This window comes from Malania oleifera, chromosome 3 (assembly GCF_029873635.1).
Source record: "Malania oleifera isolate guangnan ecotype guangnan chromosome 3, ASM2987363v1, whole genome shotgun sequence".
Classification (NCBI taxonomy): domain Eukaryota; kingdom Viridiplantae; phylum Streptophyta; class Magnoliopsida; order Santalales; family Ximeniaceae; genus Malania; species Malania oleifera.
The window spans coordinates 85,832,080-85,976,258 of record NC_080419.1 but is presented as its reverse complement, the minus strand read 5'-3'; the positions used below and the strand labels follow the sequence as shown (position 1 = coordinate 85,976,258).

General features: G+C 37.4%; 2 protein-coding genes and 1 non-coding gene across 3 annotated transcripts; 1 reads left to right on the top strand and 2 right to left on the bottom strand.

Annotated features, from left to right (window-relative positions):
* Positions 1-46,994: 46,994 nt before the first annotated feature.
* Positions 46,995-107,744, bottom strand: LOC131151871 (trafficking protein particle complex II-specific subunit 120 homolog). The gene is made up of 10 exons (XM_058103327.1): positions 107,138-107,744; positions 101,175-101,381; positions 100,860-101,042; positions 89,071-89,180; positions 87,134-87,193; positions 61,858-62,146; positions 57,165-57,457; positions 54,983-55,860; positions 47,805-48,764; positions 46,995-47,474 (listed from the first exon to the last, which is right to left on the bottom strand). Exons 1-10 carry the CDS (start codon positions 107,546-107,548, stop codon positions 47,254-47,256), a joined length of 3,612 nt encoding a protein of 1,203 aa, XP_057959310.1. The 5' UTR covers positions 107,549-107,744; the 3' UTR covers positions 46,995-47,253.
* Positions 107,745-119,150: 11,406 nt separating this feature from the next.
* LOC131151405 (uncharacterized) lies at positions 119,151-120,011 on the top strand. Its single transcript, XM_058102650.1, has 2 exons — positions 119,151-119,538; positions 119,803-120,011. The coding sequence occupies exons 1-2, from the start codon at positions 119,151-119,153 to the stop codon at positions 120,009-120,011; spliced, it is 597 nt and encodes a 198-aa protein (XP_057958633.1).
* LOC131152474 (small nucleolar RNA R71) lies at positions 119,634-119,740 on the bottom strand. The gene has a single exon (XR_009135973.1). It is a non-coding gene; the product is annotated as a small nucleolar RNA R71 (small nucleolar RNA).
* Positions 120,012-144,179: the final 24,168 nt, after the last annotated feature.

Here is a 144,179-nt window from a genome sequence, read left to right as displayed (position 1 = left end):
AAGGTGTTTTGTTCAGAATATGCTTTCCCTAAAGTTATAAGAAATGTTGGATGCAGAAAATACTTATGTTTTGTTCTGTGGAATGTCGTTTTCAGGATGTTGAGTGGAGAACCCTACGGGTATAGGGCTAGAGTACAGTAGGGACTTTTTAGAGATAAGGTAAGGGAAATATGCAATGCTAGGAGATTCATTTATGTTATCAAAAATTTTATACATTTATATATATGCATGTATACCAATTATATTACAAAATATAAATTTTTAAAGTATGTATGGTCGAAGTAGATATTACCTAATATGAAGTTTTGTACAGTTTTCAGTATAGCAAGCTATATAGATATAGTTAGATATTTTATAGATTTTTATATAGACAGAATATGTATACATATATAGTTTTACTCAGATGATTACACAGACAGACATTTAACAGTATACAGATAGAACAGTATATATGGTGTATATAGAAAGCTATGTTTTCCTAAATGCCATAACACTCAGAGAGTACAGACAGATTATACAAATAGAAAGTGCAGACAGATTATACAAATAGAAAGTACAGACAGAGTATACAGTTATAGCATCAAGATGCTACAGATATTACAAAATTTGCGGTACAGAGTTATGGTGTTAAGGTTATTTTGGAAACATAATGAAAACAGTATAAAGAGTATAGTATATATATGATATCAGATCCTTGTGAAAATATTATAGACAGATACAGAATACAGAACACGGTACCATTGCTAATACAGATAGGGTGCAACCACATATCTCAGATAGTGTGTGGGTACCGTTAACCGTGCTCAAAGAGTATGCAGCTCCCCAGTTCGCTGGGTTGAGGGGGCCAATTTGACGAGGTAGCAACCAGTTCCGCGTCTAAGAGAGTATGCAGTTTGGCCGAGTTGAAGTAGTGTAGAGTATAGTGACTTGCCTGGAGGGCCGACCAGGTTAAGTCCCGCCTACGGGCTACACAACCCTATCATAAGGGGTCAAATCATGACATACAAAGTTCCACGGATAAAGCACAATTTATGTATATGTATACAATTTTATAGCTTTTGTTATATATAGTATGATATTAGCAGTATGAATGATAGAAAGTTCAGATGATACATATATTTTAAGTTACTATACATGTGATATATGTGTTTTACAGATTTACCAGATCATGCAGTTTTATATACTATTATTATAGTTTTACGACTCGGTCGCCGTGCACTAGTAATAGCATATTTCCACTTACTGAGCGTCATCTCATCCTATTATTTTACCATTTTTCAGGTGAGCCAGCTAGGCGAGCTGATCAGGCTCGCAAATATAGTGATTTCTTGATAGCCCTTGTTTTAGGGTGAGTTTGTGACTGAGTTTTGTATTTTTGGGATAGGTAATACTGGAGGGAGTTGTTTCATATGACTATGGTCTGAATGTATTGAACTCTAGTATTGTATAGTATGTATGGATGCATGGTTTATGTTTCCACTGCGTAGGTATGAATATTGCATACAGGATTACCCCGATGCCTGCTAAGGCCCGAGTTTCATAGCAGAGGGTATCAAATCAGATAATATATATATATATATATATATATATATATATATAATATGAAGAAAGGAAAAAAATGATATAAATTTTGAGGTCGTTACATACATACCCATGTGCATACACATACACACATGCATCCATACATACTCATGCATCCATGGTCATGCCCATAGGCATATATACACATGCCATACAGTCACACATATACACTCATTCATGCATATTTATACACATGACTACTTATGCACATGCATAACTAGTCATACATGCATATATACGTAGATGCACTTTATACACATTCATGCATATGCATATATACACATACACATACGCTCGTAGGCTCACCTGAATGCATATGTCCATACATATTAATGCTCACATGTCCATATGTATGCATACATTCATTCATGAATACATATACACATACATGTACACAAGCATGCACATATCCCCCATCATGCATACTTGTATACACCACACTCTAAACATGCAAGCACTAATCACTATCATATATTTATGCATATACTCGCATGCCCTTTCATATATACTCCACATTCACACCATGCATTCACACAAAGGCTAGGATTTGAGGGGGGTGAATGAGAAAGAGGAAGAGAATAAATGAGTGGACAAAGGTAGAGGTTTACAGTGCCAAACACCTTTTAAATTGGAGTGAGTCGATGATTGGTTATAGCAATGGTGTATTGGTGATAATGAACTTGTTATGCCAACCCTCGTAAGAGTTGTAGGACGATGCCACATTGCACAAAGGGTACCTTGTGGAATAAGTAGTGAGAGTCGTCAAAGTTGTGGAAATTATAAAAATTAGGGAGAAGAGAAGGAGGTGAACAACTTAGATTAGAAGAAGGAAGAAAAATACATAAAAGAGTATATCAAAGGTAGTTAAAAGTAAGAGAGAGGGAGAGAAAAGAATAAAGTGGCACTGGGTCTTTTAGCATTGGGCTGGTTGTATTATTAAGTGAATTGGTTGAAGGTCCTTTTATAATAGAATTAGACATGTTCATACCCCTTTCGGATCAAACATACATCAATTCTATAATTATAAATCATTTATTCAGGACATTAATCCTTATCATGAAAATAGTAAACATAAATTTGAGATGTTTCTAAACACTAATTAAGGAGTCTAATAATTATAGTTGACTTCTGCTATCTATCTCACTTGGGTGGCCCTTTGTAAATCATCAGACGATTGGGCAATAAGACATTAATCCTCTTTATTTTCTATCTACCACATAGCCAATGGTTGGACCCTTGTCACTATATTCCTAGGAGGTGCACAAGCAATGCCCACATGGCTGCTCCATTAGTTATATTTAATGCTTATAAATAAGTAGTCATAACATTTAGCCTTAAAGCATGCTTGGGATCTTCATATTCTAGGGTAAACTGTTTCCTAATCAATCAAATTATAACCAATTTCCCCAAAGTATGTTAGCCTTAGAGCATGCTTGACCAATCAAGAATGAGGATAAAAGTCAATTATCCTATACTATATTTAGGCCAAGACAAAAAGTGATTCTTACTCAGCTCAATAGTTTTACCGTTGAATGTGCCAACATGATACATCAGGTCTTACTTTAATCATTCCAGCCTCAACATAAGGAGTCAATCTTACACAATTGGCATGCATGATACTTTTGTAACCATTAAGACATTTTTGTTCCCAATATCACTAAAAATTTCATTAACAATGGGCTTGGGATCTTCATATTCTTCTACATAATTGGCTCATATGAAATTCTCGTAATCCTTATAGTTGGCCACATCTATCAAAGGATTTCACTACAAGAAAATGGGTTATTAGTGACGATTTTAAACCATTACTAATAATCAAAAAATCATTACTAATAGTATTAGTTACGGTTGTTTCAGTATTAGTGATGATTCCAGCTTTCTCACCATATATGCGGATACTAATACTTATTAGTGACGAAATATTTAAACCGTCACTAATAGTAAAGTATTAGTGACGAAAAAAAAATGTCACTAATAGCTTATGACCGTCACTATAAATCATACATATGGTTGGATCAAATTCATCACTAAAGCGCAAGTATTAGTGATGGATTTAATAACCGTCACTAATATGAGACTATTAGTGACTCTCAAAAAACTGTCACTAATGTTACGCTTTTAGTGATGGTTACTAGAACCGTTACTAATAATACACTATTAGTAATAATTATAAAATTGTTACTAATATTGTGCCTTTAGTGACGAATTTGAACGCAGAAAATGGTGATTCTACAATGATAGTTTTAGACTTTTAGTGACGAATAATAAACCATCACTAAAAGTTCATCCTACTATTGTTAGTAACGGTTTTGTAAACCATCACTAATACTTTGAATTTTTTTTTTTTTTTTTTGAAAGTTTCTGTAAAAACCTGTAACTACATTTTAGAATACAAACAACCTAAAATTCATAAATTATTCAAAATTCAAATACATATATACAAATACAAATTCAAATTAAAAGATAAAAAATAATTATGTTCAGAAAGTCTAGAATACAAAAAAAAAAAGTCAAAATTAAAGTTGTAGTGCATCGACCCGACTGTAGTGTCTGTCATTGTTGTAGTGGCTTGACAATCGCAAATCCTATGTTGGCCTCACAAGACTTACAATCTTGTTTTGATGATAACAAAGTAAAGGAACTTAATATATTTGATTAAGTGATGATTCAAGACTTAATTGTTCAAGAACAAGTGCTTGACAAAGTCTTTTGAAAGCTCGAAATCAAAGATAGAAGATCTTATGAAACTAAAAGACTGTTGAAGCATGAAGTCAATGAACTATGAAGGAAGTCAAAGCAAATACATGAAGATATTGAGAGCAAAGCAAATGCATGAAGATATTGAGAGCAAAGCAAATGCATGAAGACTAGGGATTAGAAAGTTCAAAATTTTAAGAAGTCTTATGTAATTACTTCAATCGATTTCAATACGGATGCATGAAGCTCTTATGTAAGAACCCGACCCGAGGTAGGTGTATTAAATAAATGAGAAAAGAGAAGAAAATTTAAAAAAGGTAAAAATCAGCAAGGCTCGTCGATGAGGCTTCTCTTCCCGTCAACGAAGTCTCTTGTGCAGCTCAGCGACGAGATTCAGTAGCTCGTCGATGAAGAGATAGTGAGGGATTTTGGGAAATCCTGAAATCTCAGGCTCATCAATGAGTTCACCTTGACATCGACGAACTTCCTTCTGTGGCTCGTCGACGAGTCTGGCTGGGTCAACTTGCTTATAAATATCTTTTAGCTTTGTTTAATAAAGAAGAAACCAAAAACTCTCTCTCTCTCTCTCTCTCTCTCTCTCTCTCTCTCTCTCTCTCTCTCTCTCTCTATAACTCAAACACACACACACACACTCTCTCTCTCTCTAGGATTTCAGGTCGTCTATTGCTGGAATCAACAATTCGATGTTCTTACGTGGATCAGGAGGAGAATCTCTTCAAAGATAGCAGATTAGAAATTCGTTTTGAGGATTTTCAGGTTTTAACCCAAAATCGAGGTAAAGTCGGATCTCATTTTCGTTTTGGTATACATGTAGTCGTAGGAATTATAGTGAATTATAGTTCTTTGATGTTTAGGTTTTGGGAACTCAGTTCGTAGTTTTGGAGCCATAGATTTCGTGTTTTGGTATTCAGCTTAAGGTAAGGAGATTTTGTTTATATCAGTTATTTTTGAAATTAGAATCAATAAACATGTAATTTACGATTGTATGTATGATTTGGTTACTTATTTGGGAAAATCTATTAGGTAAAAATACAAGATTTTTGAGTTACTATTTTGGAAAAATTTAGAGGTTTCGGGTATCATCTCTATTTTTGTTGGAAAATCCTATATTGTATAAAACTATGATATTGAATTGAAAACGATAAGATTTGTTGTATACCAAATAAGTGTGGAATGAACTGTTGTATGTAAAATGTTCCAAGTTTGTAAAACAGCTGTGTTAGCTTATTACGGTAGGCTGAGGGGTATAGGAACATGAGTTTCAAAATTGTTCTACATGTCTCGGCAAATTACCGTTGTCAAACTCCATGTCTCAGCTAAATACCACGGTGAAAGTGTCCGGCTCTATATTCGAGGGTGTGAAATATCACCTGTTTGTTTCGATTGGTCACCAATGGGTGTGAGTTGACACCGTATTAGCAACGATATCGATGTGAGGCTTCAGCTAATGCAACGTTATCGGGTGCTCCATGTAATGTGACCGATTTCGGCCAAAAAGTATGACGACACTGACCGAATGTTTTGTATCATATGTACTAGAACTGGATTGTGAAAATACTGGAACTGTATCGTGTTATGTTTTATGTCGAAATAACACTTGTATGCCACACACTAATAAAACCTAGTTCTTCCTTACTGAGAGGTGTGTCACCCTAATTATACAAATGTTTTTCAAGTCCCTCGGGTAGCCATCACTAGTGTCCTAGCGTAACAGGAGCGTGGTTGTCGGCTAGCTGCGTATAGTACTTGTGTAAGTATGGATTTTGTAATTGGATTGTCATTGTTGGGTTTTGTAGACACCCGGTGGTATGTACTACATTTTGGAGCATAGACTCTAGTTATGTATAGACTCTAGTATGGTACGTTGTATGTATTAGAAAGAACATTTTCACTGCATATGTGATGTGTATGTTTGTGTATGTGAATGTGTATAGGGTATTCGTGCACCCCACGGGGTCGGACCCTCATTCGATGTAGTATCATGTATGTTTTAATTGATACAGAGACAAGTTAGATTACTAAATTCACACCTAGGGCCCATCTTCCAGTTCAGGGCATGACAGCTTGGTATCAGAACAAACCCAAGTTGTTAGGTCTTGTAGACTTGGTTAGGCGTGAATATGTGTACATACCAAAGTATAGGAAGGTAGTGAATGGGTAGAGTAGGTGGAGGTTTGTCTTGTAGCTAGGCAGGGATTCATTGACGATATTCTGTGTTTTTCCTGGAATGACGATTTTAGTAAAACCATGGCAAACCATTGATGGTTTCGTGTTGGTATGGTAGGACAAACCTAGACCTATGAGAGTTATAGTTAACATGATTAGCTTTCAATGATTGTGTTAACTGTGTATGATATAGGAATTCTAACTGATTCCTATCCTATTTTCAGAATGAAGCCCAAGGATAACAACTTGGAAAGTGGTTCCAAGGGGACTACGAGTGATGGGTTTCCTTCTATGCCTCAGGGTTTGACGAAGCGGATCATGCGAGAGATCGGGTGAAGTGTTAGGATACATGAGCATTCTCCTACAGCCACAGGTTGTACCATAGAGAGGTTCACCCATATGCACCCTTCGACATTTGTGGGAGGACCCAATTCGATAGTAGCAGAGAACTGGGTGCAGAAGACCAAGAAGATATTGGAAGTTTTGCACTGCACTGACCAGCAGAAGGTCTTCTATTCTACTTTTCAGTTGGCAGGAGAACCTGAAAGATGGTGGATGGCTATGAGTCTGCTTGAGAAGCAAAGAGCTGGTTCATTTGGTATGACTTGGAGCCGTTTCAAGGAGGTATTTTTCGAGAGATACTTCCCGGCTTCCACTCGTGATGCGAAGGCCGATGAGTTCTCGAGCCTGACTCAGGGAACCCTAACAGTGCAGAGATATGCTGCCAGATATATTAAACTATCTCGTTTTACGTCGTGTTTGATCTTGACGAGTATGAGAAGACTCAGAGGTTCGAGAAGGGTTTGAGGAAGGACATCCGCCGGCTTGTGGGAATGCTGTAGATTCGGGGGTTCTCTGTTCTGGTGGATAAAGCCACTATAGTTGAGGCTGACTATAACGACCTGCTTAACTTATCATAAAATAAAACATATTTAAATAATACAGTCAACCCAAACCCGTGGGTAACGGGGACACTTGTCATACACAGCGGAACCTAGGTAACAGTAAATATAAATCATCATTCAGATAACCACAGAATATATATAATACCAAAGTTAACTATAAACCAAAAGACTGTGTTTATATACATCTCCCAAAAATTATACAAAAATATGTCTAGAATCTCACATCCAAAAATTATAATTATAGTCCAAACTTACCCTCTTAGTGAGGTAACTCAATAGACTCAACGGCGGCCTCGATCCGCCGGTCATTTTAGGTTTCCTAAAAATTAATTAAGTTTGAGGGTGAGATACTTCTCATTAAGGGAAAATAAACTAAATACAGCTTTGTGGCAACATGAATATTTGATGCAATTATACATATACAGTACATTTCATATACATGAAAACATTCATCATATCATACTGAATAATCATATACTTTCGTATTTTCTAATAAATCATACAGTTCATAAAATGTCTGATATAACTGATAATACTGAAAATTTACCCAGGATGTATAACTAGCTGAAGTCATGTATTACCCCATGACGGGTTGTGCAGCTCGAAGGCGGGACCCGACAATGGCTGGCCTACCACTACTGAGTCAAAAATGTATGTAAGTACGATGGGCACGCCACACCCTGGTCTGGACTACCAGGTGGACATCTATAACTCTACACTGAAAGCCACATCGACTATCCATCTCCCACCCCCTTGTGGGGTGGTTAGCACAAGTCTAAATATAATATCTTATTTGTATAGCAATGGTACCGTGCCCCTGTAACTGAATTGAACAATCATCCAGGTTCTGATAATACATAATACATGATAATATACAGTTTAATGTAAATAGATTGATAGCATGTTTTGTAATAGCGTAAAAACATACGGCCTTGCGCCGACTACTTTCATATTTGTGGCCTTGCGCCAAAATCATACATAAGGCCTTGTGTCGAAATCATATATCATGCACAGCCTTGCGCCAGCTATCAATCACAACCTTGCGCTGAACATTTCATAAATATCGTTCTGAATAAATAATTCATTTATCATGTATTTTGAAACCATAATGTTCTGCATTATCTCATAATCTGTAAAAACATGCTTTATTCGTAAAATTTCCATAACATAATACTTTTTAGGTAAAATAATATTCATGCCACACAATGCTAAATAAACCATACATTCTATTCTAAAAATCATATTTCCTGGCATATCATACTAATATATATACATTTCAACAAAATAGCAATATTTTCCCAAACATACATTATTACCAATTTCTTCATATATATTATACATGCTTCCTGAAAATAAATTTGCTGATAAATAATAATAATAATAATAATAATAATAATAATAATATAATTTGCATGGAAAATAAATGTTTTAGTTTATTCCCTTACCTGACACTAAGACGAAACCCCCTAAAAATCCACTCGCCTCGCACCCGTAGGGTTCCCCGTTTAACACCCTGAATTAACAACTCCCAGAACTAAACTTTAGTATTTTTCTGCGAATAACATTTCCTATAACTATGGAAAGACCATATTTGGCATAAAAATTCTTACCTCAACTCAGGGATGAACTTCAACTCAATCCCACCAACGATCCGCTCCGGCAGATTTGGAGAGAACTTCTCTAGGAGCGTCGTGGTGGCCTTAGATCGTCGATCTGGCGAACAGCAGAGCCAAAATCTAAGAGAGAGGAGAGAGAAACTATAGGGAGGAGAGAGAGAGAGAGAGAGAGAGATTTCTACTGATTTTTCTGCGTAAAAATCTGAGTTTTAGGCTATTTATACTATGGGATTCGTCAACGAGCCACGTCATTTCCTTGACAAGGTCAAGAGGAAATTCGTCAATGAACTCCCCCCTTCGTCGATGAAATTCAGAGTTTCCTAGAACATCCTCTCGGTATCTTCTCGTCGATGAGGCACACCTTCATCAACGAGCCCAGTATGCAACGTCATCGATGAAGCCTGTTGTGCCCCCTTTTCTTTTCTGTTTCCATTTTCCACTCTCTTAATTATTATTTAAATACCATTATTCTTCGGGTCATTAAACTGACCTCCAGGGGGATGAGGTGGTACAAGAACAGAAGAAAAGGCCAGTGTCTTCTAGTTCTCAGACTAGTCCTCAACTGGGACAGTGGAAAAAGAAGAATTATGGTTCGGGTTATCGCCAGAATACCGAACGGCTGGGTCCTCAGGGGGATCCATATTCCACGCAATGCACCAGGTTCCGTAAATGGCATGATGGTGAATGTCAGCCGTTCTGGGGTAACTGCTACAACTGTGCCAAACCGGGCCACATATCGTGAAACTGCCAGGCATAGAGGAGCGATATGCCTGCACTGAGCCAGAACCATGGAAGTAATCAAATGCCTCAGGAAAATTATCAGGAAAACATGGTCCAAGTGAGGGTGTACTCTCTTACTCTAGTAGATGTGGAACATGCTGGAAATGTGGTGACAGGTACCATGTTATTGCTTTCGAATAGAGTTGTTGTTTTATTTAATTCAGGAGCAGCCCATTCTTTTATATCTGCAAGTTTTGTAAAACTATGTGGGGTTGAAACCTAAGTAATGGATGAGTGGTTGTTTTTTGCTACACCGACTGGGAGTGTGACGACATGTAGTAAGATGTTAGGAAACTGCCTAGTGGTTATTCAATGAAGGCTGCTACCGAAAAACCTAGTTGTGTATGACATGCGTGGATTTGATGTCATACTGGGGATGGATTGGTTATTCTCTAGTTATGTGGTGATTAATTGTCATAGGAAGGTAGTAGTGTTCAGACCTCCTGGGGAGCAGGAGTATGAGTTCATGGGATCATGTGTGCATTCAACACCATAGATTTTATCAGCTATATAGGTAAGAAGGTAACTTTTGTATGGTTGTCAAGGGTACCTAGCTTGTGTGAAGGAACCACCTCGAGATAATCTAAAACTTGAAGATATCCAAGTGGTTAATGAATTTTCAGATGTATTCTCAGAAGACTTACCCAGTTTACCTCCTGATTGTGAGGTGGATTTTGCTATCGAGTTGTTTCCAGGTAAGGCACATATTTCTAAAGCTCCATACCGGATGGCTCCAGCTGAACTTAGAGAATTGAAGGAGCAGTTGCAGGAACTATTGGACAAGGGCTTTATCAGACCTAGTGTTTCACTCTGGGGAGCTCCAGTGTTGTTCGTAAAGAAGAAAGACGGGTCAATAAGGATGTGCATTGATTACCGTGAGATCAACAAGGTAACAATGAAGAATCGACACACGTTGATTCGTATAAATGATCTATTTGACCAGCTGCAAGGAACGCAGTTCTTTTTGAAGATCAATTTACGATCAGGGTATCACCAGATGAAAGTTAGGACTAAGGATGTTGCCAAAATCGCTTTTCGAACCAGATACGGTCACTACGACTTTCTGGTCATGCCTTTTGGGTTGACTAACACCCCGGCGGTATTTATAGACCTAACGAACAAGGTTTTTCACGAATACCTAGATCAGTTTGTAGTAGTGTTTATCGATGACATTCTGGTATATTCTAAGAGTTCAGAAGAGCACGAAAACCATATGAGGTTGGTACTTTAGGTACTACGGGAAAAGAAGTTGTATGCTAAGCTAAATAAATGCGAGTTCTGGCTGAATCAAGTCACATTTTTAGGCCATGTTGTGTCGAAAAGTGGTGTCTCAGTTGATCCTGGTAAGATAGAAGCAGTGGTTGACTGGGTGAAACCAAAGAGTGTGTAGGATGTTTGGAGTTTCCTAGGACTGGCTGGGTATTACCGGCGGTTCGTGGAGGGATTCTCTAAGTTATCTGGTGTGAGATTTAATTGGACCAACGAGTGCGAGCATAGTTTCCAGGAGTTGAAACACTAACTAGTTACTGCTCCAAATTTAACCATCCCATCTGGGGACGGTGGTTTTGTGATTTATAGCGACGCATCGCTGAAGGGTTTGGGATGTGTGCTGGTGCAACAGGGTAAGGTAATTGCTTATGCTTCTTGGAAACTCAAGGAGTACGAGAAGAATTACCCTACGCATGATTTGGAATTAGCGGTAGTAGTATATGCATTGAAGATCTGGAGACACTACTTATACGGTGAACAATGTGAGATCTTCACTGACCACAAGAGCCTCAAATACTTTTTCACGCAGAAGGAATTGAACATGAGGCAGATGAGGTGGCTAGAATTAATCAAGGACTACGATTGCACCATTAGCTATCATCCAGGGAAAGCTAATGTGGTAGCTGATGCGTTGAGTCGAAAGTCAAAGCACATGTCAGTATTTGCAGTAGTAGGTTAGTATCATATCAGACGAGATCTAGAGAGTTTTGGCGTGGAGTTGGTGGATGGTAATCATCAGGCTTTCATTGCTAGCTTGGTGATCCAGCCGACATTATTTGAGAGGATTAAAGCCACGCAAGCTAATGATGCGGAGTTAGTCAAGATTGTAGAGAAGGTGCAGCAATGGCTGGCTACATATTTTACATCTCTGAGGGAGGTGTATTACGATTCATAAACAGACTGTGTGTTCCGAATGAGGAGGGGATAAGGAAGACGATTTTAGAGGAGGCACATCGTTCTTTGTATGCAGTACATCCAGGTAGTATGAAGATGTATCAGGATTTGCGTGAATCTTTCTGATGGAGTGGCATGAAAAGGGAGATTGCTCGATTTATAAAGCAATGTCTGATGTGTCAGCAGGTAAAGGCTGAACATCAAAGGCAGACAGGTCCATTGCAACCATTGAATATTTCGAAGTGGAAATGGAAACATATTTCCATGGACTTTGTCACTGGACCAGCACTACACAGACAGAATGCAATTTGGGTGATCATGAACAGATTGACAAAATCTGCTCACTATGTACCGATGAAGGTTAGCTACCTTTTAAGTAGGCTAACAGATTTGTACGTGCAGGAGATAGTTAGAATGTACAGGGTGGCAATGTCCATTGTTTCAGATCGAGACCCAAGATTTACTTCTCGATTCTGGAAGAGCATGTAGGAAGCACTAGGGACGAAGTTTACTTTCAGTACAACGTTCCACCCCCCATACTGATGGACAATCAGAGAGGATGATATAGATCTTGGAGGATAAGCTACGGGCTTGTGTATTATACGTCGGTGGTAGTTGGATTCAGTTTCTACCATTAGTGGAGTTTGCCTATAACAATAGCTTCCAGGCTAGTATCGGGATGGCACCGTTCGAGGCATTGTATGGTCGTAGGTGTCGATCTCCTCTGTATTGGGATGAGGTCAGTGAACGATAGGTATTAGGGCCCGAATTTGTACCACAGGCTTCTAAGAAGGTTGGTTTGATTAGGGATAGAATTAAATCGGCTCAGAGTCAGCAGAAGAGTTACGCTGATGTTCGCCGCCGTGAGTTGGAATTCAAGGTGGGGGGTAAGGTATTCCTGAGGATCACTCCGATGAAAGGAGTGATGAGGTTTGGGAAGAAGGGCAAGCTAAGCCCAAGGTATATCAAACCATTCGAAGTACTAGAATGAGTGGGTCCGGTAGCCTACATGATTGCACTACCCCCAGCACTCTTTAGGATCCATGATGTGTTTCATGTATCCATGTTGAAGAAGTACGTGTTGGATCCGTCACATGTGATTAGTTATGAATCTCTAGAGATTGGGGATGCTTTGGCTTATAAGGAGATACCCGTTCAAATTCTGGACCATAAAGTTCAGAAGCTGCGTACCAAGGAGATACCGTTAGTGAAGGTACTATGGTGGAATCACGCGGTTGAGGAAGCTTCTTGGGAGTTAGAGATGAAAATATGCCGGAAATATCCACAGTTGTTCTGAGTAGTAGCTTGGTAGTAGGATCGGTATGGGTATGAATGTATGTAATATTCTGCTATTGTAGTAACGTTGTGTGGTTAGTCCCTGGGGGAGAGTGTGATATTATGAGCTCCTGAGATAGTGTATGTATGTAACCACAGTATTCCTCTGCCATGAGTGATGGTACGTATGTATTTGGGACAGGGCTACTATATGAGTGGCCACCAACTTTTTTTTTTTTTTAGAGTCGGGTATGTGTTTGGGTATGTTGTTGAGTTGGTAAATGAGAGATTACAAATTTTGAGGACAAAATTTTGTAAGGAGGGGAGGTTGTAAGAACCCAACCCGAGGTAGGTGTATTAAATAAATGAGAAAAGAGAAGGAAAATTAAAAAGGGTAAAAATTAGTAGGGCTCGTCGACGGGGCTTCTCTTCTTGTCATTGAAGTCTCTTGTGCAGCTCGGCAAAGAGATTTAGTAGCTCGTCGACGAAGAGATACCGAGGGATTTTGGGAAATCCTGAAATCTCAGGCTCGTCAACGAGTTCACCTTGACGTTGACGAACTTCCTTTGGCGGCTCGTCGATGAGGATGCCATCTCATCAACGAGTCTGGCTGGGTCAACTTACTTATAAATATCTTTTAGCTTTGCATAATGAAAAAGAAACCAAAAACTCTCTCTCTCTCTCTCTAGAACTCGAACACACACTCTCTCTCTCTCTAGGATTTCGGGTCGTCTGTTGCCGGAATCAACGATCCGACGTTACTACCTAGATCAGGAGGAGAATCTCTTTGAGGATAGTGGATCAGAAATTTGTTTTAAGGATTTTCGGGTTTTGACCCAAAATCGAGGTAAGGGTCTGATTTCATTTTCGTTTTGGTATATATGTAGTAGTAGGAATTATAGTTAAGTATAGTTCTTTGATGTTTAGGTTTTGGGAACTCAGTTTCATAGTTTTGGAGCTGTATTCATGTTTTGATATTCGGGTTAAGGTAAGGGGATTCTGTTTATATTAGTTATTTTTGAAATCAGAATCGGTAAACATATAGTTTACGATTGTATGTATGATTTGGCTACTTATTTGGAAAAATCTATTAGGTAAAAATACGGGATTATCGGGTTACTATTTTGGAAAAAATTGGGGGTATTGGGTATCATCTCTATTTTTGTTGGAAAATCCTATGTTGTATAAAACTGTGATATTGAGATGATCGTACCTATATTTGTATTAAATTGTATTCTCGAATTGAAAATGATATGATTTGTTGTATACCAAATAAGTGTGGAATGAACTGTTGTATGTAAAATATTCCAGGTTTATAAAATAGCTATGTCGGCTAATTACCGTGGGCAAACGCCATGTCTCGGCTAAATACCGTGGGCGAGAGTGTCCGACTCTATATCCGAGGGTGTGAAATATCACTTGTTTGTTCTGGTTGGTCACTGATGGGTGTGAGTTGACATCGTATTAGCAATGATATCGCTGTGGGGCTTTGGCTTATGACAAGTTATCAGGTGCTCCATGTAATGCAGCCGGTTTTGGCTGAAGAGTGTGACAACACTGACCGTATGTTTTGTATCGTATATACTGGAACTAGATTGTGAAAATATTGGAACTGTATCATGTTATGTTTTATGTCGAAATAACACTTGTATGCCACACACTGATATAACCTACTTCTTCCTTACTGAGAGGTGTCTCCCCCCGATTATACAAATGTTTTTCAGGTCCCTCGGGTAGCCGTCACTAGCATCCTAGCGTAACAAGAGCATGGTTGTGAGTTAGCTATGTATAGTACTTGTGTAAGTATGGATTTTGTAACCGAGTTGTCATTGTTGGGTTTTGTAGACACCCGGGGGTATGTACTGCATTTTAGAGCATAGACTCTAGTTATGTATAGACTCTAGTATGGTACATTGTATGTATTAGAAAGAACATTTTCATTGCGTATGTGATGTGTATGTATGTGTATGTGAATGTGTATGGGTTATACCTGCACCCCACCGGGTTGGACCCTCATTTGGTGTAGTATCATGTCTGTTTTAATTGATACAGAGATAGGTTAGGTTACTAAATTCACACCTGGAGCCCATCTGCGGGTTCGAGGCATAACAGCTTGGTATCAGAGCAAAACCAGGTTGTTAGGTCTTATAGACTTGGTTAGGCGTGAATATGTGTACATACCAAAGTATAGGAAGGTAGTGAATGGGTAGAGTAGGTCGAGGATTATCTTGTAGCTAGGCAGGAATTCGTTGACGGTATTCTGTGTTTTTCTTGGAATCGATTTCAATAAAATCATGACAAACCATTGATGGTTTTGCGTTGGTGCGGTAGGACAACCCTGGACCCGTGAGAGTTATACTTAACATGATTAGCTTTCAATAATTGTGTTAACTGTGTATGATATAGGAATTCTAACTGATTCCTATCCTATTTTCAGAATGGAGCCCAAGGATAATAACTTGGACAGTGGTTCCAAGGGGACTGCGTGTAACGACCCAGAAATTAAAGTAAATAGAAAATATAACAAATGAAATGGATTAATGTATAATGAAGGAAAAAGGAAAGAAATTAGAAGAAAATAACAGGCCTCGTAGACGAATGTCCTGTATTCGTCGACAAGTGTCCTTCTAAGCTCGTCGATGAAGTTCTATAGCGCCTCATCGACGAATCGACGTGTCTCGTTGACAAAACCCTGCCTATAAATTGAAATTTTTTCATTTTTCAGCGTGAAAACTCGGCAAATTCTCGTTCTCTCTCTAGAAAATGACCTCCCAGCCTTCTCTCTTCAATTTCGAGTCGAATTTGACCCGATTTGATGATCCGGAACCACTACGAGTTTCGTGGGATCATTCTTTTCAAGGCTATAGGAGCTAATCATTGGGTTGTGAGGTTTGGGAAACATCCCAAAATCAGGGTAAGTTAGTTATTTTGGGATTGTCTTAAGGAATGTCGTTATTTGGAGTCTAGGAAGTAGTAAATGAGCATTTTTATTAAGATTTGAGTTAATTGGAGTTTATTTTATTAATTAAGTTAGGATTCAGGGTCCAAGTGAATGCTGCGGGTATCGATTCGGGGATCCTGCCAATGCAGTTTGAAAGTCAAGTAAGGGGGAAATTTATATATTAAATCAAGTTTTTCATGAATTAAAATGGATTATGTGTTATTATTATGTGGGTTTAAAATGCCAGCCATGAAATTATGTTTTCTAAGCCTAGGAATGTTTATATAGTTATGTATATGTGAAAGTAAACGAATGGAAGTGGAAAGGAATTTTTCTAAGTAATTAATTAAGAAATGAAATTTATTTTCAATATATTAATGTTAACTATGAGTTGGCTTATTTTTTGAGAAATGTATATGAATTTTACTGCTAAAACTGTGTGGCATGAGATTCTGTACAAATATATGTTAGATATATGAGATGCAGGTTAAGTAAGTTAAGCTTATGAATAAAATATGATATGGACAATGTTGCTTGTGTATGTTAAATGCAATCATGTAAATGTAAGACAGCTGAAAGACAACCATGTTAGCAGATTCTAGCACATTTCTATGTGGACTAACTATAGTAGATTCTAACGCATTTCTATGTGGAAACTAACTGATGATGGCTAAAGACCAACTGTAGTACGAAGTAATGAAATGAAATGTTATGCAAGGAAATGATGATGAAATGGCAATGAGATGAAATGAAAAATATGAACGATACGAATGGGAAAGAGTCACTTAAAGTGAAACGAAATGTAAAGTTCAGTTATGAACATGAATGAATATGTATGAATGTATAATGATAGAAAAAAATGTTTATGTTTTATGTCTTTATGTTTTAAGGATGTTGAGAACGGAATGGTTGTGAACATACTGAAATGTTTTGGAGATATATGAATATATGGAAATGCAGGTGATGGATAAATTTTATGGATTTCTAGTTAGGATATAGCAAACTCTGGTATTATGAAATGTTGGTATTATAGAATTATATTTATGGAGATTATGGTTATGTTTTCCACCGCGAATGTATGTAAGGATTTATAATTTATCAAGTTATTATTAGGCATAATGCGCCGGACCCAGGTTTAGGGGTTCGGGGCATTACATTGCGAGTGATGGGTTTCCTTTTATTACTCAAGGTTTGACGAGGCGGATCATGAGAGAGATCGGGCGAAGTGTTAGGAGACGTAAGAATTCTCCTACTGCCACGATAGGATTTCATTTTCGTTTTAGTAGATCTATAGAGAATAGTGTTGTAAGGAAGTATTGTTCTTCATTGTTTAGGTTTTGGTACCTCGGTTCGCTATTTTGGAAGTCGTTGAGTTCATGTTTTGGTTTTCGGGTTAAGGTAAGGGGATTCTATTTATATCAGTTATTTTTTAAATCGGAATCGGTAAACATGTAGTTTACGATTGTTTGTATGATTTGGATACTCATTTGGGAAAATCTATTAGGTGAAAATACAGAATTTTCAGGTGTTACTGTTTTGAAAGACTTTTGGGGTTTCGGGTATCATCTCTATTTTTGTTGGAAAATCGTATGCTATATAAAAATGTGATATTGAGATCACCGTACCTATATTTTTATTAAACTGTATTCTCGAATTGAAAATGATATGATTTGTTGTATACCAAATAAGTGTGGAATAAACTGTTTTTTATGTAAAATGTTTCAGGTTTATAAAATAGCTGTGTCGGCTAGGCTGAGGGGTATAGGTACATGAGTTCCAAAATTGTTCCAGGTTTTGTGAAATTTGCCACATCTCGGCTAATTACCATTGGCAAACACCATGTCTCGGCTAAATACCGTGGGCGAGAGTGTCCGGCTCTATATCCGAGGGTGTGAAATATCACCTGTTTGTTCTAGTTGTTCACCGATGGGTTTGAGTTGACACTGTATTAGCAACGATATCGCTGTGGGGCTTCGGCTAATGCCAAGTTATCGGGTCCTCCATGTAATGCAGCCAATTTCGGCTAAAGAGTGTGACGACACTGACCATATGTTTTGTATCGTATGTATTGGAACTGGATCGTGATAATACTGAACTATATCGTGTTATGTTTTATGTCGAAATAACACTTGTATGTCACACAATGACATAACCTGTTTCTTCCTTACTAAGTGGTGTCTCACCTCAATTATACAAATGTTTTTCAAGTCCCTCAGGTAGCCGTCACTAGCGTCCTAGCGTAACAGGAGAGTGGTTGTCAGTTAGCTACGTATAGTACTTGTGAAAGTACGGATTTTGTAACCGGGTTGTCATTGTTGGGTTTTGTAGACACCTGTGGGTATGTACGACATTTTGGAGCGTAGACTCTAGTTATGTATAGAATCTAGTATGGTACGTTGTATATATTAGAAAGAACATATTTTCTGCATATGTGATGTGTATGTATATGTATGTGAATGTGTATAGGGTATACATGCACCCCACGGGGTTGGACCCTCATTCGATGTAGTATCATGTATATTTTAATTGATACAGAGACAGGTTAGGTTACTAAATTCACACCTGGGGTCCATCTGCGGGTTCTGGGCGTGACAGCTTAGGTCAATTACTTGGACCTAGATACCTTTTAAAATACTTGGAAAATATTTTTTTTAAGGTCAAAAGTTATTTCAAAAAGGTTAAAATTATTTTTGGAATGAAAAACACCAAAACAGGATTCTCCAAATTCTGTTTTTTTTTTTCTATATCTGCATTTATGAGCAATTTTTTCTATCAATGCTATCTTATCTTCAAAAACATTCAACATGAAAGTTGTAGTATTTTCTCTTGAATTTCTTTTAATACCAAGAACTTCTAATTTGGAGTTGTATATAAAAAGTTATAACCAAAATACTGAAGGGTGGTTGAAGTTGATAGCAAGTTTAGGCAACTGACCAGTTGACTGACAAGCTAACAGAACCAAGTCAGGTGACTAACCCTGTACTATTTTAGAAATATGCTGATTTAAAAATGCCCAAGCAACTAACCCTCTAAGTCCAGTCAACTGACCTTCGTAAAATTCAAATTTTAACAGTTAGGAAACTTTCCAAAAGTGATTTCTTGGTTACCAAACTTTGTGAAAACTTGGGGAATACTCCAAGCAACTTGGGTGACACGAAAAATCCTTTTTAAACTCTATAAATACATGCTAAACCCAAGGATTACATACACCAACAAAGATCAAATATTATCTATTGATCAAATTCTTTCACATTCAAAGAGTTCTTGCTATATATTTTCTAAGAAGCTATTTGCTGAGTATTTGCTGAATTAAAGCTTGAGGTTCTTGCACTCTAACTGATATTTCTTCAAATCTAAAGAACCCTAGTGATAAATTCTTGAGTTTCATATTTCTATATTGAATTTTGATGAAGCTAATTGTTCTAATCAATTGTACTAATCTACTCTTATTGAGAGTTGTTCTTGTACACAAGGCTTTTGTTTTGGTTATTGTTTTTGACTATTCAGGTTGTTGAATCGTTGTACCAAGCATGGAGTATCGCTTGGAGAGGAGGGCTCCCTCCTACTTGAAGAAGTGTGTAAAAGGTTTGCTCCCCCCGGTTAAGGGAGTGGTATAGTGAAATCCTTGGGTGGTTTTCCTAAGGTGAGGATGTAGGCGGGTATAGTCGAACCTCGTAAAATCTCATGTTTTTCTCTTCCCTAATCTCTTTAATTTTCTGCATATATATAAATTGCATGTATGTTTACTTAATTGTTGAAAATTATTTTGTTATTGGGAATTGAGGAAACTTTGATTTAAGGGAGTACGTTGATTGATCTTTTGCGGAAACCACAAAAGGAGTACGTTGATTGATCTTTTGCAGAAACCTCAAAGGGAGTACGTTGATTAATCTTTTGCGGAAACCTTGATTAAAGGAAGTGTGTTGATTGATAAGTATCAAAGTCTTAATTTTGGAAGTTTGCTAAAATCTTTATTTTGATTCATATTGTGAAATCAGCATACTATAACCCTATTGAAACAAGATTAAAAAAAAATTCAAGATAACTTTCAAAAATCGATATTGTCTTTGAAGTATACTGAAAAGAAAATCTGATCTGAATTTTTATCTATTAAAATTCTGAAAGTTGAATTAGAAATATCATCTCTTGTTGATAAGAATTAATTGAAGAGTGTGATTGCTGAATATATTTATATATATATATATATATATATATATATATATATATTTGTTGAATCAAAACTAAAATTGAAGAAGGGTTATACTTAACTAAAAGTTTACAAAGAAAATTTTAATACCCAATTCACCCCCCTCCTCTTGGGAGTACACCTTACTTCTCACCCTACAAAATCATAATTATACAACAAATTAGTATACAACATTTGAACATATATGTATATACTATAGTTAAAAATGATTTGATAGCAAAATGATCAGACAATCAACCATAGTGGAAAAAAATGATACAATTGTAAAATAACTAAATTTGATCAGTCGAAAGTCAGCCCACTCGGTTCAGACCTCGTATGACCAAATTGTAAGCTAAGTTTACTAAGTAGTTTGTTTGTATTATAACTTTACTTTTAAGTGAAAAAAAAGCTCTCGGGAAGGAGTTTTTGGGGACCGTCAGATCAAGCACGTCCAGTTCGATGTGATGGAAGTGTCGGGACTAACCAAACTCTGTTTGGACCTCGAATTCCCAAATTGGACACATGGGTGGTTAATTTCAACTAAGTGTACTAAGTTCGCCTCCAACTGTATCATTTTCAATTGGCTTGGAGTTTTTGGGGACCGTCAGATCCAACATGTCCAATTCAATATGATGGATGTATCGGGACTGACTACACTCGGTTTGGACCTCATATGCTTGATTTGGACACCTGAGTTCTTAAAATGAACTAAGTTTACTAAGTAGTTTGTTTATATTCTAACTTTGCTTCTAAGGGGGGGGATCTTTCAGGGAGGATTTTTTAGGGACTGTTAGTGTAGGCATGTCCAGTTCGATGTTATGAACGTATTGGGACTAACCACGCTTGGTTTGGACCTTGTATACCCGATTTGGACACCTGAGTACTTAAAAATAAACTAAGTGTACTAAGTTCGAATCTAAGCGTATAATTTTCAATTGGTATGGAGTTTATGAGGACCTTTAGATTCAGTATGTCCAGTTTGATGTGACAGACATGTCGGGACTGACCAAACTCAGTTTGGACCTCGAATACCCGAATTGGACACATGAGTGATTAAATTCAACTAAGTGTACTAAGTTCGCATCTAAGCATATAATTTTCAATTGGCATGGATTTTTTGGGGACCGTTTGATCCGACACGTCCAATTCAATGTGATGGACATGTTGGGACTGACCATGATCATTTTGGACCTCGTATGCCTGATTTGGACACTTTAGTGCTTAAAATGAACTAAGTTTACTAAGTAGTTTGTTTCTATTGTAACTTTGCTTTTAAGTGGGGAAAAAACTCTCAAGGAAGAGTTTATGGGGACCATCAGATCTAGCACACTTAGTTCGATGTGACGGACGTGTCGGGACTGACCGAACTCAATTTGGACCTCGAATGCCCGAATTGGACACATAGGTGGTTAAATTCAACTAAGTGTGTTAAGTTCACCTCTAAGCGTATAATTTTCAATTGGTATGGATTTTTTGGAGACCGTTAGATCTGGCACATCTAGTTCAATGTGACGGACATGTCGGGACTAACCACACTCGGTGTGAACCTCGTATGTCTGATTTGGACACCTGAGTGCTTAAAATAAACTAAGTTTACTAAGTAGTTTGTTTCTATTATAACTTCGCTTCTAAGTGGGAAAAAAGCTTTCGGGGAGGAGTTTCTGGGGGACCGTCAGTGTAGGTATGTCCAATTCAATATGACGGACGTGTCAGGATTGACCACGCTCGGTTTGGACCTTGTACACCTAATTTGGACACTTGAGTGCTTAAAATGAACTAAGTTTACTAAGTAGTTTGTTTCTATTCTAACTTTGTTTCTAAGTGGGGAAAAAACTTCTATCAATTCATTGCATACACAATACATGTAATAAAATATGAAAATATAAATGCATAATTACATTGTGTAATTTAGAAAAACTCAATTTCAAAACTCCCAACACAAATTTTCCTACTACATACTAAGTATACCTGATCTAATGAGAGGAGGAGGTAGCCGCATCATATGGACGAGATTGGCGCAACATTTGTTATGTTAATTTTGGTGCAATCCCAAGAGGGGGGTGCATTAGTTAGTTAAAAATTATCACTTAAGTCAATTAGTTTAACAATAGTGTTACACAACCTTGGGTCAATCTATGCAATCAATAAATAAACATACACGTGCAGTAAAGTAAAGTGCATAAAAAGTAAACGATACACGCGATATGTTATCAAGGTTTAGCCAAACTGCCTATGTCCCCGCCTTGGCTACACCGCTGCAAGGATTCCACTACGGCTCACGTAAACGGGTGGAGCAGCACCGGTTACAACCAGGTTAATTAAAGGGGCTGACCTCAACCAACAAGTCTTACCAAGATGGTGCACCTAACTTTCCTAACCAGGTCTAAGCCAGTCTGGGACTATTCAATAAGGCTAGCCTCCCTCTTCAGGCCCACGCCTAGAATACAAAAGATTTAAAATTTTACGTACAAACAAACGCTTCTTACATGAGCTTATATGTACCACTACGCACAATATAATCAATACACTACCAAAAGATAGGATTTGATAAGTTCAGTGTAGTCTAAGTGTCTACTCTCAAATAATTATGCAAATATTGCAATCAGTGCATGAGAGTGTAAATGATATTATATTTCTGTCAAATAATGATTTCAATCACAATGCACAAACAAATATCACAAGCACACTTCAAATATCTCAACAATAATTTTTCTTAATATAAACCACAAGAGATATTCAAAAATGGTTTGTAAAATATTTATTTGATCTTTGTAATAAAATGATAATCTCAATCAAAAGGTATAACAACAAAGATCTTCAACACACTAACAAATATCTCAAAATATTTTTCTCAAGATAAATCACAAGAGATATTTGAAATCGGTTTGTAAAATAGTATTTATCTTCAAGCACACTTCAAATGCCTTCAACAAATATTTTTCTCAAATAAACCTCAAAAGATATTTGAAATTGATTTGTAAAATATTATTTCACAACCAAAATATAATATGAACTCTTAAGTATTGCAATGAAAATGCAAAACTCAGAAGCTCTAAGAAGTTTTTCTACGGAAAGCTTATTTACGAAGCCCCCTAGAAAAACTAGAAACTTACTCTCTATGAAAAATAAATCTCAATCAGAACAAGCAAGAGAGAGTTTAAGCTTGAAGAGATAAAACACAAGAATACTCTTACAAAGAAGTATTTGTAATATGAAAGAGTAAAAGGAGTAGTATATAACTTGAATATGAGATTTTGGCTTTTTGAAAATCAGAGGATATTTACTAATTATTATTGCTAATCTCATGCTAATTTTTGCAAATGAGTGGGTATATATAGAGTTCCCCAAAAATATAACCGTTCAGGACACATAAGGAATTATTATAAATGTTTTAAAACATTTTAACACAATTAACCCCATTTAAATATTTTAACCACAGTAAAAATAATAGGGCAACCCAAGAGCACCGGTCGACAGAAGCAAGGTTCGGTTGACCGAGTTGTACATGTTTAGTTGACCGAGCATAAATTGAACTAGAAGTTCAGTCAACCAAATACTATGGTTCCAAGGCAATTTTTCCTTACTGTTCGGTTCGATCGACCGGGAGGTTTTGAACTAAGTAGTTCGGTCGACCATAGCATTGGATTCTCCCACGTGTGGGCACGGTCAACTAGGTAGTTGGCTTAAGAATTGGGCTCGGTCGACCGTATGGTCAAATGTTGACTTTGGTGGGAGTTCGGTCGACTTGGAGGGAATGAACTGGCATGGCTCGGTCGACCGGGCAGTGGTCAAACTATTGACCCGGGCACCGATTTGGTTGATCAAGGGATATTGTACTTATGCAATACGATCGACCGAATATGCAACTTATGTGCATTTCGGTTCTAAGTCCCTTATACCTTAACCCTATTCATATGATATTTATTTTTAATGCAATAGGGAATTTTTTTTCATGTAGATTTGTGGGTCCTAAGGTCGATCTAAGGCCTTTGAGAATTAACCCAAAAAATTTGGCGTCGGTTGACCGAATCCATAAGGTCCATCTATGGTCTTAAGCTTATCCATCCTACCATGCAAGTAAGGCATTAATTATTACAGACCATGTTCATATGTTACTATTACAGACCCAAATAAAATTTTAAATTACAATACAACATGAAATAATTTTCAGGGCCTTCAGGTCTTCACTTTATATGCCATGTGCGTGCACCATATGATACTTCCAAATAGTCCTGCACACAAACTTGAAAGTCATCAAATACTTGAGTATTTGTCATTATCAAAACCGGGATATGACCTATAGGGTCAACATGTTCTATTTGCGCTTGCCAGTTCTTCATGACTTCCATCTCCACTTGGACAATGGACACCTTCACTTACCAAGTGGACACCTCTTCTTTAAGCTACTGGTTCCCCATTTCCATTGTCCACACCTGGAGAACCATATCCTCCCTTTGAGATTCAGCTTCCCTACGCACTCGGTTAAACTCGGCATGAGACGCCGCGGTTGAAGTAGATGCCAATGTTGGGGCGATGTATCCACTCCCAACATCTGCCTGCAGATATCATCATCTGAAATTGGCTCACTACCCTCTGGAACAGGTGCATTCTTCAGCTCGACCATCCTTGCCTATTTTCAATCATGAAAATGTAGAAAATAAAGAAATAAGAATACAAATTTGACTTTTTGAATAAAATAATGAACTAAATAATATATTTGACATACATGTTTCCTCTCAGCACCCGGGCACCACTCCCCTGACGGTCTCTGATGTGTTCTATGATAAAGATCCAGCGTCAGCTTCAGGTTGCTAGTCTTGGGATCATGCTACATTATCATGTAAAAAATAATTAATATTAATTAGGTTTGGTGTAAACATAAATAACACTTGTCAGGCAATGATCAAACATATAAATTTAGAAATGACCTTTCGATGCCTGACGAACAGCTTCAACCCACCACAATTCATCATCTTTAGTTTTCTACGATTCTCAACATTTTTCTTACAGATAGCCTACAAAAAAGAAAAAAGGACTTTTCATTAATTAGCGACATCAATACGACAAAGCAGTTATAACAATACAAACACATCACCTGATAAGCCAGGTCGCGGAAATGGCGACACACCACCTCCCAATCATCCAAGGAGATTGCATCGAATAGGTAAGCCATTGCCTGATCTCCCATCACCTTAAAATGCTTGCGCATTTCAGTGCGAAAACTCTTAAACTGAGCGCACAGCTGAGTGTTCACTGCCTTTTTGACATGGTCGGTGCTGAAAATGTCTATATCAAACTTTACCTGCATATGAAATACATATAGAATGTTAGATAGTTAATTGTGTAGTATATTAAAAGTGAAAGAAATGGTTTAGAGTTATTTACCAAGATGCGTTAGTAAAGAACCAAGTGTTGCGCCTCTGTCACATCTAGCCATCTGAAGCAAGTAATTGGAGCATATCATCGGCATATAATTTCGATCTCTCGTGTCTAGCTCGTGCACCAATCATTTAGCGGGGCCATGAATCCTGGAGGAATATCGATCCAGATCCGATGCCCCCCATTCCTCTCTAGGTTTTTTTTAGGACTGTGTTCTTTGTTGCACCACAGCCTAGCCTTGTCGTCTGTGTCCCCAACGATGTCGATGATGCAAGAAGAGTTAATTAAGAATAATATCATTATTATGAACATGACCGACCATAAATATATTATTCTAAATCAAATACTCGTAACCTTACCAATGCTGCTCATCATGGTGGGCAACTCACCCTAGGTATGATGCCCAGCTGATGGATCATGAACATCCTCGGGCAGGGGCTCTGATGGCTCAGACGGTGCCGCATGAGGACCGACGTCCTCCGCCAGTCTCGAGGACATCGGATCATCCTCGAGGGAGGATGTAGTCGAGAGCCTGGACGTAACTCGGCGACGACGAACTCCTAGTGCCATGTCTGCAAAATAATACACAAGAAAATATAAGAAGATTGGATGTTAGATGGATGCATAGTAAATATATTTTCATTTATTTACACATGTCACATACATTGTGAAAACATAACATGGTTACCCCCCTATACATCCTCAATATCGGTATCATCCTCACTTTCTAATGTCTTCCTATTCACTACAGTACTCAGCCAAAGTTTCATCTTCCCCATTAGTTTCCTTATTGTCGATGAAGTCAATGTCTTCATCAAGTTCAATTCAAATGTCAACAGTCCGTACGAGTTCTGCCGTTGCACCAACCTTACTCAATGGTATAGGATCAGCCCCTTCCTCAACAACGTTGACAGCAGATTGCGTTGTTGCACCGATAGATGGCTCATCGTCCTAGAAAGCATCCTCGCTGACACCCTTCTCTGCATCTACAACTTTTCACATAGCATACAAACTTCGGGGAGGAATTTTTTGGGTCGCATGCCATTCACCCTTCAATTTTGTGTCCTTAAGGTAGAACACTTGTTCTACCTATGTCGCTAGCACATAAGGATCATTTTGATATTATGTCTTACAAAAATTGACACTGGTAAAGTAGGCATCCGTGATTATCCCAGGCTTTTTATTGCTAATGTCCCACCAAGTACACTTAAACATGTGGACGAGTCTGTTGGCTCCTTAGTGAAGCTCTATAATGTCATCCAATACACCAAAGTAGTCAATTTCCTCATCTCCTTCTACGTCTAACACTGCAACCCCATAATTTTGGGTTCTTCTATGCAGTTCGAGGGACTTCGTATGAAATCGTAAGCCATTGACAATGCAACTGATGTAGCAGTTGACTTGTTGATCGGGACCACATGCCAACGCATACAAATCTTTACTTATCGTTGGTTCTTTATTGTAATACATAACTTTCATCTATTAATTAAAAAGGAGTTTAGATTTCAAAAACCGTTAATATTGAAAATATACATTGTTTCAAACTCACATAAAATTTGTTACTTACACGGCTCCCAAACCAATTGACAAATTCCTTCTTATGTCTTTCGTCAACATTCCTTTCATTTTGAGTCAGAGTTCAGCTTTATGTTCACTATACGCAACAATAGTACATGTTAATGTCAACTAAGTATATATAAATACAATGCCAAGTAAGGCGTTTCAAACCACGTACTTGATATATGGAACAGTTTCATCATAATTATTGAGGACGTAAAAATGGGCCTTTCGTAAGTCGTCCATATCAATGAAATCGTAAACTCGTGCACCAAATGGCCGAACATTTCCTCGAAATATAGAGCTCCTCAGTTCTTCATTTCGGCATTAATAGCATGAACGTCTGCATTTCGCTCCTCACGAGTGAACCTTGTGTCAATATCATGTAAATACATTGAGAAAAATGCAAGACATTCACTGTCAATGTATGCCTCAATGATTGAACCTTCCGGTCGTGCCTTATTGCTCACATACCCTTTCAAAGTGGATAAGAACTTGTGCATTTTACATAGCATTAGTGACTTGTATGCACACAAAAAAGTGAGGAAATCACGTGAACATTGTAAAAGGACCTTATAATTTACCTCTCAATTCAATAGGATACATCCAACGATATTACACCAGTCATCCAATTATGGCCTCCCTTGGTAAATGGACAGCTAGGTGGACCATCACATCGAAGAATGCTGGCGAAAATATTTTCTCCAGCTTGCATAGTATGATCACAATGTCCTCTTCTAACCGTGGAAGTACATTAACACTCAATTTTTTGGAGTACAACTGTCGGAAGAAGATCCACATCTCAATTAGCACTGATTGAACATCTTCAATCAAGTGTCCACAAAGGAAAATGGGTAGAACCCATTGCTAAAGGACATGGCAGTCATAACTTTTCATTCGTAACACCTTCCCTTCCTTCGTGCTTATGCATCGAGCTATGTTCAATGTATATCCATCAGGGAACTTCATTGATTTCAACCATTCGAAGAAATTATTCTTCTCATCCTTCAAAAATGTGTAACATGCCGATAGCATGAGAAATTTGTCCCCATCACGAACCAGATGCAACTCAGGCCGTATTCCTATATCTTCCATATCTCGGTGAGCATTTTCAGCATCCTTTGTCTTCCCATTTATATCCAGCAATGTACAAATTACATTCTCACAAATGTTCTTCTCGATGTGCATGACATCCAAGTTGTGGCAGAGTGGAATATATTTTCAGCATGGCAACTCGAAGAAGATACTTCTCTTTGTCCAATTCAACTCCCACTCAGCATGTTTCCTTTTTCTACTACTCGGTGGTTTCCTAAATTTCACATCTCAGATCAACCTGAGCTGGTTTAATGTCTCTTCTCCTCCCCCCCCCCCCCCCCTGTTAGTTGATTTGGCTGCAACCTTCGTTCAGCTTTTCCATTAAAGCTCCTGACACCATGACTCCTCCAAGGATGTCCAGGTCATAAAAAACGATGATGACACATAAAGCAAAACTTGCGTCCATGTTTCAAGGATAAGGACCCAACATCCTTATTACACACTGAGCATGCTAAGTAACCTTTTGTGCTCTAACCCAATAGGTTGACGTAAGTGAGGAAATCATTAATTGTTCACAACAGTGCAGCATGCATCCGAAATGTTATCCCAGTTTCCACATCGAATGTCTCCACTAGAAGGGCTCTAATTCTCCACTAAAAAGAAAAGCATATATGAAGAGAAAAAAAGATTGTATGAACTTCTACCAAAAAAAATAAAGGGAAAAAATCCTAACTCCTCTAGAAAGGCTCTGATTCTCCACTAAAATCCATCCGACAAAATACATATTTTCAGCTTTTTAGGGCTTTAAAAGTCATAATTTTTAGACTCCTAAAAGAAAGAATACTTTGAATAAAATTTCGTAACCCTCAAATATTCAAACAGATCCATAGAATTATCTTCATTTCAATAATTTCAAATATTTCAACAAATTCTTATCACATCTTGATAGGGTAAATTAAATTCCACCACTCATCAACCATTTGTCTGTCAATTTCCTCGAGGATGATTACTGTTGAATGAAGCTTCAATAAAAATACCACACAATTGAAAACAAAATATCTATTGTCACGCCAATTTTCCTCGACAAATAAGGTTTCAAATAGGAGAAATTCTGCATTCATAACTGCGCACTAATGTTCCAAAGTGTAATATTGTAATAGGTTCAGTAGTTCTCCCTCCGTCCATATCAACAGACAATTCAAAATACCTAAACATTTATAGAACAAGTCTGATTCAAATATGATTCGAAGCATTTCTTTTTACACTTTTAAAATCCAAGGACTCATTTGTGCAGATACGCAAAATATTTTATGATCACGTAAAAACTTGGAAATGATTTTTCATTATCTTAATTATAGTCTACCCATCAGGAAGGTATTGGTAATTTTGCCCCAAGAGCTTCCTCAGCAACTGAGCCAACAACATGTCAGCAGATAGCCCACCCTCCGAACAGAGACTATGAGCTAGTGGCTTACCTCCCCATTCTCCTTTACAAAGATGGGTAATTTCTTAATTTTTTTTAAGAAAGTAAGCCACGAAATTTAGGTCAAAGTAGACAACCCATGAACAAGATCTCGGATTTAAAAGCAACAAATCGTAAACCCATGAAACATTTCCAGAAAATAAACCAACCGCAAAGAGGAATAAATTTTTTTTTAGGGAAAAAAAATTCTTGAACAAACATAAACACATAATAAACATCAAAAACTTCAAAAAAACAAAACACACAAAAACAAATTCTTCAAATCTCAGTTCAAGAATACCTTGAGAGCTTCCGATGGTTGATCTCCTTAGAAAAGGCGACGGGTACGGATCCGGAGAGTCAACGGCGGCGATGAAGAGAGATGGAGAGACTAAGAGAGAGAGACCGGAGAGATTGAGAGATTAAGGGAAATGAGGAGGATTTGAGAGAAAAGAGTGAGATTAGGGGAACCCGCGTGCATTTTTCAATGGGAGACTATTAGTGACGAATTTTTAAAATCGTAACTAATAGTGTTTAATAATTTTTTTATTTTTTTTTAAATAAAAGAAGTATTAGTGACGGTTCCCAAATCCATCACTAATAGTGTTTAATAAATTTTTTTCATTTTTTTTAAATAAAAGAAGTATTAGTGACGGTTCCCAAATCTGTCACTAATAATGGGCTAATAGTGACGAATCTTCAAATTCGTCACTAATATTGTGAAATAAATTTTTTTTTATTTTTTTAAATAAAATAAGTATTAATGATGGTTCTCAAATCCGTCACTAATAAGGGGTTAATAGTGACGAATCTTCAAATTTGTCATTAATATTGTGAAATTCATTTTTTTTAAATAAAAGAAGTATTAGTGATGGTTCCCAAATCCGTCATTAATAGGGAGCTAATAGTGACAAATTTGAAGATTCGTCATTAATATTGTGAAAGAAATTTTTATTTTTTTTTTTTAAATAAAAGAAGTATTAATGACGATTCCCAAATTTGTCACTAATAAGAGGCTAATAGGGACAAATATTCAGATTACCCACTAATATTGTGAAATAAATTTTTTTTATTTTTTTAAAAATAAAAGAAGTATTAGTGATAGTTTCCAAATCCGTCACTAATAAGGGGCTAATAGTAATGAATCTTCAAATTCGTCACTAATATTGTGAAATTTATTTTTTTTAAATAAAAGAAGTATTAGTGACGGTTCCCAAATTCGTCACTAATAAGGAGCTAATAGTGAAAAAATTTGAAGATTCATAACTAATATTGTGAAATAAAAATTTTTTATTTTTTTTAAATAAAAGAAGTATTAGTGATAGTTCCCAAATCCGTCACTAATAAGGGGTTAATGGTGACAAATCTTCAAATTCATCACTAATATTGTGAAATAATTTTTTTTCATTTTTTTTAAATAAAAGAAGTATTAGTGATGGTTCTCAAATCTATCACTAATAAGGGGCTAATAGTAATGAATCTTCAAATTCGTCACTAATATTGTGAAATAATTTTTTTTATTTTTTTTAAACAATAGTAGTGATGGTTATTTAATCGTTACTAATAAGAGTCTTTTAATGACGGATTTAATTCTTCACTAATACCGCATAAATCATCGCTAATATTTTTCTAAGATAATTTCTACGCAAAAAATGTTTTCCTGCTATATTTTTTGATTTTTAGCGACGAAACTATTAGTGAGGGTTTCAAATCCATCACTAATAGTGTCATATTAGTGACGGTTGCTAAATCCATCACTAATACCACCTTTTAGTGACAAAATTGAATCCGTCACTAATAGTTTCGTAACTAAAAACCAATTTTTGTTGTAGTGACTCTTTTTTCCCATAGTTATTTCAACTCGTCAATTAATGAACACAGGTAAACATCAATATCATTACTAGGTGCCCTCGGTCCTAGAATAAGCAGAGACATATAAATGAAGAGTTCTTTCATACATCGCCATGGCGGCATATTATATGGCATCATCTTAACTGGCCACATGCTATACGGGTTGTTCATGTTACTAAAAGGATTGAAACCATCTAAAGAAAGGCCAAGTCTGATGTTGCAAGAATCACTAGCAAATCATGGATGCATTTTATCAAACTCAGCCCAAGCTTCCTAGTTCGCTGGATGGCTAAGGGTGTTTTCATTTTGAAGATGTTTCTCTTTATGTCATCTCATATATGTAGCAGTCTTTTTGCACATGTACAATAGTTGCAGACGCGGTATTAATGGACAATATCGCAAAAATTTTTGGAGGATCTTTTTACCCTTCCTCTAATTAGTTTTATACCTCAATTCACCACATTCTGCGCACTCGTTCGCATTTTCAAGTTCACTATAAAAAAGTGCACAATCATACCTACAAGAATGTATTGGAGTGTAACCGAGACCCAATTCACGCATATATGTATTCGCCTCATAAAAGGACTTTAGAAGTGTTTCACCATTAGGCAATGTCATTTTAATGAGATTTAAATGCATGTTGAATGCACTCTGAGATAATCCATTTATTGTCCTTACATGAAACAAGTTAATCAGAAGCTCCAAGTTTTAGAACTTTGTACAGTTTGGATATAGGGGCACCCGTGCATCCCCTCACAAGATTAGTAATTGGTTTACCAAGTCGATTTAAAGTACTAAAATCACAAGGTATAGTACCTGCTAAAGTAGATTCATCACCATTATGCGAGACATTGACGTCGTCCGTGTCCACTGCAATCCCCCTTTGCAAGTCACCTAACATTTCAATCAACCCTTCCAAATGTGTATCACCACCTACGATATTTGCCCCTTCTGCTTCATCTTCTTCATCATCGCTTTGAACTGCGTAATCTTCACCGTGGAAGACCAATGTTGTGTAGCTTTTCTCCATTCCGAAGCATAATAGATGTGTACGAACCAAATCAATGTGTTTGAATGTTATGTTTTGGCATTTCTTGCAAGGACATCATATTCTACTGGCTTGGTTTGCACGAGGACGCGTGAACTCTATGAAATTATTGTTAGCCTAACAAGGCTTTCACCTCTTATTTTGATGGTAACAAATAAAAGGTTTTAATATCATTTTTTGTTCAAGTAATGATGTTTTCATGAAACTTAAACAAGCCAAAATCAACAAAGCTTCGAAAGATCACCAACAAGCTCAAAAGTACGTGATGTGTCATGATCAAAAATGGAAGCTCAAAGACATCTGAAGATGGAATGAACTCAAAGCTCCAAGATAACCATGAAGTTTCCAAAGAACAAGAAGTGTTTAAATTATTAGGAAATCTTCATATAAGTACTTCAAAGGTAAAAATATCATTGTGAATGAAAAGAAGCTCTTTAGGGGAGTGATATGGACTTAGAGACTTTATTCTAAAACCTTGGAAAATATTTTTCAAAAGCAAGAAAGTAAGGAAGTCAAATATCTTTGAGAAAGAAAGAAGAAAACTGTTTATTTACTGTCCAGGCGACTGAGGTGAAAACCTCAGGCGACCGAAGATTTTGCTGAAGAAATTTAAACCAGGCAGTGTGTCTTCAGGAGCCTGACCCTGTAACTTCAGGCTCCTGAACTCACTTCAGGTGACTGAGGTTGCACTTCAGGCAACCGAAGTACAGCAACAGGCAGATTTTTTTAAACTTCTAATTTTCAAATCTAATTAACTTGCTCCCCAATATTTTTAGAAACTTGGAGGGCACTCCAAGTAAACTTGGGCAACATGAAAGAGAATGTTTTTAAAGCCTATATATACATGGTTTGTGAAAATAAAACATACCAAGCATTGAACATTCTTTCAAAATCTCTTTCACTCAAAGCCTTCTTGCTATCTGTTTTAAAGCTTTGAATTGCTGTGAATCTCTTGAGAAATCTCTTAGCTTTTACATCTTCTCTGAAGCATATGATTTAAATTCTTAATCCTCATCAAAAAGAAGTAAACCAGTAATATTTACATTGAGCTTCTTACTTCATTCTTTTGGTATCTTGAATTGAAGTATATTAGTTTCTAAATTGTACTAATCAGCTCTTTGTGTGAGCATTATTTGTACACGTCTATTTGATTTATATCTTGTAGATTGATGATTCCAAGGATTGTTTGGATCATTGGCTAAGCAAGGGGATATTGTTTAGAGAGGCAGACTCTAGTCTAATTGAAGGAGTGACCGAATGAGGGTACATCATTTGGAGAGGCAGACTCTAGCCTACTAAAGGAATGTGTAAAGGTTTGTTCCGCCCGCTAAAGGAATAGGTTTAGTGAATCCTTTGGTGGTTTTCCAAAGACAAGGACGTAGGCTGGGTATAAGCCGAACCTCGTAAAAATTTCGTTCTCACTCTCTCTTTCCCTACTCTTTTTATTTTCAGTACATATACAATTGCGTGGATGTTTTAAATATCAAAATCATACAAACTACGTAATTTGAAAGTTAAATAAACTTAAGGTTTAATTTTGATTTGTGTTGTGGAAACTGAAAGGGAGTACGTTGGTTAAATCATATTTTGTAGAAACCATATGGGAGTACGTTACTTGGTTAACATCTCAAAGATAAAATTAACTAAGAGTTTATTTGAATTCTAGATTTTGGAAAGAGTGTTGGATTTTATATTACACATCATATTAAAGAAACAAATCTGTTACTACAGGGTTTGATTCAAATTTATATACAGAGCTAACAAAAAAAGTTGAAAGTTGAATCTAATATATTGTGGTTGAATGGTTTAAAGTTTAATATTGATTGGAATGTGTTTATATTTCAAAGAGTGTTGAATCTTGCAAAATTTTCATCAATCTAAATAGTGTTGCAATTAACTTATACTTGGCAAATCAATTGGTTGTTTGGTTTGAACATTGTACTTGATTGGTTGGTTTAATTGATTAGTTGATTACTTGTTTGGTTCAAATTTGTATTCATAGGGCTTATATAAACAAACAACCATCTTAAGTTCTTACATTACCCAAAGTGCTGTATATTTTTATCTTGGTTTGGTTGTTTGATTTCAAATTGTGGATGATTGGTTTGGTTACTTGGATGTTTACATAGTTGTGTTGTTGATTGTATAAAAGATACTAATTTCTTGTGTGATTGACAAATTAAACAAACAAATCAAGAATTGGTTAAAAGAAATAAAAGAAGTTTAAGGATTCTTAAAAGGAATTAAAAGAAAATTTTAAAATCCAATTCAGCCCCCACCATCTTGGGACAATACCTTGATTTTCAATTATGTACACCTTTTACATATTCATCCAAAAACCTACCCCGAGTGTAACGACCTGATTTTCATGCCATTTTTTTTTCTCCACTTAATCATATATAACAAATCTCCCTGTAATATCTACCAAAAACTTCTCAAGCCCCAAGGGAGCACTGAGGAAAACTCTGTTCACATTACATTCCTAAGCAGCGGTAAACATAAAACTGTAAACTATATTTACAATACAAAAAATCTAGAAAGTCCCAAAATATATATATTAAAACTCTCAGTGACATCCATCAAAAACTCTGGGATCTACCCAAACAACCAACACCCAAGAAACACTCACCCTCCAAAAAAGGTAGCGCAAGAACCTCTCTACCTGCAAGCCTAATCTGCTCGCCTAACTGGATCACCTAAAAAATGTTAAGTTACTGGGATGAAACAACGCTCAGTAAGAGGAAACATGCTATTACTAGTGTATGGCAACTGAGTTACACATTTAATATACTGATATAATACTAAAATTGTAAAACTGTTAATCTAGTATACTATACAGATTACATTTATTATAGTTTAAAATACAACTATATATCTGAGTTTTGTAGTTACACATAATTCAAGTATTATAATAAATATGATGTTGTACTGTAAAACTGTATATATAGAAACAACTGTGATAATATCCTAGGATCTGAATGTCATGATTTAACCCCTCATAACAAGGTTGTGCGGCATGTAGGCGAGACTTAACTCTGGTTGGCCCACCAGGTAAGTCAATCTAAAACTCTACCAATCATCATTCTGGCCCACTGCAATCTCTCCAGGCACAACAACCAGTCTCTACCTCATCAAACCGGCCACCTCAACCCAAACTTCTGGGAAGACTGCAATCTCTCCTGGCATGGTAGACGGAATCCGCACACTATCTGAGATATGTGGTTGCACTCTGATCTGAAATAGCAATGATACCGTACTTTGCTGTCTGAATCTAACTGAATAATTCATCAGGGTCTAATACTATTTAGTACTGATACTTATAATTATCTTACTGTTTTTCCCATGATTTTGAAATAACCATAACATTTTTAAACTGATCTGCATAATCTGTATATCTGACTGTATAACTGAATAACTGAATGTTATGGTTCCAAAGTCATGGCATTCTGAAAAACACTATAAATCATATTTTCTAAAAACTGCATCTTGATATTTTCTGTTAATATACTGTATAATATGATATTTGTAAAACTGTATAAATACCATACTAACTGTAATGAATTCATGCCACACAATTAAGTAATTAAAATCTCATGCTCTAAAATCTGCATCTCCTAATATAATAATAATATTCTGGAAAAAAAAAACTAAATAATAAATTGATATATATATACACACACACACATAATTTTCTAGTAAACTTTTAAAATTCCTAGCATAACATATCTCCCTTACCTATTTGACTGGGAGGCTGGCCTCCACTCAACTCTCGCACCCTCGATGTACCAACCCCAAAAACCTACATTTACATATACAAATTCCCCAGTAAATCAATACACTCATATTTCCTAAGATTGCCTATTCATAATTTCTTGAACTATAATTTACTTGGGTTCTCAAATAGATATTTGCTAAGGTCCTTAATCCATGACTATAGGGGCCCAAAACACCTTATTCCTAAAAATATGGCACCCCAAATTTATTCCACGAAACACTAGTATATTCTCATACAAAATTTGGCCCCAAATAATACTGAAAATACTCACATAATCTACTTACCCTGGTTTTGGGATGGTTCCCCAAACTTCTTAAATCAACATTCCACTTCAACTATGTTGTAGAGAATCTCCCTAGGATCACTATGGTAGCTTCTGATCATCAAACTGAGAAGAGACGGAACCAAAATCTTAGAGAGAAGTCACAGAAACCATTTTAGAGAGAGAGAGAGAGAGAGAGAGAGAGAGAAGAATTATAAAATGAATTTCTCGTAAAAACTTCATTTTAGGGCTATATATAAAATGTTGTCCACGTGGTCTCATCGACTTCATCGATGAGCCACGTCACCTCGTCGATGAGCCATGTCACCTCGTTGACGAGTCCAAGTTGTAGTCTTGTCGACGAATGCCTACTCCTCGTCGACGAGATTCAGGCCTTGAAAACGCCCTCTCAGTAACTTCCCGTCGATGAGATGAATGTCCCCATTGACGAACCCAAAAAGGATGCTCGTCAACGAGTGCCCTATGTTCGTCGATGAGACCCTGTAAATTTCCTTTAAAAATTTCCCTGTTTCTCTCTTTTCTTTTATTAGTTAATACTATAATTATTCGGGTCTCTACATTCTCCCCTCCTTATAAAAATTTCATCCTCAAAATTTACTATCTGCATTGACACGATCCTGGCTACTTATATTATTACTAACCCTTACTTATGGCAGAGGAATACCATGATTACATTCAAGGTCCTAGGAGATTACAAATATACCCATAAAAGAAAATTCTCCCAAAACCAAAACATTACCCATCGTATAATCTAAAATACAACCATATATATATATATATATATATATATATATATCACTCTACACTAAACAAACTTTGTCTTTATCTAAACAACACTGACTAATACTATAATTCATTAAATAAGTGTGGGTACTTCTGTCTAATTTCTTCCTCAAGCTCCCACGAAACTTCTTCTATAGCATGGTTTCTCCACAAAACTTTCACTAGCTAAATGTCCTTGGTACGCAATTCTTGTGTCTTCCTATCTAAAATTTGTACTGGTGCTTCCTCATAATCTAGTGTATCTCTAAGCTCTATTTCTGCATAACTGATTACGTGGGACAGTTCTGGGACGTATTTTCTTAGCATGGCAACATGGAATATGTCATGTATTCTAGACAAAACTTGTGGCAGAGCTAGCCTATAGTCAACTAACCCCACTCTCTCAAGTATCTCAAAAGGGCCAATATGCCTAGGGCTCAACTTGCCCTTCTTCCCAAATCTCGTAACCCCTCTCAAAGGTGCTACCTTCAAGAATACCCAATCCCCCACATTAAATTCCAACTCCCAACGATGAATGTCTACATAGCTCTTCTTCTGACTCTGAGTTGTACTGATTCTTTCCTTAATTAGTCGGACTTTATCATACGCCTGTTGTACCATCTCCGAACCCAAAACTCACCTCTCGCCTACTTCATTCTAGAACAAGGAGAATGACACCTCCTACCATAAAGTGCATCGTAAGGTATCATTCCGATGCTAGCCTGATAACTGTTATTGTAAACAAACTCAACCGATGGCATAAACTGGGTCCAGCTACCCCCAAAATCCAGTACACATGCACGTAGCATATCCTCTAATATCTGGATCATCCTCTCAATCTGACCATCTGTCTAAGGGTGAAAAGCAGTGTTGAATGCTAACTGTGTTCCCATAGTCTCTTGAAAGCTTTTCAAAAATCGAGAAGTAAACCGAGGATCTTAGTCTGAGACAATGGATACCTGCACACCATAGGCACAAACTATTTCCTCAACATATATTTCTTCCAGTCAGTCCATGGAATAGCTGACTTTAATAGGGACGAAGTGAGCGGTCTTCATCAAATAATCAACGATCACCCAAATAGCATTCAACCCCTGTCGCACTGGTGGTAGCCCAGTAACAAAATTCATAGAGACATGATCCCATTTCCACTCTGAAATGAAAAGTGGCTACAACTGCCTCGTGGGTCTCTAGTGCTCAGTCTTTATCTACTAGCACGTCAAGCACTGCTTTACAAATTTAGCGATATCCTTCTTCATGCCACTCCACCAAAAGGATTTCCATAGATCTCGATACATTTTAGTACTACATGGATGTACGGTGTATAGAGATCTATGAGCCTCCTCTAACATAGTTCTTCTTATCTCATCATCTGCAGGAACACATAGTTTGGTACGGAACCACAGGACTCCGTCATCTGATATGCTGAAATCCTCCTCCAATCCATTTTGCACTTTCTCTATCAACTCCGCTAACTCTAGGTCAAAATTCTGGCTAGCTTTAATCCTTTCTTGCAACGTAGGTTGAATCACCAGGTTAGCAATGGATGACTGGTGATCATCCTCTATTAGCTCCATGCCTAATCTCTCCAAATCCATCATAATAGAGTGCTTAATCTCCACTGCTGATAATACTGCTCCCACTGACTTTCGGCTCAATGCGTCAGCCACCACGTTTGCTTTCCTTGGATGGTATCCAATAGTGCAGTTATAATCTTTAATAAGTTCTAGCCATCTTCTTTACCTCATATTTAACTCTTTCTGAGTAAAGAATTATTTCAAACTTTTGTGGTCTGTAAAAATTTCACATTTCCCTCCATACAGGTGTACACCACTACAGTTAGCTCCAAATCATGCACAGGATAATTTTTCTCATATTCTTTAAATTGTCTAGAAGCATATGCGATAACCCTATCGTGCTACATCAATACGCACCCAAGTCCCTTCAGGGACGCATCATTATATATTATGAACTCGTCCTCTCCTGATGGAATAGCTAACACTGGGGCGGTGACCAACCGCTGCTTCAATTCCTGAAAGCTCTATTCACAGTCACCGGTCCATTCAAACCTCACATTTTTCCTCGTGAGTCGCGTCAGCGAACCTCTATAATCTGGAGAAACCATCAACAAAGCGTCGGTAGTAACCTGCCAAACCTAGAAAACTTCTAACCTCCTGAACATTCCTTGGTCTCACCCAACTAACCACTGCCTCTATCTTACTCAAGTCAACTATTATATCGACCCTAGAGATCACATGGCCGAGAAAAGAAACCTGCCTCAGCCAGAATTCACATTTCTTGAATTTTGCGTACAATTTCCTTTCTCTAAATATCTGCAACACCAGCTTCAAATGATACTCGTGCTCCTCAAAACTCCTCGAGTAGACCAGTATATCATCTATAAAAGTTACAATGAACTTATCCAAAAACTGATGGAACACCTGATTCATTAAATCCATAAATACTACCGGTGCGTTAGTCAACCTAAATGGCATCACTAGAAACTCGTAATGCACATATCTACTTTGGAATGTCGTCTTTGAAATATCTTCTACCCTAACTTTCACCTGATGGTAACCCGACTAAAGATCAATTTTAGAATAGACCTGGGTCCCCTGGAACTAATCAAGCAAATCATCGATCCTAAGAAGAGGATATTTATTCTTAACTGTCAATTTATTTATTTCCCTATAAATAATCATAAGCAGTGGATAAACCAGGAGAAAATTGTATAGAAATGGACACTTGCCCCTCAATGCATACTTGACAAGGAGTAGGCCGGTTGAACTTATACAATTATAATAGTTATTGTTATGATTTGGCCACACTCATGGAAGTATTGTGGGCAAACTGCAACAAGTGTTTCTATTGTGGTTTCTTCACATTTTCTCCATTTAAAATCTCATTTCACCCTTCAAATTGTCGAGTATTGTCTTCTCATAGTTGTTATTATCTCGTGAAAGCTATAAGAAATTGTACAAATATTTTTTTTTTTTTGGCAATTTGTTCCCAAATCATCACCAAATAACATTAATGAGTTTGGTTGGTGTCGATAGTCATTTTTTGACCAAACAATTCATAACTTAGTTGAAAAAATCAATAATTAAGCCAAAACAAATAGGAGAAAAAACTTGTACAAGGCCATCAATCGACCACTTAAACGGTTGATCGGCCCCTGTCCTTCTTGGTTTTTCGTGCATGTGCAAAGAATTTTGGCGCTAGTTCAATAGTGTTTCCTTCCCATGGGGTAGTCAAATGGTTGAGTTAAAAAGTCAAATTTTGAAATCCTTTTATTCAATTAGCTGTTGATTTTGGGGGTGGCACATGTCCTAGTAGTTGTCGTGAGTCTAGCAACGAACAAAGTCATTGTTGGTTTTTAGTTGGTGGTTATGGAATTTGAAATTTTGAATTCCCTCTATTTTGCATGGTCTATAAATTGACCAAGCATTGGCCATTTTAGAGCACGTCCTAGTGGGGGAAATAAAGGAGGTAGTCATAAGAGTTTTTGGGGTTTTGGCTTCAAATTGAAACAGGCTTAACTTTGTTTTTTAGTGAGATACATTTTATATACTCTCATTCTTCATTTCACATTAATTTTTGGTGTGCGTTTGTTTTCTAAGTGTTTGCCCACTAGAAATACAGATAGTTCTTGGATTCAAGTTAGTTATATTACCTGTCTCATGTAATTCCTATTTTGTTTTGTGATTATGCATGTATAAGTTTACATTGTTGTGTGCTCTTCGCATGGTGTAATATTCTGATTGTTAATACGTGCATAGTTTTGTTTTTAATGTTTCTAAAAAGGAAGACATGCAATATATTTCTCATCCAAATTGGCTCTAACACCATTTTACTTAAAAAAAAAATGCATTTTTGAAAAATGATTTTGCTTTTTTTTTTTTTTTTTTTGCCCATTTCTTTATGTATGTGTGAGTTTCTACAATTAATATCTCATCTAGCAGAGGTATAGATAAGATCCACACTTTGGTATCATAAAATTTGCATGAAATTTTCAAAAATGATGGAAAATGCATGTAGTGGGTCGACAGGGCTTGAAGGCAATAGTTGACCAGTTCCTTCTCTACAAGAGCTCAACCAACCACTAAGTCACAGGTGATCAATTAATGGAGAGGTTATCTTTAGTCTTTTTTCTAGACTTTTCTTGGTATTTTGAGTCTGTAGTTGGTTTGGACACTCACTCGAGTGTATGGTAAAGTCTACTAGTTGATTATTTGATATTGGTTTAATGGTTTTCTCCCTAAATATATATATATATATATATATATATGTAAAGTCTACTAGTTGATTATTTGATATTGGTTTAATGGTTTTCTCCCTAAATATATATATATATATATATATATATATATATATATATATATATAGATATCATTTTTCAAGTGATCTCCAAAGAAAAAAAATGTTCTGAAAAAAATGTCCATGATGTGATGTTGGATATTTTTTAAAATGATTTTGATTCTATTTCCAAACGATTTCAAGGTGGGTTTGTAATTATCCTACTTAAAAACCAAAATTTAAAATTATTTTAGAAATTGTTGGGAGTCCCAGCCCGGAGTATATAGTCTAGAGGGGGGTGAATATACTCTTTTCGCGGAATACGTATTTTTCTACAAAATAAAAACTCTTGACAAGAGACAAGAATTTATATCATAATATAAATATAAATCATGCACAAGATATAAAATAAAGAGTGTAATGAGAGAAAGAACAACACCAGTATTTTTACGTGGTTCGGCACCAAGCCTATGTCCATGCCTTAGCACCAAGTCAAGGATTCCACAATCCACTATAATGGCTCCTTCAGCAGCGGAGCAAGCCTTACAAACTCGGGAACAAATCCCTACTGCTCACAAAAAGCCTTTACCGATTCGGTTCACAAAGAACCTTACAACTTGGTTCACAAAGAACCTTTCACAAGAAGATGGAAGATTACAAAGAATGCTCCTTACAATGAGCAAATATGATTTACAACTCAAACCTCACACTATTCTCTCAAGAATTGAATCAAACACAATAAGTGAGTAAGAGAGAATGAGCACATGTAATGAAGAACTAATATGCAATGTGTTAGGTTTTGTATAAAATGATGTTTTTTACTAACAATGATCAAAGACCTTCAAAACCATATTAATACAAGTCTAATAGCTTGTATTTATAGTCCAAGAGCCTTAAAAGCAGTTAACTAGCCATTGGGGGGAAGAAAATATATTTTATTTGGTAAACTAGCCGTTTTCCACTCATTAGCATCATTCTGCCCATTGGACTCGTCGACTAAGACCCTACACTCGTCGACTAATCATATACTGCACCTTGTCGACGAATCCCCTGTGTTCATTGATGAGATCCCTAAATTAGAAAAAGTCATCAACATAAAAGTTGTGGCATTTTGTTTTAGCTTTCTAGAGACACCAAGATCGTTTCATTTGGAATTTTCTAACAAAAGTTATTCCCAAAATTCCGAAAGGTATTCAGGACTCAAGGCTGCACTACGGTAGCGACGATTGCTTTGTTTTTCCTTATCAAAAACCATTTTAATGACTCAAAACATTCTTGGACAAAAGTATATGAAATGTATTAAGTCTAATGAAGATTAAAACTTATCCAAATGAGTTTTATTTTGAATATAAGACATCTTGATTAATAAAAAATGTTTGAAAACCCATTTTGATATCTTATATGCTTAGTATGTCCTTTTATAAATATACTTGACTTTCTTTGAACCTTTAGGACACAAGACTCATTTGATAAAACCGGGACTAAGTATGAAGATATTCCAAATACTAAGATGTTTGAAAACTTGTCTCTTTAGAAAACATATTTGAGTTAAGGATTCATTTAACAAACTCTTTAAGTCTAATTTTGAAAGCCATGAAAGGTGAGTTTGTGTTTATGTCTTTAGTGCAATCCTATATGCTTATGTGTTCTAGTATGCCTATGCAATGGCTCAGCTCTTACTTAGAAATCATGTAAGACACACACCGTAAGAGTTACAATACGCACTCACTCACACAACCCTTATTACAATTAATTTATACACAATAAAAACTTCAGGATGTGCTTTGGTACTTTCGAGTCAGCATCCTTCCGATCTTTCCTATTTAATGTCTACTCGGTCTGATCTTTGCTTTTGATTTGGTACCTCTGTGTATCCGACACTTTGTACCTGTACTAGATAAGATCTACAAGGATGGAAAATACTATGAACAACAAATAGGTTAATATCATCAAAACATATAAACCAAGATAGTGTAGCTGTCAGGACTAACAAAAATTAACCCATTTTTTAAAGCAACCACTTATGATTTGACTTGAGGGTAGAAAATGCATATTTTCTAAAAATTTACACACTTCAAGGCTCTAATTAGGCAGTGACTTTTCTAAAAAAAATCAAGTTTTTACCAAAAATGTTGATTTTTTATTCAAAATTTCAAGTTGATTGCAAAACTCCAAAATGTTTTTAATTGAAGATTGAAAATATTTTGAGGAACTATAAGTGGCTTGATCCGATTTCCAAAGGGTATATTGTAGGTAGTTTATTCTTACATAGATGCAACCATAACTTTAAAAAATAAAAAGTTATTTTTCTTTGTGTATGATTTTTTATGTTTTTGTGTCGTTTTGGAAATGCATTAAGTAGTGGCTCTACATAGGGCATTGGTTTTTGCATAGATACTACGAAAGTATTTTTAAAAGATGGCGATAATTCAAAGTTTTCTACAATTAAAAATAAAAAAAAGGTAAGCAACCTATTGCAGCGATCAACCGCCATTTTGGGTGCAGTTGATTGGCCTTGCTCGAGAAAAAGGCAAATCGACCAACCTCTAAAGGTGGTTGACTTGTCCCTATATTTTTTCATTTTTTATAAAGTTCTTATAAATTTTGATTTCAAAAAATGAATTTTCTTATGACACACACAAAGTAACAACGGTAATTGTTCTTAGAAGGGATGCTTTAAAGTGCTAATCCGTTATTTCTATTTTGAAAAGAATTAAGTGGTTACATTTCCTATTCACGGTGGCACTCTTGAACCTAAAATTCTTTGAAAAATGTTTTTCTTTATTTTTTATTTTCAAAAATTAAAATAAAATAGTTGTTTTCAATAATAAATAAAAAAAGTTGATTAAATAACTAATAGTTTGGTTTTCCACACCATACTTGTTTTCAAAATGGTCATCAAACATGTTCGCAACAAACGAACCATCTGAGTGTAGTGATATAGTGTCCCTAATAATAATTAGTTATGTACCTACGGTAATTGGCGGTCATCAACATGCTAAGAAGGTGTTTACAACAAATAGTCCCACACCTTTTAAATTAGAACGGGTTAGTGATTGGTTGTGGAAATGGTATATTGGTGATAATGGACCTATTATGCCAATGCCACCCCCCACCCCCTTAAGGGAGAAAGGAGGAGTTGAACATACTTTGATTAGAAGGAGGAAAGAGATAAAAAATGAGTTGATCAAATGTAAAGGAAACTAAGGGAGAGGGTTGGAAAGGATAAAGCGACATTTGACCATTTGATACCAGACTAGTTGCATTATGAGTTGAATTGGTTGAAGGTCCTTTTACAAAAGAAATTACACATATTTATACACCTTCAAAATCAAACTTGCATAAATTTTTGTTGTTACAAATCTTCAATTCAAGATATTAATCCTAAACATAAAATACAATAAGCATAAATTTGAGAAGTTTACAAACACTAAGGAGACTAATAATTAATACCCCTTTGATTTTGCCTAGGTGGTCCCTTGTATTCCTCAAATATATAAGTGATAGTTCTCTTCTTTTCTATCTATCATGTGGCCAATGGGTAAATCATTGTCACCATATTTGAAGAAGGTACACAGAGATTACAAACAGTTTCATAAAAGGAGGAGGATGACAGACGGGGTAGGAGGGGTGCTGCTGGCCATTGCTGGTGGCTTCAGGAGAGGAGCAAAGAAAGAAATGGAGGAAAGGGTGGCTTTGGGTGTAAGAGATGGGAGAGGGCATTAGGAGAGCAGGTGTGAGGGATATATAGCTAATGGAAGATGGATTGGAGGAGCAGTGATGGGACAATAAGAGTGGGAAGTAGGAAGAAGAAGACCAAGAGTTTAATACATCGTCATTTTTGCCCTTCGTTACCTCCTTTCAATTCTAGTACACAAATGGAACGATTACAAATAGTACCTAGGAAAAAACTCCCAAATTTTTTCAAAAAATATCTTAAAGCGATTTGAAAAACCAAGAAGAAGAAAGTTCCTAAATAATTAAAGGATTTCTCAAAATTCATACAAATGTCTGAGACTTCCCTAAATTGTCTTGGATGATCCCAAAGCACCTTCAACCACCATAAATGGGAAAAATTATACAAAAGACCTCCACCTGTAAGTGTGTCTATTTCCTTAATTATACTTACTGAAAATGGGTTCCTTTTTCATATCAATGAATGTAGTACCAATTTGTCATGTCTAATATTAAGGAAACAGACACGGTACCAATTTTCATCTTGATTTCTAAAATCCTTAGAGCATTGAGAATGTATTCACGTAATGAAAATAAAAATAATTTATTAATTGAATAACATAGAGCATTGAAAATAAAATCCAAATTCTAGTACAAAATTAGAAAATTGAATTTTCTGTTTTTCTAAATCTAAATAATCATGGCTAAGGCAAACCTCCATTTTTTCTTTTTATTTTTTTTCAAATATTTTTTAAAAAAAAATTAAAGATATTTGTAGTGTTAAACATACTTAATGTTTCTATTTGTCTCCCACATTTCAATTTTTTCAATTAACACCTTTACCTTTTTGCTTCTTATCAATCTCTCCTATTTAATAATAATAATAATCGGCCACCAAAACCATCATTTTCTTTAATGTATATGAGGATTCCAAAGTAAAATAATAATAATCATTTTCCACTGTTTTGGCATGTTATCCAACTTTAAGCTTTAAATTTATTCATTCAAAAATAATTTATTTTTATAAAAGGAAACACAATTAAGCATACAAAATAAAAATTAGGATTAAGACATGTACACTTAATAATAATAATAATAATAATAATAATAATAATAATAATAATATCCTCGTGGTGATGTGGGGCCGGATCCACGGGGCGTGGGATTAGTCGCTGGCCGGTGCAGTGGACAGTAAAACTGACACTGTTGACGGTAGGCGGATACCCGGACGAATCCAAAAAAATAATAATAATAATAATAATAATAATTCTTATTTTTCAACAAATAAAAAATTCCTAAAGAGTGGAGAATTCAAACGTTATTCTTTTTTTTTAAAATTTAAATTGAACAGGTTTCCACCTATCCCCATTTGAACATAAAAATTTTACCGTATCTCGGTAATCCTTGCAATGGGAGCCTTGAAAACACCCAAGCTAGCTAATCAAATTTGCAAACTAGTACCACGATGTTGGTTCTAGAAAAAGAACCCAACAAGGAGAGGTTGGGGCGCGCAGGGGCGGGGGCATGACCATACAACTACTCCCAAAAGAAAATCCGCTTCATAAAACCGCCTCAAATATGAATTTACAAGCACATGGAAAACCCAAATATACACAAGTGAATTCTGGAATCTAATTTTTAAGTATAGCAAGGAGGAAGATCTGGTAGAAGAATCAAGTATAAAAATCTGAGCAGCAGTAGCAGCTGTCGCAAACTGCTGGAGGGAGCATTTTCTTTCTGCAATGAAGATGTTTTAAATATATGACCTGATAATGTTGGCTGTAGGCAAGATGCCATCATGCATTCCCGCTGACACAGACATGAAATGGGGGTCCTCGACAAAATATTGGCTCATCAGGTGAATCGGTTTTTGCTCGAGCCCTGAGGATGTCATTAGCATCATCAATCACTGCAGCGGCTGCCAGAGTGTATTCACCAGGTACCAGGAAATACAGGGAGAAACAATGCTTGATCTCCTGAAGCGGAGGAACCTCCATTGTGATCCCACTCAAAACACCTAACAAACATTTCAAATAAAAATCATATGCTGCTAATTCATCATAAATCCAAATGACTGATATGCAGCCCTGCTTGTTTTCCATCCATAATTTCATAAACAGGAGGTTGCAGTAAAATTAATGAACCATTTCAAAAGCAGCCAAGATTGGGCAGGATGGAATGCGGATAAGCTTGTGTACAAAGAATTAAGACAGCAGGCAATATACTCTTCCTAGGAATGACATAAGATGCTATCTATAGAAAGATGAAGATTGAAACCATCAATTAAAAATAAATAAATTATGTCCCCTAAGATAACCACAAGGAAGTTGTCAATCTAAAACCTTACCGGCCCATAAAACAGTTGCCTTGTTACCCTCAACGCAGTTCTCTCCAGCTACATCTCTGCACGTAAGACTAAGACACATGCTGATCATCTCCTTGGTGTTATTGCGAACCAGAACTTCCATAGGAGTCATGTCATGGGCAAGAACAGAACCTTTCGATGCAAATGAGTAGACTTGAATATTGGATTCCTCTGGTGAAACAGGCTCAGGAGAATGTTCAGAACCATTTTTGGCAAGCTTGAAGCCAAACGTCAATGGATCTGGCAGCAGTACATCCATAACAGATGTCTGAAGGGCTGTCTGTATTGCATCCTTGATATTTAGTTCTCCGGAGCTGTTACGTCCAGATTGCCATCTCACCTTAATTCTAGAAATCAAGTTCCTAATAGAGGCATTCAATTCAGCCTTAGTACTCTTCTCTGTGAAGCTTGAAACTCTGCCACTGGTAGTCCCATCAGCCTGGGAATCTTTCATAAAAAAGGAACCATCCAAGATGGGCAACTTGAAATGCTCCAATGGTATGAGTACCCTTGCAGAATAATCCCTATCAATTCTTGTTTTAGGATAACCAATTTCAATAGCACCCCGGTCAACAGAAGGGCTACTCTCATTACTCGAGTCTTCCAGCCGAACAGAAACACTAATCTCAAACACAACATCAGTTGGATTAGACAACTCAAGTTCGAGAAGGCGTAGCCCCCAACTTCCTCGGTAAGGATCTATCCTTACCAGCCTCTTCATTTTGCTTTCAGAAACAGTAACTTCTTCAGTGGAGCTATTCTCCACATGAACTGCTTTAGGAAGGTTTTCACCAATATGCGCAGGAATTTCCATTGACAATAAACGAGCCTTAACAAAAGATAAACCTTGCAAGACACAGATATGCAAGGGAACAACCAGGCGCCTACCAGGGGGAACAACAGACCCACTTCTTGGTGGTTCTCCAGGAACTGCCAATGGCCCTGACAAACATAATGGAATTATGAATTATAAAGCAATTCAAAATTGATGGAGAAAAGATGTACTTCAACAATTATGATTCTTCGGTTTTGTGCATGCACATATAAAATTTTATCAAACTGTAAGTAGTCATATCAGACAAAAGTACTCGTCTTGTGGAACTGTATGGCATTAGATGTCAAATAAACATATTATCAAAAGCTTAAAACCAAGCATTTTCACTAAAAGTAAAAATTGCACCCATTTTTCTATCTACAATACTTTTTGGAAGAAACAGAGCTCACAGCCCAAGATATCTATAACCAAATTTGTAATATGCTTCACCGGGGAAGAAAAAAAGATATATTTAAATATATAGTCTGCAAATTTTGATATCAAAGCTTGATTGTCTGATTTGTTATTCAAATGTCTCGTCCCAAGAAGCATTTATTGCACAAATCATTCGTGTTCTGTAAATTTACCCTTCCAAAAGCAAATTTGTGGATTAAAGATCAAGAATGCTACCTAAATACTTCCATTCAAGTCATTGTTAGACTCCTATCCTCTTTGCAACCTAAGCTCCACTAAAACATATCGTATCTTAGCAGTGAGTGGGGAATGTGGTGTGCAGCTCAAAATTGGATGGTGACTTGGGTATTGGAAAGTTGGCGTCTAAAAACACTGCTCTCTTAGCTAAAAGGATTTGGCAATTTTACCTAGAGGATTCTTCCCCTTGGCAGAATCATTAGAAGCAAAGTTTGGGTTGAATGAGAATGGCTAGTATACCAATTTTAGTTTAGATGTTCTTCAGAGAGCCTGTAGAGATCTCTCTCTCTCAGATTTACCCCTTATTCCCCATACTAAACTTGTTCTCAGATTTGTTTTTGGAAAGAAATATTTGGTTGGAAATGTTGTTTTATCCACCTCTGTTCGTCGTCTCTTCTGTTTGATCTCGGGGCAGAATAGCATTGTCTTATTCTGCTGTTGATTCAGGTAGTCCTTTGGCATCTTGAGATTTTCATTTTAGGAGATCTCTTAATGATAGGGAGTTGGATGAACTGTCCTTGTTGATTTTGTTGAATAATTGCCATGCTTCATTGGGAATGGATTCTCGTTCTTGGCCCTGGAACCTTCAGGGGTGCATTCATGTAAATCATTTTGTGAGTTCTTGACAAGTTTCAATTCTTCTTTTCCTTTTATTCTATTAAGGCTTTTATTTGGTTGTGCTTAATCGGATCAATACCAATAACTTGTTGCAGATTAGGAGACAATTGAAGGCACTTTCTCTAGATGTTTGTGTGCTTTTCCATAATAATTCAGAAACAGCATCTGATCTTTTCTGCATTTTATTTTTCTTGGAGAGGGTAGAAAGCTAGGTTCGTCCAGAATTGCCGGACTTTTTGGATGTGGATTTTGTAATGGGAGAGGACAGTGCTCGTGGAAATGCGGGTTTTTTTGCAGTGTTGTGGGGGTTATGTTTGGAATTTAATTCACGCACCTTTTCAGGGAAGAAGTTGAACTGTCTGCTGGTTTGGCAAAAGATTCACTACGTGGCATTGTCATCTTGTGTTCGTTATGGGCATTTCAAAGAAGTATGCTCAGCAAGATGGCAGTTATATGATGACTTGATTATGGGAGATGAGATTTTTTGTTTGTTCCTCTTTCTTTCTTCTGTTGTTTTTTTGTATTTTCATTCTGGTTTGTCCCAGATTTTCATTGAGGAGATGTCTTATTCTCCTTCCTGCGTATTCTTAATCTATCAATGAAATTTCTTCTTTTGCCATTAAAAAAAACACCATATCTTAGCGCATTTGTCAAGAAAGTCAAAACACTCCATCAAACCTTATTTTATTGCATGCAAATGCTAGACAGGTTTAACAATCATGCCCAATTATTTTATTACAAAATTTTACTACCACATTAGGGAAGTCAATGGGGCTAGTTGCCCCCAATGGGCTTATTTGGAGGTGCCCCAAGAGATGATCGTGATATGAAGTCCTAAACCCTTCGCAATCGATGAGTTTAGGGTGGAGATGAAAAAAAAATCCTTATTGACACAAAATGGCATCCATTTCAGTTCCTGATTACCTTCTTCTCTTTGGCTGCATTGCTTAATTTTGGTTTGGGCAGAGATGAGTTGCTTTAAAAAGTCCACATTTGATGCAGATGTGGAATTGGTAAAAACTATAGTAAGATCTCTGTCGTATTTCCAGGGAATAAATTAGGAAATTCTATTTTTTGAATAAAATCTAAAATTACTATTTCAGATTCTAGAAGATTCAGTTTCCTGTTTTCTAGCCTAGAGATCTGCTGATTTGATTTGCTGATTTTGTGGTGATTTGATTTGCTGATTTTGTGGCCTTCCTAATTTGGTGGTCTTCCTCTACTATTTATTTTGTAATCGTCTCTTGAAATTCAATAAGAATGATTATTCTTCTTCTAAAAAATCCTTCATGGTATCAGAGCCTCGTGCTTTTTTTTCAATTTTGTTCTTTCTTCTGATGATGTCGTATAAATCGGCGATGACCGGCACCCAAAGAAATCCTACTGACTCTTCCGCTACTTCCGAAACAATTCCGCCCAATCCCACTATTCCTCCCAAGTCTGTATCTACTGATTACTATTCCCAAAATTCATCCCTTTATCTCACAGTTACAAAACTCAATGGGCGAAAGAAACCATGGTGCAAGCATTGCAAAAAATCGTGGCATACAAAGGAGACGTGTTGGAAGCGTCATGGTAAACCAGCAAATTGGAAGCCAAAATCCAAATGTGACAGTCACACCTACCAAGCCACAGCTGAAGAGACTCAGGAGCCATCTACCAACTTGGATGCAGTCCCTTTTACCAAGGAGCAATTAGAGCACCTGTACAAATTGTTTCAATCTCCAAAACTGTCCTTAACTCCGTCTTGTTCTTTGGTACAGAAGGGCAACTCTCTTGCTTCTGCATTTTTAGGTGTTTTTCCTAATTTTGTTCGTTCTTGGATAATTGATTCTGGCGCAACTAATCATATGACTAGTTGCTCCAAATTGTTCTCAACCTATGGTCTGCGTAAGGTCAAAATTGCATATGGTTCACTCTCAGTAATTTCCAGGATAAGAACTATCAAACTCACTTCGTTGTTAACTCTCCATGATGTGGTCCATGTTCCAAATTTGTCCTGCAATTTGTTGTCCATCAGTAAAATTACCTCTGATCATCAATGTCAAGCTAATTTCTATTCTTTTTATTGTGAGTTTCAGGAATTGACCACGAGAAGGATGATTGGCAATGCTAAGGAAAAAGATGGACTCTATTATTTTGACGATGGACCTAACTCGAGTAGACAATGATATCATGATATGGCATTATAGATCAGGCCATCCAAGTTTTCAATATTTAAAATACTTGTTTCCCAATTTATTTCGAACTAAAAGTCCATCTTCTTTTCAATGTGAAGTTTGTCATTTTGCTAAACATCATCGAGCATCCTTTTCCACCAAACCTTACAAACCAACTACACCATTTACTGTGATTCAAAGTGATATCTAGGGCCCATGTAGAACATCTATGTATTCTGGCAAAGAATGGTTTGTGACATTTATTGATGATCACACGAGATTAAGTTGGCTTTATTTGATAAAGGAAAAATCTGAAGTGGAAACAATTTTCAAATATTTTTACACCGTGGTACAAACACAATTTCAAACAAATATTCTAATATTGCAAAGTGATAATGGTCAAGAATATTTCAAAAACATTTTGGGCCAATTTTGTCTTGAAAAAGGAATAGTTCATCAAAGCTCTTGTGTCAACACTCCACAACAAAATGGTTTGGTTGAAAGAAAAAACAAACACTTATTGGAAGTAGTTCGCGCATTGCTTTTTACCAATCAGGTACCTAAATATCTTTGGGGTGAAGCCATTCTTACTACTACATATCTCATAAATAGAACGCCCAATAAGGTTTTAAGCTTTGAAACACCTTTTGATGTTTTTCATAAGTTTTATCCAACAAATAGGTTGTCTTCTTCTTTACCACTATAGATATTTGGTTGTACCACGTTTGTTCATATTCATAGTCATAATCGAGGAAAACTTGAACCCTGAGCCACAAAATGTGTATTTGTTGGTTAGATATTTGGTTGTACCACGTTTGTTCATATTCATAGTCATAATCGAGGAAAACTTGAACCCCAAGCCACAAAACGTGTGTTTGTTGGTTATGCTCCCACTCAAAAGGGGTATAAATATTTTGAACCCATTTCCAAAAAAAAATGTTCGTTACTATGGATGTAACATTCTTTGAATTACTTCCCTATTTTGCGCCTCATCTTCAGGGGGGAACCGAAACAAAGATTAGGCTGTGTTTCATGAGTTTTTCCAAACTAAAGACTCGCAAAATGATCCTCCTCCAACTTTGATTATTCAACCTAAAAACCCAAGCTTTATTATACCAAAAGAAAGAGTCAAGTTTTTTAGATACTAAAAAGGCAGGTCTTCCTATAGTGTCATCTCATGATGTTCATGATCCTATAATGACTAACAAAGGAGAAACAAAAAAAAAACACCACAGCGTTTGAACCATTTGACATTGTCTACTCGTGACAGAGGACAACTCGAAAGAAAGGGTCTTCCAATCCTTTACACTGTCCAGAATCCATAAAACCTCCAGGTAATGTCCTCACTGAGCCTTTACCTCATATTCAGTCCATTTCATCTTCAAGTTCTGAGTCCTCTAGTTTTGAACCCGAGTCTGGTTCCAATCCTGAGTTCAATGATTCTAAACTTCCCACTGTTGTTCAAAAGAGTGCGAGGTCTTGCACCCAGCATCCATTGTCCAATTATGTGTCATATGAAAAGCTCTCACCTGATTTTCATACTATTACCTCACAATTGTCTTGTATGGAGATTCCAAATGCCGTGCAGGATGCTCTGAAAGTTCCTGAGTGGAAGGAGGCTGTCTTCGAGGACATGAAAGCTCTTGAAAAAAAAAAAATGGCACCTGGGAGTTAGTTGATCTACCAAGAGGAAAGACAATTGTAGGGTGCAAATGGGTGTTTACAGTCAAGTATAAATTTGATGGTTCTCTAGAATGGTATAAAGCTCGATTGGTTGCCAATGAAGTTGTATTGTGACAACGAAGCTGCCATAAGTATTGCTCAAAATCCAGTACAACATGATCGCACGAAGCATGTAGAGATTGACAGACACTTCATAAAAGAGAAGATTGATAGTGGAGTTGTTTGCATGTCTTTTGTTCCTACTACTCAACAAATAGTTGATATCTTCACCAAAGGACTTTTCATTCCTAGTTTTGAGCTCATTGTAAGCAAATTGGACATGATAGATATCTACGCTCCAACTTGAGGGGGGGTGTCGGATTTCTAGGGAATAAATTAGGAAATTCTATTTTTTGAATAAAATCTGAAATTACTATTTCAGATTCTAGTAGTTTCAGTTTCCTGTTTTCTAGCCTAGAGATCTGCTGATTTGATTTGCTGATTTTGTGGTGATTTGATTTGCTGATTTTGTGGCCTTTCCAATTTGGTGGTCTTTCTCTACTATTTATTTTGTAATCGTGTCTCTTGAAATTCAATAAGAATGGCTATTCTTCTTCTAAAAAATTCTTGAATCTCCTTCTTAAATGATTTATTGAGTTGACGAGCAACATTAGAAGAATGCCTTCCTTTGCATCACCATTACTTTTGGATGAATCAAGTGCCCAATATGGTTATTCAGATTCTTCCTTTTCACATGATGTTTCTTACTTGGCAGACTCGTTATTTGGAAAGGGTTCCTTTGTTTAGGGAGGAAGAAACTCAAGGAAATAGTGGTGAAGCGAAGTAGGAAGCTAAAAGCAGGCTCAAAGTTCAAGATCTATTGGATTCCAGCGTGTGATTGTTGGACCCTGTAGGGAAGAAGATTAGGTTGGATTGTAGAAATTAAAAAAAAAACAAGGGTCAAAGAGAGTCAAGATAATCTAATATGTAGCAAAATTATGACACGGAGGATTTGAAAAGGTGCTTCTTGATTAAGTAGTCTTTTTTCTATAATTTCTTTCTTTTCCTCTTTGTTTCTAGTCCTCAGGATGTCATTTCCTTTTTTTGGCCAGTTTATCTCTTTCTCTAAATGAATTTCTTTGCTATCTATTTATTCAAAAAAATTTAGTAAAATATAAATTTAAAAAAAAAAATACGTAAAACAAAACCATTAACAATATGCAAACCCATAAAAATAAATAAGGTTGGACAGTTACCTGCATAATGGATTAGCAGCATTGGACTGCTTGCGTCCTTGGATTGCCTCCCCATGCTTCCAGATACACTCTTGCTAGCAGCAGTATCAGGATCCACCAAGCCAAGCTGCCAGGCTTTTAAGGTAACAGGTAGTGTCACCTCTGCACCAGGCTTTAATGGAAGAGCAGACTTTAACATTTCATATGCAACTGAGACAACAGAGTCTTGATTCTTTCCTGACAGTGAAATATGCGCCTGTTCGACTGGAACTGTACCTGCATTAGCCAGACTTATCCATACATCACGAATTTCACCTTCATATAAAATGATGGCGCCATCACCACCAACAACATGTGACACTAGCAATGGCAGTGGAGGTACAACCGAAATATTTGGAACAGAAACATTTCTCAATTTTGCAGACCCACAACAACGAAAAGGGTCAGAAAGAACAAGTCCTTGAGCAGCTCCAAGTAGTAGATTATCAACATCCTTGAAAAGGTGTTCGGTAATAACACCAAAACAATGAACAATGCATCCAGGAATGGTAACCAACCCCACTGAAGTTGGAATTCCTGATAATGTAATCACTTTTGATGAGTTGGGTGGAAGATTGACGCTAATTGGAAAAGCATCAAAATTTCCAGATTGCACTGAGAGATATATACTATCAACAATTAAATCAAAGCCGCAAGGGTTTGCCAATTCCACCAACACCTGGACTGGTTCCCCAACAATCCAAACCATCTCCTGCTTATTGCTGTCATTTGCCTCTCCTTTGCTGAATGGTGTATAAATAAAAGGCCCTGAAGGAGCAGATCCCGCCCACCAATCTTCTCTCACTGGATTCCGTTTTACAATGTCCATTTGAGAGGGATGTAAAGGAAAGGAATGCAACCTGTAGGCAATTAAAAACACAGCTTATACTTACATATAAACTATTAAAACTCAATTTCTTTTAGCACTATCCTCTCAACTAAAATCCTTATATATTGCCCCCTTTCCACATGCAATAAATCCAAAACTCAACCCACATTTACTCTATCACCAGCCAAGAAATTTAGTTAAATATGGAAGATGGGGTGAGTTTACATAAATTATAACTACAGTTTTTATCCATGTAATAACAGGAGAATTTTATCACAATTGTTGTGAAAGCAACACAGACAACTAAAGAAATAGGAAGGAAAAGAAGAAACAAAACAGTAGATCAAATAATAATAGTGAATTAAACAATTCTTTGGAAAATTGAAGTGAATCGTGAACTCCAAATGAAAATTCTCCACATTCTTGACATAGAGCTCCTGGCTTCTGCAGAAATTTGTGGAATAGCAATAAAGACTATTCATGTTTCTTGACCCCACAAGCATGCCTAGGATCAGAGTGCAAGGTTTTCTTCCAGAACTAAGAAATTCAGGTATTTTAAGAAAACAAAAAATGAAAATAAAAATACTCGTGGATGCAGAAGGCATGCTAAAAAAACTGTGCAGCTAAAAAGGAAATTAATGAGCAGACCTCATAGCTACTCCTACATTCCATGTTTGGAATCTAGAGGAAAAATCCATAATAAGGATCAACAACTTCATGAGAGAAATTGCTGATTTTTTATCTTCTCAATTCATCCCCCTTTCTGTGATCTTCAATTTGCATTAAAAATGATGAAGCTTGATAATAGGAGAAACAAAATTCTCTAGCTACAATGGAAAAACTACATTAAGACATGCACATCATTAAATTAAAACAGAGTAAGAGAATATAGTTAGCACAACAAGAATAAACATCCAAGATATATGGCACATAGAATATGGATTGTCGTATCTATCAGGAAATTGAAAAAACAAAAAAGCAAAAAAGACCCAGCACATGCAACCTGTACACACATAACTAGGATAACAGCAGTTCATGTATCAGTAACTATGCCCTGATAACCCAAACCCTGCATGAATCTTAATTAGGGAGTGAGTAAACGATATGGATTGTATCAGAATATTAATCTCTATTTAACTTAGCAACATTATATATGATCTGCTGTTCTGGACAGTAAAACATTCCCACTGTCCTAGATTATGTTATTTACCTAATTAGTGAATTCGGCATCATCTGTAATGATATACCGGATGAAATTGTATTAAAAAACCATAAGCATTAAAAAAGAAACTTGTTTAAAATTATCAGGAAAAGAGGATCATATAGTGGCATTACCTTATGAAAGGTAAGGCAGGATCAGCACAACGAATCCCTGAGGGCAGCCTTTCAGCTGAATTTGCAAGTGCACTTGCCAGGCCATTTTGCCCAGCAGGTGTAATTAGAGGGTAGTAAGATCTAAGTAAACGTGCCGCTGCACTCCATGCGGCTAGAGGATCTCCTGCACGGACAGCAGACATCAATATCTCTCTTAGCACAACCATCTGCAGGGTGCTCCACTGGGACTCAAACAGTGAGACTACTGACTGGTGATGGATTTTCCCGCCATCAGCATGCGTAGATGCAGCTTCCTTCGACAAAGAAGAAGAAGAACAGATGACTCCAAATTACATGAAATGCAGTACAAGTAAGGAGCTATACTCAAAACATGAAGGAGCATCGTAAATCATTGAAACTATAAATTTCATTCTAAAACAAAATTAAAAACTATGATGGATCATGATAATAGGGATCAACTATATCATTAAATAAGCTATTTCGCCAAGAAAAGTTTCCCACCACTGATATCCCATCATTGGAGGTGCTGCCACATGCCCTCAAGCACCAGTTGTAGGCAGACAGAACCATGTGCTGGGGCATGAAGCTTCATAAAGGCATGTTTTTGGCTTGAGTTGATTTTACACTGTTCAAATCCCCTATAAATGTATTATGAGTTTTTTGTGATGTTTTTTGTCCAAAGATCTCACCTTTTCAGTAGCTCATGTGTGGTGCTCCGGGAATGACTGTTTGGTACTGCTTGAAGCAGTTTGTCAATGTTTATTGTGTTCACTGGAGCCTGAAACAGTGGTAATTTAGGTGTTTGTGATTCATCCAGTTGTTCATCTTGTTCGTCGTGTTTCGTGTGTTCAGACAGAGCCCACGAATCCCAAAGGTTCATCCAGTTGATCATCTTGTTTGTCGTGTGTTTGTCGCTTGCTCCGATTATCAACTGTTTTGTGTGTTCAGATGGAGTCCACGAATCCCAAATGTATCCTGTTCGCTGTGTATTTCGGATTTGCAGCCGTAATCAAGGTTGTGCGTTGGGATGGAGTCCCCAAATCCCAAAAAAAGTATGTTTCCCTCCTCAGTCACTTGTTTGGCCATTGGCGAACAGCATACTATAATTGTTTCAGTGGAGGAATATTCAAGGTATCAAGCATCTAATCACAAGGCATCTTTTTCTACCCTTTCTATAGGTCAATAAAAACCCCGCAAAGTCCCTCTTCTTCACTTAAAATTTTTTCACTAATCCTTTTAATAGATAAACAGCCTCTGTGTTTGATCTCCCAAACACATCCAAATTGATTTTCTGCAACCCTTGTTTCTAACCTTTCTTTATTCAATTAGACTTTCCCCAAGGTCACTGCAGCACTCATAAGTTTTAACTCCACAATTGTTATTACAATTTTGGATCTCTATTTCTGTACATAGGTATCAAAGCATTTATCCTCCTTTCATTAAGATTTCTTAATTTTTTTTTTTTTATAGTTTTGTCAACTAAAATAGTTAACCATATTACTTATCTCCTAAGCATTTCCAAACTTCAATTGGACATCATCCAATCATAATACTTCTCTCTTTATCATATTCCTTAATATATACTTAACTTCATTGACTCGAATTTTGCAGAAAAATGTCAAATATTTAGCCTTTTCACACTTGTAAGTTCCAAGTTTAAGTGTTCTACTTAGTTTTTATTAGATAGCTTATTATATTTTGGCATCTTTCTTTATATCTTCTTCTTCAATTAAAACACTATTCTCCTCATTTTTGTATGCGTTTGACATTACCTAGGTCTCTACCCTTTCTTTCTCTAGCTCTAGCAAGTTTAAACGTCTTCTCCCATCTTTAGTACCAAATCTAGTACATAAATTATTGTATCCTTTAAGTTTAGCTTCACTAACAACTATTTTGCATGTTTTCTTGCTTTTTTTCACTTCTCAAAATTTCCCTTGTTTCTACATCATTGCCATGTCTTAAACCACATTCTTTTTGTCTTAATGGCTTTTTAGACATCCTAATGCCACCCTCTCTACCAGTCATGCATCTTCCTTTAGATTCATCTAAAACTTCTTTCACTATATCTCCAATAGAACTAGCCATTTCATTCCAGAGTGTATTTGTCTACATTCTCTTATTATCCACTTGCCCTCTCTTATCATTTTATCTTAACATTTTATTATATTTTCTCCCTTTAGGTTCCACCACCTAGTTCTCTTGCATTGATCTAATTTACCCTTTCTCCTCCATTTTTTTAACAAATGTATTTACACTACTACTTTATGTTTTGCAGCTATACTCGCACCAATAGAACTTGCAGAGTGTATTTGTCTATGTTATCTCCTATTGTCCGCCTGCCTTCTTTTATCAATTCATCTTAGATTTTATTATGTTCACTCTTTAGGTTCCACCATCTAGTTCTCTTGCATTCATCTAATTTATCCTTCCTCCATTTTTTAGCGCATATATCTAACACTACTACTTTCTGGTTTGCAGGTATACTCTCACCAAAAATAACTTTACAATCATTACACAATAAACGATATACACTACTACTTTATGTTTTGCAGCTATACTCGCACCAATAGAACTTGCAGAGTGTATTTGTCTATGTTATCTCCTATTGTCCGCTTGCCTTCTTTTATCAATTCATCTTAAATTTTATTATGTTCGCTCTTTAGGTTCCACCATCAAGTTCTCTTGCATTCATCTAATTTATCCTTCCTCATTTTTAGCGCATATATTCTAACACTACTACTTTCTGGTGTGCAGGTATACTCTCTCCAAAAATAACTTTACAATCATTACACAATAAACAATATACCCTCCTGGTTATAAAAAAAAATAATTGACTTTTATTTTGTACATTCTTAAAATTTTTTTTAATACAAAAAGAAGAAATTTCTTAGAGAATAAAGAACACAAAAAAAGGGGAATAAGAAATCCTCCTATGAAAAATATAGAGAGGGAGACCAGAAAGACAAACTTGAAGGAGGGTGACGCAACTATCTAAAGAAAACAAAACATCCTTCCACTCATCCAGATGATAATACACCTTCTCCACCACTGGATACCAAAAACCAATGGGCCTAAGATTACCAACCAAAGGAACCCCTAAGTAAGTCAAAAGCCACTCCATTATACCACACCCAGCTAAAGAAGCCAACTCCAAATATCTATTAAAACTGAGATCAATATCTGCAATCCTACTCTTCCCCAAATTTACTTTCAATCTTAGAGAGTCCTTTTTGAATGTGCTCATACTTGAAGGGTATTAAGCATTCTCTCTTCTTCAAGCACGTATTCATTGTGACACCTAAGATAGCACATATTCATTGTGACATCTAAAAGATCATATGGCGTGATAAACTCTAAAGATCATATCAACAAACTCGTATCAGTCTTGATATCCATGTCTTCCATGTATCTTCCCATTTTATTTTTTAAACAAAAAAACAAATCATCTCATATTCCTGCATGAGCAAGTCCACTCCTTTGAATATTTTTTTCTCTCCAATATCCTTTGTACAATATTATCCACATCTTTCCAAACTTGCATTTTATAAGGTTTCTATTAAGCTTGTTAGAGGAGCACAAGCACTAATGGCAAATATTATCACTCTTACCCTAGGGCCATCTTGGCCGTTTTTTTTTAAATAATTTTATCCCCAACTCTTTTAACATCTCCAACACTATCTTTTAGGTGTTTTCCTACAATGATGTCTTACTATTCTTATGTTTTTTTTTCCTAGTGTACTGAAGTTTAAGTCCTAAGTTCTTCCAACCCACTTAGTTTGCAAATTATGCTAAATTTTCTTCTAATCATTGTATTAACTACCTCTATGTTTTTACTATTAAGGATCCCTATGTTCCACATTGCTCATCTAACTTAATCTCATGAACTATATTCTTTACCCACTCACGCCCAAAATAATGTGAGAACCTTTGCATATTTGACATTATTTACCCACTCACATCCAAAACAATGCACAAACCTCAGCATATTTGACATTGTATCCAGGCGTCGATGCAGCACTTTGCTTCAGGGCAATGATCTAGCCCACCTTAACCTATTTTTCATTGCACATAGGTAGTGAAAATTCTAAAATGTTTCTAGTATTAACAAGGATCCATATCATTGAGATCTGATGATTTTTTGTACTGGTTGTTAGATACTTAAAAAACCCATCCTCCTTTACCCAAAATTGGGACAGGGTGTCTGTAGAAAGATCCAAAGAAACTAAGTGCAACATGGATTAAAGACTTTTCTGGTATATTTAAAAATAAATAAATATTGCAACCCCACAATGCCTGAAAAGATTGCTACCCTCTTGTGCTAAACCATTGTGAAAACGTCTGCATTTATAAAGCTTTGAGCGATACCAATCACGAATGGTTAAAAAAGTTAAATTAAGGCTTCTATACATAAGCACGGCTCTGCATGCTCTAGTGTCACGACTAAGTCCAAAGCTCAAACCAAGTTAACATCTGACAGAAACTACTTCAAATATACGTGTGCACGCATGCGATTAACCAAAACATGATAAAAAGATTTGCAATCAGCAAGTAGTAAATAGAGATCAGCAATGACTACTGATATCAGGAAAATAAGTTCAAGTTCATCACTAAGATTTATTAAAAACTACATGTTGCAGCAGTTGCAATAAAATACATAACAAAATAACCAGATAATCATTTCTTTCATGCTCACATTAGGGGCAGCATTTTTTGAAGGGGATGCTCTGCTTTGGACACGATATGCTTTCGTTGTCATTGCCAACACCTGCATGGCACTAATGGAAGCAAATCTGTTTTCTTGCTGCAAATACAACTGAGCTACCTGCCTTGAAAAAAAAGCAGCTTTCCGCTGGTAACCAAGAGTCCCAAATAAACGAGCTATTTCGACATACAATATCAGTCGGTCACTTGCATCAATCAAAGATTTTGCACCATCAGCAGCATTGGTCAACAACTCTACAACCTCCTTAGCCACCTCTCTTCTGTCAAAGCATCAAAATGTAATGTTAAAAAATAATTTCAGAATGAACAGTTCCAGATGAATGTTTAGCCTGCACACAAACTTCTTCAGACATTCCCAATCTATGAATTTTCACATAAGCAAATCCAGGACAGTCATTCGAAGGCTATGCATAATATCAGCCTGCTTAGTTGACCTCAACAACCATGTAACACTGACACTTCCATGAGGTGTGTCTTTTTCCATACATGAACAAGTATCACAATTCATAAATGTGTGTGTAATTTTAATATGAATCTCAAATTTGTTTGATAGGCAAACCCGCAAAAAATAAACACCAAGGGCACTAATGCAACCTAAGTAAAAAAAAAAAAGTAGAAATTACAAGAAAATAGTATTTTAAAAAAGAGAGAAACAAACAAAAGCAGCTTGTATATTGACAAAATGTTACCCATTAAACCAAAAATATGAAGTTCTAAGCTATCAGTCCTTCACAGTATTAAGAGAAGTTTTTACTCCTTCAAACCCTCTACAATTTCCTTCCGTCCAAATCAACCAAAAAATTGTTAAAGGGTAATCAGGCCTAAAAACAAAATTATTCTTCTTTCGTCTGATTTATTGGCCTTCCAGGCCCACAATTCACCCAAAACAGAATCTGCTAGCAGTGTGAGTCTTGAATCAGGACATGAAATCCAACAGGAAGAACCTGCCAAATAACAGGAACCATCCCACCTATCTGTAGGTGATTCAGACCAATAAATATGCCAAGAATCATTCAGTAACAAATCCTTCCCAAAACTCCTTTCAGTTAACATCTATATTCCTCTCTCCCCTCAAGACTCCAGATTGAGAGCCAGCACCTCTCAGAGCCTAAATAATTATAGTTTAATGAACTACTACATGGTTTTAGTAGTACATCCAAAGTAGACATATTTTATATATATATATATATATATATATAACTCATTTTAGTTTTTAGAGTAACTTGTCAAAAAAAAATATATATTTGTTTAAGAGAAACTAAGAAAAATTCAAGACTGAATTTAAGCAACCCAGAGAACTCTAGTTTATAGAATGAGTATATTATACAGGCATATCAGAAACACAAGAAAAATATAAGAAACCAAGAATCATATGGCATGGCTCTGATTCCAAGATTATGAACAATGTAATAAATGATTCAGTTCTGGCTCTACTTTAAGAGGAATGGAACCCTTAAAAGAACCACAACCAGGAACAGGAAACTAACGAAATTGACACCCCTGGAACCTGCTGCTACCTATTAAATCCCCATCATAGCCAAAGCACTAACCTGCAGGCCTCTTGTCCAATAGCAACCAGCAAGCAGATGATGCACTGTCTCAGTCTCAATCTTACAAAGGAAACACTATGACCATCACTATTATACCCATCTGCAAGTTATCAAGCATCATTTCCTAGAAGAAAACAGGAAAAAGCAAGCTGCTTTAGCGGGAGCACTTGTCTTCCAAATGGCCCTCCATGGAAAAATGCTTCCACCTCGTTCAGCTCCTTAAAGGGGAATCATCACACGTGCTTTCAGGATGAAAGAAGACCAATTCCCCATTTTCTACTTTAAAGATAACTTGATCAAAGAAAGTCTTCCAGCCTTTTCTAATACTTTCAACACCCTCATCGCATTAACTCCTGTCTCATCCTCAGTAATCCACCCAATTATGATCCACCCCACAATTTGACACGTAAGATTTTTCACACATCTTCATTCTCCACAATAAACCTCCAAAGCCATTTACAAACAAGGCCCTACTAAAATTGATTAAGTTCTTAAATCCCAAACCTCCACAAAGGATAGGTTGTTTCATTGTTTCCCCTCTCATCATGTGATACTTAAACCCTGCTCCGGTGCTCCCCACCCCACCCTACCCCCCCACACAAGATCTATGAATATCCTGCCATCTCCTACCCACCAAATCTGAAATACGAAAGAGAGACATGAAATAAGCTAGAAAATTGAATAGAGACCTTTTTATTAGTGTAAGCCTTCCTCCTTTTAAGAGGAAACTCCACCTCCAACCCACTTTTTTTTTCCTCAAAATAATTATTATTAATCCACATCCAATAAAACAATAAACTAAGTAAATAATATAATTCAAAAAAAAACCTCTCATTATCTTGCACTAATTCTTGTATTGTGTGTGTGTGTGTGTGGAGGGGGGGGGGAGTGGTAGATTCTGTTGTCTACCTGCACAAGACATGTACTTAACATCAACTTGCCTCATTTAAAATAAAAAAAATTAAAAAAAAAATTGTTAAGAAAAAAGAAAATAATTAAAAAAATAAAAAAAGAGGACAAAAAATCCTCAAGATTAAAAAGATAAAAATGAAGAGAAAATAACAAGAACAAAAAACCAAAATAAATCCCAAATAAGACCCCCTTAAAAAACTACAACTATTCAAAAGGCCTGTTTCAAGCACTTTCTGGATTCCCATCATAATTATTAGTGTACTTTAAATTAGCTAGCTCACATTAACCTGTTTTTCTTTTTGCTCCTACTACAATACCATGATCCACCTCACTTCTAGTCCTTCGGTGTCAGACAACCACAAACCCATATTGCCTAAAAGTTATTGAGCATCTATGGGCAAGGTGCCATCCCTATTAATCCAATCATATGCTGCTCAACCTAAAGGTCCTAAACAATAACAACTTAACTCAATACTTCATCCACATAAATTAAAATTCCTTCCATACCTCCAATAGGACTCTCTGACCCAAGAGAGCCACCATCCATAGAGTTGGAGAGCACTAAGTTGCACCCATATTATTCAGGGAATTTATTTGATAATAATGAACATGACAAGCAAACTCACAATCAACATCATTTTCCTCATTTAACTCATTAACTTGCCTCATTTACAACCTGCATTGAAATTTTCATGCACAATGCATGTACATCTTATAAAACTAAATAATTACAAAACTATTTATAACAGTATGAATGTGTTAAGGGTTTTTATATTATTACAGTGGACAATAAAAACCTTGAATTTTTCAGAATAGCAACAAGTGCCTTACGAACTATTATATCTATACATCTATCACCAATGGTCCGCACGCCTTTCAAAATATTATATCTACACATCAATCTCCAATAGTCCACTGTAGCTTTACATGTATATCACATAATGGTTTAATCCTATACTTCACTTGACATGTTTCATGTCAAATATAACTTATTGAATTATATTTGTATAATTTTTTATTTTACTGTTATTTAATTTCAAAATAAATCTAATTACAACACAGCATAATCAATTTGTTCAAAAATATGTTTCTACAAAGAAAATGTTTTCAAACACATAAACTATAGCATATAATGGGTTGCAAGTTCAAGTAAAATACGATAATTCATATTTCATTGGAAAAGATGAAATATAATATTTTTCTTCTTTTGAATCATGTATGCTCAAGAATTTTAATTTCTATAATAGAGAGAGAGAGAGAGAGAGAGAGAGAGAGAGAGAGAGAGAGAGAATTCGTAGGGCTATATGTTATAAGTATCATATTTTACCTATTGTAGGAAAAACAATCACGTTTGTATACATTATATCACATTTAAAAGTATCAAATTTCTACACATAAACACGAGTTTTGGTATTTTAATTCATAATTCTAATCACGACAATGTATTATCAATTTGTTAAAAACATGTAAATCATTCCTATAACACTTCTATTTACAACTTTCAATTCCTATTATTTGATAAATATATTCTTTTATAGATTAAATAATTTGTTGGGATGGAAATCATTAATTATAGTAGTGCACTCTTTTCAATATCAAAGCCACAAATGTGTTGTACATGCTATTCATAAATTCCCCTTTCCCTTAAAGTTCACATTATACCAATATCTCACATCCTACTGTCCATGCATAATAGTTTAACACTTTAACCAGCCCACAAAATATACTTCAAAAAGCCTACAAAATATACTTCAAATGTCAGTCAAGATCCACTTGACTCGCTGTTAATAAGAACAGAAACAAAAAGTTGAAAATTCTTGATCCTGGAAACTCCAGATGAGTCATTCCTCGCCTTGGAAACCTCCAAGATAACCAAACTAAATCATGAAGCCTAAAAAGTCAACTTTAATGCCAACACTGCTGGCTTTCCAAAAACTTCCTCACATATCATATTTCAATATTTCCTCACATACATACATGCATACATACATACATATATATATATATATATATATATCATATTTCCCCTCATTCGTTCTCTAAAGCTACCAAAAACCAGGCTAGTATTTCCTCAAATACATACATACATACATACATACATATATATATATCATATTTCCCCTCATCCGTTCTCTAAAGCTACCCAAAACCAGGTTAGAAGTGCATTAAAAGAAATAAATCAATCAAATTAAATTAGCAAAGTTTTTCATTCTACCAAAAAAGAGAAAACAAATAATTTTGTCAGACAACTATTTTTTGGGCAATATCTTCCCAAAAATGAAATAAATTTCATTCTATTGGAAAGATTCAATTCTCTGCAAACCAATTTTAACCAATACAATACATTTCAACTGTTTTCTACTTCAAGCATAGTTTGTAATAGTCATTCATTCACTGGCTTATTTCAGCTCCAAGTTCCAACTACACAAAAATCATCCACTTTTCCATTCAAAATGCTAAAGTTACAAAGCTTATCTCAAATCCTCTAACTAGCTCAACCATTTAAAATTAGTTCCTCCCTTCATGTTACCATTTTGAGAGTGTAAATGGATTTGACATAAGAATTTAATTCATCATAACTCAAAGATTCTACATCACTTTGCCCTTCTGCATGCAAGTGAGCTATACTAATACTATCATGCATGGACAAGTCTAGATAAAAGATGTATTGTTGTTGACATAAACACTTCTACTAACAGTAAAGTAAACTGGAAGACTTAATCACATCAGTAGGTCTCCTCCCCTATTTATGATATAGACAAGCACATCATAATGACCATAATACCTTCAATAAATCTTAGTTACTACTGTAGGTACTAATACTAAATAATCAATAACCAATAACACTCCCCCTCATGATGGGTCATAAATATCATAAGCTCCTAGCTTGTACAAACCAATTTAACCCGAGCCCCTCCTAAAGCTTTAGAGAGCAGATCAACAAGGCAGTGTTCGGACTTCATAAGTTCAATGACAGTCAACTTCAGTATGCTCCAATCTCACATGGAAGACTGAATGGAAGCAGTATGAATAACAGCCTGATTAACACACATCAACTCCATAGGCTGAGCTATGGAAACTAAAGTTCTTCCAGGATGTTCTTCAACCAAAGCAATTCACATGTAGCGTGTGCCATGGCACTTACTTTTCCAAGATACTAGGTTACCACCAACAAACACGTAGTACCCGGTTGTAGATCTCCCAATCTGCTTTTGTATAACCTTGAATAAAATCCTACTACAAGAGGCTTCTTCTTGATGCATCTTTAAGGTATCACAAGATACAAATGACAACATCCTAGCGGCATGTTCCAAGAGAATCTAGGAACTGGCTCACAACACTTGTTGCAAGATATGTCTAATCAAGTGTCTATAAGGTAGTTTAACTTCCCAACAAATCTTCAATATTGTCCAAGGCCAGCCAACAAATCACGCTCTGGTAATAATTTGCTGTTAGGATCCAGAGGTGTAGCAGGTTTGGATCCCAACAACGGAGTCTCATCTTAAGGATCTAGAACATAGTTTCTTCTACAACACAACAGTCCCCTTATGATATGCATACTTATACATCCAAGAAGTATTTTAACAAATCCAAATCTTTAGTTTGAAACTTTATCTAGAGAAACTGCTTCAAATTCCAAATGTCATGATCATCATTACTGAATTACAATGTCATCAACATACACAATCAGCCAAATCAAGCCGACCACAATATGGAGATAGAATATAGAGTGATCTACCACACATCACTGAAGGTCAAACTCAATCACAACTGCAATGACCCTATGAAACTATGCTCTGGGAGATTGCTTTAGACCATTAAGGATTTCTTTAGACAGTGTGCCATTGTTGGCAAAGGAACAATAAGACTTAAAGGAATCACAATAGTATGGTACAGACTAAGATAACATAAGTAGAAACAAAGGAGAGATGCAACGTAGGACTGTAGCAGCCATATCTCTTTTGAATACATGCATTGCCCAAAGAGTACATTTGATAGCACGAGGATCCAACTTATCCACCTTAGAGCTAACTGATGGACAAAAGACACACATTGTAACAAGAAGAAAGCAACATTCGGAAAGAGGACATATATGATATTTTACCACCAAGATTAGAGGATGACATTTTGTTGATAAGAGACAATGCAGTAAGTGCAGCATCACTCCAAAACACTCTAGGGACATTCATTTGATACAATAGGATACGAGTAACTTCAACGAATATGTCCATTTTCCTCTCTACAACTCCACTTTGTTAAATAGCAATGAATCACACCAGATTTAATCATATAAGTAGTGAATTGGTACTAAAGTACTCCTTAGAATTATCACCATGAAGTATCAGGATAGTCAACACATATTGAGTCTTTATTTCCGAACAAAAGGCACAAAAGATATGAAAAAAATCGGAGCAACTCATTATTAAATGAAGCCAAGTCATCATTGAGCACTTACCAATGAAAGTCACAAAATATTGGAAACCCAACTTTGTCACAACACAAGTAGAACTCCAAACATTAGAAAGGACTAACATGAAAGGGCTTACTGCCTTTTTATTGACCCAAGAACCAAACAAAACATGACAATGCTTTCCAATTGACAGATTCACTCTCAAAACTAGACACATAACTCAAAGTAGAAACCTACTATGTTTCAACTTGTCCAACAAAAGATGAAAAAGACGACAATGGATTTGAAATGGTGTTGCAATAACAATGTAGGCAATAGGAGATAGCGACTCAAAGTAGTAAAGTCCATCAACCTTAGTCCTATGCCAATCATCTTCCTCGTCTTCAAAACAATAGAAAGAGAGACAAAGGGAGTAGAAATTACTACCCCTATTCCCTTTACGGTAGTAGTTGGACACATAAGCAAGGTAATGAGATAAGTTTGCAAAGTACTAGGGGGTTGAAAAGAAATTAGATATATATGTCATATGGCTAGTAGCAGCTAAATCTGTGGCCCCAAGGACTAGTGAGAGAAGTACCAAACGACAAGCAAGCTATGAGGTTAGCTATCAAAGCAAGAGATGCAATGGGGAGAGAAACTTCATGGGGAACCTAATGCTGCAAGATGTTGACATACTCTCCCTCTGAAATAAATTTTCTTTTTATAGCAAAAGAAGATATTTCATTAGTGAGAAGAGAATTTACAAAGAGGAGAATAAGACTTCTCCCATCAAAATTATGAAAAAATCAAGAAAAGAAAAAGGAGCTAAAAACACAAATAAATACTTCGAAATATCAAAGCAAAAAATTCCTCCAATCTCGCTAAATATCCAAAAAGCTCACTCCCTTAAAGCAAGCAAAGCCAATACACCATAAAGAGGCCAAGTAATGAATCTTTTCCCAAACCAGCAACCTATTCAATTTTTCCCCTGAAAAAATTAGTGCATTGCACTCCAACGATAAACCCCACAACATTGCAAGCATACCACATTTCCAAAGAAAAACCCAATCCCTTCCTTCTTACAAAACCCTCAAAAGAAATAGCCAACAATCCTTCCACCGACACTGAACAAACACAAGCTTCTCCAAACACGCCAAGTAATTTATTCCAAATGCTCCAAGAAAAATCATAATGTAAGAACAAATGCAATATCGATTCAGAACTCAAATAACAGAGCACACAAACATTTAAAAGAGCACACAAACATTTGGAGATAAGGCCTTCAAAGGTCTCCGAATTTGCAACAAATAATTGTGTTGATTCTATTAAGCACGATCATCCAAATGAAAGGAATGGAGTCTATGGTGGCAGCATTGGTGATGCATAGGGTTTATCATGAAGGTTCCAACTTAGCTTAATTGTATGACCTCCTCGCCCATAGCAAGTACACTTGCAAGGGGGGTCTCTACCATGTCCACCCCTTCCGGCCACTCTACCACCCTAGAAACCTCTACCACTACTTGGTTGAAAATCAAAACTGCCTTGTGCAACAAAGGTAGTCTTCTCAAAGCTAGAGAACTAAACACCAAAACCAAGGGTTGAGGAATCAGTGCCAAAGGGAGCACAATGGATACAAGAACAGACATTAGCAAAAGATGGCAACTTTGCACAACCAAGAATCTAAAATTGGAACACAAGTTTCAAACCCACTAGGACTTGAATAACTGTCACCTGGTCTCTCTGCTTTTGCATCACACAAACATTGGATGTTATGGTTGCACAGTGTTAAGGGCCTCTTTGGAGTCGTCGTTTTCTGTTTTCTAATTTTGTTTCTTCACAGTGAAGAAACAAAAACAGGCATGTTTATGTTGTCAGTTTTCTATTTCTGCTACTAATTTTCAATTGTTTTCAAAAAGACTGAAAACTAGATTTTAAATTTTCAGTTGTTTTAGCAACCTGTTTCTAGAAATTTTAATATCTCAAATTAGTTTTTTTGGATTAAATCATTCATTTTATAAACTTTTAATTAAATTGAAATAAAATGATCATATGAATTAAAATATAATTAAAATAGAAATATACATAAATTTCAAAAAATAATAATAATAAGGCCAATTAATATTTTTAAAATTTTTCAATTTTCATGCCCTATAAAATTTTAATGTAAAGTAAATTTAGGAAATATAAACAACTAAGTAAATAATTATAATAATTTTTATTTTTATTACAGTAATTTCTTAATGTGTATTATTTGTAATTTTATTATTTAATCATATTTTTATAGTATTATTTGATTTAAAGATGAAAATGAGCATTTTTTAATTAACATTTTAATTTGTATTTGTTTTATAAATGTTAACCAAACAGTTTGATAGTTTCTAGTTTTTAGTTTCTATTTCTGATTTTTAGTTTTCGTTTCTATAATTTTTGACAGTAATACCAAATAGTTCCTAAGTTTGTTGTGGATGCACTTCATCTCTTCGAAGTACTAGGTGAGAATGTGAGATTGTAAGTTTGTGACACTCCTGTCTCATTGCAACTGAAAGTACTCAGGGGAGAGATTGTACATACAAGTAATGTTACCGGAATATAATTGTTTGACATAATCCCAAATCTCCTTGCTACATTCAAATGCACACCCATGCAATCTAGGGTTCCATAAAGTTCCATCCCAACACACAACAACCTCTACCATGACAATAAATCACAAACACAGCAACGTAACCCTATTTTAGGTCCCAATAACTCAGTGAACACTAACAAACAGCCTCCAACACTACCACACAATCATTCCTAGAGTATTGTACAAGAACAATTAAAAAATGGATTTTTGGATAAAACACATCACCAAAAACTCAATAATATGGTGTATAGAGATATTTAAACAAACCACGATCAGGCCAAAAACACAGCCATATGGATCCTCAGACACCAGTGCATGGGAACAACTAAGAGATGTATTTTGGACAAAATACATCACCATAAACTCAATAATATGGTTTATAAAGATATTCGAACAGGCCAAAAACACAGCTACATGTATCTTTACACACCAATGTGTGGGGACAGCACAAAGCTTTTGACATGTGATAGCAACTCCATTGATGGGTTTTTAGGGGTTGAAAGATCGGCCGTGCTTGGGGGTAGTTCTCATACCCTTGATTACCTTGACATAGCTAAGGCACGTGGTGTGGACAACTCATGTGCCAAGGCAGTAGCACGAGATGGCCTGTCATGGGTTATCTTGACATTCGATGAATTGACAATCTATGTTGCTAAGAAGGGAGCACAGAGATGCTAAGTTGCCTACACGACATGGTCAGGGATGGATATAGTTGGGGCCATGGTCCTTGACAATGTTGCTACAATGACTAGTTTCAATTGACATGGTCGGATGATTAACTCAGTAATGTAGGGCAAGAAGCAAGACCTCGGGAAGATCCTTGCTGGAGAATAATTAAGAAGAGTAGGGTTAAGGAATTGTTGGGTTTTGTTAGTAGTTTATAATGTGTTTTTAGTATTAATTAGTATAGATTATGTGTATTTGGGGTTGCTTATAATTTTTGTACAAAGTATGGGTATGTTTGTAGTCCATGTAGCTTTAGGGGTATGTGTGTAATTTTATGCATTTAGTCTTTCTTATAAATAGTGTGTAAAGTCATGTTGTAAGTTAGTTGCAGATGAATTTGAATGGGAGTTGAATGTGAATTTTCCCCCTGGTATCTCTCTCCTCCCTTCCCCTTTCTTCCTCTCTTCTAATTTCTCCATGGCTACAAAACCTTGATGCTGCCCCTGCATCACTCAGGTATGTCAAGTGCTTCGTTGACATATGGTGCTTGCTTGTGTGTGGGATAAGTCATGGTTAAGGGGAAAACCATGCATGACACAAGGTCTTTACTCACAGGCTATGGACAGTGTCAATGTCAAAGACTACAGCATTGACATGTTTACCAGGCTGTTTTCTTTGTGAGGATGACATACAAGTTTGTTTGAAGGATTAACTTGTGGGCCAACATTTGGCAATATTTCTAGCCACATAATTGCAGACATAGATGGTTATGTGTTGCCAGAAAATGTTAATTGCATCCAACACAAGCTAGGCAATTGGGGTAGTCAACTGCAAACCCTAGATCACTGGGGGTGTCAACTGTACTAATATGACATGTGGGTGGCATAGGACACTAGAGGGAATTCGTGCATGGTGCTTTACACATGTAATGAATCTGTAATCCTTGTCTTTGGACAAGAATAAGGTTGGGAGGTGTTGCTCCTATAAACTGTAGCCTTGTGTATGTCATTTGTTGCTTGTGTATATTATACTTCTTTACACACATTAGCAGGATTAACGTCAAATTGTGTCATTGGCTTAACCAAGTGAGCCACTTGGTGCCATCACAGTGCCAAGACGTGTCATGTGAACTTAGACCCTATGACAATTGGTACCAAACCCTTTTTCAGTGAGGGCGAACTCAAGTTACCGAGATAGATTGGATCATTCAAAAAACTTCCTTGGTTTTCAAAAAACCAACAACACGATTCCATTGGTAGTATTGTGTGAGCGTTCAACCAAGGAATTAATTGAACTACAGCTTTTGTGGTTGCCACAGAAGCCTCTTTGCTGAGTGATAATGATGACCTTCACTGAAACCATGAATGGCAAAATTGGCTCAATAGATGGTGAGATTACTCTTGTGAAGAGAGTCATCTCCTCAAGTTCTGATAAGGGTGAGGCCTCTCATAATATTCAAGTCCTTAAATCGAAACAATTTGAAGGAAATTGTACTGCTATAACATCAAGAATTTCTTGTGGGATATTGAGCAATACTTCAAGGCTGCCCAGACCCCAAAAAATGAAACAATTGCCATAATGTCGATGTATTTGTTGAAAGATGCTAAACTACGGTGGCGCACTAACAGAAAACAATGCAAATGTAGACAAACCTCAAATTGAGGATTGGGAGACCATGAAGAAGTAATTAAAAGATAACTCCTTCCTTACAACATGGCTTAGGTTGCAAGAGATGCCCTTAAGCTGTTAAGCAATTGAAGTAAACTGGAACCACACAGAATTATGCCAACGAATGCAGGTCCTTGATGTTTGGACATCAAGAACATGTTAGAGGAAGACAACTTGTTTAACTTTCTTTCTGGTTTACAACCATGGGCACAGATGGAACTATGTAGACAAGGAGTGAAAGATCTCCCTGCAGCCATTGCAGCGGCAGATGACTTGGTTGATTTTAGAATCAATGCTAAGACTGAGGGTTCTGAGGCCAAGCCTAAGAAAGACAAAGATAAAGGCAAAGGCTAAAGAAGATAAGGGGAATAAAAAGGATAAATGGAAGAAATCAAAGGGTGGAGGCAACAATCAAAATAAGGGGAAGGAAACTTCCCAAATTTCCTCAAGATTGGTTTCATCTACAATGGCCCTCACTGAGCCCATGACTGTCCTAAATGAGAGAAGTTAAATGCCTTGGAAGTCTTAGATTCAAAAGATGGTGATTTGGATGAGGATGGGCCATCACATGTCCGCCAACTACATTTGTTGAATGTTATTATAGTTGTGGGCCCCTTCTTTCAAAAAAGTATAATGCATGTTTGAGTGAAGATCAATGACATTGAAGTTGCTGCCATAGTAGACTCAAGGGGCCCCCATAACTTTGTTCCAAAGAAGTGATAAAGTTCGGCCTCAAACTCACTCAGATGGTGCGCTAACTTGAGAACTAGGATTTTCCAAATTCCTATTATAACCAGGCTATGCAGCAATTCGACCACTGCACTGTACTAGATATCAAAGGCTTATCCTATTGAAATTTTGGCTTCGCTTCTTCCTGGTGATGGATATAATCTCAATGACTTTGCCCAAGTATGGCATAAAACATACATTGCATATTTGTTTATTCAAATGGGATCAAGGTTGTGAATTCATAAGCAAGGCACAATCTAGGAATGGCCAATACTGTCCTAACCATGGGATTGTGGGAAGGGAAATGCAACCTGATGGGGTGCCCTTAGATGATTTTGATGTCATACTCGACATGGAATTCTTTGTGAAGGCTAAAGTGATGTTGATGCCTCACATTGTTGGAATATTGATTTCTGATGAGAAGGCATCTTGTTTTGTTCCAACAAATATATAAGGATCCAAGCAAGAAGTGTTGCGAGCGGAAGGTGGGTGTCATCTCACCCATGCAATTGAATGATAGATTGAGAAAAGGAGATTCCACATTCTTGGCTGCACTTGTGGAGATCAAACCAGACTAGATGGTGGAAGTCCCTAATGTGGTTGCAGAATTTTTGGGAGAATTCTCTAATGTCACGCCCGTAGAACTTCCCAAAACCTCTTCCACCTAGACGTGCAACTAACCATCAGATAGAGTAGATGCTTGGTGCAAGACCTCCTGCACAAGCCCCATACAAAAAGAGACCTCTTCCACCTAGACGTGCAACTAACCATCAGATAGAGTAGATTCTTGGTGCAAGACCTCCTACACAAGCCCCATACAAAAAGAGACCCTTGGAGTTGGCTGAATTAAGGAAGCAATTGCACAAGGTGTTGAGCACAGGAGTTGTCCAACCCGCCAAGACTCCTTATGGTGCTTTGGTATTATTCCAGAAGAAGCAGGATGGACCATTGTGCATGTGTGTAGATTATTGAGCCTTGAACAAGGTTATTATAAAGAACAAATATGTAGTTCCCAATGTTGAGTTGCTATTTGACCTATTAGCAAAAGCATCATTCTTCACAAAGCTAGATTTGTGATGAAGATACTAGCAACTAAGGATTGCAAAGGAGGATGAATCCAAGACGACTTGTGTAACCAAATATGGCTCTACAAATTCCTAGGCATGACATTTGGTTTGACCAATGCCCTTGTCTCTTTCTGCAATTTAATGAATGATGTTTTCAATGAATTTGTAGATCGTTTGTTGTTATCTATTTGGATGATATTGTTATATACATCAATTCTTTACAAGATCATGTGCAGCACTCAAGGAAATTGTTCACCAAGTTGAAGGAAAGCTAGTTGTATGTCAAAAAGGAGAATGTGAATTTTGTCATCAAGAAGTTATGTATTGGGACATCGGGTATTGCCAATGGGCGAACAAAGGTAAAGGTTATCCTTGAATGACCTACACCATCAAAAGTGACTAAGTTATGTTCATTTATGGGTTCTTCTAACTACTACTGGAAGCACATCCAAGGGTGCTCAAAAGGAGTTTCTCCATTGATTGACTTGTTGAAGAAAGACAAGAAGTGGGCATGGACAGATACGTGTGAACGTGCCTTTGATGACCTGAAGCTAGCAGTGTCATTAGAACCAGTGCTACGGCTGCCTATATTTGATTTGCCTATTGAGGTCAACACTAACGCAGACAAGGCTATTGGAGGAGTCATTATGCAAGGTCACCTCGTGGCCATTGAGACTAGAAAGTTCAAAGAAGCTAATACCCAATACTCCACTTATGAGAAAGAACTAATTGCAGTAGTGCGTTACTTGGAGACATGGAAACACTACTTTTTGGGTACATGGTTCACGGTGATTAACAATAATGTGGCGAACACATACTTCAAAACTCATAAGAAACTCTCACCAAAGCATGCCTGGTGGCAGGAGTTTTCAGCTGAGTTTGATTTCAAATGGGTGCATATGTCAAGGAGGTAGAACCAAGTGGTTGATGCATTGAGTCGAAAGGAAGTGGAGGCCCATGTTACAACCCACACTCAATTAGAATGCAGCTTCTTCAATCATGTAAAAGATGTTGTAAAGACGAAGTCCGAATTTGGTAGACTACTAGATTCCAACATGTGGTGAATGATGGATTGTACACCAATATTGGTTGGAGGATGGACTGCTGTACACAAAGGGAAGCAAAGTGTGCAGTCCTTCTACCAGAGGACTCTACTATGAGTTACAGCTAGAGGTGAATGATGCACAGTGTGTAGGTCATCTAGAAAGGGAAAGAACATTGACACTGCTAACAAGGTCATAATTTTGGCCTAAGATGAGGGAAGATGTTGAAGCCTACATCAAGACATGTCTTGTTTGTCAACAAGACAAATTGGAAAGACCAAGGCAGGGTTACTGCAACCTCTCCCTATTCCAGAGAAGCCATGGAGAAATGTGTCTATGGACTTTATTGTGGGGATTTACCTGAGGTAAAGGCCCTGCGGTGGTCCAATTTTGTAATAGTGGATCAGTTCTCCAAGTATGCAGTGTTCACATGCTTGTCCTACAGAGGTGGCTGCAAAATTATTTTTCAAACATGAAGCTAAACATTTCAGGATGCTTGAGGTTATAGTAAGTGACAGAGACAACCGGTTTACTGGTAGATTCTGAACACATTTGTTCAACCAAACGGGAACTAAGTTCAAATTTTCAACAAGCAATCACCCTCAAGCCAACAGCCAAACTGAGAGGGTGAACGCTTAGCTTGAGGAGTACTTGAGACACTATGTTACTGCCGGTCAGAAGAATTGGGTTGATTTGCTTTTTGTTGCCCAGTTCTGCTACAATTTACACTAATCTTCTTCTACAAGAATAAGTCCTTTCAAGTTGATTTTGGGGTTTCAGCCACTCACCCCACATGAGGTTCCTGTACAACCTACTGGTGGGAGTTCCCTGCTGCGTACCGATTAGACCGCAGTAAGCAGGAAATGCTTGAAGAGGCAAGGGACAGCTTACCTAAGGCAGTCCAAAGAGAGAAAATACATGTAGATAGAAAGAGGAGGGATGTTCATATTCAAGAAGGGAACATGGTACTTCTGAAACTAACACCTTAGTTATGGAATAAGATTAGCAACCTGATACCAAATGTCACGGTCCGCCTTTTTCACACCGTTGTGAAGGGCCGTGCGGCGCTAGCTAAAGCACTCTTGCTTAACTAGCCAGCCTTTTGTTTACCAACATTCATCCACGGAACACTTTCATTAACATTCAATCAGATAGCAGCGGAAATTATAATCAATTCATGAAAGCCGTGGCAACCAAGCAGTAAATATTGAAGCAAACGTAATTCATTAACAAATCCTCCGTTGACATGTTGTACTTAGCGAGGGAGGCAAGTAGGCTAAGCACGTTGACAATTGCTAGTGAGTTTTACAATGATTGATGAACACTCACCCTCCCCTAAAGAGCTTTCTAGGCCATTCTCACTCTAGCACTAGGAAACATCAAAGTGACCGAGGAGTCATACTGCCTTATTTGGCTTACAATGAAAGAAATACTAGAAAATAACCCTACACTAGTATTTACATGATGGAAACCCATCCCAAACACACGAGATAAGCGGTCATAGGCAAGCATAATGCCCTGAACAAGCTTAGCCCGTGACATTCTCCCCCACTTATGCGGTCGACGTCCTCGTAGACTTTTGGCGGTAGGTACACTTCAAATTTGTCCACGAACAGTTGAATATCTTCCGCAGAAATCCAGCTGATTTCTTTGTCATTAAGGCATTTCCACTCCACTAGGAACTTCTGCCGCTTCTTCCTTGAGGATATGAACATTCTGTTTGCAAGGATCTCTTCAACATCATGTCTGTCAGGTGGCACTGTCTTCAACTCTACGCTGTTTGACTGACTCCTGCTCAGGTTGTTGGTGTTGGCGTTGAATGGCTTGAGGCAATCGACATGAAATTGCGGTCTTCTCTCCTGTTCTGCCCATTTCTTCATCTGCTTAGAAGCTTTCTCCAGATAGGCTTGGGCAAAGTTTGCATTCTGTCTCCCTTCACTGGTGAAGATGTACGCCTTAGGACTCTTTCGTCTGTACGGCTCGCCCACTGTGTGAGGTAACAGCGGCAGCTGGTCTATAACAAGCACAAAAGGGCTCTTGTTGGTTGTTGAGCGCCTTTGGGCGTTGTCACAGAATGGAGCCACATCAAGTAGTTGCACGCCATTCTTCTGGTTGTCGTTGACAAAATGGCACAAGTACTCATCTAGCAGCTCTCTGAATCTCTTCATCTGTCCGTCTGTCTGTTGATGATAACTCGAAGAGATGTCAAGATGTGACCTGAATATCCTGAAAAACTCTGTTAAGAAGTTGTCAGTGAACATTAAATCTTGATCACAAATAATAACTTGGGGAAAACCCCAAAGTTTCACAATAGTCACGAGGAACAATTGTGTCGTCCCCTCTGCCGAACAGTACTTTGGTGCGGCCATGAAAGTACCATACTTCTTCCGCTCCCCCTTGTCTTGTTGGCAAGTGAGACAAGTTTTGGTATAATCAACCACATCATCCCGCGTGTGCGGCCAATAATACCTCCCCAGTAGTCCTGTCATTGGAGTCATTCTCCGCGAATACCTCTTAACGAACTTCCTGTAGAAACTAGTAAGGCCAAGAAAGGAACGCAACTCCTTCACTGTCGTGGGGATCTTCCGTTCTTGAATCCTCCTTACCTTCTCCATACCCCTCCGGATACGACCTTGTTCAACAACTTGACCAAGGAATTTGTTGCTCCACCGAGCGAAAGAGAAATTCTCCTTCTTCAAATTCAGACTGTTTCCCTTCAGCCTGTCGAACACCTTCCGTAGATGCTCTTCATGTTTCCTCTGAAATGACACCGATGCTCCCAACGGTGTTTTGGAAGGGCGAACGCATCCCGCTTCCACTTCATCAAGCTGTTTCCCCAACTCTACTATCTCTCTAGGCGCAATCCAACATGGCCTTTTAGTAGGTGGTTTCACTCCTGATAACAACTTGATCTCTTGCTCCACAGTCCGTCGTGAAAGCACATTTTGAGGCAGCTTATCCGGCAACACCTCCTTATCCTCATCCAACACCGCTTGGATGGTTGTAGGCTCTAGCTCTTGGCCTACTTCTTTGTCTACCACCACCGTGGCTAGACGTGTCTGCTCACCCTTACCCAATCCTTCATTGAGTTGAATGGCTGAAAGGGACTTCCCTTCGTCTCCTTTCATTGCAACGACTTGCACCATGCACGAGTGATCTCCCATCAGACACACGGAACCAGCCGAAGGCATCAGCACTGCCCTCGTCCCCATTAGGAATTCCATTCCTAGAATGACTGGATAGTCATCCAATGGCACCGCTGTGAAATTCGCATGACCTTCCCACTGTCCAAGCTTTATAACCACTTGCTTGGCTACTCCCAGAGTAGGCTGGGCTACAGAGTTAACTGCTTTCACGCGTCCTGTATCCTTCCCTAAGGGTAAGTTGAGTCTTCCTGCTTCCAACTGCGAAACAAAATTATGAGTAGCTCCCGTATCCACCATAGCGCGAGTACTCTTCCCATTTATCCTCAAGTCCACAAACATTAACCCTTTTGCTCGTGTAACTTTCGGTAGTTTGGCCTGCTTTTCCAATGCGTTCACCAACCGCACTGAACCCACCCTCGGGGCTTCATCCTCTTCCCCATCGTCTTCCACTGCCTGTTCTACAATGGAAGCCTGTAAGGCATTAAGTGATGCTTTGTGAGGGCACTCAAAAACTCTATGAGGACCTCGACACAAGAAACACTCAATTTTACTCTTCCCCTTTCCATTGGGTGTGTTGAACCCTCGAGACGACGAAGCTTCCTGTGAGGTTGATGAACTAGGGTCGGCTCCCCCACTCTTGGGTTTGCCATTCTTGAAAGACTTTCCACCGTTTCCCTCTCCGCCAAACCGTTTGGACGAAGTGGTCTCATCACCAGCGTAGTCTGTCAAGCGTTCTGCAGCCGCTTGTGCAGTTGACAAGTCTTGAACCCTTTGTCTATGAAGTTCAGTTCTTGCCCACGGTTTCATCCCCTCTAGAAAATAGAACAACTTGTCCTTCTCCGACATATCCCGAATATCCAACATTAAAGCAGAAAATTGTTTCACATAGTCACTGATTGAACCCGTATGCTTGAGATCTCTCAGTTTTCTCCTTGCATTATACTCAACATTTTCAGGAAAGAATTGGGCCTTGAGCTCTCTCCTCAAGTCTGCCCAACTATCAATCACACAGTTTCCATTTTCAATTTCTCTGTACTTGGTACGCCACCACAGTTTGGCATCACCAACCAAGTACATGGTCGCAGTATCCACCTTTGCCTGTTCTGAGGCCATCCTCACAACGCGAAAGTACTGCTCCACATCAAACAAGAAGTTCTCTAACTCCTTGGCATCTCGGGCACCCCCATACGTCCTGGGTTCTGGCACCTTGGTTTTGCTAACTCCCGGAGTGTTGGAGTTCCCCATAGCAAGAACCATCACATTTACCTTTGCATCCAGATCTGCCATCCGGGCTTGCAAAGTTTCCACAGTGTGGCGAAAGTCCTCTGACATGTCGCCTATCAAACCTGCTTGATGTTTTTGTGATCCCCTCACTTCATCAACAAGTTCTCTCACCTGGGCCACCTCCGCGGCCATAGTGTTGGTTGACTCTTCAACCTGTGCTTCCAGCACGCTGATCCTCTCAGCATTGTTTGGTGCCATGGTCACTTACCAAAGCTTTCCAAACCCAACAACGAAGGCAATCGAATTCACGTAGCAACTCAACCTTGGGCTCTCACCAAGTGTCACCGACTTGGCTCTGATACCAAATGTCACGGTCCGCCTTTTTCACACCGTTGTGAAGGGCCGTGCGGCGCTAGCTAAAGCACTCTTGCTTAACTAGCCAGCCTTTTGTTTACCAACATTCATCCACGGAACACTTTCATTAACATTCAATCAGATAGCAGCGGAAATTATAATCAATTCATGAAAGCCGTGGCAACCAAGCAGTAAATATTGAAGCAAACGTAATTCATTAACAAATCCTCCGTTGACATGTTGTACTTAGCGAGGGAGGCAAGTAGGCTAAGCACGTTGACAATTGCTAGTGAGTTTTACAATGATTGATGAACACTCACCCTCCCCTAAAGAGCTTTCTAGGCCATTCTCACTCTAGCACTAGGAAACATCAAAGTGACCGAGGAGTCATACTGCCTTATTTGGCTTACAATGAAAGAAATACTAGAAAATAACCCTACACTAGTATTTACATGATGGAAACCCATCCCAAACACACGAGATAAGCGGTCATAGGCAAGCATAATGCCCTGAACAAGCTTAGCCCGTGACACGCCCCCACGGGCATGGCGCAGTGGAAAGCAGGGGGAGAGAAAATAGGAGAGCATCGGAGGTTCGATTCTTGGTGGAGGCAAAGTCATGGTGCGCTTTGCTACCTCTCTTGGGGTCCCGTCTGCACCTGAAGGGGGGTCCACCGGAAGGGGAGCCGCATTCTGAAAGTCCGTCCCAAGTGTGATTAAGCTGTGACAGCATCTGGCTTTACCTGGGTGGCGTAACCTTGGGGGAGGCTGCAACCCTGTGGGTTTGGTGCCGCATCGGGGGGTCCAAAGGGCTCATCGGTGGCTGGTGTTCCCACATCATCAAAAAAAAAAAAAAAAATTAGCAACAAGACAGTATATAGGGGATTGATCCCTACATATGATGGTCTATTTGAAATTTAGAAGAAAGTGGGGAATGTTGCTTATCAGTTGAAGCTTTCAGACAAACTAAAAATTCATCCAACTTTCCATGTTACTTTCTTGAAGCCTTACCATGCAAACCTCCTAAAATGAAAATATGAGAGAGGCAAAGAGAGCTCAACCAGCTATAAGGAAACAATTTGACAAGGATGTTGACAAGATCCTTGCTCACAGGATTGAGGGACAGAATGAAAAAGTCAAATAACGATTATTTGGTAAGGTGGAAGGGTTTGTCTGAGGCAGAAGCTACATGGGAAAGGGATGTGACACTATGGCAATTCAAGAAACAAATAAGGGACTACATCGACAGCCTCCTAACAAGGACGTTGGTGTCTTATGGTGTGTGTGGTTTGTCAAACCTTGATTACCTTGACATTGCCAAGGCACATGGTATGGGCAACTCAGGTGCTAAGGCAGTAGCACGAGATGGCCTGTTATGGGTTATCTTAACATTTGGTGAATTGAAAATCTATGTTGCTAAGGAGGGAGCACATAAATGCAAAGTTGCCTACAACGTGATCAGGGAATGGGTGGACATGGTTGGGGCCCTAGTCAAGACAAGGTTGCTACAATGGCTGGTTTCGGTTGACATGGTTGGATGGTAAACTTACGTAAGTGTTTCATACATAAGTTTTTCATTGACATATGGTGCTTGCTTGTGCATGGGATAAGTCATGGTTAAGAGGAAAACCATGCATGACACAAGGTGTTGACCTGCAGGAAGTGGACAATGTCAATGTCAATGATTGCAATGTTGGCATATTAACCAGACAGGGTGGTTACTTGGTAGTTTTCCTTGTAAGGCTAACATGCAGGCTTGTCTAAAGAGTTAACTTGCGGGTTAAAATTTGGCAATATTTCTAGCCACATAATTGTAGACAATTCGTTACGCCTTATTGGAACGTTGGGGTTGTCAACTGCATACTTAGACAGTTGGGGGTGTCAACTAAATTAATATGGCATGTGGGTGGCGTAGGACACGAGGGAATTCGTGCATAGTCTTCCTGCCCTGCACATGTAATGAGTGTAATCCTCGTATTTGAATAAGAAATCTTAGGAGGTGTTGCTCCTGTAAATTGTTGCCTTGTGTGTGCCATTTGTTGCGTGTGTGTATGTCATACTTCTTTATACACACAAGCAAGATTAATCAACGAGTTCAGATTGTGTATCATTGGCTTAAGTGAGCCATTCAGTGCCATCAGAGTGTCAACCATCAAGACATACAGTGTGACTTAGCCCTTATGATAGTGGCTATGGTGTTGGTTTTGCAAGATTCGAAGGGGTTTTGGTGTTCATAAACAGCCAATGTTGTTGAAGGAATTTCCACAAATTGATGTCTTCCAGCAGCTTCTGGATAGTGTTTGTTAAGGGGAACTAGGAACAACAATCACAAAAGCAAAATATAAATAAGCAAAAATATGGAACACTAGATTTAACAAGGTTTGGTCCAATCTAACCTACGTCCACGGAGCACACCAATCTCACTATAGATTGGGAGAATAAATACGAGGAGGAGGCACCGCTCAACTCAACTCTCTCTCTCTCTCAACACAATCTCTCTCTGTTCCTCACACTTCTTCCACACAATTACACACACATACATCTCCTATATATAGCCATGGATTGGGGGTGGTGTAGCTGGCTTAATTTCAACCAAGGTGTGCTAGGTTGGTGGAGTTGACTGCCAATCTCCTCTGGAAATCAATCAATTCAATAGAAGCGGCTGGGGGTTGGTGCTACCGACATCTCCACCTACTGCAGCTCAACAGTGTTCAAGCCTAATGCGATGCTTGCAGTTCCCCTTTGATGGTAGGCATGTAGAGGATTTAGGGTTTTAGGCCTCAGGTCAACGATAGCCATGGTACTTACGGTTTAGATCTTCAAACCGTGCTCTGATACCACCATGACAAAAGTAAATTGGAAGACATAATATGGCTCTATTGATAATATGGCATGTACATCATAATGACCATAATACCTCCACTAACTCTTAGTTACTAAAATAGGTAATAATTCTAAATAATCAATAACCAATAACAAGTTCAAAGCTTCTTGAGCACCACCCCTAAATTTTATATCTTTAATTGACTGTAAATTTATAATTAGATATAATTTAGTAATGAACATGCACTAAGCTTGTGCATATAAGTAGTGCCATTATCAATAGCATGACATCTAATTGAAACAATTCATAGGACATAGTCTCATTAAATTTAAACTATAGGACAAATTCATTAGCATTTTACCATATTAGATAAATATACTAGTTCCCAAAGTTGCATACTCCTACAGACAAAATAAATATCATCTAGGGATTCTACGCAATATGCCTCTCTCCGCTCTGATTGACTATCGATTCTATGCAATATGCCTCTCTCAGCTCTGATTAACTATCTCAAAAACAACTGGAATTTTTCAACTACTAAGACCAACTACATCTTGGACATCAGGGAATCAAATGCAGGACGTCCAAGAGGATCTCACTATAGAGTTCACCCTTACCATTGAGATACCATGTGAAGGGTCTTAAAAATATCTAAAATATTTTTTTATAGCAAAAACTACTAAAAATAAGGATCCTACAAGTGAGTACATAACAAGACAGCATCAATTTCAGCACCTTGAATCCTTCCATTGTGCAGTGAATGGAAAGGCCTTTTAGTGAGGAGGAAATTCTTCAATCTCTCAAGGAATGATTTCTGGCTTGTCAGCTGTATTTATACAATCTTATCCAAGGTGCTTGCCTCAAGACTCAAGAAAGCGATCTGAAGTCTTAGCCAGCATCAACACGCTTTTGTAACAGGTAGACAGATCATGGATGCTGCCCTAACAGCCTCTGAAGTTGCAAATGCCCACTACAAGGCTAAAAAACATGAGGTATTTGCAAATTTGATATAGAAAAAGCTTTTGACCATGCCAATTGGGATTTTCTCCTCTACATTCTGAAAAGAATGGCCTTTGGTGAGCTTCCCACTGCATTTGGGAGCATGGATTTCGAGCCTTGGATTTTGATTTGTGTTTATTTGGTCAAAACATAGCATAAATTTGTATTGAACTTCTTCCAAATCCATACAAATTCAAATCCTAGGCCCAAAATCCATGCTTTCAAACACTACTAGTATAAATGGATTTGCCAATGCATTACCACTCCAACATTTTTGGTGCTCATTAATGACTGCTCCTTGGGTTTTCTGAATCCTCCGAAGGGTTGAGGCAAGGAGATCCCCTCTCTCGCTTCTTGTTTGTCATGGTGTTGGAACTTTTGAGCCTCCTACTGCAAAAATCCATCAATGAAGGTCTTTACAAATGTCTTAGTATTGGAAGGAATGAAAGAGAAAGTCTGCCACCTTCTCTTTGTTGATGACACCATCATCTTCTGTGAAGTAAACCACAGCAGATCCTCAATTTAAGGTGTATTAGACACCACTGAGGGGGCATTCCTTGGACATACTGGGCTGCAAGTTGGGATCTTTTGCAAGGAGGTAGACTTACACTAGTCAAAAATACCCTCTCAAAACTACCGTCTATTATATGTCCCTCTTCCCCATTCCTGCTCAATACTCAATACCCAAAAGATTGGAAGAAAAGATTATCAGGGGAAACACGGGAGAGGAGTTCAAATTCCACCTTCTCAAATTGGGGGCTGCCAAGCAACCAATTCAAAATGGAGGCTTAGGGCTCAACTCCCTTCCTACTTTCGACAAAGCCTTCCTTGGAAGATGTCTTTGGAGGTTCATGGATAAACAAGATCATTTCCGGACAAGGGCCATTGTTTCAAAATATGGTTTTGATCATAACAGGTGGACTTCTAAAGAAGTTAGAGAATCCTATGGTGTAGGATTTTGGTGATATGTATATAGAAAAACTGGAAAATCAGGTTCTTTTATCAAATTTGACTTTCAGAGATTGGGATAATATTTTCTTTTAGCATGACATTTGGTGTGGCCTCTCACCTCTTAGCACAAGTTTTCCAACTGTTTTTAGCTTGGCCTACCACAAAGAAGCACTTATTAGCGGTCACCTCCAACTTTCAGGTTGGCCTCCCACAAAGATGCACTCATTAGCACAAGGTTTCCAGCTATTTGTGGACTCCTTCAGTAGCCTGCACAAAGTTCATTTCAATATCATCCATATTGAACCAATAGCAGCAGCTTTACAGTCAGCTCCTACAACAGGAAACTCATATCTCCAGCGGTAACCAGCATAAAGTTCCCCTGATAGCTTGTTTGGAAGATACATGTCCCCACAAAGGTTGCTTTTCTTAGCATGGGAGGCAACACTTGGGAAGATCTTCACAATTAACAACCTGCAGGAAAGGGGACTACCCCTTGTCAACAGATGTTATTTGAGCAAGGAAGATGCTGAGACAACTGACCATATCCTCCTACACTGTTCTTGGACCAAACATCTCTGGGATCTGGCCACTGCACTGATCAATTACCAGTGAGTCACAGCTATGACAGTGGAGAAAGAAATCTGGGCTTGAAAAAGCATTCAAACAAGTTAAGGAAGGGCAGATTTGGCTCTTATTCCCCTCACTATTTTTTTGGATTGTGTGGAGACGGAGAATAGAAGAGCCTTTCAAGGATTAGCTACACCACTGAATATAATCAAAGACAGATGGCCTCGCACTATAACTAGTTGGCAGTGGATTGTACATGAATCATATAGACAACCATGCAGTTCTTGATTTTTTGGAAACCTTGTATTATAGGTGATTTCTCTTCTATCACTGTCTTATTCATGGGCAGCACCCCCTTGGTACCCTTCAATAATTTCTCTCTGTGCTGTTAAAAAAATAAAAACAAAAATATGCTAGTTTTTTTTTTTGTTGGGGGGGGGTGGGGGGGGGGGGTTAAGGGAGGTGATTGACAATGTGCTTGAAGAACATCTTAAATTTTATTGCCAAATGAAAAATATTTAATAAAAATCTTTACCTGCAAAGAAATCGTGCCAATTTCAAAGTAGCCTCAAGTTCAAAGCTCAAGGGTGAAACTCTGCATGCAAAATACCAGACAATGCTTGTCAAGTGAATAAAGACTACAAAGAAAGAATTGACCTGCAAAATTTCATAATATTTTAAAAATGAAAGTGAATTTAACAAGATAAGATAAAACTTTGCATGTTTTTTATTATTGAGCAAAGTATGTCTCCATAATACATACTATAACACATAATTTGTCAACAAATCAGAGCAGAGAAGTATAATCAGTGCAAGAGGCAAAAGATTATTGTTGCTCTATTTTACAGTTCAAGTATGTATATATTAATGCACCATTCGGTACTGGAGCTGGACTAAACGACATCAGAAGCATGTGTTTTTCTTTGGCACCATTTTAATGATAGATAAGGCGGTGCCAAATATCTAAATTACCAAAATTGTTTTTAAAAATAAAAATGTGCACAGAATAGTATATCAGGAGAAAGCTAAAAGCCTAAATCGAGGATCCGTTTGAAAGTCCCACCCTGGGTTAGCCATCCCTCTTCGTTCCACATGATCTAAAATTCTCCAAGTCAACCAATCCCATATAAATGTTTGCTCTCGTAATTTGAAACTAGGATTGCCTTCACAGCTTCATTAGTTCAAAGAACATCATAGTAGACAAATTTCTACCAGGCCAAGCAGACCATAATGAATTCATCATTGTAGTGCAAACCCCTCCCCCTCCCTCCACACAATGAAAAGAATTATATATATATATATATATGTCATAGACCAAGTAAGGACAAAAAATATTTAAAAAAGAAAAAATAAAAATAGCAAGCACAGTAGAAAACTATTAGAAAATACCACCAACATTGAAAATATAGATCACAACAGCAAATTTGTGGAGTGAATGTAAGGCAGTAAACAGATTTACACATCTTCAGCTAGCTGTTCTGCAGAGTCTCAACTCTCAATTGTCCCAGAAGCAGATATTACATCAAGCAGTCTAACACCCAGCAAGAGAATCTTAAATAAATAGGTTTGTCAAATTGTTTTGCCATTGAAATAATGGATAGAGTGCTCGCAGTAATATAAACCTTATTACCAATTTCATGTTAAGAGAAATGCAAAGAGATTTGCAGGATATGAATTCTAGGAAGAAAAAAAAAAATGAAGGGATAAAAGGTCTTAGATTCTCTCTTTTTTGCTTTAGCAAAGAAATTGACACAGGTGAAGGAGGAAATGTATTACAGAAACCAAAACCCACAAAGACACATCACCCAGGCAATAGCACACACAAAAAGAACTTGTGGATAAAGCAAAAGAAGATGAGAAGGTGTACAGATTTACCTGTTCATAAATTTTCTATAAAATGCACAAGAATCCATTTTTTTAAGAACCAAAACCCAACTTCTTCTAATTTCTAACTCTTCAGTTACTTATCCCAACTTCATTGCAACATAGAGCTATTATTCAGCACCTACAAAGTACTGTAGAATATAATAAACAATCTCCCTTCTTATTTTCCACACAACAAACCTCCATTAGTAGGGTACTCTGGTTAAAATAATTTTCCTTTTTTTGTTAATTTAGAATACTTCTCCTATTCTTCCTCATACTTTCAATGCCTAGGCCTGATGTGTAGATCTCAAGGCCTGCATTAGTTTACTAAGCATTGTAAGAATCCATAAGTTATGAGTAACTTTCACACTTTCGTAAGGTGAGACCGCATGGGCACGTAGATGACCACTGACAAGGTGGGTCTATCACCTAGTTAAGTGAAAGGATTTCGACAATTTCTTATATTCAGCGAACCTCAGCTATATGCATCTGCTATATCCTTTTGATTTATGCAAATATCATTTTGATAGAGGCTAGGGTACCACATGTCTACAACTACAGCCACTTGACAGAGCCATAAGTAGAACTAAAATAAGCATCAATTACCTCTGAGCGTTGTCTTGAATGAATGACTTCCTATAATGCAAGATGACACTATTGTACCGATACCTAACCTCCTCCTCTAAAACTGGATCCCTCTGGCCCATGCGATCTATCTGATAGCATGAAAAACACAATAAATAAATGTAAGACATGGAAACTAACGCAATACAAGGGCATGAAGATTGCATACACAGTTCAAAACCAATCCCAAACAAATCAATCTATTAAAGATCTCTAAGTTTAAAAAGATACACAGATCAGCTAATGATAGAAATCATTATATGTTGGGCAGTTCAACACATTGTCTATGAATCTATGACCAACACAAACAAACACAGGAATACAATTATCAAATATCTGTTACACAACTACAGGGACCATATCCATTTATTTACAGTGGACACCAAACAGAGTGTAATAACATCACATTTTACATGTTTCTACAATTATGTTATACCTTCTATGGTTCCTCTTTCTTTATTTGCATGCCGTGCCAACCAATACTTCTTATTTTATCACAATTAGTTATAATAAATCCCCCAAATTTGTGGGAAAATGACATCTAGAAATTTTTTTCTTTTATTAGAAAAAGGAACTTTACAGAGAAAAAGAAGAATGTACAAGGAGGAAAAGGTTTCCTTCTAAAAAGGAACAAAGAAAAAAAATACAAAAAAAAGAGGAGAAAAATTAAAACTAGATACAATAAGCTAATTGCAATAAAGACCAAAGGGGGAAAAAAAAACCACTGAAACAACCAGCCAAACGAGAACACCAGCCGAGATGCAAAAGAAGATATCAGGAGACAGCCTCGCTAACCTTATCTACAGATGATTCTAGCGTCAAATCTATTAAGAACGGCCTCCAAACAAAAGCCTCAACCATAGATACATTAATTTTCCATAAGCACTGAGCAGGAGGAAAGGGATTAGAGGAACGAATAAAAAGAAGTTCGTAAAGAATCTAACTGAAAACCAAAAAACTTCGCAATCCCCTTATCATTGAGTTGCTCAATTTTTTTGTCTACAATGTCCTGGAGAGTGTCAATCTTGCTCAAATTGTGCATTTTTTTTTTAAAAAAAACTGGAGGACTCCCTGTCTCCTCTTAGGTTGTAACTTCTCTTTTCTCAATCTTATACACCCTCTTTATCAAAAGTTGTGCAAATCTGTGCATGTTCAATAGAGGTGGGTTGCTGATCTGTTGAGTGACCTTGCAACAATACAATATGTTATGATGATGATAAGGGAGACTAAACTTTGCTACAAGTGATATGAATGCTAGCATTACTACAAGCACACTAGATCTATCGAACATAATGTAAATGATTGCCAAATTCCTACACTACACAATAAACAATTGGCTAGTGGCATGGGCTACGGAGAACAATGCAAGCAAACAGCAAAGGAATGCATATGAGAAGGGGCAGCAACATTTTTTTCTGTTCTTTTTTGAAGGAAATAAGAAGCTCGTAATTATGTATGTATTAACCATTAAACATAATCAACTGTAATAGCAGAACTTGCACATCACCAAATACCCTCAACACAACCTGGCAACCAGTCTCAGTTTATTCCTGCAGTTTCCCAAGCTTTGCTCCTGATTCCTCACAATAATTTTAAATTTCTCTCAATCAATTTTCAAATTCTCAAATTTATCTTGAATCTCACTTAAATCTCTTGATTTCTGGCAGATAAACCAGAAAAATCCATAAGGACCATAACTAAACCTGAATCTAAGTGTTGGTGGTACCAACGGGGACCGGCTTTCAAAAAGCACCTTTGGGCGGAGGTTTCTTGATATTCACTCCACTGATGGTACAATAGCCCAATTTATCCACAATACAAGTCAAACTAGCATGAAGAAGCTCAAAATATTGTAGCTGGACTGGATTCTCATGCAGCAAGTGTATTTTTCAAACTCTAGAAGTCAGTCACACACACATAGCAGGTGTGTGAGGAACAATTCTCCAGGCAGCAACTTTCCGGCAATGATCTTTGGTGTGAAGGTAAATTAGGGGGCAGAAAACTTGGTGGTGATGTGTCTAAAGGACAACGTCTGGGAAATGTTTCGCCAGCACATGGGACCACATGTGTTGTCAGATGGTAACGAAAAATTGGGGATGCGCCATTCTGTGCTCTCTCTTTCCAACAGTAGGCCATGATTGTAAATTTTTGACAAAGTTGTAGATGATGAGCAGTTCTTGGCTTCAATGGCAGCAGCAAGAACATGATGATGGTTTGAATGTTGGGCTCTGACACCAAATTGATGTAAAACAGCACAGAGTTGAAGGTGAAGAGAGAAAATAAGAGACAAAAAGATGAAGAACAGAAGGGAGGAAGAAGAATAAGGTGAGGGGAAAGACTATGTACAGAGAGGTAGAAGGAAATGCAAGAGATTCTGAATTTCAACTCAAATTGAAAAACTAACTCCAACAGACAACTACCAATTGTATTTGTTACTGTTTACTTAGTGTCAGTTATTTAGTACTACAGCAGTGAGTTAGTAAGCACAAGCTAGTAAGGGTATTGATGCTCACTGTGATGGACATGACACATTTTATAAATGGAGATGGATGCGTATGCTGTGATTAGGTTATTCCAGTTCACTAAACATTCTTAACATGGCATCACCATATCAGAGAATGATCCTGAGACCTAAACCCTAAGGGCCACAGCCACCACAAAACCAAACCTTAAACCTCACAATCATGTGTGTATGCCAGTGTAGGCAGGCTGTCCACACAATTGTGGGCCTCGAACAAATCCAGCAGTCGCCAGAAACACAGCAGTCACCAGAAAAATCCTGGACAACACTACCAGGATAGAACCATAAAAACTGTATGAGGCCTTGCAAAACCAGCATCACAGTTGCCCACAGACATTGCCGATCTGTAACTCCCTGAAATCCCATCACACGAGGTCCACCCATGCACCCTTGCCCCCACATGCTGGTTGAAGGCTGATAGCTCCAACTCCACAGGCCAGCATGTGATGCCCCATAAGCCTTTTTATCCAATTTGTTCCCACATGTTTTGAATCCCTCCATAAATTATGGTATCAACTTGTGGATCATGGATTTTAGCCCAAAGACCCAACCTTTTTAGTTCTTCATTGACAGCACTTCATTAATGCCATTAGAGGCTATTTGTCACCAGTACCTGAGTTCACTGGGGCTTGTGGAATGCAGTGCTAGTGTGTTTATCATTCAATCTGATTGTTTATCTTGTTATTTGTTGATCTTGCTTGAGAGTGTTGGGATGGAGTTCATGAAACCCAAAAGTATGTTCCATCATCACTGCACAGATTACAACCGGAAGTTGAATGGAAGTAACTGAGTAGTGATCTATGGCTGTCGAGATCCATTTGACCGGGCAAGTCTGAACACTTGTTCCAATCCAGGCCCAGTGACAACAAATGGAAAGAAGAGTTCAGAAAGACATATTGATTGTCTCCATTTGCAACTTGATGGAACCCCAGATTGCACAGATGTGCATGCATCTAGAGGTATTTGAGGAGATTTGGGATTATTCAAACTCTTATATTCTAGCAACATAACCTGTATCTATGATCTCTTCCCAGCGTACAGATGTGTATGCATCTAGAGGTATGCAAAGAGATTTGGGATTATTCAAACTCTGATATTCTAGTAACATAACCTGTATATACGATCTCTCCCCTGCATACTTTATGGACACAAGAGTGTCACAGAGTACATTGAAAACTTTGTAGAGATGAAATATATCCATGAGGAACTCATCATTGCGCAACCCGTGGTAGCTAATGTCAGTGAGAGGAAAAAGCAAAGGAAGCAGTCTATGCATGGTACTGCAGAGTTGCCATCCTTAGTTGACATCTATTCTCAAATTCTTCGTGCCTCCTCTAGTAATCATTTTGCAATCACTCTATTCTGAGTTCTCATCCTCTGATCACTAGTTCCAAGAATTCTACTTTTGTTACATTAGGTGGTTCAAGCTATGAGCCGAGTAGCAGCAGAACTTCCCAGGGTCATTCAAATGGACACGGTGAAGGTACCCCATGCAAGTGTGTTCGTTGTGGACGAGGGATCATACTATTGGGCAAAGCTAGGATCTTCATGGTAAGCCCCCCACACGTTGCCAAAGCAGTCACTACAAATTCCACCACTGGAGCTTACTACAGTATTCGAAGTTCCTGCAGCATCAAGCATCCCAGCAAAATTCTCTTCCCATTGCATCTCTTGCTCAAATAAGAAAACCTTACAACCTACTTTATGTCCAGTATCTCTCCCACTAGCCCTTGGGTCATAGATTCTGCTACCACTTATCATATGACAGGTACAACCAACCTCTTTTCTGCCCTCCACTATTCTACCTACCCCGCATAACTCTTGTTGATGGGTCCATACCACAGTTAAGAAAATAGGGATAGTAAATCGTACTCCCAGCGTCTTTTTCTTCTATTTTGTATATTCCCAATTCCCCTTTAACCTCATGTCTGCTGTAAAGATTACAAATTCAATGAATTGCTCCATAAACTTCTGTTCTGTTATTCAGGATTTGAAAACATTGAAGACGAGTGGTGGAGGACATGAGGCAGCTGGATTTTATCACTTTGACTTGTTATCTCCTTACTGCATGCACTGTTTCTGTTACAACACTTTAAATTTATTGTTGCCTTGGTCATCCTTTGTTGGACAGTTTAAAACAATAGATTCCTACTTTGAGTTCTATGTCTAGCCTTGAGTGTGAGTCTTCTCACTTTAGAAAGCAGCATCATCTTCCATTTGCTTCTTGAATCAATAAACAAGCAGTCAAGCATTTCATGTAAGTTCCTTTTGATGTTTGGAGTCCCAGTTGTGTCATGTGAAATTTGAGTTTTAGATATTTTATTACTTTTGTCAACGAATACTCAAGGATGGCTTCGGTTTTTATTTAAGGAAAGATTGTTCCAAGTTGTTTACTATATTTTATGCCTTTTTGTCTAAAATAAAGACTTAGTTTGATAACGCAAAGAAGTACTTCAGTAACCAAATCACAAAATAGACATATCCTTGAAGTCACTTGTGCCCTACTATATCAGATGAATGACCTCACCGTGTTCTGGAGTGATGTCATGCTTACTATCTACTCTCTTATCAGCAATGCCATCTACTGTCCTTGGAGGTAAAATACCTTCCCATGTTCTCTTCCCATATATCTGAATGTGTCCCTTTTGTCCATTAGTAAACTCTTTGATAGATAAGCTAGATCCTCATGCTATCAAATGTATTTTTTGGGCTACTTTTGTACTTAAAAGGTATATCACTATTATAGTCCTACCTTGCATCAGTTTCTTTGTTTCTGCTCAAGTTAACTTTTCTGAGTCTACATCATACTATTCTATTCTTTGAACCCTGACCTTGACAAATCCCTTCCTCTGTCCACCCTTCCAGTTTCGGCCTATTTGCTCTGCCCAACCTTCCTCACACATTTCACCTAATTCAAGTCCAAGTAACCTGGATAATCCTAAGTTGTAGCACACACATTACTCAAGGGAAGAAAACCTCCACCAGCTCCTACTTCTACTCCATTTGTTTCCTCGTCTAATTCTCCTACTTTTTATGATGTTGATCTTCCTATAAACACGTGTGTACCCAGCATCCAATTTCTAATTTTGTTTCCTATGATTTCTTGTCACCACCATATTAGTACCCAGCATCCAATTTCTAATTTCTTTTGCTATGATTTCCTGACACCATCATATTACTATTTTGTTAGGACTTGAATGTTTCTCTTCTCAAATCTGTATTTGAAGCCGTATTCCATTCTGGGTGGAGGATTCCAAAGGTTCAAGAGATGGTTTAGTGGCTCATTTGAAGGCCCATCTAGTTGCCAAAGGATAGACTCAAGTGTACAGTTTGGACTATCCAAACACATTCTCCCCTATTACCAAACTTAATTCAGCTCGTCTGTTCATCTCCTTAGCCACTACCTATCAATTGTTATTGGCCCTTGGCCCCTAGCATAACTTAAATGTGAAGAATGTTTTCTTACATGGTGATAAAGGAGATACAATGGAGCAACCACGTGGGCTTGTTGCTCAAGGGGAGCCCACGTTGGTCTGTCATCTCAAGAAATCATTATATTGGTCTAAACCAATCACCTAGAGCATGGTATGGCAAGTTCATTAAAGTAGGGCTTGTGTTTGGCCCCCGGCAGTATGCGATAGACCACTCTGTAGTCTATCACATACCCAACAACATTTTGCTAGTTATTTATGTTGATGATATTGTTATAAATAGTGATGATAAGTAGGGTATACAAAGCCACAAGCATTTTCTATTGACAAAGTTTCAAACTAGAGATTTGCGGTTGTTTAAATACTTTGTGGATATACATTATACAAGTATCCAAATCTCATTTAGGGACCATTTTGTCACAAAAGAAATATGTCATAGATTTTGTAGATGAGATTGAGTTGTTGGGATCCAAGGCCACTGATTCACCTGGATCCTAGCAGCAAATTAATATCAAATGTAGGTGATTTGTTAGCTGACCCTTGACAATATCAAAGACTGGTTGGGAAGTTAAATTGTCTCTCAATCGTTGACCAAACATAATTTTTTGCAGCAAGTGTTACGATACTTCAAAGTTGCACTTGGAAGAGGCCTCTTATCTCAAGATCAAGGTCACATTCGTGTTTAGGGTTATACAGATGCAGATTGGGCTGACAGAAGATCCACGACCGTGTATTGTGTGTTTGTTGTTGTTGGCATTAACTTAGTATTCTAGAGTAAGAAACAAGCTGTTCTGGCCCCAACTGAGTGCTGAGTCAAAAAATAAGGTAATGACCATAGTCCATAGTTACCTCGAGCACAGTGCATTTCAGTTTGTATACGGGTATTGTGTGAGCTACTTAGGAAGTACGCAGTTATTGAGGGGGTAGGCTTAGTATGCCATTTTTTATTGTGGTATGCATTAACCAAATACTTGGGTTATTTAGTCAATACACCATGTTCGATTGCAGCATGTTTCGAATTATTTCTTTCAGATGGCCCTGCTACGTCTGCCCACTACAGAGCAGGCCTGACTCCCATGAGCAGGTCCGCTGGCTTTTAGTACGGCTTTTTACTTTTCCAATCCAGCATGATAACAACTCAAACTCAACTTCTATTCTTTCAAGAGAAGGCAGCAAGATCCCGCGTAAGTGTCGTTTGCCCATTGCCAATAGGTGGGTAGTAATATTCAATTGTGAGCTTCAGAAATACGAAAGTAAGGGAGCGAAAATCTTGGGATCTTGCTGTACGTAACTAAAATTCTCATTCAACTCTCTCGCATAGTTTTTGAAATTTGTGAATATTTTTCGTGAATTTTTGTTTTTTTTTTTTTTTTTGTTGAAAATGGTTAACAAATCTGGGTCGCACTATTGGGGATTTGGATCCAGACCCTCATCAATCCAGGACACTTTTGACCCAAGAAATGGTACATGCAATCCGGATTGCAGTTCCCAGGGGGGAGGGCAGTGACCTAGGTAACTATGGTCATGGCCAACATTACATCTGAAATAATTCGGTTGAACATATTACAAGAATTTGGTTTTCCACATTCTTAGCCTACAGAGTTGATGTGTGATAATCAAGCTACTATCATATTGCCTCCAATCTAGTCTTCCACTAGCATACAAAACAAATTGAAGTTGACTTGTCATTTTGTTCACAATAAACTTGTGCACAAGCTCATTACAACCGTTCATGTGAAGTCTGATACCAACTCATTGATTTATTCACTAAGCCTCTAGGGGATGCTCAGGTTAAACCCATTTGTATCAAACTAGGATCATATTATATTTATACTCTATCTTGAGAGGGAGTATTGCTGGTTGCTGGCCATTTAGTGTTGGGTTATTTAGAATTATAGCTGCATGTTAGAAGGCGTGAATTAGTAAGGGAATGATGGTCATTGTGAGGTGCATGACACATATTATAGATAGAGAGGGAGACCTATGCTGCGATAAGGTTTTTCCAGTTCAACAAACATTATTAACAGTATTTATACCCTGCAATTAACTAAAACACATAATTAAAAATAAATCCCAACATAATAGAAAAGTACACAGCAAGAAGGTCTAATAAATGCATCATAGTTTCCTAAATCTATGCCTAAGGGTATGTATGTCGAATAGGCAGTCTAAATGATGATGACGGTCCCCTGCTGCATTGCCTTCACAAGCATCTTGCTTGAAGGAGGAAATTGTGAATGCTCTGAAGGAGTGCAACAGAGACGAAGCCCCAAACATAGGTGCCTATTGGATTTTTGGCAAGCAAATTGGTAAGAAGTAAAAAAAAATTGGGAAGTATATTTGAGGACTTGTACAAATGGAGTTTGAGGATAGTCCGAATTCAACGCTTGTGGCTTTGATTCCCAAAAAAAATGGAGCAATTAACCTCAATGACTTTCACAATTTTCTGGCTGTCAGTGGAGATCAAGTAACTTGGAATTTGTTATTCAAGAGAGAACCTTTTGATTGGGAAGAAGAGGCTTTTTTCAAGCTACATTTTTTTAATAGCAAAAAAAGAAATTTCATTAATAGGAGAGGAACTTACAAAAAGGACAATAAGACATCTTTGTAAAAAAATCTGGAACAAAGCAATGGGAAAAAAATTTAAAAAAAAAAAAAACAAAGAAAAAATGGAAAAAATCAAGCCAACAGATTTCCCCCAATCTTGCTTGAAATCTGGAAAGCTTACTCCTCTGAAAAACCCAGACCCAACACACCACAAAGAGGCCATATAATGAATATTCAACTTTTTCCCCTGAGAAGATCTGTGCATTATGCTCCAGCCATAACGCCCACAATACTGCAAAGATACCACATTTCCATAACGCTGCCCAATCCTTCCTCCTTCCAAAACCCACAAGTGAAGTAGCCAACAATTCCTCAACCAATAGAAGACAAGCCCAACTTTCACCCAAAACACCAAATAACTTGTTCCAAATCCTCCAAGCAAAATCACAACACATAAAAAGGTGAGATGCTGTCTTAGAATTCTTACAGAACACATAAACATGTGGAGGGAGAGCCTTCAAATGTGTCCTGATCAGTAACAAGTTATTCGTATTGAATTTATTAAGCACAACCACCCAAATAAAAGCCATAATTTTGGGCGCACTTTGGCCTTCCAAATAAATAGAGAGGAAACAAAGAATTGTAACGGGTCAAGAACTCATAAAATGACTAACAATAATGAACCCCCCGAATGATCCAAAGACCAAAAACGAACATCCTTCCCCAAAGAAAGATGACAGTTATTCAATAAAGTCAACAAGGAGTCTAGCTACACCAACTCTTTATCATTAAGAGATCTGAAATGGAGATCCCTAGAAGCCAAAGGACTACTCAAATCACCAAGCAAAGCAAAAAAAATAATACTGTTCTGCTCTGAGCTCAATCAGAAGAGACAGAAAAGATGTGGATAAGGCACCATTCCCTAACCATGGGGTCTTTCAAGAACAAATCCGAGAACCCTTACCCACCTCAAATTTAGTGTGAGATGTGAATAAGTAATAAATTTGAGAGAGAGGCCTCCACAAGCTCTCCAAAGAACATCTTAAACTAGCATTGGTATCCTAACCATTCTCACTCAACCAAACTTACTTCTAATAACTCTATGCCAAATGGAAGAATCTTCTAGGGGAAAACTAGTCATTTACCGAGACCTAGCCCCCACCCCACCCCCCACCTTTTTTTAGGACCTGTAGACCTCTTCCCAACTCACTACATGATCCTTATGACCCCCAATACCAGACCACAATAAATCTCTCATCATTCTCAATCTTACTGGCAAGTAGCAATCCCCACTGGAATCTTAAAAATAAACAACAAATACAATGGGGTACCGGACAAAAAAGCCTGAATAAGAGCGGTTATTCTACCCCTAAGAGGGGAAAAAAGCCCCTTTCTATCCATCTAATCACTTCGCCACCCTCACCATTACTAGATTCCAAAAATCCATAAATCTATGATTACTCCCCAAAGGAACCCCTAAAATAAGTCAAAGGCCAATCCAATAAACTGCACCCCACATTAGTGGACCACTCACTAGCGCACTTAATGGGCATATTAATAGCTATTAAATCTCGCTTCCCCAAATTAATTTTAAGCCCATACACCCTCACAAAAACTTGCATCTAAAAAGAAAATGGTGTCATCAAGTTCAACAAACTAAAGATAAAAAACGACAACTCCCTCTCTCCCCATTGCTAGCCCTTTCTCCAACCCGCCCACTCCATTGCCCTATTCACCATCCTACTTAAAACATCAGCTACTAAAACAAACAAAAAGGCGAACAGTGGGTATCCTTGTCTAATACCTCTCAAGGCACTAAACCAACACTTTGTCGCCATTCACAATGACTAAGAACCACACATAGAAAACAGGACCTAATCCACTGGCGTCATCTCTCAACAAATCCCTTTCTCACAGATTGTATCCAAGAAACTCCAGTTAACTCTATCATAGGTTTTCTCAAAATCCAATTTCAAAATGAACCCCCTCGTCTTTCTCCCACCACCACCTCAAGCCACCAAAATAGCATCCACTATTTGCCTCCTCGCCACAAACATACTTTAAGCACCAGAGATAGTCTTAGCCAGCACTGCACTCAGCCTATTAGCTAATATTTTAGCGATAATCATATAAACACTAGAGACGAGACTAATAGATCTAAAATCCTCTACCTTAATAGATCTAGACTTCTTAGTGACCAAAGCAATAAAGGTGGAATTAATACTCTTGCCCAAAATCACATTCCCATAAAATTTGGCAAAGACTTTAATCAAATCACTCTTAATTACATTCCAGCAATCAAGGAAAAAAAGCAAGCATTATCCCTTTACATCCCAATAATTACCACCCTCACTTCCTCTGCATCAAACGGTCTCCCTAACCATCACATCCAATCTCCGAAAATGGGATTCCACTCTAACCCCTCAGTCATTGATCTACAAACATCCTCCTCAGAACACAAGTTTTCATAGAAATTAGTAATCTCGGAGGCAATCTTACTAGGGTCAAACTCTCCCTCTCTTTCAAGCTACTTTTTAAGACTTTACATGCAAGAAAGGTGGAAAATACTAAATGGCACTATCAAAAATTGGGACTTTAATTAGGGAGTATACTTTCAAATCTTCTGCAATAGATTGATGTGAGGACTTTGATAGGAACCCTTTTCCTTGGAAGGCAATTTGGAGGGCTAAAAGACCCTCAAATTGTCTTTTTTACACCAAAGGCAACATAGGTAAAAATATTTAACAATTGACAGTTTGATGAAAGATGAGATGCCTGTTTAATAAATATTTTTTATGAAAGAATTACAGGAGATACTTTAACAATATATTTCTCCATTGTGATCAGGTGAACGCTTCAGTGTTTGGTCCATGCAACACTTGGGATTCATTTGGTTCTCTCAGGAAAGGTGAAGAAGCAGTATTTGGGTGTGGAAGGGCTCTCACTAAATCATAGGTAGAACCAAGAACAAAACGTTGTGGGACACCATTCCTTTGTCCATCCTGCAGAAAATTTTGGAAGAGGAATGTGGGTTGAAAATAGCTTGGAGAGGACAAGGAAATTTATTTTTTGCACAACATTTGGACAACGACATATCATTGTTTAGATCATGATTCTTTTTAAATTTGTTAACAGCAATTTTCCTCCAGAATTTTTCATTTTGTATAAGCTCGGCGTATACAGGAAACTCACCCCCCCCCCCCCGAGTTATTCAAGTTAAAGCTTATTTAGTAACAAAAAATTTCCACTTCTTGTTTAGAGAGTATGCCTACCAGTAAGGCACAAACGCCACCCTCCAATGCACCAGCATACCAAAAATAATCCCCGGTCAACCTGGCAAGTTCTAATGCAGTGGAATAATGTGCATTCGCATCAACAGGGGACCCTGCCAACAAGCAATAATCTCCAATAGTTTTTTGAGCACGACCAAGTCTCCGCTTTTTCGCCTTGATCACCTGCATATTTGTCATATCAAATCATTTAGTTGAAATATATTCAATCTATAGCAGTTAAGACAAATTAAAGCTTATACAGATGTGAAAAAAAACAGTACAGATTCAAATCCTTAGGACACCTAAAATATAAACCTCCTCTGAGCTTAGGCTAGCTTGAGAATCTAAAGGCGTCTTCAGAATTGTTCCAGCAGATTCTGCCTGAAGAACCCATTTTTCAAATTCCATCAACAATGAGGCCGCAATATCTTGCATCATTGTGTGCAAATGAAACTCCTGAGTTTGTCGATCAGCAGGAGGAAACAAAATTAAATTACCCCCTTTTTCACTGCCATCCTCTAGCTGCAACCAAAAAAAAAAGATAGGGAGATGAAGTCAGCAAAGCACAATACTAACAAGAAGTTCAATAGTGAAAATAGTGGAGGGTAAGGAAGGAGACAATGTTGACCGATAGACATTTAGCACCCATACCCATCTTAAGTAAATGGCTATGGGACAACATTGCCACCTCTATCAGTCATTTGCACGAACTTGTGTTTTTTTTTTTTTTTTTTGGAAAGAGGTAAGAAGAATATATTAAGCTCAAAGAAATACATGATATAGGCCTAAAGGCCAGAACTAACAAAAAAAAAACCAAAACAAAACAAATGTTGCAAGATCTAAACAGAAGAAGATTGCAATCCTGCTAGCTAGTCTTCTAAAATGGGAAGTATAGCATTTATATCACCTCCAATTGAAGAGATAATATCACTGATATCACTAGTAGAATTCTCAAAGATGGCCATTTTTCCTTTCATTTTAGCAATTTTTCTCAGCTCTTCATCCCAATTTTTTGAAGGGCAGTAATTGTTTCTTATAGCAGCAATTTCAGAGTAAATTTGGTGGTAAGTGATTTTGCAGGAAAAAAATGGGTGGTTTCTGCTCTCAACATTTCACTACAGAAAAGACAATTTAGTAAACAAAGATTCTTCCATTTAGCCATTCTATCCAAGGTTCTTAACCTGTTCCAAGCTGCCATCCAAAGAATCACAGCATACCTGAGAATATGATTTTTAAACCTTACAGTCTCATACCAGCTTACAATCTCAGAATGCTTTCTTACTGCCTCCCAAGCCTCAGATAAAGGTTAAAGCGACAGCTTTCTCCCAGCAAAAGTAACAAAATCAGTCTCAACTGAGATTGGTTGAAAGTAATTGAATCCAAATACTTCATTTATCAAACAAGATCTCCTTGGCCAATAACAGCAATTATCTCTGATAATTGTAGAGACATTAGCACTCTTTACGAAGAAAAGTTCATTTTGTATGGTAGAACCATATTTCTTGAAGAGGACCAAAAGAGTGCCAATCATCAAAATAAAGTGAAGTGTTCCTTCCATCTCCAATGTTATGTTTGAATAACAAAGTCACTTTGTCTCTGATTTTTAGGATCCTTCTCCAAGCTGGAATTGCATTGGGCGGGGACTTTATAGCCCAAATATTCCTGTTTTTTAGCAGGTAAGCTTTTAACCAAGTAATCCCGCAGAAGTTTGCTGAGTTACAGATGAGCCATGATAATTTACCTACAAAAGTATCTCTTGCCTCAGCTAGACTCATGATACATATTCCACCTTCAGAAATAGGCTTGCAAAGTTTCTCCCAGATTATATTTCCAAAAGAACTTGAAAGATCATTACCTTTCCAAAGAAAGGATTTAAATTTCTTTTCCAAACAGTACAGGACAGTGTTGGGAAGAAAATGACATGAGCCCCAATAATGATGAATACTCATTAAAACTGATTTTATTAATTGAATTCTACCTGCATAGGAAAGGTACTTGTTTGCTAGCTATTAACACAACTAGCAATTTTTCCACCAAGCTGTAGTAGTCTTCTTTTGTCAACCAACATGTGGCTTAGGTATCACAGTTACATGTGTTGCAATGAAAATAATATCCATAACTCTTCTGGATTTTATCAAAACACTGGCTTTATGTCTTTAACAAATGGGTACAGGTAAACCATTTTATTCAAATGGATCATAAATGGATCACCCACTTTGACCCATTAACTAAAAAGGTTGAAATGGGTTTACCTGCTCAACCCACTCCCATCATCCATCAATCAAAGTAGCTCTCTTTTGACTCTCCCCCATCGCCAAGCATCATTTGATGAAGAAGCCACCTGTTTGGGATCCTTCAGACCATCCAAACAATGAAGAACCAATGAAGCAAGTGAACAGATCCAATCAAATCAAGACAAAGTAAAAACAAGATCAACAACTATCATTAACTCACTGACAAGCTTGCAGGAAAACATGATCACAAACAATGATGCAACGATCATAGGGATCTGCAAGCTGAGCAGTAGATCCACTGCCATTGATCTCTGCTCCACAAACTCCACAGTTCATAGTCCAATGGGTTGAGGTTGTTTTTCATCTTTTATCCCTCTAATTAAAGCTTGCGAGATGATAGGACCTTTCAACATAATCTAATTGTCACTGTTAATTCTGAGTTCGATTTCATTCATGTGACATTAACTTCAAAGCATCTTACTGAACTTGTGTATTGGTGACTTAAAGAAAAAGAATTATTGCGCAAAACATCTACATAAACCAAAATAACATAAACCCAATGCTCACTGTTAATTCTGAGTTCGATTTCATTCACGTGACATTAACTTCAAAGCATCTTACTGAACTTGTGTATTGGTGACTTAAAGAAAAAAAATTATTGCACAAAACATCTACATAAACCAAAATAACATAAACCCAATGCTGAAATACGTTAAATTTTACTTTAATGTGATTGAATGAATTAACAATATATCCCCTTATGTAAAGCATTTCTAAAATTTCTTCTATTAATTGATGAAGTATAACCACAGTAACGCAAAGTTTTTTGAGATTTGATGAGAAAACAAGATCATACATGGGTCTTATGATAATTTTTTTTTTTTAGTAGAAGATGAGAATTTGACCCATCCAAGCACGAATACCTTAGTTTAAGAGAATATTTTTGGTGTAGAAAGTCTCAAATTCAGGATCTTTCGCTGCACAGATTTCATGGGAAACAAAGTCATAGGCACATAGGTTTAGAGCCAAACCAACTACTCCAAGAGCACTCATCCTTCTTGTACAAATAACATAAAAAAATGTAGTCAACGTTTATTGGAAAAAGTAACCCCAAAGATTTGGGATCAAAATAGGTTAGTGGTGACCATTGAACAAGTTTCTTCAGCTTGGGTTGGGTCACAATTTTTTCATTCTTAAATTTAAATTAAATGAGTTAATGGATCAGACATAGTTCATATGAAAATATTGGAAAATTTGTGAATGAAAAATAAGAAATTTCATAATTTTTAAAATTAAATGGGTCAACCGAGGGGTAGGGTCATAAGTGGGTAACCATTTTATATAAATGGGTAATTGATGACCTAACCCTTTTCAACTCATACCCACTAATTTAACATGTATTAGGAAATATCTAAAATCAAAAATTGCAAATCACCAAAAGAATCGAATGAGCACAACACTGACTACTAAAACAATAAAATGATAAAGTGCCCCAAAGCATGTATGTGAATACTAGGATGGGCATGTGTACACATAAAAACTTCAATACACAGCCTTCTAGCGCCTTGTCTAACTGATGCTCAACAATAGTGAGAAGGAATAATGGGAGAGAGAGAAGAAAGCAAAAAGAAGCTGTGCATTAGAGGGAGAGAGAAGAGAAACAAAGGGAAATTTTTATGACAAACAGTTGACCATGGTATTAAATTTTTTGCAAAAATTTCAGTCGAAATTTGGGAAGGTTTGAAAGAAAACACAGCTCTTCTTTTCAGTCAAAATTTCAAAAACTTTTGAACAAAATTTTCCAATATTTCAGATTTCAGCTGAAATTTCAAGTATTTAAATTTTAAAAAGCACAAAAACAAGCGACATTTGTTGTTTTCATTTTGCTACTAAATTATTCACAGTCGTCTATTTAAATTTCCCAAAGTTTCATTCATAATTTCCACAAGTTACTATAAGTTTCACTTGTTTCTTTAAATCAAATTCTAAAAATGTGCGACCCTCAAAATTATATCAAAACAGAAATTTAAGTATTTGCACATAACTGTCTCTAACATAAAACTACCAAATGTATTAATTACCTACAGTTGACTCAAACACATAGTTAAAAATTAATCCCTAAATAGCACAAAAACGCACAAAAACAAAGTCCAATACATGCATTCTAATTCCCTAAATCTGCACCTAACATATGTACGCTGCATTAATGGTGGTGGCAGTCCTCTATCATACTCCTCCAGATGAAAGGAACTAAATTCCAAAGAGTCTGATTGGATATACCACTCCAACTTGGGAACACTGACATGAACACAATCGTCAGTTTAAATTCAAAGTGGTCGACCTCTCTATTGAACCAAATATTTTCAAAAACCAAACCTTGGCATGTGACAAACAAAAGACTCTAGCACTACGATGCACATCAACAGCAAATTGATGATAATCCATAATTACTCATGGCAAGTTCACACCTAACCTCAATGTGCAACTTAGGATGTGACAAGCAAACGAATTTGTAGCCCCACAATGCACAATTGCACATAGGCAGAGAGACTTGCATATAGTTTTTATTGACCTAGAGAAAGCCTATGATAGAGTACTGTGGAAAGTTTTTTGATGAGTTTTAGGAAAGAAGGGAGTTTGCAATAGATATACTAAAGTTATTAAGTACATGTATGATAGAGTAACGACTAGCGTTAGGATTGTAGGATGGGAATCTAGAGAATTTCCAATCACAATATGTGTACATCAAGATTGTACTTTGAGTCCTTATTTTTTGCTTTAATAATTGATGAACTCCCTTAGAATATCCAAAAATGAGATCCCATGGTGTATGTTGTTTGCAAATGATATTGTCTTAATTAATGAAAGTAGGAGCAGTGCAATATCCAAGTTAGAACTTTGGAAAACTATTTTAGAGTATAGATGTTTAAGGATAACCAAGAATAAGAAAAAATATATGAAATTTAATTTCAGTATCGTAACGGAGAGTATTAGAGAGAAGATTTAACTTGATAATCAAGAAACTAATAGCACTAGTAGATTTCAATATCTTCAATTTATTATGCAAGTGGAAGGGAAATTGATTAGGATGTAATACATAGAATTAAAACAGGTTAGGTAAAACAGAGGAGTGCGTCAAGCGTGTTGTGTGATTGTAGAATACCTTTAAAATTAAAAGGAAAGATCTATAAGACAACTATAAGGCCAATCATGCTTTACAGATTAGAATGTTGGGCAACTAAAAGAAACAATAAAAGTTTACAAAATACGAATGTTAAGGCGGATGAGTGGTATAACACCAAAAGAAATTAAGGAATGATCATATATACAATGAACTTGGCATAGCACTAATCGAATACAATATAAGGTTGGGGCAGCTTAAATGGTTTAGGCATTTGAAACGCAGGCCTAGCAGTGCACCTATGAGGAGTGAGTTAATTATTGTTTATGGTATTAAAAGGGATAGGGATAAACCTAAAATAACTTGAAATGAGGTAATGAAAAAAAATTTAATAGCTGTTAAGATGGAGGAAAATTCTCTCGATTGGGTGAATTGGCGGAAAAGGATTCATGTAAACGACTCCACTTAATGGGAGGACTTAAGCTTATTGACATTGTTGTTGTCGTTGACTTCTTGTTGTTATCTACTTAACTACACACAAGATTCCAGCTGTACTCATAGGCCGCAGAAGAAGGAATCATTTGAAAAATGTAATCAGAATTCCACATATGTTCATAGCAGAAATCCTACATTAATCCCCTAGGATTACTATAAGCCAGTTTGAAGTTTTTCAATATAAGTTATCTTGCTTGAATAAAAATATAATCTCCGTGACAAAAAATATAATAATCACATATCAAAATCGTAACTACCAGCTCTACAGAAATAACCCACCTAATACAACCTTCTCCGGATAACGAAACTAACACCACGTTGTTTGAATCTTCTCGATCTATTAATACAGTCCCCTTAATCATTCTAAGTTCAACAATGCTGCCTGATTCAAACTCTACTTCACATTAACCAAAAAATAAATAAATAACCTGAGAATCAGTGGGGCAAAATGCGAAGCAGCGCTGAACGAGGGCGGAGGTGTAGCCTTTGCAGGCGGTGCCGAACTGCTCGAGGACTCCGTCCAGATCGGGGGAGGAGGGGCAGTGGCAAATGCCAATGACGGCAAGGATCTTGCGATTGGACTGGAAGTCCTCCCATGGCGAGGGAGGGGAGCCGCCGAGCATGAACTTGAAGCGTAGGCTGCCGGACTCCCAGGGCTGGTTGGCGAAGGGGCTCTTCTGGTGCTCCGTGTAGAAGGAGCTGATGGCAGAGAGCTCCACCTTACGGTGCTGGACCAGAAGCGACGCGTAGTCACGCAGAAGCGCCGTCGGTACCGCGCCGATCGGGAGAACGGCGACGCGGATCATGGACCCGGTCTCGATGCTCACGTCTGGCTCCATGGCGGATGGCGGAGATCGGGCGGTGGAAAGAGGCTGGGTTGCAGGGGCAGTCCGAGGTCGTCAGATGGGGTGCATTTGATCTTAGCTCAATAAGCAGGACTGGAAGAAGGGGAAGGGGGAAGCCGGGGGAGCGACGGAGCCATTAGATCTTTTCAGTTGCAGGGAGAGGAGTGCTATGTTTGGCTAGAATGTACGCACGTGGGTTCTGCGAGTTTTGTACCGAAATATTAAATTTTTAATCCGAAAACACAATTACACGGCCATTAATTACAAAATTGTGCTAAAATAAAATTGACTTATAAGAAGGGAGATAACTTGATTTTTATTATAAAACATGTATATTTATGTGGATGACTATTTAGATAATAGGTTATAACCTTTAATTTATTATATGATTAACTTTTGGGATATTAATGTATTTTTTTATATAAAGACATGCTTTATAATAAGATGATTAGTTTCGTTAGTATTATTTTAAGGTAAGAATCTTATTTCCTTTAACATTTGTTATCTATATAATTTTAATTTTTCGTCAAACTATATTTATATGTTAACTATATTTCTTATCTTGCGTACATGTCTTTAAATATTTTTATGTTGGAATATATGTGAGAATAATATTTTCATTTAATATTTACCTAGCTTTGAATTTTTATTTGTTTTCAAAGTGACTTTATGATGTCAAACCTCACAAATTTGAATTCGTTAGCCTTGATATTTCTAAAAGAAATTATCTATTATGGGTACTTGATGTTGAGATTCACCTTAATGTTATAAATCTTTGAAGTACAATTTAAGAAAAAAATCAAGCATCCCTGTAGGATCGCGCAAAGGCAATGATTTTCATTCGACATCATTTACACGAAAAATTGAAAATTGAGTACCTTACTATTAAGGACTCATTAGTCCTTTGGAACAACTTGAAGGAGAGATATGAACACAAAAAAAATTGTAATTCTTCTAAAAGTTTGATATGATTTGATACACTTGCGACTGCAAGATTTTAAAACTATAAGTGAATATAATTCAACCTTGTTTAAAATTAGCTCTCAATTGAAGTTATGTGAAGAAAAAATTACCGATGATGATATGTTAAAAAAAACATATTCGACTTTCCATGCCTCGAATGTACTCCTGCAGCAGTAATATCGAAAGCGTGGATTTACAAAATATTCTGAACTAATTTCTTGTTTACTTGTAACTGAACAAAATAATGAGATTTTGTTGAAAAAATCATAAATCTTGTCCAACTAGCTCAACATTATTCCCTCAAGTGAATGTGGCTTTTTCTTAAGGTCGTGGACGAGGTTATGGTGATAAAAGGGGTTGTGGTAGGAAAAATTGTTGGAACCATGATGATCATCCTTCAAAGTTTGAAAGTAAAGGCGCTGAAAAGACTCAAAAGAGATGAGTAAAGAATAAAGAAAGCTCTGAACAAAATAATAAAGTGCAAAATAATGACAATATTTGCTATAGGTGTGGAACAAAAAGTCTTTGGTCTCGAATATGTCACGCTCTTAAACACCTTGTTGATATTTACAAGGAATCGTTAAAAGGAAAAAGGGAAAAATGTTGAAGTGAATTTGTTTGAACTCATTGATGCTAAGTACGAGTCTCATTTGGATGTTGATTTTGATGTTTCAAATTTTTTTTTGAGGATCTTAGTGACAAAATTGATCATTTGGTTGGGGATGGAAATGTCTACTATTAAATTATCTTCATGTTTATGTTATTTTGAAAAAATTAACTTTTGTAATTTTTTTTATTAAAAGTTTTACATATAATATGCTTGGTAATATTTTATTATCTTTCCTAATTCTTAAATTTTACTTTTCATTTACTAGATCATACAAAAAAAACTTGATAAAATGGAGGAAGACATGTGTTTGGTGGACAGTGGCTCGACTCACACAATTCTTCGTGTTAAAAAATATTTCTTGCAACTAACATTAGCTGAACTTAATGTTAGTACAATATCTTGCTCTGCAAATGTAATAGAGAGCTCTAGAAGAGTTCACATTATATTTCCAACTGGGACAAAATTGTATATTGATGATATGTGTATTCTAGTAGATCTCGAAGAAATCCACTAAGTTTTAAAGATATACGTCGCAATGTATATCATGTTGAAACCAAAAATGAAAGAGATATGGAATATCTTTTTATTACATCTACAGTTTCAAACCAGAATATCATATTAGAAAAATTTTCATGTTTTTCATCTGATCTATATTTCACAAAAATAAGGATAGTTAAATCAAATTTTATGCACCGGAAGTGCTCCGAGCCTAGAAGTTTTATACTTTGACATGATCACCTTAGCCATCCTGGTTTAACTATGATGCGACGAATCATTAAAAATGCACATGGACATCCATTAAAAGATTAGAAAGTCCTTTTACTTGGTGATTATTTTTGTACTTCTTGTGCTCAAGGAAAACTACTTGTTAGACCTTCTCCATCTAAATTATCTTTAGAGTCTCCATCTTTTCTATAAATAATACAAGGAGATATTTGTGGCCTAATCCATCCATCTTGTGGACCATTTCGATATTTCATGGTTTTAATTGATGCTTTCACTCGATGGTCACATGTTTGTCTACTTTCAACTCGTAATGTTGCTTTTGCTAAATTTCGTACTCAAGTAATAAAGTTAAGATCAAATTTTCCTGATCATCCCATTCAGACTGTCCGTTTAGATAATGCAGGTGAATTTTCTTCAAAAGCATTTTATGACTATTGCATGTCAATAGGAATAAGTATTGAACATTCTATTGCACATATTCATACACAAAATGGTTTAACAGAATCCTTTATTAAGCGTTTACAATTTATTGCTAGACCTATGCTTATGCGATCAAAGCTTCCTGTATCTGCTTGGGGACATACTATAGTGCATGCTGCGTCTTTGATTAGAATTAGACCAACTACATATCACAAGTTTTCACCTTCACAGCTTGTGTTTAACCACCAACCTAATATATCTCATCTTGTAATTTTTGGTTGCATTGTATATGTTCCTATTGCACTTGCACAATAAAGTAAGATGGGATCACAATGTCGTTTTGGTATTTATGTTGGTTTTGATTCTCCTCCAATCATTAGATATCTTGAACCACTAACAGGTGATCTTTTTAGAGAAAGATTTCTAAATTGTCAATTTGATGAATCAGTTTTCTCGTCATTAGGAGAAGGAAAAGGTAAAGGATTAAAAATACAAGAAATTTTTGGAACACACCAACTTTGTCTAATCTTGAAACACGCACAAATCAATGTGAACTTGAAGTTCAAAGAATAATTCATTTGCAGAATGTTGCAAATCAATTGTTAGATGTTTTTACAAACACCAAAAAGGTCACTCAATCACATGTTCCAACTGCAAATATTTCTACCAGATTGATTGTTCCTGAAGAACACCCAATGGGAATAGTAACTAATGAATCTAAAGTATGCCAGAAACGTAGTAGACCAATTGGCACAGAGGATACTATTCCTCGAAAGAAAAAGGAAATGAATAAAAGTGACACTGCAAAAGAGTTCATTAACACTCAAGAAGAGGTTAAAAGAAATATAGATCAACAACCCCATATTTCCACAGAAGCAACACCAGAAGTGGTTCTGGTATCGAAAAATTATGAGATCTTATTAAAATTTGGAAATATGCGGAGAAGAAATGAAGTTGTTGACAATGTGTTTGCATTTGCGATTGCTTCAGAATTTATTAATGATAATGAGCCTGAGCCTCAAATTGTAGAAGAATGTCGATATCAAAATGATTGGCCAAAATGGAATGAAGCAATATAGGCTGAGCTAGACTCATTAGCCAAACATAAGGTATTTGGACCAGTAGTCCAAACACCCAAGAATGTCAAACTTGTTGGGTATAAATGAGTTTTTGTACATAAAAGAAATGAAATGAATGATATTGTGAGATACAAGGCGCATCGTGTAGTACAAGGTTTCTCCCAAAGGCCTGGTATAGATTATAATGAGACCTATTCCCCTATTATGGATGCAATTACTTTCAGATTTTTGATTAGTTTAACGGTTTCTAAAGGACTCGACATACGCCTCATGGACGTAGTAACAACTTACTTGTATGGATCATTGGATAATGACATATATATGAAAATCCCTAAAGGATTTAAAATGCCTGAAGTATATAATTTAAAACAACGACAAACGTATTCTGTTAAATTACAAAGATCCTTGTATGGATTGAAGCTATCTGGACGAATGTGGTACAATCGTCTAAGTGAGTTTTTATTGAAAATTGGATATGAAAATAATCTTATATGTTCTTGTGTTTTCATTAAGAAGATAAATTATGGATTTGCTATAGTCGCAGTTTATGTTGATGATATAAACATAGTAGGAACTCCAGAAGAGATCTCAATGATTGCTGACTACTTAAAGAATTTGAGATGAAGGATCTTGGGAAGACAAAATTTTGCCTTGGTTTTCAAATTGAACATTTAACAAATGGAATTCTTGTTCATCAATCATCTTATATAGAAAAAATATTGAAACAATTTTATATGAATAAATATTATCCATTAAGCTCCCCGATGGTTGTTCGTTCACTTGATGTGAAAAAGGATCTTTTTCGTCCTCGAGAAGATGATGAAGAAATCTTTGGTCCTGAAGTACCCTATCTTAGTGCAATAGGAGTACTTTTGTATCTTGAAAATTGCACTAAACCAGATATAGCTTTTGCGGTAATTTTGGTAAACATATTTCACCAAAGTTCTTTTACACTCATGAACTTCTGAAGAAAGGAGATGTTGACATTTGCAAATTTCGTTCAAGTGACAACTCAGCAGATCTATTCACAAAAGCATTGTCAACTTCAATTTTCATGAAACATGTACATAACATTGGAATGTGACAACTTAAGGACATTTCTTAATTGATTGTATTTTTTAGGGAAAGTATGAATATTGTACTCTTTTTCCTTCATTAAGGTTTTGTCCCACAGGATTTTCCTTAGTGAAGGTTTTAACGAGGCATGTTCATAGTATATAGTCATCAAAGGGGAAGTGTTGTAAAACTTGTATATTTATGTAGATGACTATCTAGATAATAGGTTACAACCTTTGGTATGCCCACATAATGGTTCATTATATGGTTAATCTTTGGGATGTCAAAGTATTGGCCTATATAAGGACATGTTTTACAACAAAATGAGAATAAGATTATTAGCAACATCTAGTTCCTGAAGAACTAGACTGTTGAGTTTCTATAGCTCCAAACTTTTTTGTATACCTATTTATTTTATTTACAACAATTTTACTAAAATCGTGGAATGGTCACCAACCATTGCACTAAACTCTCATCGCGTCATTAGAGACACCACTTCAGTAAAATCGAAAAAAAAAAATGAAACAAAGGATTTGGAAGAGAGAATCATTTTATTTCAATGGATGGCAACGTGAACACTTATACTATACAAAGAGTAGTATTTAAAGGAGATGGATAATACATTTGTGATTTTTCAATTCCATAAAATTGGGTCTTTTGGAAATTGGTATTGGATCTTCAACGATCAAGTTTTTCAATGAAACAGTCGATGTAATGGTTGACGATTTGCTTTGGAATTGTGTACTGTCTAAAATAGTCGAGCATGCATGAATTGTGAGACATAATTAACACTAAAGGAAAGGTCATAACGAGTGAGTGTAAGGTATTGTAAAGCACCAATAAGTCCCCGATAGTAACTAGGGTCGTCCATGCGAGTGTCATTGGAAGTAATTTTAGTTTTAGCTTCAAGCGGTGCACTCATGGGTTTACAATCAACCAGATTGGAGTGATCAAGGATAGTAAAAGCATAGTGTGATTGAGATAGATGAAGCCCATCGGGTGTTGGAGTGATTTCCATTCCAAGGAAGTGATAAATTGGCCCCAAGTCTTTCGTCGCGAATTCACTGCTTAGAAGTTTAAGGAAATTTGTAACAAGTGTTGAAGTAGATCCAGTGAGTAATATATCATCCACATAAAGAAGTAAAATTAATGAGCCAAAATCAGAGTGAAAAACAAATAGGGAAGGGTCAGCTAGGCTACAGAAAAAACCATATTTATGAAGAAATGCACTAAATCGATCAAACCAAACACGGGGTGCAAGTTTTAAGCCATAGAGTGCTCGATGGAGTATACAAACGTAGGTTGGATGGTTCAGATCTGCCATTTCTAGTGGCTGCTGCATATATAGGTCTTCAGAAATTAAACCATGCAAGAAGGCATTTTTGACATCTAGTTGACAGATAGATCACTATCGAATGAGTGTTATGGTTATAATCATGTGTATTGTTCCAAGTTTGATAACTGGGGAAAAGGTTTCAGTATAGTCCATGCCATTAATTTGATGGTACCCTTTGGCAACCAAACGTGCTTTAAGTCAATCTAAGGTGCCATTAGGTTTGAGTTTTGATTTAAACACCCATTTGGAACTAATGATATGCATGTGAGGTGTGTGAGGAACAAGTATCCAGGTCTTGTTTTGATGTAGGGCAGCAAGTTCTTCATTCATGGTTGTTGTCCAACCAAGGTGTGCTGGAGCTGCCTTTATGTTTCGAGGCTCACAGGGTATGGTGGTCGAGGTGAGTGTGGTCAAGGCATACTTTGGATTGGATTTGACTATAAAGAGTTTAGATCGGGTGACCATAAAGTGTGTTTGTGTTGGAGAGATGATGCTAATGGTGCAGGCCTAGGTTATGGGAGTATGGAGGCATCAGGTGGAAATGATTTGTGGGGCGATCATGTTTTTGGTGAAGCCATGTTGTAAGGTAATGCGGGAGAATCATTTGCTATATTGTCAGTGGTGGTAGGAGACACTATGCTGGGGAGAGGCTGAGGTGAAGGTTCGGGTGACACAAAATGTTGGGAGAGTGATGCTATTGTAACTTAGGATGGCAGTAAGGGACTTAACCATAAAGGTGTGGAAGGGTCTGAGGTACTGTCTCTAGGAGAGTGAGTGGTATTGTTCGGTAGCCAAGTGTCAAAGATACTAATTATGTGTGGTGTTTCTTTCATCAAGTAGGGGGTGTGTGTAGAGTTATAGGGAAAAACCAGCTCATCAAAGACAACATGCTGGGAGATAACTTTTTTTACTTGATGGATGAAAACATTTTAATCATTGTGTTAGTTGTTGCAACCAACAAAAATGCAAAGAAGTGTTTTAGGATCGAACTTGCGGTGTTGCATGTCCTAAGTGTAGGGAAAACACTTAGACCCAAAGGTTCGAAGTGAGGAGTAAACTAGATAGGTTCCATGTAATGCAAAATATGGAGTTTCAAAATTGAGGGCTGATGAGGGCAGCTGATTTATAAGATAAATAGTGGTAGTGAAGGCTTCTACCCATATATATAAAGGTGCACCACAGTGAAATAACATTGTCATACCTAGTTCTCTTATAATTCTATGGCATCTCTCAACTATACCTATTTGCTCAGGCTTATATGGTGCTGATACTTGATGCACAATGCCTGTGGAAAGAAAGTGAGTATACAATTTGGAATTTATGAACTCACCACCTCCACTTGAATAAAAAAATTTTATTTGCTTGTTGAATTGTCTAGCTACATAATTTTCAGGGGCTATATATGCAGTGAAAAAAATCACATTTTTGACGTAAAGGAATAATCCATGTATTCTTAGAGAAATCATCAACCAAACAAGCATAATATCGGAATTTTTCAATAGAAAGAGTAGGAGCAGGTCCCCACAAATCACATTGAATTTTTTCAAAGGTACTAGTACTTGAATATTCCGAACAAAAGAATAGGTAACCGACTAAGTTTTCATAGTTGACATCTATCGCATAGATGTTGTGGTTTTGTTGTCCTTGCAATGTTAATTAATCCTTTATTTTTTAGCCTGTGTAAAGTTGAAAACTAAGGATGGCCAAGGCGTTGATGCCAAACTCCTGCAGTGTTGGATTTGAATATATGAGAGAAATATAATTCTGGTAACGCTGGTAGGACATAAAGATCACCCTTGCGTTTCCCTGTCATCATTGCTTGTCCTATGTCCATTTCCTTAACACAGAAATCAACATCAGAAAATTCACAATTAACAAGGAATTGAGTGGTTAACTGACTTATAGAGAATAAGTTCTTTGCTAGATTGAGAACTAATAACACATCATTTAGAGGTAAGGCATATTTTTTTTTTTTGGGTTTTATATAAGAATCTCCAAAGGCAAGAATTGGCATAGAACACCCGTCTCCAATTGGTACTAAGTTAAAACCAGAATATTTTATGAGGTTAGTTAACATACCTCACTTACTAGTCATGTGGTTGGAAGCCCCAGTGTCTATAGTCCATTCAGTGTTTGCAATGGTGTTGTCGAGCATTAATGCTGCATGTGCTTGTGGAATGTCATCATGGGAAACTGATTTCTTTGACACCTACCAATATATCTTTGCAATGTGCCCAATCATACCACAATATTGACATTGATGGTCACAATACTTGTCCCTATCGGTAGGTGTCATGCGGTGTTCACCTGGTGGAGGATGCTGCTGTGTATTTGAATGAGAGGTATGTTATGTATAAGCTTGCCTTGAGTCCCTATTTTGTTGTGCCTAGAATCCATGTCCAATTTATGTGAATTTTTGTGTTGGTTCATGATAGCTCGAAGAGTTTGATTGGGGACATCGCTGTTGTGGTCCATAAAATGCTATTTGATGAGTGAGGGATGCAAGTTGAACATCAATGGGGTTAGAAAACCAATTGCATCCTCGATTGAAGTTTTGGAGTTTAGAGAACAACTCAGAATAGGATGGTCTCAGAGGCTTCAACATAGTTGTTATGAAGACTTCATATTGTTGACCAAGACTAGTGAGGAGACAAAATACCTTTTCTTGGTCTGAAACGGGCTTCCCAATTGCTGCTAAATTGTCATAGAGACCTTTGAAGGTGCGAATGTGGTATGTGATTGTTGTGTGATATTCTTTCCAAAGATATGTAACTTGTTAACGTAAAGTAAATGCACGTTCTTGCAAGTTATTTTAGCAAAACTTATGTTATTATTATTTTTCTTTCAAAACAATTAAATTTTCAAAAAAAAATAAAAAAATTGGCGTGACTAATCCAAAGTGAATAAGTTGTGCAATTGTTTTGTTAAAATACAATTGTTTTCCACAACTAAGAAATTTTGTTATAACTTCTTGCAAGAGCAGATGATGTGAAATATTCAGCTATCTAACTACTCCCTAGAGTGATCGGCCAGGCCTATGGCATCGTTCACCATGCAGATCATCGCCAATGAGACCCCTTACTCTTTTTATAGGGGTACCCCTACACACTAGCCACCAGTGGATGATGATGATATAGATGATGTCACACCAATGATGACGCCATATATGTTTAGCAACCACCATGTGGGAAAGGTTATGTTAGGCCTTAACGGAGGTGAGGGGGTCACATTAGAGAACATGGCAGAGGACTAACCAATAGGATGATGATTAGTATAGGTGGCAAAGTAAGATACACCTGCACATACATTCCTTTAGCATGTTAAGGCGTGTACTTTGCACTCCCAATGACCATATACCTTGATGCATACGGATGAGTGGCATAAATTAGAACAATTTATCACTTCTTAACTTTAAACTTTGGCCTAATTTTATTTAATTTTTGTCGATTTTAGGTCTCACTGTGGTCATTTGATTTTATTGCAGATTTGAAGAAAAGAAAGAAATTTTTTGGAAATCAAATCCGAAATTAAAAATGTTGGAGAAAGTTGTGCACTACACAACGATACGTCGCATGCATTATGTGGGTCGTGAGCATAAAGAGCGGCAGTGTACGTGAGCTGGAGTCTGAATCAATTGCCATACATGCTCATATAAATGAAGTCGTGTACAAGCCATGCATGAAATACAAGTGAAGAGTCGTGAGCTGTCAAATAATCGTGAGCTTGTGCGTGGTTTTAAAAGAAGAAGAAGAAGAAGAAGAATAATAATAATAATAATAATAATAATAATAATAATAATAATTGCATGTGTGCAAGTGTGTTGAAGAAAATTATGAGATGCACGTGGGTTGTCCGTGTGGTCACTTGGAGAAGGGCCTGAGTTAGCTGGGCTTTAAATAAGATGTGAGTTGGGTTTTGTAAAAAGGAAAAAAAAAAAGGAGAGCAACTAGACTTTTTAAACTGGAGGTCGTGTGCACCTTGAAGCAAAAGAAGAAAAATCAAGATAAATGGGCTTTAACACGAGATGGTTGGGCTTGATTCGACCCAACCATGCACAAATTAAAAAAAAAAAAAAAGTTACTTAGGGTTAAGATGGTGGGGGGGGGGGGGCAGCGGTAGCAAGGAGAAACACGCACAAGGGGCTAATTGGAACACGAGAATAGTGGCCAACCTGTGTGCATAGGGTGTGTGCGCTGGGGTTTTCGAAAAGAAAAGGAGGGTTTTTAATTTGGTTCTTTTGGGGAAACACAGAGGAGGTCGTGAGAAGAGGAGGGGAGTAGCAACAATACAAGGAAAAGAAAAGCCACAATAGGGTTTCTTTTGGGGTGTTGCATAGACACAACACACGAACAACAAGGGTGGTTAGCGGTACATTGAAAAATTAATATCTTTTCTAGAATTGGAAAGCGGCAAGTAATGGCGGTGCTCAAGGTGTTCGCGGCGCGCGACGGTGGTGCTGTGGGTGTTGTTTTGTCTTCTACTCTCCAAATAAAAGAAAGCATGGTGAAATCGTTTATGTTTGATTTAATTTTCGGCATGAACTGATTTTTGTATTCTAGGAAAATGATGTAGCCCAGTTTTAAACTATGCTTGCTCTTCGATGCTAATTTGTAGTTGTTTTCTTTAATGTGTGTCTGAGTTATTCTACGCTTAATGCTTTTAATTAACTGACCATTAATTAGACGATGTTGGTCTTGTGATTTGCTAACGAAAGGGGGAAATATAGGATAGATCTTGGATAATTCAGTGTAGGTGGATATAGAGATCGAAATACTTGTATAAACTTACGTAGCATAAAAAAATTAAGGGTCTTATTGCGTTCTTACGTTATTAATTTGCATATTTTTATGTTAAATAATAAACAAAATAGGTTCTGATTGACCATCGAAGGAGGCTTTTGGAAAAATTGGAGATTTGCTAACAAACAAAGAAAACGAAGTCAAATTAGCTAGATGAGTAAAGCATAGTGAGAAACTAGGTGAAATTGGTTTCTTATAAGTTTTCACCCTCATTAATTTGATACGTGGCAACCAGTTTTATTTTCCCTTGAATAGTTTATTTGAAGTAGCCTTATTTCAATTTCGCATTCTAGAATTATTAATATTTCTAAATAAAATCAAGATTAGTATAATTTTGGTACTTGGTAAAATTAAGACACCAATCCGTGAGGACAATACTCTTCACATCACTATATTATAAAACTATGATACTATGCACTTGCAGTTTTGCACCGATCAAGTTTTTGGCGTCGTTGCCAGGAATTGAGTTTTTCTTATTTTTGTCAATATCGATACAAAGTAATATTGGTTTTAATTTAGAATTTTATTTTTATATTTTTTTCTTTTTATTTTACTTTATTTTATTTTTTTTAATCTTCTTTATTTCAAGTGTGTTTTTTTATGTTGGATGCGTCGTGCTAGAACCCGTGAAATTATTCCCTTTGATCCGGAGATTGAAAGAACTTTCAGAGCACTAAGAAAGAAGAAGGTACTAGCCATGGAGAACGGACAACAGAATGAGCAACCACGTGCCTTGCACGATTATATACGACTAGTTGTGAGTGACAACTACTCGGGTATTAGACGCCAAACCATTAATGCCAACAATTTTGAGCTCAAACCCGCTTTGATCAGCATAGCGCAACAAGCGCAATTCAGTGGATCACCACTTGATGATCCCAATATTCATTTGACGATGTTTTTGAAAATTTGCGACACTATAAAGATCAATGGTGTTACTGAAGACACCATTAAACTGAGATTATTTCCTTTTTCTTTGAGGGTCAAGGCAAGAGGTTGGCTACAATCTTTACAACCAGAAAGTATCACTAGTTCTCAGGATATGGTAGAAAAGTTTCTTGCTAAATTCTTTCCACCTGCAAAAACAACCCAACTCAGGAGTGAGATTGGTCAATTCAAGCAACATGATTTTGAGTCACTCTATGAAGCATGGGAAAGGTATAAAGATTTGATTCGATGCTGCCCATAACATGAATCGCCGGATTGGTTGCAAATTTAGATGTTCTATAATGGGTTAAATGGGCAAACTTGGACTTTAGTTTATGTTGCATCTGGGGGAACTTTGATGTCAAAGACACTCGAGGGTGCTACTTCTCTTTTGGAAGAGATGATCTCAATTACCTTTCAATGGCCAACCGAAGGAACTATGGCTAAGAAAGTTGCTGGAATTCATGAATTGGAGTCGTTTGGTGCCCTTTCAGCTCAAGTTGCTTCTCTATCCCATCAGATTTCAGCTTTGACAACCTAGAGGATACCACAAAGTGCAGAATATGTGGCAGTTACAAGTAGGATAGATCTGAGCAATGGAGTGAGTCAAGAACAGGTTCTGTTGACCTTATAAGTCACGCCCGGTTTTGATAATGACAAATACTCATATATTTGATGACTATCTAGTTCTTGTGTAGGTCTACATTAGCAGATACATTGACGGCACGAAGAGAAAGTGAAGTTGAAGACCAAATCTCCTTTTGTAATGCATTTCATATCTATTTGGTCTGTAATAGTAATTAGGACATTTTGTTTGTAATAAGCTCACACACATCACATGTATGATCTATTTTGTAAGCTCAAACCAGATGCGAACTAAAAGTGACCTTAGAAAGACCTTAGGGTTTTGGTCGACCAAAACCAGACTTTTTTGGTGTCTTGAAATTGGACCCCAAGTGACCCTAGGACACACACATTTACACATATATTTGTTAGGCACTCGAATAGGGTTGTATGCTTCAAAACGGGACCGAAATGCACACTTGGTGCACTTTCGGTCAACCAGTCAAGTCAGTTCATTTTGACCTGGTCGACCAAAACCTACCTGGGTCAACTGATTGACTAAGGTTCTGGTTGACCGAACCAGAATAGTTCAAAAAGCCCTCGTCGACCGAAACCCCCTGGGGTCAAAAGTTTGACCATCTGATCGACCGAGACAAAAATGAACTCCAACTAACTGGTTGACCGAGGGTCCTCGGGAGAAATCTCAACGGTTTGGTCGACCGAACCAGCTAGTTCAAAATGGCTTGGTCGACCGAACCTTGAAAATTGAGAAATGGTCGACCGAGCTCTTAGTTCAAAAGTCCCCTAGTGAACCGAACCATATGAGGCTTGGTTGACCGAACCTATTCTGGTCGACCAGACCTCTCGGGTTGCCTTGATTTTTACTGCAGTTAAATATTTTTTAAATAGGGTTAAAATGCTTTAAACATCATTAAACTTTCCTAATAATACCCAATAGGTCCCCAACGGTCATATTTTCTCCCATGCCTATATATATGAGATCATTTGTTAAAAAGAAGGATGATTAACTACTTTGATTAGGGGAGAATCCTCTGAAAACCTAAAATCCTATACTACTCATTTTTTAGCTTCATTCACTCAAGCTTACCCTCTATTAGTGTCTAAATCATTTGTAAGTGGATTGAGTGTCTGTTTGCAAAGGTTTGCTCTCCTTATTCTATTTGATAGATACGATTTTATTTGAGAGCAAAACCTAAGGATTCTTAGGGGACTTTATTGATAAGTCTATCCTAAGAAGACTTTGATAGATCTTCTAAGCTTGCACCTTCATTGCAAGATCTTGGGAAGATTGTGTTTGTTTTTGGTTGCAAAATATTTTCAAAATACCTTCAAATATCTAGTCTGCTTTATCTTGATAAATATTTTAAAGAGATATTTGATTGTGTGAGAAAAATATTTGTTGCAATATTCATTGATTCATATCTCTAGTTAAATACAAAGATTACACATCTTTTGCAAACCAAGCATATACTTCATTTGATACTTGCATGCTTGAAACATCCTGTTGATTGAAATACTTGAGACTTGACATCTTTGTGTGAACTTGTTGGCTGAATATCTTGTGATACAAAGATTGCTTGTTTGACACTCTCATATATGCATTACACTGATAGAAAATATTTTTGAGAGTTGAACCATCTAGACCACATTGAGCTTACATATTGAATCATATTGTGGTGTATGTTATTGCTCGTATTTGGGTATACATCTGCTTTACACGAAAGCATAATCACTGTACCATTTGATAGTAATACACATCTGTTGTATTTCCAAGCACGAGCCTGGAGAGGGAGACTAGCCCTGGAATAGTACTGGATTGGCTTAGACTCGATTAGGAAAGTTAGGTGCGTCATCCTGTTAAGGCGTGTAGGTTAAGGTCAGCCCCGCTAATTGACCTAGTTAAGGTTGAGGTCAGCCTTAGTTAATTTGACCTGGTTATAAACGGTGCCGCTCCACCTTTAAGTGAGCTATTAGTGGAATCCTCCGGCTTGCGAGCTAGAGGCGGGGTCGCAGGCACTTTTGGCCGAACCCCAATAACATATCGTGTGCCTTGTCCATATTTTTACATTTTATATTTACCGCACATGTATGTTATTGTGTGAATGATGCGCTTAATTTAAATTTCCATATACTATATTTATCGGCGCATTTGGAATTGCATAGAAAGACCCTAGGTTGGTGTAATACTGACTGTAAGATTAGTTGAACTTAGGAAGAAAGTTTAAAATTTCAATTCACCCCCCCTATTGGGAATACACCTTTTCTAACAGGTTCAATACATCAACAATCGGAACTACAACTATCGGGGTAATCCCGTGCCACAATATTACCATCTAGGGCTTCGAAATCATGAGAATTTGTCTTATAGAAATACAAGGAATGTGCTTCAACCTCCTCCAGGACTTGAAAGTCAACAAAGTGAGAAGAAGTCACTTAAGGAAGCCATGGTATCATTTGTTGAGGAGACCAAAGTAAGGTTTAAAAAGATTGATTCACAGTTGGATATCATTGAGACTCATTGCAGCAATATGAGAGCCATTATGAAGAATCTTGAAATGCAAATTGGGCAACTGGCCACAACCATAAATACCCAATAGAGAGGAACTTTTCCTAGCAACACAGAAATGAATCCAAAGGAACAATGCAAGGCCATCACACTTAGGAGTGGAAGAGAAATTGAGAAGTCACCAGCAAAGGAAACCATGTCCACACCTACAGCTGAAAAAAATGGTCAAAGCAAAAATAAAGTGGAAGAAGAGGAGATTGTGGATGATACACCAAGAGATACGGACACGCCTCCAACAATTTCACTTCCTGACAATCCTTCTATTCTCTCTACTCCACTTCCTTATCCTCAATGTTTTGAAAAATAAAAATTAGATAAGCAATTTTCTAAGTTTTTAGATATTTTTAAGAAAATTCACATAAACATTCCTTTTGCAGACGCCTTGGAACAAATTCCAAACTATGTCAAATTCCTAAAGGACATCATTTCCAAGAAAAGAAGTTTTGAGGAGTTCGAAACAGTGAAGCTTACTAAAGAGTGTAGTGTTGTTCTTCAAAAGAAATTGCCTTAAAAATTAAAAGATTAAGGGAGTTTCACTTTGCCTTGTACTATTAGAAATTCATTTTTTGATAAAGTTTTATGTGATCTTGTTACTAGCATTAATCTTATGACACTTTCTATTTGCAGGAAATTGGGACTTGGAGAGATGAAACAAACAACCATTTATTTGCAACTAGCAGACCAATCCATCAAGTATCCATATGGAATCATAGAAGACGTATTGGTAAAGGTGGATAAATTTATTTTTCCTACTGATTTTGTGGTGTTAGATATGGGGGAAGACTAAGAAGTCCCACTAATTCTTGGCCAACCATTCTTGGCCACTGGAAAGGCGTTAATTGATGCTCAAAAGGGTGAGCTAACATTGAGAGTAAATAAGGAAGAGGTCATGTTCAACATCTACCAAGCCTTGAGATTCCCTGAAGATCCAAGCACTTGCTTTCGGGTAGATGTCACTCAATAATGTATAGAAGAAGCCTTTCAAGAAGTTGTACCGGTTGATCATCTAGAAGAGTGTATCACCACTTTATCTCATGCTTATGATTTTAATAATTCTGTTGTTTGTGAATCTGATTTACCCTTTGTTAGTGAGGAATCACTCCACTATGCATTTGCCTTGAGAGCCTTACAGCAAAGTACAATACTTAGCAATGAAGGGGGGGGGGGGATAGAACCTATGGTAGCAAAGACGGATTCTGGAATTTATAAAGAAAAGATGCAGCAAACTACGACTCAAGAGTTGAAGCAATTACCTAAGCATCTTTGCTATGCATTCTTAGGGGATAGTGACACTTTTCCAGTGATTGTCACAACATCACTCACATCCTAAGAAGAGGAAAAGTTGTTGCGTGTTTTAAGGGAGCATAGAACAGCCTTGGGATGGACTATTTTGACATAAAAGGTATAAGTCCTTCAATTTGCATGCACAAGATTTTAATGGAGGAACTTTACAAATCGTCGTTTGAGCACCAAAGAAGATTAAATCCAGCAATGAAGAAAGTTGTCAGAGCTGAAATTTTGAAACTCCTAAATGTTGGAATTATTTATGTTATTTCAGATAGCTCATGGGTAAGTCCAGTGCAGGTTGTACCAAAGAAAGGTGGAATTACGGTAGTGAAAAATGACAACAATGAGTTTATTCCTACAAGAGCAGTCACAGGGTGGCGTGTATGTATGGATTACCACAAGTTGAATAAATCAACAAGGAAGGATCACTTTCCACTTCCCTTCATTGATCAAATGCTAGATCGATTGGCTGGATATTCCATTTATTTCTTCTTAGATGGTTATTCGGGGTATAACCAAATTGCCATAGCCCTCCAAGATCAGGAGAAAACTACATTCACATGCCCCTACGAAACATTTACTTTTAGGAGGATGCCCTTCGGATTGTGCAATGCTCCAGTGACATTCCAGTGTTGCATGATGGCTATCTTTTTCTGACATGGTGGAAGAGATAATGGAAATTTTCATGGATGATTTTTCAGTTTTTGGTACATCTTTTGATCATTGTTTGCATAATTTGGCTCTTGTTTTGCAGAGATGCGAATATAAAAATCTAGTCCTAAATTGGGAGAAGTGTCATTTCATGGTTCAAGAAGGGATTGTGCTTGGCCATAGAAAGTCATCTAATGGAATTGAAGTTGATCGAGCTAAAATTGCAATAATAGAAAAACTAGCACCCCCAAAGAATGTGAAGGGAATCCGAAGCTTTTTGGGACATGTGAAATTTTACAGATGATTTATAAAGGATTTTTTTAAACTTTCTAAACCTTTATGTAATCTTCTTGAAAAAAATTATGCATTTGACTTTAATGATGTTTGTTTGCAAGCCTTGAACACAATCAAGGAGAAACTAATTTCAACACCAATTATGAGGGTACCTGACTGGAGTCAACCTTTTGAAGTCATGTGTGATGCAAGTGACTTTGCAATTGGAGCAATGCTAGGACAGAGGCGAGACAAGATGTTTAGGGCCATATATTATGCAAGTCAGACATTGAATGAAGCTCAATTAAATTATACAACAACTGAGAAGGAGATGCTTGCTGTGGTGTTCGCTTGTGATAAATTTTGGTCTTACCTCATTGGTACAAATGTGATAGTATTCACTAATCATGCAGCACTTTGTTTGGTAAGAAGAAGGCCAAGCCTAGGTTGATTCGTTAGATCCTGCTTTTGCAAGAATTTGATTTAGAGGTGCGTGATAAGAAAGCAAGCGAAAATTCAGTTGCTGATCATCTCTCTCAGTTGGAGCAAGAGGAAGTAAGACCAGAATCAGTGATCCAAGAAACATTCCCTGATGAGCAATTGTTTGCATGTGAAATCAAGCTTCCTTGGTACACTGATATTGTAAACTACCTAGCTTGCAAAGTATTACCTTCAGATCTCACTTACCATCAACGCAAGAAGTTTCTGCATGATGTGAAATATTATCTATGGGATGAGCCTTTGCTATTCAAAAGATGCTCTAATCAAATCATACGAAGATGTGTGCCAGAAGAAGAGATGCAAGCCATTCTTCATCATTGCCATTCCTCATCATATAGAGGACACTTTGGAGCAACATGAACAACAACCAAGGTACTTCAAAGTGGTTTCTTTTGGCCTTCTATTTTTTGTGATAGTTATACTTTAATGAAAACTTGTGACCGGTGCCAACGTATGGGAAATATTTCAAGACGTCAGGAGCTACCATTGAAAAATATCTTAGAGATTGAATTATTTGATGTGTGGGGAATAGATTTCATGGGTCCTTTCCCTCCCTCTTTTGGCTATCTTTATATCTTATTTGCAGTTGATTATGTGTCAAAATGGGTGGAAGCAATTGCTATAACAACAAATGTTGCAAAGGTAGTGCTTCACTTTCTATATAAGAATATATTCACAAGATTTGGCCCTCCACGAGCTATTATTAGTGATGAAGGGACCCACTTTTGCAACAAGTTATTTGACAACCTTCTTTCTAAATATGGTGTGAAGCATAAGATAACACTTGGCTACCATCCTCAAACGAATGGTCAAACTGAAATTTCAAATCGAGAAATCAAAAACATTCTTGAGAAAATGGTTAAATCCAATAGAAAGGATTGGGCAAAGAAGCTTGATGATGCCTTGTGGGCTTACCGAACTGCTTTTAAAACACCTATCGGGATTTCCCCTTACCGATTAGTGTTTGGAAAAGCGTGTCATCTCTCGGCTGAGTTGGAGCATAAAGCCTATGGGGCTGTAAAGAAACTTAATTTTGATTTGAAGGCATCAAGGGAAAAGCGAGTTCTTCAATTGAATGAGATGGATGAGTTCCAGAATGATGTGTATGAAAATGCAAAAATCTATAAAGAACAGACAAAGAAGTTGCATGACCAACAGATTATTAGGCGTGAGTTTGCTCCAGGACAACACTCTTCAACTCACAATTAAAACTCTTCCCAGGTAAGTTAAGGTCAAGATGGACAGGTCCTTATACAATTGATAAAGTTTTTTCCTTTTGGAGCAATAGACTTGAAGGACAAGACAATAAATATATTCAGAGTCAATGGTTAGAGATTGAAGCACTATTATGGAGAACAAGTGGAGAGGAACTGCGCATTTATTCCTCTTGGAGATCCTAATTGATGAAGATTGAAAAGTCTAGCTGGAGACGTTAAAACAAGTGCTTATGGGAGGCAGCCCAAAGAGTTTTGTTTTGTTTATTTTTTTTTTATCTTTATTACTTTATTTATTTATTTATTCATTTTGAGTAATTTGGATTTTTGATGCAGGGTATTTAGCATGAATAAAGAGTTGGAAATTTAATTCTTCGACTGATTCACCAAGAAATTAGGGAAGTTCCTTTCATTTCTTCAATCTTTCTCACCTTTGATTTACAATGAGGACATTGTTTAGTTTAAGTTTGGGGGTGTGATTTGGTCTTATTGATTGTTGGTAATGTTTATTGTTCTTATGCTTTTTTTTTTCTTTTCATGTGATTTTATAAGTCTTGAGTTGTTGGATTTTCTTACCAAGCATGTATTTGAGTATGATTTAATTCTCTAACTCTAAAATTTGTGATTGAGAATGAGATTGATAAAAATTTTCAAAAATTTCTTTTATGTCAAGTTGAGTTTTGTGGGTACTTTGATTTAAATCTCTGTCCTTGAACATAAATTGCACACAAAGTCGTTCTTTTTCTCTATTTCATTTTGCTTATAAAGAGAATAAGTAGAATTGATTAGGTCAGAGGAGTTCAATCTTGCTTTGCTCTAGAATCCGTTGATGAATCCTTGAGGAGAAATCCTAGTTGATACCAAATGTTAGAGAAATGATCTAGGCAAATTTTTTTTTTGTCATAACCAAAAAAAGCCTTCCCAATCATCCTGATTATCATGTCATCATTCCATGGTGTATTTTCATAGTCCTTTGAGCCTCATGTTATATAAGCCTTTATTTGTTCTTTTAACCATATAAACCATTCCCGTTCTAAGCCTGAAAAACCATGAATTTGCCTTTTCATTTTGAGAAAATACTTTAGTGGAAACTTACATTTAAAGAGAAATTTTGTCTAAAAAAGGGGGGGGGGGTGGAGGGAAGAGGAAAAGAAAACAAACAAAGAAAGAAAGAGCAGAGACTCAATAAGTTGAGTATGGATCACTTCATATTTTGTTAAAGGTGTACTTAATACTACTTCATTGGTTACAACAACAACAATATTGTCACCAATATGAACATATTGTCGAGAGAAAGTTATGGTGTGAATCCTGGGGATATCTCTTTGATTGTTCTTTCCGCCAAGTATTTTCCCAGTTTGCTTTAATTTTCCTTATTCATTTCTTTCGTAGCCCTCACCCAATGGCCTGTCATTACAACCCTGATTAAAGACCTTTTGATCTCTGATTTTTGCGGTTGACTACATTAGTGGAGAGGATTTCTGAAAACTGGATTTATGGGGTTAAGTTTTAAAAGAATTCTTCTGGTTTCAGTTGTTCTACTATTATCTGAATTTGTTGGTGGTTTGAAGTTAAATTGACTTTATCATACATACACTCAAGGTCTTAGTTTTAGGTTGAAGTAAACACCTAACTCTTGCTTGACAAATTGCTAAATTTTTGATTGATTTTATTGCTATCTTTGATGTTAAAAGAATAAGAGATTAGTGATGAAATCTAAATTCAGATCGTGGCTTAGTGAGCGATGATACTTCTCTATGGGGTCTAGCTGATATTGTCTTTAGTGGTCTTTTGTTTTGTTTTCTTTTGTTTGAGGACAAACAAAGTTTTAAGTTTGGGGGTGTTTGATGAGTGACATAAATTAGAACAATTTATCATTTGTTAACTTTAAACTTTGGCCTAATTTTATTTAATTTTTGCCGATTTTAGGTCTCACAGTGATCATTTATTTTATTGCAGATTTGAAGAAAAGAAAGAAAATTTTTAGAAATCAAATTCAAAATTAAAAATGTTGGAGAAATTCGTGCACTACACAAGGAGACGTCGTATGCACTATGTGGGTCGTGAGCACAAAAAGGTGTCGTGTACGTAAGCTGGAGTCTGAATCAATTGCCATGCACGCTTATGTAAGAGAAGCCGTGTACAAGTGTCACGGTCCGCCTTTTTCACACCGTTGTGAAGGGCCGTGCGGCGCTAGCTAAAGCACTCTTGCTTAACTAGCCAGCCTTTTGTTTACCAACATTCATCCACGGAACACTTTCATTAACATTCAATCAGATAGCAGCGGAAATTATAATCAATTCATGAAAGCCGTGGCAACCAAGCAGTAAATATTGAAGCAAACGTAATTCATTAACAAATCCTCCGTTGACATGTTGTACTTAGCGAGGGAGGCAAGTAGGCTAAGCACGTTGACAATTGCTAGTGAGTTTTACAATGATTGATGAACACTCACCCTCCCCTAAAGAGCTTTCTAGGCCATTCTCACTCTAGCACTAGGAAACATCAAAGTGACCGAGGAGTCATACTGCCTTATTTGGCTTACAATGAAAGAAATACTAGAAAATAACCCTACACTAGTATTTACATGATGGAAACCCATCCCAAACACACGAGATAAGCGGTCATAGGCAAGCATAATGCCCTGAACAAGCTTAGCCCGTGACATTCTCCCCCACTTATGCGGTCGACGTCCTCGTAGACTTTTGGCGGTAGGTACACTTCAAATTTGTCCACGAACAGTTGAATATCTTCCGCAGAAATCCAGCTGATTTCTTTGTCATTAAGGCATTTCCACTCCACTAGGAACTTCTGCCGCTTCTTCCTTGAGGATATGAACATTCTGTTTGCAAGGATCTCTTCAACATCATGTCTGTCAGGTGGCACTGTCTTCAACTCTACGCTGTTTGACTGACTCCTGCTCAGGTTGTTGGTGTTGGCGTTGAATGGCTTGAGGCAATCGACATGAAATTGCGGTCTTCTCTCCTGTTCTGCCCATTTCTTCATCTGCTTAGAAGCTTTCTCCAGATAGGCTTGGGCAAAGTTTGCATTCTGTCTCCCTTCACTGGTGAAGATGTACGCCTTAGGACTCTTTCGTCTGTACGGCTCGCCCACTGTGTGAGGTAACAGCGGCAGCTGGTCTATAACAAGCACAAAAGGGCTCTTGTTGGTTGTTGAGCGCCTTTGGGCGTTGTCACAGAATGGAGCCACATCAAGTAGTTGCACGCCATTCTTCTGGTTGTCGTTGACAAAATGGCACAAGTACTCATCTAGCAGCTCTCTGAATCTCTTCATCTGTCCGTCTGTCTGTTGATGATAACTCGAAGAGATGTCAAGATGTGACCTGAATATCCTGAAAAACTCTGTTAAGAAGTTGTCAGTGAACATTAAATCTTGATCACAAATAATAACTTGGGGAAAACCCCAAAGTTTCACAATAGTCACGAGGAACAATTGTGTCGTCCCCTCTGCCGAACAGTACTTTGGTGCGGCCATGAAAGTACCATACTTCTTCCGCTCCCCCTTGTCTTGTTGGCAAGTGAGACAAGTTTTGGTATAATCAACCACATCATCCCGCGTGTGCGGCCAATAATACCTCCCCAGTAGTCCTGTCATTGGAGTCATTCTCCGCGAATACCCCTTAACGAACTTCCTGTAGAAACTAGTAAGGCCAAGAAAGGAACGCAACTCCTTCACTGTCGTGGGGATCTTCCGTTCTTGAATCCTCCTTACCTTCTCCATACCCCTCCGGATACGACCTTGTTCAACGACTTGACCAAGGAATTTGTTGCTCCGCCGAGCGAAAGAGAAATTCTCCTTCTTCAAATTCAGACTGTTTCCCTTCAGCCTGTCGAACACCTTCCGTAGATGCTCTTCATGTTTCCTCTGAAACGACACCGATGCTCCCAACGGTGTTTTGGAAGGGCGAAAACATCCCGCTTCCACTTCATCAAGCTATTTCCCCAACTCTACTATCTCTCTAGGCGCAATCCAACATGGCCCTTTAGCAGGTGGTTTCACTCCTGATAACAACTTGATCTCTTGCTCCACAGTCCGTCGTGAAGGCACATTTTGAGGCAGCTTATCCGGCAACACCTCCTTATCCTCATCCAATACCGCTTGGATGGTCGTAGGCTCCAGCTCTTGGCCTACTTCTTTGTCTACCACCACCGTGGCTAGACGTGTCTGCTCACCCTTACCCAATCCTTCATTGAGTTGAATGGCTGAAAGGGACTTCCCTTCGTCTCCTTTCATTGCAACGACTTGCACCATGCACGAGTGATCTCCCATCAGACACACGGAACCAGCCGAAGGCATCAGCACTGCCCTCGTCCCCATTAGGAATTCCATTCCTAGAATGACTGGATAGTCATCCAATGGCACCGCTGTGAAATTCGCATGACCTTCCCACTGTCCAAGCTTTATAACCACTTGCTTGGCTACTCCCAGAGTAGGCTGGGCTACAGAGTTAACTGCTTTCACACGTCCTGTATCCTTCTCTAAGGGTAAGTTGAGTCTTCCTGCTTCCAACTGCGAAACAAAATTATGAGTAGCTCCCGTATCCACCATAGCGCGAGTACTCTTCCCATTTATCCTCAAGTCCACAAACATTAACCCTTTTGCTCGTGTAACTTTCGGTAGTTTGGCCTGCTTTTCCAATGCGTTCACCAACCGCACTGAACCCACCCTCGGGGCTTCATCCTCTTCCCCATCGTCTTCCACTGCCTGTTCTACAATGGAAGCCTGTAAGGCATTAAGTGATGCTTTGTGAGGGCACTCAAAAACTCTATGAGGACCTCGACACAAGAAACACTCAATTTTACTCTTCCCCTTTCCATTGGGTGTGTTGAACCCTCGAGACGACGAAGCTTCCTGTCAGGTTGATGAATTAGGGTCGGCTCCCCCACTCTTGGGTTTGCCATTCTTGAAAGACTTTCCACCGTTTCCCTCTCCGCCAAACCGTTTGGACGAAGTGGTCTCATCACCAGCGTAGTCTGTCAAGCGTTCTGCAGCCGCTTGTGCAGTTGACAAGTCTTGAACCCTTTGTCTATGAAGTTCAGTTCTTGCCCACGGTTTCATCCCCTCTAGAAAATAGAACAACTTGTCCTTCTCCGACATATCCCGAATATCCAACATTAAAGCAGAAAATTGTTTCACATAGTCACTGATTGACCCCGTATGCTTGAGATCTCTCAGTTTTCTCCTTGCATTATACTCAACGTTCTCAGGAAAGAATTGGGCCTTGAGCTCTCTCCTCAAGTCTGCCCAACTATCAATCACACAGTTTCCATTTTCAATTTCTCTGTACTTGGTACGCCACCACAGTTTGGCATCACCAACCAAGTACATTGTTGCAGTATCCACCTTTGCCTGTTCTGAGGCCATCCTCACAACACGAAAGTACTGCTCCACATCAAACAAGAAGTTCTCTAACTCCTTGGCATCTCGGGCACCCCCATACGTCCTGGGTTCTGGCACCTTGGTCTTGCTAACTCCCGGAGTGTTGGAGTTCCCCATAGCAAGAACCATCACATTTACCTTTGCATCCAGATCTGCCATCCGGGCTTGCAAAGTTTCCACAGTGTGGCGAAAGTCCTCTGACATGTCGCCTATCAAACCTGCTTGATGTTTTTGTGATCCCCTCACTTCATCAACAAGTTCTCTCATCTGGGCCACCTCCGCGGCCATAGTGTTGGTTGACTCTTCAACCTGTGCTTCCAGCACGCTGATCCTCTCAGCATTGTTTGGTGCCATGGTCACTTACCAAAGCTTTCCAAACCCAACAACGAAGGCAATCGAATTCACGTAGCAACTCAACCTTGGGCTCTCACCAAGTGTCACCGACTTGGCTCTGATACCAAATGTCACGGTCCGCCTTTTTCACACCGTTGTGAAGGGCCGTGCGGCGCTAGCTAAAGCACTCTTGCTTAACTAGCCAGCCTTTTGTTTACCAACATTCATCCACGGAACACTTTCATTAACATTCAATCAGATAGCAGCGGAAATTATAATCAATTCATGAAAGCCGTGGCAACCAAGCAGTAAATATTGAAGCAAACGTAATTCATTAACAAATCCTCCGTTGACATGTTGTACTTAGCGAGGGAGGCAAGTAGGCTAAGCACGTTGACAATTGCTAGTGAGTTTTACAATGATTGATGAACACTCACCCTCCCCTAAAGAGCTTTCTAGGCCATTCTCACTCTAGCACTAGGAAACATCAAAGTGACCGAGGAGTCATACTGCCTTATTTGGCTTACAATGAAAGAAATACTAGAAAATAACCCTACACTAGTATTTACATGATGGAAACCCATCCCAAACACACGAGATAAGCGGTCATAGGCAAGCATAATGCCCTGAACAAGCTTAGCCCGTGACAACAAGCCATGCATGAAATTCAAGTGGAGAGTCGTGAGTTGTTAAATAATCGCGGGCTTGTGCGTGGTTTTAAAAGAAGAAAATAATAATAATAATAATAATAATAATAATAAAAAGGACCTCATGCACGTGTGCAAATGTGTTGAAGAAACCGTGAGATGCACGTGGGCTGGTCATGTGGTCACTTGGAGAAGGGCCTCAAGTAACTAGGCTTTAAATAAGATGTGAGTTGGGTTTTGAAAAAAAAGAAAAGAAAAGGAAAGCAGCTGGACTTTTTAAATTGGAGGTCGTGTGCACCTTGAAGCAAAAGAAGAAAAGTCAAGATAAATGGCTTTAACACAAGAGATGGCTGGGCTCAACCATGCACAAATTAAAAAGAAAAAAAAAGAGTTGCTTAGGGTTAAGATGGTGGGGGGCAGCGGTAGCAGGGAGAAACACGCACAAGGGGCTGATTGGACCACGGGAATAGTGGCCAACCCGTGTGTATAGGGCATGTGCGTTGGGGTCTTCGAAAAGAAAAAAAAGGGCTTTTATTTTGATTCTTTTGGGGAGACATAGAGGAGGTTGTGAGAAGAGAAGGGGGGTAGCAGCAAGACAAGAAAAAGAGAAGCCACAATAGGGTTTCTTTTGGGGTGTTGTGCAAACACAACACACGAGCAGCAAGGGTGGTTGGCGGTACGCTGAAAAATTAATATCTTTTTGAGAACCGGAAAGCGGTGAACAATGGTAGTTCTCAGGGTGTTTGCGGCACACGATGGCGGTGTTGTGGGTGTTGTTTTGTCTTCTACTCTACAAATAAAAGAAAGTATGGTGAAATTGTTTATGTTTGTTTTAATTTTCAGCATGAACTAACTTTTTCATTCTAGGAAAACAATGTTGCCCAGTTTTAAACTATGCTTGCTCTTCGATGCTAATCTGAAGTAGTTTTCTTTATATTTGTCTGAGTTATTCTGCGCTTAATGCTTTTAACTAACTGACCATTAATTAGACGGTGTTGGTCTTGTGATTTGCTACTGAAAGGAGGAATTATAGGATAGATCTTGGATAATTCAGTGTAGGTGAATATAGAGATCGAAAGACTAGTATGAACTTACGTAGCATAAAAAAAATCAAGGGTCTTATTGCGTTCTTGCATTATTAATTTGCATATTCTTACGTTAAATAATAAACAAGAATATGTTCTGATGAAGAAGGCTTTTGGAAAAATTGGAGATTTGCTAAGAAACAGAGAAAATAAAGTCAAATTAGCTAGATGAGTAAAGCATAGTCAGAAACTATGTGAAATCGGTTTCCTAGAAGTTTTCACCCTCATTAATTTGATACGTGGCAACCAATTTTATTTTCCCTTGAATAGTTTATTTGAAGTAGCCTTATTTCAATTTCGCATTCTAGAATTATTAATCTTTCTAAATAAAATAAAGATTGGTATATGTGAATTACAATGTTACCCCAAGAGGGGGTGAATTGGGTATTTTAAAAAACTAGATCCTTTAGGTTCTAATTTTGTAAACGATAATTTCAAACTTGCAAGATGCCAGTTACTATTTCAATCAATTTTATTAATCAACCCAATGCGTAATTTTAAGTGTCTTTATCAAGCATACAATGTTACTCAATTATTCAAACATACACCAATTGATCAACACACACAATATGATTACGCAGAATTTAAATATAGATAAGGGTAAGAGAGATGCAAACTCGATTTTACGAGGTTCGGCCTACCCCAGCCTACGTCCTTGCCTTGAGTAACCCACTCAAGGATTCCACTAAATAATCCGCTCCTTTAACTGGGACGGAGCTTCCCTTACAATCCGCTGCTTACAAGAGGCACAACTTCCTCCTCACCCGATTCATAACCCGAACTGTGATTACAATATAGAATTAGAATTCTGCACAAACTCAATATTGCTTCTCCACTAGCTAGTGAGTATAACAGAAATCCTAACACATAATCATATGATAAATACTTGAAACTCAGTATGTATGTAAAAATGTGACTTTTATAAGTCGAATGATATGCTTCACAAATCTATCCTTCAAGCAATATCTCCCAAAAAATAGTTTTTTATAAATAAATACTTTGGAGATCTTGGAGTTTAATTTCGAATCACTTTATGCAAGAATATCAAATAAGATCCTTAAAAAATAGACTTGAATATTATGTAGATCTAAGTTATTGCTATCAAATAACTCGAAAGATTAAATCTTTGAGTAAACAATAAACTTGATAGTTTTTCAAAGATTTGAATAATATTTCTCAAATACTATTTGCACAAATAAAGTAGATCTCTTTGAATAAAAATATACTTTTGAATATTACAAAGTTTCAACACTTTAGAATACTGTTCCAAAAAAAAAAAAATCTTTTCTCGAATAATGATCTTTCATAGAATGCATATATAATTAATAAATCAAGATCAATCTCTCAAATAAAAATATTCAAGAATACGTTTGTAAAAAAATCTTTCAGAATAAACCAGCAAGTGGTTTGATCACAAAACCTCAATATCTAAGTTGTTTGTGCAATATTCGCAGGAATGTCTTTTGAGAATCAACGTAACCCAAACTTAGATTTTATGTGAATGCTTTGAAATTGCAGGCAAGGGCTTAGCAATGTGTTCAATGCTTTCCAGAGATGTGTAAGGCTCCCAATTATATGCAAAAAGTGAGGCACTAGGGTATTTAGGTTAGTTTTATAAGTGTTCTCAGCCCTAGATTTACTCTTAGCCGTTGGATCAACTCAAAAACAAAAGTTTTCCTCCGTGTCCACGCTGAAACGTGAATCAGCATCCCGATCTTCGTCGACGAGTGGGTAATTTTGTCGACGAGTGTATAACACTCGTTCGTCGACGAGAGCACTGAACTTCTTAGGCTCTTGGTATTTGTTCGTCAATGAGACAACACTATTCATGGTTGAGTGGCCTTCATACGTTCGTCGACGAGTCCACTGGGTTTGTCAATGAGGCCTCTAAAATTTTCCTCAAAAAATTTATTCAACCTGGACTAATATAAATGAATTTTTCATGAATGCATGAGTCCTAAGGTATATTTGAGCTTCAAAATATATCATATGACATGTAAATACATTTAATTCTAAATACCCATTCCCATTAACGATCTCGAACTTGAAGCTTGCTTCTCCATCCTTTTATTCTTCTAGATCCAAGGATTGAGCCAAGTGATATGTACTTTAGGTTCCTTGTGGCTTCCACATCAAGATCACCGTTCGTGCATTCTAAATCATGATCCTGTTCACAAACTCAATTGCACAAGTCAAATACCAAGTGATTTGTCATTTTCAAAATAGGTTTGAACTCATAGAGTCAACAGTATAATTTTTGGTAAAATTAAGACACCAATCCCTGAGGACGATACTCTTACATCACTATATTATAAAATTACAATACTGTGCACTTGCAGTTTTGCACCGATCACATACTTTTCACGGTCCATATAGGGCATCCGCCAGCGCATCATACATACCAATGCCACTATATTACATTCCCTCATACCCACCTTTGGTCTACCCAACACATGAGCAATACCAGCATTTCTCCATTTTGTCATTGATATTATTCTACTCATTCGGGCATATGCCAGTGGATGAAGCATTTTTGCAGAAGGACATTTAAAAGACATCTCATGTGTAGGAGCATCTAGATTGAGGTGGGAGACAACAATGTAAGCATAATATGACCACATATATAGTGGATCCCCATGTTGCTAAGCAGTAGCAACCGCGTATGCTGCCTTAGAGACAAAGGAGACACCCACCTTGTGGGATATGATGTTTGTTTTTTTTTTTACTTATTTCCTATAATTTTGTACATTTGTTTAAAGTTAATAAAAGGCAATTAGTTTTTTTTTATTTCTTAATTTTAAGTTCATTCATATACCTATAAGCATTCATTAAACCTACATTTATAATAATTAACATGAACTTCTTGATTCATTTAATGGAACAAAAATATAATGAATAAAGTGAAATATATCATTACATATGACACGCAAACATAAAATAATAAAATATTGCAAAAATAATAGAAACAATTCATCCCATGAGTCATAACACTAATTAATCTTTATCAAACATTAACGTGTCTGATTTTCAAGACAGGTCATTACAAATGGAAGCAACTTCCTAAGTTCTGCGAGGTGTAGAAGTCAAAATGGAGTATATCTTCTTGAAAACGATTGATATGAACACACATTCGATTGTTCTGCTCTCATATCATGTTCAACGCTCGACTCTTCGATAAGTAATCATATCAAATAAAATATGCCTTACGTTTAAGGATAAATACATTTAACTACCTTAAGTGCTTTATTAAGTTGTCTGCATTTTGCAATTGATATTCCCACTCAGCATCCATAATTAACACTATATGTACAGACTCAACTTCATAAGGGTTTAATAAATAATAAAAATGCCCCTAAATCGAAGTATCTCCCCATTCTAAAAAACTAGTCGTTGGGAGTGCATTAAACTATAAAACTATGATGACTACTCGATATGGTGTGACATGAAGAACTTATAATGTAAATATGGTGAGAAGAAGTCATACTAGAAGCAAAATTTAAATAAAATCTTAAGCAACTTATAAACAATATCTAACTGCATGCAAACGTGAAAATAAATTTCACATGACAAATCCATCACCTAAAAAAGTAAATTTGCAAGGCAACTAAGTTTTACTTTTTTCACATAGAGAGAGTGTTTGTGTGATATTGACATAACAATCATTATTGAACTTTACACATAGAATTGACATGATAACTCTGTTGAGGACCTACATTTGAGGCTTCCTATACATAGACCCACCCATGATTATAGCTCATTACCTAGATTATAAGAGATTAGTTTCCATTGTTCATAAGATATCTGTTGATCTGATGGGTCACACCCAGTTTTGATTATGACAAATACTCTTGGTACTGATGGTTCATAAGATATCTGCTAATCGATAGGTCACACCTATTGCATTTAGGTTCATTGTGCACGTGTATTCGGACTGAAAGACATACCATGATGGCGTGCGGTGTTCATGCCAAAGAACGAAGAATTTTGTGTTGGATTTGTAACTATTATTCAGTTTCTTCATTTCGGGATGTAATTATTATGGATTGTACACCATGCGGCTTGCAATATTTTGCATCATGCATCGTAGGTAGGTATGCTCATAATAGACCCTAGTTGGACTTAATGTACCTACATTTAGTACATAAGTCCCCAACATCACATATAATATCAAGGGAATCAATTCAGGCTAAAAATGAACTTAATAGAAAAACATTGAGAGGGTTCGGGTGACCGAACCTATGCCGTGTAAAACGGCTCGGGTGACCAAATAGTCAATATGTTGACTTGGTGTTCGGGCACCTGAACCACTTTTGAGCGTATCTCCCTCGGGCACCCGAACCAGTGTCAGGATCCTTTTCAACAACTCGGGCACTTGAATGATCACGTTCAAAATGGGCTCGATTGACCGAATTGGTCAGTTCAGTTAACCGAACTTGGAACCGGGCACCTGAACTAACAAACAAATGCTATTGACTTTTGTTCAACCGATCGACTCACTCTTCGGGCACCCAAACCATTAAAAATTAGATTTTCGACTGAGTCTATTTGGGCACCCGAACCTCGCGAGTTAGATTTTTTTTATTGATTTTTTAAATGAGGTAAATTGGGTTAATTTTCTTAATGACTTTTGAAACAAATTTAATTATTCCCATTGTGTCCCAAAGGTTAAAAAATCCTCCTTGCTTATAAATATCTGTTCATTTGTCATAATTAGCAGAGATTAACATTTTGATTATGGCAAAAATTTTCTTAATTTCCAAAATCCTTTTTTAGCCTATACTACTCCAAAACACTCAAACACTCCATATTTCTTGATCTTTAAAGTGTTGTGAGTATTTCTAAACTGATTGTGCTTAATCTTACTAGCTAACACTCTCATTTGGTGCATTGTTTGATTGATTTTATTTGAGAGTGTAACCTTAAGTTCTTCCACCAATTTTACTTGATAAATCTTGTGTGGGAAGATTTGGAAGGTTGTGGTTTTGCTTTGTCATTGCAAGACACCTGAACCTATATTTTTGTGTGAAAAAATCATTTTCAAAAGTTAGTTTTTCAAACAACTCCATTGTGTTTTGTATATTGAAAAATCTTATTGAGTTTGTTTGAATCAACTTGCTTAGCATATTTGAAACCCTGATTTGATTTTGTATCATTCACGTGTTGTGTTTCAAATCTTGCTTTGATATACACTCTAGATCTGGGCTGATAATCTATACTTGATTGAGTGTTTAACACACATTAGAGCACTGAGCATATTTACATATCATTCATGCTTGCAATATTGATTGAGTCATACTGGTGCACATATCTACTTGTGTAGAAGCGTATTTCTGTGTGCAAATTTTATACACATAGGTTGTATTCCAGGCGCAGGCCTGAAAAGGGAGACTAGCCCTATTGAATAGTCCCGGACTGGCTTAGACCCGGTTTGGAAAGCTAGGTGGCCATCCTGTTAAGGTGTGTTGGTTGAGGTTAGCCCCTTGAATTGACCTGGTTGTAACTGTTCCTACTCCACCTGTTAAGTGATCTTTAGTGTAATCCTTGTGCTGGTGTAGCCAAGGCAGGGACGTAGGCAATTTGGCTGAACCTCGATAACATATTGCATGTATTTTTTACTTTTCGCACTTTACTTTTGCTACACGTGTATGTTTATTTATTGATTGCGTCGACTGACCCTAGGTTGTGTTATACTGTTGATAAAACTAGCAGACATAGGCGACAAATATTAAATTCCCAATTCACCCCTCTTGGGGTTGCACCAAAACTAAAAAAATCATTTATTTGTAAATATATTTTGTGATTATAAATATATAATACTCACTCACGTTTAAGGTGTGGTGGTTTCTCAAATCTTATCATGGTATCAGCCTAAACTATCTTTCTCTTTTTTCATTTAGCATCACTGGCATTTTATTTTTGCAACCCTAATCCTTCTTTAGCAGCGTCTCCCTAATTACTGCTCCACCTCTACATTGACAGCACAACCTCCCATATTATTTCTTTGCAATTGCGCATCCTCAACGACACTCCCTCACACTCTCGGATCTCCGTTGTTGTCACCCTCCATCGTCGTCGTCTCCGTCGTTGTCGTCTCTGTCATTTTCATCTCCGTCATCGTCATCTCTGTCTCTATTGTTGTCATCCTCCATCTCCATCACCATCATATCCATTGTCACCATTGTCATCATTGTCATTCTTGCTGCTGCTTCATTCTTGGGTGGCTTCTGTCGAATCCATAACTCTGCGAAGCAACGACCACACCACCCTAGCCATCCCTCATCCCTCGCGATTTGATTCACCACCTTAGCCATCCCTCATCCCTTTCGATTTGATTCTTTAGCTACTATAATTGCCAACACTCCTATCACTCCCTTGGCCACCGTAGGCTCTTCCACTCTTTACCCTTTCCATACCCTTATTCATATGATCACCATCAAGCTATCCTCCACAAATTATCTTCTCTAGCATGGTCAAATTCTTCCCCTTATTGAGAGCCAAAATCTACTCAGTCATCTTGATGGTTCCATTGTCCCACCTTCAAAATTTGACCTTGCAACCTCTCAGACACCAAACGCCAAATACCTGTCATGGAGGGCTGCTAATCAATGCATCCTTTGACTTCTTCATTCCTCTCTTACCAAAGACGCCCTAGCTGAAATTGTTGGTCTCTCTACTGCACGAGAGGTCTAGCTTGCCTTGGAGACCACCTTCAATCATCGATCCAAGGCCCATGAGATTCATCTCAAAGATGAATTCCAGCTAATGAAAAGAGGTTCCATACACGTGGCTAAGTTTGCTTGGGCCTTCAAAACCCTCTGTGATCAGCTGCATTCCATCGTTCGTCTGGTTGATGGCACAAACAAGGTGCACTGGTTTCTCCGTGGACTCAACACCGATTTCTCGAGCTTCTCCTCAGTCCAGATGGCTTTCACCCCCTTGTCCACCAATGTTATCTATACGATCAAAAGAGGATAGGTTTGTGATATACAGTGATGTGTCCCAAAAGGGACTTGGGTGCGTTTTGATACAGCATGGAAAGGTTATTGCCTACGCTTCTCGGTAGTTTAAAGAATATGAAAATAAATATCCAGTACATGATTTAGAGCTTGCTGCAGTAGTGTATGCTCTGAAGTTATGGAGGCACTATATTTATGGGGGAAGATATGAGATCTTCACTAATCATAAAAGTTCAAAGTATTTCTTCACTAAGAAAGAATTGAACGTGAGACAAAGAAGATGGTTAGAGCTCATTAAAGATTATGATTGTACTATCAGCTATCTTCCAGGGAAAGCAAACGTGGTGACGGATGTGCTGAACCGAAAGTCAGTGGGAGCAGCATTGTCAGCAGTAGAGATTCAACGTCTGATTCGGATGGATCTATAGAGGCTTGGGGTAGAGTTAGTAGAGGGAGAACATCATACATTTATTACCAACCTGGTGCTGCAGTCTACCTTGCAGGATAGAATTAAAGCTGCTTAGAGAAATGACCCAGAACTGGTAAAACTGATAGATAAAGTACAAGATGGACAGAGGGAGGAGTTTAGTATATCAGATGGTGGAGCCCTACGATTTTGTACCAGACTGTGCGTGCCTGTAGATGCTGGTACTAAGAGAGCTATCTTAGATGAGGCATACAAATGCTTATACACAATTCATCTTAACAATACTAAAATGTATTGGGATCTCCAGGAATCCTAATAGTGGAGTGACATGAAGAAAGAGATAGTGGAATTCGTGGAGTAATGTTTAACGTGCCAGCAGGTAAAGGCTGAGCACTAGAGGCCAGCAGGGCAGTTACAGCCACTCCATATCCCTGAGTAAAAGTGGGACCATATATTTACGAATTTCGTCATAGGTTTGCCGCCAGTGCTGCATGGTCAGAACGCTATCTATGTGATTGTAGACCGGCTGACAAAGACAGACCACTTTCTCCCTATCAAAGTTAGCTATCCTAAGAACAGACTAGCAGAGATATACATTCAGGAGATAGTTCGACCACATGGAGTGTCAATATCCATAGTTTTAGACCGAGACCCATGTTTTACATCACGGTTTTGGAGAGGCTTATAGGAAGCTCTCGGGTCTCAGTTATCATTCAGCACGACATTTCATCCTTAAATTGATGGGTAGACAAAGAGGACAATCCAGGTACTTGAGGAGATGCTACGAGCGCGTGTGCTGGATTTTGGAGGTAGGGTGACCCAGTATATGCCACTGGTTGTGTTCGCATATAATAACAACTATCTAACCAGCATCAGCATGGCACCATACGAGGCATTATATGGTAGGAGATGTCGTTCTCTACTATACTGGGATGGAATGGGTGAAAGACAAGTTTTGGGGACTAGAGTTAGTGCAGCAGGTATGCGATAAAGTCTGATTTATTAAAGATAGAATCAATGCAGTTCAGAATCATTAGAAAAGATATGCAGATACTCACCGCCGAAAACGAGAAGTTGATGTAGGAGATCAGGTGTTTTTGAAGGTAGTACCACCGAGGGGGGCTATGAGATTTGGGAGGAAGGATAAGCTAAGCCTTGGGTTTAATGGCTCATTCAAGATACTTGAGAGAGTGGGTCCAGTTGCCTACAGACTAGCTTCACCACTGACTTTATCCAGAATACATGACGTATTTCATGTTTCTACGTTGAGGAAATATGTCCCAGATCCCTCCCAAGTGATTAGCTACAAGGAGATAGAGCTTAGAGACGCTAACATATAAGGAGACGCTAGTGCAAATCTTATATAGAAAAGATCAGGAGTTGCGTACTAAGAGAATTCCACTAATAAAAGTTCTATGGAGAAATCACGCAATCGAAGAGGCTTCGTGAGAGTTAGAGAAGGAGATACGACATAGATACCCACATCTGTTCAATAGGGACCAGTATTAGACAAAAAGAACAATAGCGATTCAGGTAAAGTAAATTCAGTTTATGTAGTTTGGTTTTATTTTATACAGAGCAGAATGATGTTTGTACAAGTTCTATATTAGGCTATGGGATAGGCAATGTTTTGGGTTTTGGGAGAATTTTCTTTTATGTATATGCTTGTAATCTCCCAAAACCGTATATGTAACCACGATATTCCTCTGTCATAAGTGAGAGTAATTAATAAAATAAGTAGTTTTTTCCTCAGAGAATGGTGTATAACACAGATAGTAAATTTCGAGAATGAAATTTTATAAGGAGGAAAGAATGTAGTGACCTCGAAAAATAAAATGATAAAAGAAATAAGAAAAATGGATTTTTGGTAGGAGAAGGAGAAAACCGATGATGGTTTTTGAAGAAGCTAGAAAAATTGGCAACGATTTTCTGTTTTAACCACGACCGAGTAAAGGTAAAACGGTAATTTTTGGGTTGGTTAATAGAAAACTGGCAACGATTTTCTGAGAAGTTGGGAAAACCGTTGACGGTTTTCTGAGATAGTGCTAAAGAATATAAAATACCGAGAGATGCATTTTAAACATAAAAATCAAATGCTTTCTCTCTCCTCTCCAAACCCACAAACCTCTCTCACTTCTCTCTACAATTTCTGCTCCGTTAAGCCTCATTTCAACGATCAGGAACCATTACAAGGTTCCGAGAAGATTCTTTACAACGTAGGCAAAGTGGAATTTCAATTTGGGGTTCTAGGGCACCCTCCCAAAACTAAGGTAAGGGTGTTATCTAAGTATTTATGAGTTGTTTATCTTAACTATGGAATGAATAGACTTAGAAATGTGGATATAAATATAGTTTTGGAGTTAAACTGAGGAATTGGGAATTTGTGAAATGCAAGGTTTGGTGAGAATACCGTAGACAAGCTAAGGATTTTAGCGGGTATTTTCTTAAGAACCTAGGTAGAATAATAAATAATTTGTAGTTTAGAAAATTGTGAATATGCGTATTTGGGGAAAACATGAATAGGACAGTTGTTTTTGATATTCAATTGATTGACAAGAATATATTCATATGTGTGTAAATTCAGGGTTTGGAATTATGAACGCTGCAGGCGTGAGATAGAGAAACAGTAAGCAGAGCTTAGATAGTTAGGTAATGGGAAATATGTTATGCCAGATAATTTAGAGATTTTATCAGTATAGTACAATACTTGAATATGAGTTACAGAGTATGGTTTTAAACTAAATAAAGAATGGAAACTATACAGTATTAGAGTAGATATTTATA

Coding starts and splice junctions, on each gene's coding strand:
- LOC131151871 (XM_058103327.1), bottom strand. CDS start 107,548: ATGGAGCCAGACGTGAGCATCGAGACCGGGTCCATGATCCGCGTCGCC. Junction 55,861..57,164: donor CCTGCCTTACCTTTCATAAG/GTAATGCCACTA, acceptor AATTGCCTACAG/GTTGCATTCCTTTCCTTTAC. Junction 48,765..54,982: donor GCTGCTAATCCATTATGCAG/GTAACTGTCCAA, acceptor TATGTTTGTCAG/GGCCATTGGCAGTTCCTGGA.
- LOC131151405 (XM_058102650.1), top strand. CDS start 119,151: ATGCGTCGTGCTAGAACCCGTGAAATTATTCCCTTTGATCCGGAGATT. Junction 119,539..119,802: donor TTTGAGGGTCAAGGCAAGAG/GTTGGCTACAAT, acceptor CTTGGACTTTAG/TTTATGTTGCATCTGGGGGA.